Raw genomic sequence first — 105,547 nt, forward strand, 5'->3', positions numbered from 1 at the left:
AAACCAAAATAAATAAAAAATAAAATTTTGATTTGTTAGACGATCCAAATATCAAGGCATTTTTTTCTTTATTAACGGATTGTGCAATATGGAAGGTGTTTTAGGTCTTAGTCTACCTCCTTTTTAATAGTTCTTTGCCCTATTGGAATCTCCAGGGTGACGTTTTCTCTTTGCATACCAGCAAGTCAATGGACAGACAGTTTTCACAGAGAGATTAAAATGAAAGCTTTAAAAGGATAATTTGGTCCTATGACCCACTCTTAGGGGAAAGAAAAGATTCATAGCCAATATTTTTCATCCATGATACCTATGTAATAAAGCTTCCATAAAATCCCTGGAAAGAGGGTGTGGTAGTTTGAAGGTAATTTCCCCACAATATCACAGTAATAGGGAGTGGCACTATTAGGAAGTGTGACTTTGTTGGAGTGGTTATGGCCTTGTTGGAGGAAGTGTGCCACTGTGCGGGTAGGCTTTGAGGTTTCCTATGCTCGGGAAACTGCCCAGTGTTTCAACTGACTTCCTGTTACCTGTAAGATGTAGGACTTCAGCTCCTATTTCAGCACCATGTCTGCACGCTGCCATGCTCCCTGCCATGATGATAATGCACTGAACCTCTGAAACTGTAAGTGAGCCACCCCAATTAGATGTTTCCTTTTATAAGAGTTGCCATGGGGCTGCTGCTGCTGGAAAGATGGCTCAATGGTTAAGAGCACTGGATGCTCTTCCAGAGGACCTGGGCTCAATTCCCAGCACCCATATGGCAGCTCACAACTGTCTGTAATGTATATCGAATACAAATAATAAATTATAAAAAAGGATGACAAAAAAAGAGTTTCCATGGTCATGGTGTCTTGTCCCAACAATGGAAACCCTAACTAAGACAGGGGCTGGAGAGATAGCTCAGCGGTGAAAGCACTGGCTGCTCTTCCTGAGGGCAGGGGTGTGAGTCCCAGTACTCACAGGGTGGCTCACAATCATCTATAATTCCAGTTCTGCTATACTATGGCACCATTCATCCCCGTGGATGCAAAATAGATGCAGAAAAAACCTTACACACAAAAATAAAATAAATAAAAATAATAAATCATCCTCTAAAGGCTAAAGTCTAACTTGGGTTCCAAAGAACTGAATCCATTGAAGGCTATATGTGTGTCTTGTGCATGCATGCACATGTGTACTTATATGTGTGGAGGTCACAAGATGGTGCTAGGTGTCTCCTCAACCCCTTCATTTTTTTAAAATCTTTATTTATTATGTATACAGTGTTCTGTCTGCACATATGCCTGCAGGTCAAAAGAGGGCGCCAGATCTCATTACAGATGGTTGTGAGCCACCATATGGTTGCTGGGAATTGAACTCAGGACCTCTGGAAGAATAGCCAGTGCTCTTAACCTCTGAGCCATCTCTCCAGCGCAACCCCTTCATTTTTTGAAAAAAGTATTCATTATTGTGTGTGTGATGTGTGGTGGGCACATATGTCATGCATACATGTGGTACTCTGGAGACAACTTTGTGGAGCTGATTCCCTCCTTCCATCTTTTTTTTTCCCTCTTGAGACAGGGTTTCTATGTATAGCCCTGGCTGTCCTGGAACTAGCTCTGTAGACCAGGCTGACCTTGAACTCACAGAGATTCACCTGCCTCTGCCTCCCAAGTGCTGCCTGGCCCCTCCTTCCATCTTTACATATGTTCTGGTGTTCAAGCTCAGGTCTTTGTGATTTTACAACAAACACTTTTGCTAGATGAGCCATTTGGCCAGTCCCATTTCCATCATTTATATATCCTCAAACTCACAGAGATCCATCTGCCTCTGTCTCCTGGGTGCTGGGATTAAAGGCATGGATTATCATGCCATGCTTAAAAAGATTTATTTTATTGTATATGTATGACTGTTTATGTATGCACACCATGTACATGCCTGCTGCCCATAGAGGCTGTAAGAGGGTATCGGATCCCCGGGAACTGGAGTTACAGATGGCTGTGCCATGTGGATGCTGAGGACTCCCAAAGAGCATCATGTGCTCTTAATTGCTGCTGGACGGTCTCTCCAGGCCCCTTATCTTATTTTTGAAACAAGTCTCTCATCGTATGACTTGACTAGACTAGCTGCCCAGGAAACCCCAAGAATCTTCATGCCTCTCCTTCTGCTGAGAATACAAGGGATATATCCTCCTGCCTGCCTTTTTACGTGGGTGCTGGAGAGCCAAATTCAGGTCCTCACTTATGCTGCAAGCAATTCACTGACTGAATCGAATCGACCCCCAAGCCCTAAGATGGATTCTGAGGGTCTTTCACCCAGAATGGGCATGGAAGCCCCCTTATCACATACGTTGCTGTCTGTCTGTCTCCTTTGACTGCTCTTCTGTGCACTTCATCTTGTCCTTTGTAATAAACTGGTACACACAATTATAGCGCATCCCTGGGTTAAGTGAGCCGTTGTAGCAGACTGAGTTGAATCAAGAGCCGTGAGACTGTTTAGACCAGAAAGTCCAGAGGTTCCGAATCCTAAGTGGCATCCGGCGTAAGAGGCAGTCTTGTAGACCAGAACTCTTTATTTGAGGGTTCTGATAGTATCTCCAGGTATTCAGAGTTCAATTGCTGGTTGCTCACGGCTTGTCTGAGGCTGTGAGCAGAGGTGCCAATCGTATTAGTTCTATTACTTCAGTTGATACGGAGCATCTTATGACCATGAAGAGTTCAATTTCCGAATACCTTGACACCTGACTGAAAACACATGTCCTTCTCACTATGGGATTTTGCCCAGAAAGGATATATGAAGCACTTGCTTTTTTAATTGAAAGGGAGTAAGTATCAAAGTGACATTTAGAGGTAATTCCTTATCCATCTTTAGGTTCTCCTTCTGAAAACATTTAGTACAAGTTCAAATCCTTAGTTCACTACAGATAGTGATTTCAAACAACTTGATCGCCTAATTCACTACAGATACAGTGATTTCACACAACTTGATCGCCTAATTCACTACAGATGATACAGTGATTTCAAACAACTTGATCGCCTAATTCACTACAGATACAGTGATTTCAAACAACTTGATCGCCTAATTCACTACAGATACAGTGATTTCAAACAGCATGATTGCACCCTTGTGCTTCAGTTTTCTCCCTAGAAAAGAGAAATGCCTAATACTGCTCTCGGTGATAGACAGTTAGTTTAGATAGGTAAAGTGTTTACAACAATGCTGGCTGCACAGCAGGCCCCTGTGAGCTAAATCCTATGTAAATACACTGTAACTGAGCCGGGCGGTGGTGGCGCACGCCTTTAATCCAAGCACTCGGGAGGCAGAGGCAGGCAGATCTCTGTGAGTTCGAGACCAGCCTGGTCTACAAGAGCTAGTTCCAGGATAGGCTTCAAAGCTACAGAGAAACCCTGTCTCGAAAAACCAAAAAAAAAAAAAAATACACTGTAACTGTTGGACAGTTTACACTTCACAAAAACCTTTAAGAAAGTTCAAAAGTAGTCTAGGTAGAAGCAAAAGACTCCCATCCACGTGGTAACCACTCAGACGTGTTGCAGACAGTGCTGATTGGAATAGTCTTGAGGATTGGAGAAACCACTGTTTTAAAAGTGCAAATCTGTTGTTTTCCAAGCAAAAATCCGAAAGAAAGGGAAGTAGAGACAATGACGATTTAAATCCACGGGCAACTGAAAGACTCTAAATGCATTTGTAAGCCCCCTCAACCCTAAGACATTTTTCTAAACCCTTACACTCACTCTCTCTTGGAAAAGGGACAGTTGCCCACACACACACACACACACACACACACACACACACATGCTGGACTGCTCATCCTCCTGTGTCCTTGTGGATAATCTTCAAACATAACTCCATTCTGAGAATTGAGGCAAATACAACCCACAGATGTTGATTCAGTTCCTGATATATTGATTTAGTTACTGTACCAAGGTCAGGATGGACCACAGATGCTCTCCCTTATCTACCCGATCACGCAGCTGTTCTCCTGCCCTGGAATAGACCAATCACTGCTAGTAACCCTTAGAATAAGCCAATCCAATAAGTTGGAAAACAACCTACAGGTCCCCCCCTTATGTCTGTGGCTTTTTGCTTTAAAAGATGGACTGTTACAGCTATCGGATGTCCTTCATATCCCGAACCTGAAAGGCCCTGTCATGACAGAATAAAAATCCTCTTGCTTTTGCATCAATTGTGCCCGTGTGAGTGGTGTCTGGAGCAACTCCTCCCTGATGTTTGGACTTCTAGTCTAACACAACTTCAAATAGTCTGCCTTTTGAATACAATGTACTCAGCTAAACTCAGAAAATAGGGAGCCCCAGTTGATATAGTACCAGGCCCTGCACAAACTAGGCGTTTTAAGTCATTCTTGGTTATTTAATGAGTTCGAGGTCAACTGGGCTAGAGGACACTCACACACAGAGGGGGGGAAGGGAGAGAGAGAGAGAGGGAGAGAGAGACTGAGACTAAAAGGAAGGATAGAAAGGAAAAAAACACAGAAAGGAAGGCCTAGTGACAGCCAACCAAAAAGAGGTGGCAGGGCAAAAGGGCAGTGGTTTGTGTGGCGTGAACGTGAATACGACACCACAGATCTGAAATAGAACTCTCGTTTCCATTTGCAATATGACTCCCGGAGAGGCTCCTGCCCTCAGCGCTCAAAGAAAACAGGAGGCGGTCGGGGTCACTAACCAAGATTATGCCCGACCGCGTTGGTAAAGTGTTTGGAAATCTGGTGAACATAAGTGGGCCAGGGCAGCAGCCGCGATCCACGTTCCAGAAAGCACTCCGCCGCGAGGAGGGTCCTGAGGCGTCCAGGCGGGAGTCGGCGCCGGGGCGGAGCTGAGCAGAAGCTACACATCGATCTTGCCCGCGACAGCAGCCCTGCCGCCGCTGCCCGGCTCCCCAACTACAAACCCGGGGAGATCCCCTTAGAGCGGGCGCGGGCTAGAGAAGGCTCGGGCGTATTCACACGGACGTCAGGGGTGACGCCGGGTTGGCGGGCGGGGTCAGCGCGGGGGCGTGTCTGGGGCGCGCGCCGCTGACGTCGGGCTCAGGTGCGCGTGCCCGCCCGCGCTGCCTCCGGCACGTCCGCGCGCGGCCCAGGTGGTGGCCGGCTGGCTCCCGGTGGGGGCGGAGGGGCGGCGAGCGGTTCCCGCGGGGCAGGCAACGGGAGGACGCCCGTGCTCGCCTCCCTCACGTGACAGCGGGAGGTTGCGGCGGGGACGACCAACCGGGTGGGCCAGGGCTGCGCGAGGCGAGGCAGGCGTCCGGCCGCACCCTCACGGGCCAGGCGGGACCTCCCTGCGGCGGCTCCGGGCCGCCGCTCCCCTTCCCCGGCCCTCCCGCGGCTCCGCCCGCGCAGAGGCGAAGCGTCTCCTCCGCTGGGCCGAGTCCGCCAAGCCTGCCGGCGGGCATGGAGAACTGCCCCCGAAGCCCTCGCGCGGCCCGCAACCCCAAGCCCGTCGGCCCTCGCTAGCTGTTGGCATCGGGCGTTTTCTTCACCATCCAACCGAGTCTAAGGAATCTGTGGCGTTGAGATTCGGACGAAATGGAAGAAAAAGAGCGATGTGACCCATTCGGCTTTGCCCTCCTGCATTGAGGCCTAGTTGGCATCTGCAGAGAGGAAAATACAGACAGGAAAACGTGGTTTTTTTGACCCCCCGAAAGGGGGTGGGAGGGTAGGGTAGTGAAAGGGAGGAATCTTACGTTTTATATGTTCTTTTAAAATTCTGCGCTTTGAAAGTGGTGGCTAAATAAACTAATCCAAAAGTTATTTTTTCTATCGAGAAGACAGAAGAGGTGGATTTTTTTGTCCCTTTTGATTTCAACCTTTTCTCCCAGTGACAAAGCATAAATCATGGACACCAGAGAATAAGGTGAACCTCAGGAATCTGAAGACAGAAGGCTAGACCTAGACCTAGACCTTCTGAATCCGGGGGGGAAAGGAGTGGAGTGTTTATCAGCTCTGTCTGGAACCTAAATCGAAAAACATGAGTTGCATGCCATGGAAAGGAGACAAGGCCAAATCTGAATCCCTGGAGCTTCCCCAGGCAGCACCCCCACAAATCTACCATGAGAAACAGCGCAGAGAACTCTGTGCCCTTCACGCCCTCAACAACGTCTTCCAGGACAGCAACGCCTTCACGAGGGAAACGCTGCAGGAGATTTTTCAGAGGTAAGCCCCCCGCTGCTTGGCATCGTGATCCCCACTTCTTGATATTTCTGAATTTGTGTGGGTGGTGCGATGCCTCAGGGACATAAACCTTCAAACTTACGGGTTTGGAATTAGATGCCATCGGCCACTATAAGGAATACAGGAATGGTTGGTAATTACCATCTCTGGTCCATCTGTTGTGGAGTAGCCTCAGTTGTGCGGTTACCACGGTTCTGGTCAATCAGGGAACTCCATGTTGCATGTGTTATTCCCATTTTGAAAGGAAGACAGAGCTATGCAGAGCTCCTTAATTTCCTCCGAATAACCTGACAAGCCATGGACTCAGGGTTGAGTTCAGGTCCCTATCTCTGCTGGTAGTCACTGCTATAATGCCTCCCTTCCAGACCCTGCCACCAAGGAATTTACAGTCTAGAAGGGATACAAGATGCATCCACGGTCAACTGTCACCAAAGGTGGGACATGAGGGGCACCACAAGAAAAGTCTACCCAGAATGCTTAGCTTTTCTGAGGCCATGTGCTGGCCAGGGTGCTCTTCATATATTGTCTTGTATGACTCTCTTCACCGTCATTTTACTGATAGAGAAATGGACAGAAAGGTCAAGTGATTTGTCCAAAGCGGCTCCTGAACAGCAGAGCTGAGAGAGGAGCTGACTCCAGATCTCTCCTCTTCCTTGGGGCTGGTGAGAAATTCAGTGATGGAGTCTGCAGGAGTTCCTAGGTGTGCTCCCTAGCACTGTCTCCCTGAAAGAAAAATGATTGCCTTTTGGACCCCTTAGAGCGAATGTCACTCCACAAGTGGTCAGAGTTCAGTTTTATGCTCATTGCTTTGGCTTTTGAAAAGTCTTTGGCCAACAGCCTTGAGAGTTGTGGTGTCTTGCTGGACCCAGCAGCATGGCTGCAGTCCATAGCAGCTTTGATGGCGAGACTGTCTTATCCCTCCAGACCTCAGAGCAGAGAAAGCTCAAGGATCCTTTGAGACTCCAGGCGACCTTTTTGATACTCCTCATTTGGAGATGAAGTAGCCGCAGCACAGGAATTACAGCTAGAGTCAGCCTGTTTGGGGTGATTTGTAAAGCATAGGTATGGATGGACCACTTATCCTGAAGGAACCATAGGCTCTGAACCTGAGTGCTCTTAAGAGTCATTATTTCCCAGTGCCGGTGAAGACCAGAGTCACGCCCTTGCCTGAGCAGGGTAGATGTGCCTTTTGGTTCAGGACCACTATCGGCCAGCACAGTTCAGGCCTCAGGAAATGAAGCTCTAGGAGGTAAGAGAACGTGTCTTCCACCCAGTCATGTGACAGAAAGAAGGACCCAGATTTCTGAACTGCCTCTTTCTGGGCAGCTCTGGATTGTTTCCTAATCTGTCGCTAGGGAGAAGGAAATGACTCACCGTGCGTACCTAGTGTGCTTGGTGCTCTGTCTAGATTGACAACCCCCGAGCCATTTTAGCAGTGCTCCGGGAACCAGGACTGAGTAGATGCAGTTTGCCTAATTTTACCCACCAGGAAATAAGTGTCAGATTATTACTGGTTGGTTAGTTCTACTCAGGTTGACAGATTTTGACCTCTGTGAGTTTGGCTCCTGGGCTGACAGGAGTTAATTATCTTGAGACCACTAACAGACCAACGCTGCACCGTTTTGAGGGCTGTCTTTGCACAGGCAACTGAGTCCTTGCGCCCAGTTTAGGAGGAAGGCTCTGTGGTTTCCCTTATTCCAGAAGAAGAAATCAGGACATGGAGTTTGTAGTTGCTAATGGCCAGGTTTTTCTTGACTGCTTGCTTCAGACTGGAAAAGCTCATTAAAGAAGCAGGAACTTCAGTAGCCTCCTTTCCAGCTAGTAAGCAGGCTGGACTGGGGGTCTGGGCTGCATCATCAAGTGTTTGTGGATAACACTGGGCGTCTTTCAGATGAGCTCTCCTTGAGTGAGAGGTGCTGAATATCTGCTAGCACCCACAGGGCTTGTTCCTTTTGAAGCATTTGCAAATTGTGGTATTTCTGTGTTCCTGATCAGCATAGTACAGGCTGACCAGCAAGAGAATTCCAGAAAAGGAGTTCTATAATAGAGCAGTTTTATGTGTGTGGATAAGTCGGGACTTTGCCCACTTCCCCTGCCCCCATGTATGGGAGGAATCCAGAAGAAACTGTAAAGGAAGAAGGCAAGAGAGGCAAGACTAACCACTTGCAGTGTGCCAGGTACTGGGAGGCATTGTGCAGAAAAGAAAAAAGCTGAGCAAGGAACCTCGGGGCTGTCCGTGGGGCAGGTCTAAGAGACTGAGGCGCAGAGAGAGCCATGGACAGTGGAGCAGTTTAGAAATGAACTGTTGGTCTCTTTAGAAACTTGCATTTATGGGGCTGGAGAGATGGCTCCGTGGTTGAGAGCACTAGCTGCTCTTCCCAGAGAATCCCGAGTTCAGTTCCCAACACCCACATGGCAGTTAACAGCTGTCTGTTACTCCAGTTCCAGAGGATCTGGCACCCTCATACAAACATGCATGCAAGCAAAAACACCAGTGCACACACATGCACACACACACACACAATCTTTAAAAAAAAGAAAAGAAACTGATATTCAAAGGGAAGAAAGCTTAATCCATGCTGGTGTACAAACGAGACTCCTGAGTGGTAGAAAAGGGAGGAAAGTGTTGATAAGAGCTGTTTGCTGCCAGGGAGTTCATCATGGCAGTTGAGTTTTAGCCAGTTAAAGGGGGAGACACAAAAGTAGGGTGGAGTTTTAATAGAGCTGTGGAGATGGGATGACTCATGCTCGGAATAGAAATGAGTAAGAATTTAGGATGGAGCTAATGCTGATTAGCAGCTAGGGAGGGTCAGGTGGAAGGGGCTTGACCCGGAGAAGCTCCTCAGACAGCGGGCACATGTCAGTGTATTCCACTTATGCGCTTCACCATATCTGTACGTAAACTTTAAAAAAGAAGGGCTGAGAGGTGAGCTCACAGAGTAGCACTGACCTCTTGAGCTTATGCATACTCAGCAGTGTTCTGCTGCTGTACACTTCAGCTTGTGGTGGCATTTATTTTATCTTATTTACTGTGTTTCATGTGTATGGGGGTTTTGCCTGTATGAATGTCTTTGCATCACATACATGTGTTGGATTCTCTAGAACCAAAATCACAGATGGTTATCAGCAGCCATGTGCCTACTGGAAACCAAACCTGGGTCTTTGGAACAACAACCAGTGTTCTTAACCACTGAGCCATCTCTCCAGCCCCTCTAGTAGCAAAGGGCTCCTTTTTTTTTTGGCTAGGCTACTTTGGAAATACATAGGCCTGAAACATTTTGTCTGGCCCTTTCCTATTATTTTAGTGACCAGAAGTTCTTGCAGCAAGCTGTGCATGCCTCCCCCTAAATAGAATAGCTATTAAAATCTGACTAGACAGAAACTAGCCTGGTGACAGGGAAGCATTCTGTTGAAGGAGGAACCAGGTTGGGCACGCTGGCGAATGTCACAAAGGGTAAGCTCTCCAGTTTCTCTACTGGTTATTCGTCGTCAGAAATGGGAGGAGCCACACTGAAAAGTTTGAGAAGGTGAGAAACTAAGAAAGGTGCTGAGGGTTTTTGTTTGTTTGGTTTGGTTTTTGAGACAGGGTTTCTGTGTAGTCCTAGCTATCATAGTATTTACTCTATAGACCAGGGTAGCCCCAAACTCAGAGATCCGCCTGCCTCTGCCTCCTGAGTTCTGGGATTAAAGGCGTGCACCACCAAAGCCTGGCTAAGGGGCTGAGTATTAACCTCTAGGGATCGGAGGAGCTCATCCAAACTTGTGAGGGGAATAGCTGGACATGTCCCTACTCTATGAGCTGTGTTGTATTTAGAAAAAATATCAGGAAATTCTGATGAAAGAAAGAATTAAGGGAGAAAAAAGTTGATTAAATCTTTCCCTCCATCCCTGCTTCTCCCTCTTCATTAAAATCCAAAATCACCACCACAGCAGGCAGAGTAGTGACTTTGGAGGGGACAGAGGACAGTAGTGGTAACCTGGGCTATGGCCCACCTGAGAGCTTTTCAAATCTTACCCAATTCTGGTTTCAGTAGCAAACACCAGAGGCTTGCTGCAAGCCCCAGAATTTCTGTAGAAATCAGCAAGGCAGTCCTGGGCAGCAGGCACTGTACCCAAGAGGCTCTGGTGGTGTGCTGATGGACTGTCGCGGGGAAGTAACCGTGGGCAGTTCAGTGCTGTCTTAGAGGCTAGGTCCTCGCTATGCCACTTACCTAGCACCTGTGTGTGACTGTGCAAATCACTGTAACCTTTGCACCTCAGCTTCCCTATTTACAGAAAGATTGTAGAAGGATTAAATGATAAAGCCTATGAAGCAGCTAACCCAGTCAGTTATCCTTAAAAGGAAAACAAAGGACTTTTAGGGGGCAGGGGGAGAATTAGGGGTGCCCATCCCTGTAGAATAGAATGGAAATTGTTGTTAGCATTTCCTATATTGATCAGTTTGGATTTGTTTTTGAAAGGAGATCTCATGTAGCCCAGACTGGTCTGGAGCTTGTTATATATAGGAAAATGACTCCGAGCTTCTGATCCTCAGCCCTCCACCTCCCAAGTGCAAGTGCCAGCTAGATAACAGTCCTGTGTCATTGCTCCCTATGTTGATCAGTTTGGACATGTTTATTAGATGCCAGTGCCAGGCTGAGACAGCATTAAAAGAGTTCCAGGGACTCACTGTTTGAATGCATGCCAGATGAATTCTTTAATAAATTAGTATTGATGGTGTTTGGGTAAATTTGGATTATGTGTGGTCCTCTATGTCTCACTCCATTTTCAGAGTCAGGAAGGATTCGTGGAAGAGAGGATATGAGGTTGAGCCTGAAGAAGCTGTGGGATTTGGCCTGTAGTCAGAAAGGATAAACCACTAAAGGCCATATGGTTTTGATGCCTGAAGTATACCAAGCTCCCTGGAGAGGACAGCAGCTGATTGAGTAGAGTGGGACCCGGAGTTGGCTAGCCAGTTGGCTGGAGAAGAGGGTAAAGTGAGGCCCTGGTGAGTGTGGGAGAAAGAACTGTGCTGACCTGTTGGGAGGAGCTTGCAGGCTAGGAGAAGAGTCTGGGAGCTTTCAAAAGCTCAGTGTGAGACTAGGGGCCTCCGGTTAGGAAATGTGGGAACAGGCAGGAGAGGGTCTGAATCTTAACAAGATTTTTAAAAAGATGAGAGCAGGACAAGAGATCTTGGGACAGCAGTCCTGAAAAGCAGCCTTCAGAACGATGTCTGTGTAGCCGTTGTTGTTGAGGGCTGAAGCACAGTGTGTAACCTTCTCTATGCTAGGGACTCGTGGAGTTCCCTAGGAAGCTGCTTTACTTGCTGGCTCATCCTGTTGTTACTGTATTGAAATATTAGCTGCCTCTCAGAGTCTCCAATAGTGAGCATGGAATTGGGAAACTGAGGAGAGCACTGCCCTGGGTAGCCTGTAAGAGATTGAAGTCTTAGCCTTATTTCTGGTGATGTCATCTTCCTTGTATTGGTTAGAGACTCTCCAGGAAAGACTGAAGCCACACAATAGGTTCCTGAAGAGTGGGTAGAAGGAAAGGATCTGCTACTGCCCACATGTGGTCTCCTCTCCACTTCTCCACTGCCAGGAGAGAGGGAATCTGGGTCCTATTGCTCCATGTTTCAGCCTGGGGACTCAGGACTTAACAGACCTTTGACTCAGCAACCTGATACTACCTCCCATCCCACCCTGACTCTTGGGTCTCCACTGTCACATAACTGGATTCTCATGAACGCAGGTTTGAGCTTAGTTCTGCCAGCTGTTAGTGTTCATGGACAAGTCAGTTAAATCACCTGACTTGATGTGGTGGAGTGGCACAAGCCTAGCATTCCCAGCACGTAGGAGTTGGAGGCAGGCAGGAGGATTAGGAGTTTGGAGTTATCCTCAGCTACATAGGGACTTTGAAGCTAACCTAGGCTACATGAGACCTTCTTTGGGGGGCAGTTGGAGGGTTCAAAACAGGGTTTCTCTGTGTAACAGTGCTGGTTGTCCTGGAACTGGCTGTGTAGAGCAGGCTGGCCTTGAACTCAGAGATCCACCTGCCTCTGCCTCCTGAGTGCTGGGATTAAAGGTGTGCACCACCACCCATTGAAACCTTTTATAAGAAAAGAAAAAAAGTTCTTTAAAAATTTACCTAACTTTAGAATTAAAAAATGTGGGGCTGGAGAGATGGCTCAGTGGTTAAGAGCATTGCCTGCTCTTCCAAAGGTCCTGAGTTCAATTTCCAGCAACCACATGGTGGCTCACAACCATCTGTAATAAGGTCTGGTGCCCTCTTCTGGCCTGAAGGCATACAAGTAGACAGAATACTGTATACATAATAAATAAATAAATATTTAAAAGTACATGAAAAAATGTTTATTTTTATTATTTAAAAATTGTCAGAAAAGAAATTAAATGTCAGGCAGTGGTGGCTCACGCCTTTAATCCTAGCACTCAGGAGGCAGAGGCAGGCGAATCTCTGTGAGTTTGAGGCCAGCCTTGTCTACAAGAGCTAGTTCCAGGACAGGCTCTAAAGCTACAGAGAAACCCTGTCTCAAACAAACAAATAAAAAAAGAAGAAAAAAAGAAATTAAAAAGGCACATTAAAAGAGGGGGGGGAAAGGATCACCCACAGCCATGGCCCTGATTGGGACTGCTTTCTGCTGCCTGGACATCCAGTGTCTGAGTGCCTATGGGAAGGAGCTCTTTGACAAGGCCAACAAACACCACTCTTTGCACAGCCTGGTCCTGCTTAGAATTACCCTATTGCAGAAAACCCCTCTGGGGCTAGCTTCTGAAACTACTTTATTCTGCGCCAGCTCTTACTGTCAGGCTCTGAGTGGAAACAGTAGCATCCAGATTGTGGGTCCTATTGGAGGGAGCCTGCTAATTTTAGGCTGACTTGCCTTGGCTTTTTGAGGCCTATTGTTTAAGTGCCCAGTCTGAGTAATTGGGGTTGGGGCTTGAAGCAGAAAAGGTATTAAAAGAAAATGGCACATAAAACATGTGTAGTGGGGTGGAGAGATGGCTCAGTGGTTAAGAGCATTGCCTGCTCTTCCAAAGTTCCTGAGTTCAGTTCCCAGCAACCACATGGTGGCTCACAACCATCTGTAGTGAGGTCTGGTGCCCTCTTCTGGCCTGCAGGCATACACGCAGACAGGATATTGTATAAAAAAAATTTTTTTATTTGTAATAAAAAAAATGTGTAGGTATGTGTGAGCATGTGCCCATGAGTACAGGAACCTGCAGAACCGAAAGGCATCAGATCCCTGGGAGCTGGAAGTTGATGTCTGTGAGCTGCTTATTGTGGATCCTGGGAACCGCTCAGGTCCTCTGGGAGAGCAAACATTTCTAGCCGAAGAGCCATCTTTTCAGCCTTGGACCTCAGGATTTTTTACTTAAATAGGATGAATTCATACCTCCTAGTGTGGGGATTAAATGAGGCACTTGCTAAAGCAGTAGTTCTAGCATTAAGCAAGTGATGGTCATCAGAGGAAATGGCATTTGGTTACATTGTGTGGAACTGGTTCCTTTGGTCTGGAGATGATCAAGTAAGCCCTTTCCCTTTAATTTTCACTATTTTTTTTAATGCATAGGGTGGGGATATCAGTTTTCCCCAGTGGCTGTCACTGGGAATATCAGCCCTGGGTAGGCCCCGTGCCCAGGAGCAGTTGGTCAGTACAAAACAGACTATATTTATATTTCCTCTAATTGATTTTTTTCTATCTCTTCAGTTTTTTTGATTTTCTTTTTTTTTAAGAGAAAAATCATGAATTTTGTGGCTAGGGAGGTAAGAAGGATCTGAGAGGGGTTGAGGGAAGAGAAAGAATATAATCAAAGGGCTGGAGAGATGGCTCAGAGGTTAAGAACATTGACTGTTCTTCCAGAGATCCTGAGTTCAAGTCCCAGCAACCACATGGGGGTTCAGAACCATCTGTAATGAGGTCTTGTGCCCTCTTCTGGCCTGCAGGCAGAAATACAGGCAGAACAATGTACACATAACAATAATAAAAAAGAATATGGCAAATATATTGTATGAAAAAAACTAACATCAGCCAGGAAAAAAAAATTTATGTGTAGGGTGTTTTACCTACATCGATGTTTATGTACCATATTTGTGCCTGGTGCCAGCAGAGGCCAAAAGGCATTGGTTCACCAGGTACTGGAATTATAGGTTGTTATGAGCCATTATATAGTAGCCAGTGCCCTTAACCACCAATCCAACTCTCCAGCCATAAATCCCTGTCAAGCCCAGTATGGTGGTGCACACCTTTAATCCCAGCACTTCGGAGGCAGAGGCAGACAGATTTCTGTGAATTACCGGACTGCCAGGGCTTGTCTACAATAACAACAACAAAAAGATATGTTGGCCCTCCAGTCAAAATGGGCTTCCTCATCTCCTGGTTTGTCAAGACTGACAATAAGCCAGGCGGTGGTGGTGCACGCCTTTAGTCCCAGCACCTGGGAGGCAGAGGCAGGCGGATCTCTGTGAGTTCAAGGACAATCTGGTCTACAAGAGCAAGTTCCAGGACAGGCTCCAAAGCCACAGAGAAACCCTGTCTCAAAAAAACAAGCAACAACAACAAAAAGACTGTGAAAATAAAATGATAGGATTGGAAATGCCTTCATTACAGGCCTCAGTTGGAAAATGGAATTGCTAAAAGGAGCAATAAAAAAGAAAGGGCTTGAAATAGGTGGGGTGATGCATACCTGTAATGGTAGCACTGTGGAGCTGAGGCGAGGCAGGAGTATCCTCACCTCAGGGCCAGCCTGAGCTAGTATGGAGACTTTAGTTGAAAGCTGGGTAGGCCACCAGAACTACAATTGAGTTTGTCTGGATTAAGGTTTTTTGTTTGTTTGTTTGTTTGTTTGTTTTCAAGATAGGACTTCTCTGTGTAGCTCTGGCTGTCCTGGAACTCACTCTATAAATCAGGCTGACCTCGAACCCAGAGATCACCTGCTACTGCCTGTAAGTTTATTTTGTTTGTCTTAGTTGATTTTGTGCCTTTAATTTTTTTTCAGGATAAACACAGGCACACATGCATGGACACACATGTAGGCACACTGTCTGGAATGGGCTCTATATTCCAGTTTAATATAGCCCTCACTAGAGTTTATTACCTTTCACTTGGCTCCTGTTTATACATTTATGCTGCCTGTCTGAACTACTGTGGACCTTTGAATATTTAGTAATAATGATTACTGAAGTACAGGTCTTAGAGTATTTAAATTGCAAAAGGCAGAAACAACAATCACTGCCTGACATCTAAATATCACCTATCTTTTACTAGTTTTTTATTTTATTTTATAGTGAAGGTCTCACTATGTAGTTTCAACTGGCCTACAACTCACTAAGGAGATGAGGCCGGACTTGAACTCACAGAGACCTTCCTGCTTCTGCCTCCTTAGTGCCAGAATCAAAGGTGTGTCGCCACTGGCACCACCACCACCACCACGCCCAGCTTTGTCAGTGTTTTTTTTTTTTTTTTTTTTTTTTTTTTTTTAAGGTTTGTATGAAACAGAAACAGCAGCAGCAGGAAGGCTGTGCTGACAGGAATTTGTAAAGGAGACCAGCATCTCTGTGCATCAGTTCTTGGTTTTTGTTTTTCGAAGCAGGGTTTCTATATGTAACAGTCCTGACTGTCCTGAACTAGCTTTTGTAGACCAGGCTGGCCTCGAACTCACAGAAATCTGCCTGCCTCTGCCTCCCGAGTGCTGGAATTAAAGGGGTACGCCACCACTGCTTGGTCTGTGGATCATTTCTTGTGGTCACTTCCTCGCTGAAACCCTTCTCTCAAAAGGCCAGATAGGTCTCAACCTTCCTGGATGTTTTTCCAAGGGGGAGGCAATCTCCAGGCTAGCTAGCTTGTGAGATTATTCTGCCAAGGGAACCAGCTTCCAGGGCAATGCTGCAAAATGCTTTTCTGGTGGTCCGAGGCTGGGGAGGCTGGCAGATCAGCAAGCCTAAGCTTTTCCTTTACATTTGTAGGTTGTCTCCAAACACTATGGTGACGCCCCACAAGAAGAGCATGCTGGGCAATGGGAACTATGATGTGAATGTCATCATGGCAGCACTTCAAACCAAAGGCTATGAAGCTGTTTGGTGGGACAAGCGCAGGTAGAGAACCAAACTTGATTTGGCAACAAGGGCTAGCCGTGGCACCAACCCCAGGTGAATGGGGGCAACCATGGAGAGTGGCTACCCCAGAGTCTGACACCTTTTCTTTCCTGCAGGGACGTGGGTGTCATTGCTCTCGCTAACGTCATGGGATTCATCATGAACCTACCCTCCAGCCTGTGCTGGGGTCCCCTCAAGTTACCTCTTAAAAGGCAGCACTGGATCTGTGTTCGTGAGGTGGGAGGGGCCTACTACAACCTTGACTCCAAACTCAAGACTCCGGAGTGGATTGGAGGCGAGAGTGAGCTCAGGTGACCCCTAACGGCTGGACTGCTAGGCTGCTAGGCGTTAGTTTGGAGTGCTGGGGAGTCAAGCATCTGATTACTTGACAAAGGAAATGAAATTCCTGTGTCCTTGGATCCTTGCCCTGCCTTCTTGGAATCAGGGTCTTTAAGACTCAATTAGAACTCCATCCATCCTGTGATTCCAGCTTTCTGAATGGTGGGGCTGACGCTGTCACCTTCCATTTAGATAACTGCCAGTTATCAGACAGGGTTAAGTTTCTCTGTTTACTTATTTATTTTTTGAGACAGAGTCCCTTTATGTAGTCCCAGCTGTCCTGGAACTCCTTATGCAGACTAGACTGGTCTTGAACTCAGACATCTGTCTTCTGCCTGCCCTTGCCTCTTGAGTATAAAGACATATGCCACCACGCCCAGCTCCGTAACTGAAGTTTTTTTCCTTTTATTATTATGTGTGTGTAGGTGTGTGTGCTCCTGGGCATGTGTGGAAGCCAGAGGACAATTTTTAGGGAGTTAGTCTTCTTCCACTGGGGTTCCTGGAATCTCCTTCAGGCTGTCAGTCAGCCGTGCTTGGCAAGTGTTTTATCTTGAGCTGGCCCAGGTTTTGTGCTATTTTTTTTGACACTTAGTAACCATTAGAATATGCAGTGTTCTAGAACTCAAACCAGCACACTAATGGTAGTAATCTCCGAGAATGAGCAGAAATTGAGACTGGAGTTTTTTTTTAATTCTTTATTGGTGTTTTAGCCTGTATGTGTATCTGTGTGAGGGTGCTGGATCCTGGCTTTACAGACAGTTGTAAGCTTCCATATGGGTGTTGGGAATTGAACCCAGGTCCTCTAGAAGAGCAGTCAGTGCTCTTAACCACTGACCCATCTCTCCAGCCCCGAGACTGGAGTTCTAACAGAAATGGAGGGGTAACCTAACATGGAACCTCTAAGTCACCCTTGGAGTTTTAAGATTGCCACAGGGATAGCCTAGGTGGTGGTGGTTGTGGTGGCGCACACCTTTAATCCTAGCACTCAGGAGGCAGAGGGCAGGTAGACCCAAGTTTGAGGCCACTTGGTCTACAAAGCAAGTTCTAGGACAGCCAGAGCTATAGAGAAACCTTGCCACAAACAGAACTGATTGGTATGGGTGTTAAGTCGGGAGGTCTCTATCCTAGTGAATGGGTGGCCCCAAGACTGCAATCTGCAACTCACTGGCATCTCGTTTCTTGTTGCCTATTCCCTCTTCCATAGGAAATTTCTAAAATACCATTTGCGAGGAAAAAACTGTGAACTCCTACTGGTGGTACCAGAAGAAGTGGAAGCCCATCAAAGCTGGAGGGCAGATGTGTGACATTTATGCTGGACCCACTCTTCGCCTCAACCACCAGCCCTCTTTGATGTGCTGTGGCCTCTACAGTGGGTCTGTCCAGCCTCTTCCCTAAACATCTCATTGGGTTTCCCCCTCAAATTTGACAGTGCAATAGGACAGGTGTGTGGACTGTCACAGCCACCAAGCACTGTCTGTGCCTGGGGGAAGAAGGTAGGAGCTCTGAACATTTAGGGCAAGCCATTTAACACCTTTTCTATTTTAGAGAAGGGAGGTAAGAGGGGTGGGGGGCTTGCTTACTTCCCCCTTTCTATGAGGACTTGATACAAGTTCTGCTGGTAGTTGTCACTGATGCTCCAGGCTCACAGGGAACACACACTTCTTTTTCTCTCCTGTGGCACCAGGGGGTCCAAGGACACAGTACATGCAGAGCCCAGTGACTAGTTCAAAGGACCCAAGCATAAGCGTCTCAGGAAACTGTCAGGCCCCCAGTGGTGGCACTACATGCTGTCTGCAATCCATAACGCCACTTCTTACCCCATTTTATCTTAGCCAGCCTTGGAGTTTTATAATGAGAAGTTCTGATATTCCAAAGTGGGTAAATTGCACAGTATTCCAGCAAGACAATGGTGAAAGATGCCTAATATTGTGTGGCTGAAGCCACATTAGGACAGTCATGGGTAGCTTTTCACTCAAATTATGTCCCAACATTTCACTACATTGACATAGGAGGCTCTGGGGCAAAAGACAATGAAGAGGGATAGTACTCCTAGTTGGCTCATTTTAACAAAATCAGAAACACATCTGCCATTGACACCAAATTTCATAGGGACAGAGTTGGGTGAGGAAACTGCCATGAAAATGAGCCTCACAGTCAGAGAGAGAACTGGCAGGCACATCCTGGGCTCCAGAGTCACAGGTTATGTGCACGACGCTAGAGGGCTCCGAGTTTGGCATCTTTGTGTAGTTTCCATTACAAACTGAGGGTTGGCTCACCCCACCTCAAGTAGTTCTAGACCATTTTTCTCCTGTAATTTTAGGAAATAAGTAATTACCATACCACACATCAGTGTGGTTGTGGTGGCCTTCAAGGCAGGTGGGCAGGCAGGTGACCTGTCCAGTCCTTAGGGAGTCCTGGTCTCTACAGGTCTGAGAGCTGTCCCACTGGCCAGGCTTTTCCCTTGGTAGCAGAGCTAGCCTAGGGGCTTGCATGTGGATCCTGAGCAAGCTTACGGGGTGAAGCGGGGGCTGTCTCCCCACTGACGGAGTGCATGTTCACACCAGCACTTTTCTGCACATGTATCTTCAGTCCAACAAGGCCGTTTTTTATTCGAGTAGCAGAGGGCCCCAAGTGGCTACTGCAACTCAACCACGGTCATCTGTACCATTTTCTACACCGGATCTGCTTGGCACCATGGGGAGCTCTGACCCTGCACAATGACATTCCAATCACTACCAGCCAGAAGTTACAGCCGACCTTGCTGATCGGCACAAGCAGGACCTTGGGTCCATTGGCACTGTCGGTGGTAGTAAGCCATTTCTTGGGAAGAGGAGACTCCTCCCTACAGATCTGCTTGGGCCTGTGCAAACAGCACTGGAAAGGAGTCCCATGCACGCGGAGTCCATGAGCCAGTGGAATGTACAAAGACGCTTAAGCATTTCAGGGCTGGTTCTGTTCATATCCAATCTGGTGCTTAGGAACAGGGACCCATGTTGATGCCCAAGGGCAAAAAGCCCCATTTCTTTTAAGGAAGGGGAGCCTGACCCTGATGCCCAGCAAGGGGCAGCCCTAGGCTTTGTTCTTCTTGCTTTATTCCCTTTTTTTTGTTGGCCTTGTGCTGGGTTTGTTTACAAAGATGTATTTTGTTTAACCAAATATTAAAAATGAAAAACTGAACACAATCTATTTGTTGCCTAACTATGTAAAAACCTTTGGTATGATTCTGACGTAAAGGGATTTGTTACTACTCAGATACACTGTCAAATTTCCCACCTGAAAAACCAAGACAGTATTTACTTAGTGGGATTTAGTTCAGAGGTGCCCAACCACCATTGTCCTAAGAGGGGACGCTGAAGCAACGTCATGTGTTTGAGGTCAGTATGGAATCCAGCTAGCCATAGCCTGCCTCAAAAAACAAGCAAGGGCTGGGGAGATGGCTCGGAGGTTGAGGACACTTGCCTGTTTCTCCAGAGGATCCAGGTTCAATTCCCAGCACACACATGGCAGTTTACAACCGTCTGTAACCCCAGTTCCAGGGGATCTGATACCTTCACACCAATTCACATAAAATAGTTTAAAACAAAAAATGCCCTTGAGGCATTTGCATTTTACTGTAATTTTTAAAATGAGACTTCTGTTAGAGTTTGTACCTTTTGACGGTCTATTAGTGTTTCTCTAATTATCAAGTGAAAAGCCAGACACAGCAGAGCTATTGGCCTTGAGAGCACACAACAGTGGTCTAGGTAGAAGGCTGGCTTTGAATCCAGATCCTGTAGTGACAGGCCTTCTACAGGTTCCTTAACCCATGGGAATAGTTCACCCTCCTCAATCATACAGTGCCACTGGGAACTGGTTACAAAATAGGATCAGAAAACCTGTACAGGGGCTGGAGAGATGGCTCAGAGGTTAAGAGCACTGACTGCTCTTCCAGAGGTCCTGAGTTCAATTCCCAGCAACCACATGGTGGTTCACAGCCATCTATAATGAGATCTGGTGCCCTCTTCTGGCATGCAAGCATACATGGAAGGAATGTTGTATACATAATAAATAAAAAAATCTTTAAAAAAAAAAAAAGAAAGAAAACCTGCACAATAAATTATCACGCTGGATGTGGTGTTGCACACGTTTGATCCCAGCACTCAAGAGGCAGAGGCAGGCAGGCAATCCTGAGCCAACCTGGTCCATATAGACCATGTTTCAAGAGAAAAACAAAAGACCAACATTGAGTGGGAAAACTTCCAGGTTCAAAGATAGGACAATAGTAGGATCCATTACCAGAGGCTCACTTAAAAAAAAACAAAACAAAACAAAAAAAAAAAAAACAAAAAAGGAAGCTGGGTGGTGGTGGCATGGGCCTTTAGTCACTCCAAGAAGCAGAGGCAGGCGGATCTCTGTCTTTCTGTGAGTTCAGGCCAGCCTGGTCTACAGAATGAGTTCCAGGACAGCCAGGAAACCCTGTCTTGAAAAACAAAAGAAATCAGCCTTATCAGGTGTGTATGCCTATAATCCCTCAGCACTCAGGACTGAGATGAAGGCTAGCTTGGGTTATGGAGAGATCCTATCCCCAAGAAAAGAGTTAGGTAACAAGCTTTATCCCCTCTCAAGACCAGAAGGCAATACATACTTTAGTTTCTAAGTACTATGTAGACTGCACACCCACAGAGCATGCCCTTCAACTTTCTGTAGGGGAGACTGAAGTGATTCAGGGCAACAATCAACACCATGTTCAAAAAGAAATGTTCCTTTTCCTTTTTGAAAACTTCACTGAGATGTATGAAACGAGGTTGGAATAGAGGTGCTGGCTTAAGCAAGAAGAAATTTGGCAGGCAGTGTCCCTGTCTTTTTTTTTTTTGGGGGGGGGGGGTTAGAGGAAGACAGAGTTTCTCTGTCAAACACTCCTAGCTGTCCTGGAACTCATTTTGTAGACCAGGCTGGCCTCAAACTCAGAGACCTGCCTGCCTCTGCCTCCCAAGTGCTGGAATTAAAGGCATGCGCCACCACTGCCTGCTGTCCCTGGCGTTTTAAAATGGCCTCAGTTTAAAATACGTATCACAAACACAGCAATAACACTTTCAGTTGGAGTTCTTTTAATATTTAAATACAAAAAGTGAGCACTGACTTCTTTTTTACACAGCACGCAGGTCCAAATGTGCAGAGGGAGGAGCGCCTGCTCTGTCCACAGTCCCCATCTGGCTAAAGCTACAGCCAGCCTCCCTTCTCTCCACCATACAGGGATTCCTGCTGACTGTTTTGTAATGGCAGCTATAATGGATTTTGTCAGTTTCACATTGCTTACATGCCCCAGACATTCCCATTCTTCTAAATAAAAAGTCTTTAATGGTCAGGGGTGCTTGCTTCTTCCCCACAAGGGGCACGTGAGAGCTTCGATAGGAGCAGTTTACTAAAGGGATAACGTGGAATAACCTTCTACATGGCTGTACTCTAGTATCAACTGAGACCAGGAAATAAGTGAGAGCATGATGAAGGGCACAGGTGCAACTGGAGTCTCTCCATGAGAAACAGAGAGAGTGTCCACCAGATTTAAATAGATTGATGCGCCAAAGTTAAAAAAAAAAAAAAAAAGGAAGTCCAAACAATCAGCAGTTCAAACACACTCAATTTCAAAGTTCTCCCACCAGGACAAATTCTGAAGTAACAATCTAGATCTTTCCAGGAAGTGGAGGTAGAGCCCCTGGCATTCCTCCTGACAGCCCTGTGTTAGGCCCCAAAAGTATCTGGAAAAGAGAAAAGTGTGTTAAGACAATGTATAGTTTCAGTAGGTTAAACAATCCAGACCTCGGGCCTGCACCGCTGGCCTGGAGCCCAGAGCATGTGCTCACCTGCCGCTGCTGCAGCTGCTGCTGTTGCTCCATTTGCAACTTTTCTGTCTCAAAGACAACAGGAAGAACCAGGATCATAAAGGAGGTGGTCCCAATCCACAAAGCTGCCCTGGAAAATCTGCAGAGGGACGGTGTGTGTGGTGACGTACCTCTCCCGATGTTTCTCAAAATGTCCCTACCCATTCCCTTCACTGACCTCCTAGCAGAGCCAAGAGGAGCAGTGGTTACCTAGTGATTACTGTAACGTTCTTATACTCTCGCATATAGAACTCTTAGTTAACATGAAAGAATTCCCACAACGGTCCTGCCAGATAAGAACTCCACTCTGCAGAAGACGAACCGCACTCGGAGTGTGGCAATGAATCCAAGGTCACTCAAGCTCCCGGCTGTGGCTTCCGAGGCCCAGTGTCCTCTGACAGCACCAGTCCCTCCATGCACACTCTCGGTGTCTCTACATTCATTCCTTACCTGTACATCTTCTGAGCCACGAAGAGCGAGAGATCAAAGGTGGCTCCGGCGGCGGACCGGACCCTCTCCGGAAACATCTCCGTCAGACCCCAGAGTCTCTCCGACAGGGTCTCATCTAGCTGTGGTGGAGGAGGTGTGGGTCGTTGGCGAAGCGGCAACAGCACCGGAGTAGCCGAGCCCTGGGCCTGGCCCTTCCCTGCCGCGCGGATCAGCCGCCCTCCCGGCTCGCGGTGCCCACGCTCCGACGGCCCGCTCCCGCCCCGCTCCCCGCAGACCCCGGCACCTCGTCGTCGTCGTCTTCTTCCAGCTCCTCCTCGGCCTTCTCCGCCTCGGCTTTCGGGAGCAATTCGTCTGGGGACAGAGGCTCCCCGGCGCCGGCTGCAGCGACGGCAGCGGCCATGGCTGTAGGACACCGGAAGCGGAAGGGAGCCGGCGAGAGCGGCTCGCCGCTGGACAGAGCGTCTTCCGGAAGCGAGCCGGGCTAGCTGGAGAGAGAGCGGCAGCCGGCGCTCCTTTCCGCCCCCTGGGAGTCGCCAGCCTCTTGGCTCTGCGGATACAAAGAACCCCCAGCATGTTGAAGGAGAGAGGCAGGGTGCTTTGCAGCTATTCTGTGCAGTTGGGGCTGGGCTGGGTTCCGATACCTGCATATTTAAAAGAAAAAATATACATATATATATTTTACTTTTAAAGACAGGATTTCTATGTACAGCCCTGTTCTGGAACTCGCTTTGTAGCAGAAATCTGACTACCTCTACTTCCCAAGGGATTAAAGGTGTACATCGTTCCACCCTGTTCTGCTTGTTTATTGAGACTAGGTCTTGCCTAGGCTAAGCTAACCTCAGATTTCTCTTGCCTCAGTCTCCCAAGTGTAGGGATTACATGCGTGTGCCGTTCAGCCATCAATAAGGAATGCTTTAAAATTTTTATTTTATATTATGTGTATGTGCACGAGTGTAGGTACCCTTGGAGGTCAGAAGCCTTTGATCCCTGGAGCTGGAGTTACAGTCATGAGCCACTTGACATGGATGCTGTACTTGAGTCCTTTGGAAGAGCAGTAAGTCATCTTAAATGCTAAGTCATCTCTCCAGCCCCAACAACACATAATTGAAAAAAACTAAATCTTATTTTTAAAAAATTACTTTCATTTGTGTTCATGCATTGGTGCATGTATGCATGTTGTGCTTATGGAGGTCAGAGGACAGCGCAGAGGGGCTGATTATATCTGTAGCAGGGCCCCAGACCTTCGTGTGCTCCAGATTAGAGCATAGCTGATTCCGTGATGGAAGTGCCATTCAGGCTGTAAAACCAGCACACAGACAGTACCACCAGGGAAAATGAAACAAAGGCCTAGTCCGTCAAAGACAACAGTTCTGGGAAAGTCTAAGTATGCTAACCTTGCTTTCTGGCTTCTGTAGCTCTGCTTCTGGCTAACTGTTCTTGTTAACTGAAACATGTCAACCCAGGACATGGTTTTTGGTTTGTTTTTATGGTTTATTTAACTTTATTTTATGTGCATTGGTGTGAATGTGTCAGACCCCCTGCAACTGGATCTTCAGACAGTTGTGAGCTGCCATGTGGGTGCTGGGAATTGAACCCAGATCCTTTGGAAGAGCAGTCAGTACTCTTAACCACTGAGCCATCTCTCCAGCCCCATGGTTTTTGTTCTTAAAAGAACAGTGCTACCACTGGGATCCTGAACATCCAATGTAGTCACCGCTGGCTAATAAAGACTTTCTATTGGCTTAAATCCAACTGAGCCATCTGGTGAATTCCCAACACTCTTCTTCAACCATGTGGGTCCTGGGCATCAAATCGAGGCTTAGCAGCAGGCATGTTTACTTTACTACTACTACTACTACTATTAATTAATTATTTTGAGACAAGGTTCATGTAGCCCTGGCTGTCCTGGAACTATGTAGACCCCCCAAATCACAGAAATCCCACCTGCTCTCCCTCCAAAATGCTTAGACTAAACACATGCAACATCATATCCAACTCATATATGAATTTTTTTTAAAAAAAAGTATGTTGGGCTGGAGAGATGGCTCAGCGGTTAAGAGCACTCACTGCCTGCTCATGCAAAAGTCCTGAGTTCAATTCCCAGCAACCACATGGTGGCTCACAACCATCTGTAATGAGATCTGGTGCCCTCTTCTGGCCTGCAGGCATGCCTGCAGGCAGAGTACTAAGAATACTTTATACATAATAAATAAATAAATCTTTGAAAAGAAAAAAAGTATGTTGTGGTTTGCAAGAAATGGTCCCCAAAGGGGAGTAGCACTATTAGGAGGCATGGCCTTGTTGGAGGAAGTATATCACTGTGGGGGCGGGCTTTGGGGGTCTGTGTGACAGTCAGTCGACTTCCTGTTGCCTCTGAGTCAAGATGCAGCACTCTCAGCTCCAGCACCATGTCTGCCACCATGCTCCCCTATGCCACCATGCTCCCCTATGCCACCATGCTCCCATATGCCACCATGCTCCCCTTTATGATGATAATGGACTGGACCTCTGAAACTGCAAGTGAGTCACACTTACACACTTGTTTTCTTTATAAGAGTTGTGGTCATGGTATCTCTGCACAGCAATAAAAACCTAAGACATGTTTAATAATAAAGGGGTTTTTGTTGTTGTTTGGATTTTTTCGAGACAGGGTTTCTCTGTGTAGCCCTGACTTTCCTGGAACTCACTTTTAGACAAGGCTGGCTTCCAACTCACAGAGCTCCTCTTCCTCCCTAGTGCTGGGATTAAAGGGGCATGTCACCAACATCCAGCTTTATTTTTTTTTTTAGAAGGAGTTTTCAGTAATTATAAAATTGCCAAGCAATCAGAAAATAGTGGGATCATGCAATGTCACTTTCCGACCGCTGGGGATGCCTGAGAAGCCAGGATAACAGTCGGGGCTCTAGGACTGGGGGGGAATGAGGAGCAAGCGCTTCAGGTTTCCAGGACAAATGCCGAGCAGCAAAGGCCACACGTGGTGAGTAGAATCCAGGTCAGAGGTCACACAGACAAAAGGACCTCTAAGAGTTCCCGTGAGTGGTTATGCTCCTCCTGGGGAGGAGAAGGGTGTCCTAGAACCCTCCACCCCTGGCTGTTCCACTGCCTCTTCCCTTGAGGCTACAGTAACTGTCACCCCTGCGTCCTGTCGGAATCTGACTCTGGAGGGAGAGCTTGCACTTGAGGTGAGGGCCACATGGGACTCTTGGGGCAGCTAACCATGGCTGTAAAAGTCATCTACAGACTCGAGTGCAGATTTGCTCTAGTTGTTGCATCTAATACTGTCTCACGTCCACAGAACTTTCTATTTCGGCTCGTCAGTGACAACCCTTCCCTAGTCCAACTCAGCACAAAATGTCATGGGACTATTGCCATGATTACAAAAAATAATATCCAGGGGCCAGCACTAGTCAGTTTCTAGTCTGACTAAGGCTTAGAGGGAGAATTTTAGCCGGAGCCTGAAAGGAGATATCTACCAAAAAGGAAACTTTTTTTGTTTTGTTTTAAAGACAAGGTTTCTCGGTGTAGCACTGTCTGTTCTGGAACTCACTCTATAGACCAGGCTGGCCTTGAACTCAGAGATCTGCCTGCCTTTGCCTTCCTAATACTGGGATTAAAGGCGTGCACCACCACTGCCTGGCTTCAAAAAGGAAACTCAACACCTGGGGCCATGTTGGTGCCTGAGGGCTACACCTACTGCTGGGGCCTGAGCTGTCTGTGCTGCCGCAGGGGCTGTGCTGACATCTGGGCCTGGCTGTCATTGAGGACCATGTCTGGGTCGTCCATGGTCCTACTGCAGCAAGGGTCTGTGTTTCTGTCTACAGCCTATTGTTGCCACCAAAGGCCACATGGATGCCCAAGGTCTGGGCCGTCCTATGACCATGTTGGTATCCGTGGGCCCTGACGCTGGCAGGGCCATGCTGATTCGAGTGGCCTGCACTGCCACCCGGGGCCATGGTGACATCCAGGCCCAAGCTCCTTCCAAGGGCCTTGTCCATGGCCCTACAGCAGCTGGGATTTGAGTTAATGGCCACAGCTCTTGTTACCACTGAGGGCTGTGCAGTACCTGGGTCTGGTCAGCCACCTGAGTCCATGTTGCTATCAGGGCCATACTGATCTGGGTGGCCTGTTCTGCTATCTGGAGCCACAATGGTCTGGGTTGGAGCTGCTGCTGAGGGTCGTGTGGGTCCATGGACCTGCTGTAGTTGGAGTGTTGATCTCTGTGGCCCATGTTACGACGGGGGGGGGGGGGGGGTGGGCAATAGGAACCAAGTGTGCTGAAATCTGAGGGCCATGCTGAGCAGCCACCTCCCTGTGCTGGCCCTGCTCCTTGCTGGCCACTGCAGCAAGAGTGGGTACTGCTCATCATGGGAGAGCTGGCCCCACATTCAGGGATACGGCCCCCAAAGGCATGGGCGTAGGAGAGCTGGCTCCACCCTAGCAGCCTGGACTGACCAAATCATCTGCCACCCAGCCCCATGTCCAGAGCTTTGATTGACCCATCCAGCATCTACCCCATCTGTGACCTGCTGGAGTGTGAAGGGGCTGGTCCTGTGGAACCCTAGCAGCGGGATCTCTGACTGGGGCAACAGCAGGGTATTGGTGAGGAAGTCGTGATGAGGTTCCAGTGCTGACGCGGATGGTGTAGCAGAAACCAGAGGCCCTGAACCAGGCCAACAATTCACTGTAATGAACATTTGCAATGAAAGCTGAGTGGATAAAAGGGTCCATTGCGTGGCACCCTGCAGCTCCCAACGTGACTGAGCCGAATGAAGAGGTAGGGAAATGGAGGTGCCAGGTGTGGTTGTTTTGGAACTTTTTTTTTAAAAAAAATTTTTTTCTTTTAGATGAAGATTCTACAGGGGTGGGGAGTGGATATGGAGGGACTGGGAAAGGAGCAGGATTGGGATGCATAAGGTGAAATTCCCAAAGAATCAATAAAAATGATATTTAAAAATGACATACTAAGCATGGTGGCCCTAGTACTCAGGAGGCAGAGGCAGGTGGAGCTCTATAAGTTGGAGGTTAGCCTGGTCTATATACCCCGCTCTATGACAGCCAGGATAGAGCCTGTCTCAAAGCAAAAAAAAAAAAAAAAAAAAAAAAAAAAAAAAAAAAAAAAAAAAAAAAAAAAAAAAAAAAAAAAAAAAAGACATACCTCTCAAGTGGGGGAAAAAGCAAGACTAGTCTTCCCAAGGGACCTAGGGCTGGCAGTGAGGACTGGGTTTTGGTTTTGTGTTTTCTAGACCTTTTTTAAAAAGATTTATTTATTATGTATAGTGTTCTGTCTGCATGTGTGCCACCAGACCAGAAGAGGGCACCAGATCTCATTATAGATGGTTGTGAGCCACCATGTGGTTGCTGGGAATTGAACTCAGGACCTCTGGAAGAGCAGCCAGTGCTCTTAACCTCTGAGCCATCTCTCCAGGCCTTTTCTAGACATTTTTGATAACAAAGGTCACCCTTAGCCCCTTCCTGCAACCATGACTGTCAAAAAAAGCTTGGTGAGCCCCATGTGCAAATCCCATGTACACTAGTGTCAGCTCTTCTGTTTCCACCTGTGTGGGGGGAACAGCCTAGGCCCCTGGCACCTGCTCTTCCTACACAATGAGGGTGATGGCGGCCTTCTGCTCAACTAACTGCTTAACTGCACAGCTGCCCTCTATCACACCGGCTCCAGCACCCTGCCTAAGGTACCAGTGGTGGCAGGGGGAGTCACAACATTGGGACATCCGAGCGTACCCTATTGTGGAATATTATTATTATTATTTTAAATAGGCAAAGATGGGTTACATTTGTTTTTGCTGCAGAATGTTACTTTACTGTGTGAAGGTGTTGCATTTGTTTTACTTTGACTGCCTAAGGCACCCAATTGATCAGATAAAAAGCTGAACAGCCAATTGCTAAGCAGGGGAAAGGATTGGTAGGGCTGGTGTTTAGAGAGAATAAATAGGAGAAGCTGAGCAGTGGTGGTGCACACCTTTGATCCCAGCACTCGGGAGGCAGAGGCCGGCCTGGTCTACAGAGCAAGCAAGTTCCAGGACAGGCTCCAAGGCTACACAGAGAAACCCTGTCTTGAGAAACAAAACAAATTCTTTCTTCTCTCTCTCTCTCTCTCTCTCTCTCTCTCTCTCTCTCTCTCTATATATATATATATATATATATATATATATATATATACACACACACACATATATACATACATATATGTATATATGTATTTCTCCATATATATGTGTATATATAGAGAGAAATCGAGGTGAGAGAGGGAGAGGAATGAGAGGAGGAGAGAACGAGGAGGGACACCTGGGGCAAGAAGCCAGGCAGATGGAGAGAAGCAATGAAAGCTACACAGAAGGAATATGTCCCCAGGCAAAAGGTAGATAAAGAGATACAGGTTAAGTTAAAAGCACTAGCCAGAAACATGCTTAAGCTAGACCGAGTATTCAAAACTGTAAGTCTCTGTGTCATGATTTGGTGGCCCACGTGATCCCCAAGGGTTCATCCGCATCCCTGTCTCTTTCAGCCAGCACTTCACTAGAATGGTTTTGTCACCTGGTGAACAGTACTCACGTCAGGAGAATTAAAAACAGGTGTCTAGCATCATAGTTCTCAATAGATGGTTGCCGAACGGTGGCCTGGACACAAGTAAACCCCACTGCTCCATAATCCTTATTTATATGACATACCTGGATCCTTTTAGGATTTCTTCAGTACTAAGTATTCACTTGGGCCGGCAAGATGACCCATGGGATAGGGACAGAAGTCACCAACTTGACAACCTGAATTTGACCCTCATGACCCACATGGGACAAAGAGAACTGACTCCTGAAATTTGTCCTCTGACCACCACATGGAGCAGAGGGACACATGCAACATACCCCATAAAAACAAATAAATGTAATGGAATTAAAGTTGAAAAAAGAGCCGGGTGGTGGTGGCAGCACTTGGGAGGCAGAGGCAGGTGGCTCTCTATGAGATGGAGGCCTACCTGGTACAGAGTTCCGGAATAGTCGGGATTACACAGAGAAACCCTGTCTGGAAAAACAAAAAGGGGTGCAGAGTAGACTTCAGGTTAGGCACTCGCTCGGGGGTCAGGAAGTGAGGCTGTGAGCTGCAGTTCTCCCTTCGCCTCTGTCCATTCCCCTGCAGTGCTCTGCTGCCCATTAGGAGACTGTAAGCCGAGCCTCAGCACAGGCCGTCCCTCCTGTCACTATGGGCTGGGACTCAGAGGCCCCCAGCACTTGCACTGTCGTGTGAAGCAGTTTCCAAACTGGTCTCTGAACACCGTCTCCTAGTGCACAGCTAGGCATGCTAACAGGGCTGAACTGAGCAGGTGTGAGACCAAGTGCAAAGGACTAAGCCTACTGCCAGACTCAACACCAGCCCAGAAGGAGGGACCCACTGAGGCAGTTTAAAGCCCTGGGCTCCATGCCTCAACCTGTGTCCCCTGCTCGACTCTAACAATGAGATTCCCCTCTGGCTAGATCACACAGACTTGGGCACTGATTCCCATGCCATCCATGCCTCACCAGGTCTGGACCACATAGTGGGCCACCAGTGCTGGCTTCCTAAAACAGCGGAGCAGAGGAATTTGAGCATGAAGTCATTATTTCTCTTCTAGGGTGGCTTCCCACTGCAAGGGGCTGTTTCCCTAACCTTAAAAATTCTTTTGGTGGGGCCGGGCGGTGGTGGCGCACGCCTTTAATCCCAGCACTCGGGAGGCAGAGGCAGGCAGATCTCTGAGAGTTCGAGACCAGCCTGGTCTACAAGAGCTAGTTCCAGGACAGGCTCCAAAGCCACAGAGAAACCCTGTCTCGAAAAAAAACCAAAAAAAAAAAAAAATTCTTTTGGTGGAGCAATGAAAAGTTAGGACCCAGCTCTGCTTACATCTTGGGGAACCACACTGGTTTCGTTTTTGTTTACCTATTTTGCTACACAGAGATTATTGAACACCATTTAATAAAAATAAAAATAGTCAAAACAGAAAGAGTAAATTACAACGTGCTGTGGAGGGCAGAGGTTGCTGCTGGGAAGCTGATGGCAGAAGAGGCTGTGGACTTGGGGATGGGGATTCTTTGAAGGCAGAGAGAGCACGGCCAGAGGGGACAGAGAATGCAGAGCCACTCACTGTGCACCCTCACGTGAAGTGTGAACTGGAACTAGTGCCAGACCCCAGTGTGAAGAGGTGAACTGCCAACTGCCTGAACACGGTGACTCTGAGACAATGGACAGCTGTATGCTGTCACCTGCAGACAGCAGCCAAGGGCCAACTATTTTCTAGACCTGCCTGCAGTTTGCTTTAGATTGACATCCTGGGCAGTGTGCCTGTGGCGCCTCCCAAGCTATGGTCCTGGCTTGCAACCTTGGTTTCTTCCATCCCATGCCACCTCCCTGTCCCCAAGTCCAAGGGAGCTAGGGTCTGTTAATGTTCTCTCTCAGGGCAAGTCTATTAGTTTGACTGAAAATCCAAGGGCTCTGCCACATCCTCCTCCCCAGGGGTCAGTGGGGACTTCTAATCTTCTAGCTGGCCTGTCCAGGCTCTTCACTTCCTCCTGCGGTTGATGATCTTCAGTTCGTCCAGTTCTCTGTCCTTTAAGTGGGACTCGGCAGTGGTCTCCGAAAGCTGGAAAGGAAGCATTGGACTGTTACAAAGGAAGCTATGTCAGGCCATGCTTCCGCTTGCTTGCACAGCTACTCTGACCCAAGGAAAGGCCTGCCATTCCTCACCCAGCTGGCCTCTTAACAGGAAAGCCTTGGCAGTCAAAGGAATTACTCATATTCAAGCCCTTGGCTCCTGTCATTTACAGCTGTGTGGCACACCACGTGTGAAGGCTGAAAATGACAGATACCAGGCACTCTACAGTTAGGGGACCGTAAATCACTTAGCCTTGTATTCCTCATGCAATGGTGCCCAGGGAACAATACTGTAAAAAACGTCAGGGGAATGGGACGCTCTAAAAGTGATGCTCCTTTCCTCACCAGGATCTCTGAATAGGCTTCACAGCAGGAGGAAGCTGACATTGATCATGGAGACAGATGGTGGGTGGGCGATCTCTACTTCCAAAGCAAGTGTGTGGCTTGCATTAGCTCTGTGAAGTAAGAGCTACTCTGATGTGTAGTGATATCTTGTTTGTACAAATAAAGCTTGCCTGAAGATCAGAGGGTGGAGCTAACCACCAGCTAACCATAGAAGTCTGGAGGTCTGTACAGACAAGCAGGAAGTGATAAGGTGGGAGGAAACAGGAACTTAGTCTCTTTTCAGCTGGGAAGTTAAGGAGGTAAGATGGCTGTGGTTTTGCTCCTTCTTCTCTCTGATATCGCAGCATGACCCCAAATATCTGCCTCTGGGCTTTTATTATTAAGACCTATTAGAATTCGTGCTACACTGAGGCCAGTTGCCCTGCTGGTGGCGAAGGTGAACAGCAGTTAGCCAGCAGGACAAGAAAACTTCCCATCAGTTCCATCACGCCTGCCATCACTATGTGCATGCACCGCCAGGCCCAGGAGACACAAGAGACTGATGGTGATTGGGTATGCACACTCAGCAGGTCTGCGCTGGGCACTAACTCAGTCTGTGTGAGGCAGGATGCCTCCTTACCATGAGCGGACACCCCCACCTGAGATGCCTTCATCCTCATCTTCATTCCTGGCACTATCCTGGGGCATTCGGCTCACATACTTCTTCATCCGAGAAACTCGCCACTGTATAGACCTCTTCCCCTGGGCCAATGCCAGCTTCTGCTTAGACTAAAGGACACCATTCCATGGGCACAGGCATTGTGGGTATTGTTACACATCCCTGTTCCAGCTTTTAATGGCAAGGTTGACTTTTATGTACCCAGCAAATGAGCCCTTGGGAAATCAGTTGGGTGGCTTGACTCAAGACAGCTTCCTTGAAGGGGACACCTAGGTGTCCCTTCCAGATTGCTTTGCTCACCATGTCCAGCAGAATGTCCACTTTCAGCCGCAAGAGATTGTTCTCTTCTTCCAGCTGCTGGTTCCGTTTGCGCAGGCGCTGAGTCTCCCTACGATCCACACCTCCACTAATCACTGTGTCTAAAGGAAGCACGGAAGAGGAGTGAAAAGGGGGGATTCCTTCTGCTATCCTGATCACCAAAGCCGCTGGAGGGCCTCTCACCTGCTACCCACTGGCCATTTTCAAACTTCAGGTTTTGCCCCGCCAGGTTCATGGTGGGAGTTCCATAATCAAGGCCCAGCTCCAATTCCCGCGTTGACCGATCTAACTGTGGTAAGAGACTAGGATGGCTCAGGAAGTCACAGAACAAGAGCTCACACCCCAGCTTCTCCCACTAGTTCCAAACCCAACAAAACAGGAACCGGTGTCTATCCTCCCACCAGTACTTAGCACCTTTAATATATATATATGGAGAGAGAGAGAGAGAGAGAGAGAGAGAGAGAGAGAGAGAGAGAGAGAGAGAGAGAGAGAGAGAGAGAGAGAGAGAGAGAGAGTGAGTCATGGTCTCACTATGTAGCCCTGGCTGTCCTGGAACTCACTATGTAGACCAGGCTGGCCTAAAACTCACAGAGATCCACCTGCCTCTGCCTCCTGAGTGCTGGGATTGAGTGTACTACCACACCTGTCAGTACTTGAAATACTTCACAAGGCTAGACTATCAAATGATATACAGCAAACATTTAAAGAAGTGGCTAGGAAAACTGCCCAGTGGGTAAGAGTGCTTGCTGTACTAACAGGCTGACCTAGTTTTAGTTCCCAGCACCCACATAAAAAGCCAGATGTGACCACATGTGTCTATAAATCCCATCCACCCACTTTAAATTATAAGAGGGAAGAACCGCTCTATTCTATGCTTGGATGTTTGCAGAAAGGCTATATAGGCTGTAATTTGTTTTTTTTTTTATACTTATTTATTATGTATACAATATTCTGTCTGCGTGTATGCCTGTAGGCCAGAAGAGGGCACCAGACCCCATTACAGATGGTTGTGAGCCACCATGTGGTTGCTGGGAATTGAACTCAGGACCTTTGAAGAGCAGGCAATGCTCTTAACCTCTGAGCCATCTCTCCTGCCCCTAGGCTGTAATTTGTAAACTGAATTTTTTACATCTACTTTACAGTTCAAATAATCCGTTGTACATCTGTATACACGTAAGGATACTTGGCTTTGATTGATTCCCCTCTGCATTACTACATTATAATAAGGAAACTTGTAGTTTGATTAATATGAAAGAACAGTTATGAAGGAGCATAAAATCCTAACAGTCCCTGCCAGGGCTTATTTAATGTTTGACAGTCAGTTTCTGTATTCATTGACAGGGCTTGCCAAACTCTCCCGAGTCAGGCCTGGTTTCCAAGCATTCAGAAATGAGTATGACCAGCTTTTCCAGAGAAGAGCTTTTGACCCTGTGAGGGAGACATAAGTAGCTCGAGAAGCAGGACCAAGCAATGGGTTCCTGGACCTGGAGTTACAGATGGTCATGAAGCACCACGTGGGTCTGGGAATCAGACCTGGGTCCTCTGCAGGAGCAACAAGTGCTCTTAACCACTAAGCTGTCACTCTAGCCTCTGTCCAGTTTTTAAAATGTTGGTTCTGGGGACTGAACTTAGGTCCTCACATTTTCTCATCTGAGTCATCTCTCCATTCCTCTTGAATCCCCTTTAAGAAGTATTATAAATTTTGAGAGGGTCTTGTTGAGCTACCCAGGCAGGCCTTGATCTTATAATCCTGTCTCAGCCTTCCAAGTACCTGGAATTATAGGCCTGTACCACCAGGCCATGCTCCTCTTCTTCTTATTTCATACCCAGCACCCAAGAGACTGCCTGATATACAGAGTTCTCAGCTAGCTGTCACAGAACTGATGGGCAGGGAAGATGACCCTGGGCAGGTGAAGCAGCATGCATACAGGAGGATCCTGTAAGGCTGGGTGGCTGAAGCAAAAGGCGTACAGAGGACAGGCCATGAGGACCTGGCCACTGTCCTGTAATAACAAGTCACCATTGAGCTCCCAGGACTCTGTGCACCACAGTATTTCACGTTGTGTTCCCTTGTCACAGCATTTGTCTGCGTGGCTCCAAAACTGCAGGGAGGGTGGGCTCTGAGCCACTCAAAGACAGCCGAGTTTTGTTTTGCTTTGTTTTTCAAGACAGGGTTTCTCTGTGTAGCCCTGGCTGCCTTAAAATTCCCTCTGTAGACCAGGCTGGCCTCCAACTCAGAGATCTGCCTGCCTCTGACTCTCAAGTGCTGGAATTAAAGGTGTGTGGCACTTCCACCCGGCGAGACAGACGTTTTATAAGCTCATTGCTGCCCTTAGGACAGGGGCTGGGACTGTCCCGGTTGAGATCACCAGGTGCATCTGCATCACTGATGTCTGGGATATCAAAAATCAACTTCATCCTGTTTTTTTTTTGTTTTTGTTTTTGGGGGGGTTTCAAGACAGGGTTTCTCTGTGGCTATGGAGCCTGTCCTGGAACTAGCTCTTGTGGACCAGGCTGGCCTCGAACTCACAAAGATCTACCTGCCTCTGCCTCCCAAGTGCTGGGATTAAAGGCATGCACCACCACCACCCGGCTCATCCTGTTTTTAAAGTTTTGTTTTTTGGTAGGGTGTGGGGTTGCACGCCATTAATCCCAGAGGCAGAGGTGGGCAGTTTGAGCTTGTCCTTGTCTACACAGACAGCTTGGGTCAGCCAAGACTACACAAAGAGAATCTATTCTCAAAGCAGCAACAATAACAAAAGATTTGTTTTTATTTTATGTGTATGAGTGTTCTGCCAGCATGTCAGTGAACCTTGTAAGTACAGTGCCACTAAAGGCCAGAAGAGGGCGCTGGATCCCTGGTAACTGGAGTTACAGATGGTTGTAAGTCACCATGAGGGTGCTGGGAACCCAACCCAGGTCCTCTCTCTCTCTGCAAGAGCAACAAATGCCCTTAATGGCAAGTTCCTGGGTGTCCTGGAACTCTATATGTAGACCAGGCTGGTCTCGAACTCACAGTGGTCCACCTGCTTCTGTTTCCTAACTGCTGAGATTAAAAGTGTACCACTACACCCCAATTGAATTTGATCTTTAAACATGACTGAAATTAATTCTTAAATAAGTTTTGGAATTAAAATATAAATAATATTGGACATTGTTACCTGGGACCAAAATCAGAATGAGGCTGGCTGTCTTAGTGGGGTCTTGAATAAACTCCGAAAGTAATTGCCACACAGCAATTTAAACTTGAATAATAATATAAACTAAAAAAATGTGTTGCTCTCATTGGTTTAATAAAGAGCTAAATGGCCAATAGCTAGGCAGGAAGAGGTTAGATGGGACTTGTGGACAGGGAGAGAGCACTGGGATGAAGAAGGGTGGAATCACCAGCCATATGCAGAGAAAGCAGGACGTGTACAAGATGAGGTAACAGGGCATGAGCGATATAGCAGCAAGTAAGTTAATAGGAATGGGTTAATTTAAGCTATAAGTGCTAGTTAGAAACAAGCCTAAGCTACCAGTCGAGCCTGTATAATTAATACGTCTCTGGGTGGTTATTTGGGAGCTGGCTGGTGGCACAGAAAATTCCACTGACAGGATGCCCTCCAGTGCTATCTGTCCACCCGAGACCACATGTGCCCCAATCCACTCACAGAATGCAGGTTGGAGAGAGAGGCCGACTTCCGAGGCGGCGTCTTCTTTGGGCTGAATATACTCCCAAAGAGAGGCATTCCTGACTTGAGGAGGAAACACCAGAACTTCCTTCTAGGGTCAAACAGATCAGTGACGTTACTGCATTGTTCTCAAATCATGGAAATATTTTAACCACTGGCAATTACCAACCCTGGCACTATCTACTGGGAAGAGTTGTCCATTTAGACAGAACAGCAAAGGAAGGCTGTTTGAACAGAAGTCCTGTCAGGAGCTCCCATGTGTTGGATGCTTTTTATGTGCTGTACAGTATGCCAATGCCTTTGCACAATCTCATTTAACTCACAAATACCCCTTGACAAGCCCCTCCTATTCACCCCATTTGGTTGGTGACATTTAGAAAGCTAAGGTCTTCAGTGGGAATGGGCATCTGAACCAACTTTGTATGGCTTCACAGTTATGTTAGCAGGCAAACCTGTCCCAAATTGGCCTCACTAGAACTACAATGTGAACCAAGGAATGAAATTTCTATCCCATAAGCCGGTCAGAGCTGGACCAGGAACTCTAACTTCTGCATACACACAATTCTAAAGCTGCAAAGCTACACTGGTACTTCATTCCCAGACTGACAGTGGCGTTTATCACTTGGTCCCTGTGTCAAGCCCCTTGTCCTGTTATGAGAGGTATGGTGGTCTCAAGGAAAGGAGAGAGCCAGAACATGGTGGAGCTGACAACACTGTCGCCATTATACAGTGTCAATCCCAACCTCCTGTGCTCATAAAAGTCACAACATCACTTAGCTTCTGGGAAGAGCTCAAGGGTTTTTTGTTTGCATGTTTTTTTTTTTTTCTTCGAGACAGGGTTTCTCTGTATAGTCTTGGCTCTCCTGGAACTCACTCTGTAGACCAGGCTGACCTTGAACCCAGAGATCTGCCTGCCTCTGCCTCCCAGTGCAGGGATTAAAGAAGGCATGTGTCACCACTGCCTGGCATCTTTCTAATTTAAGTATAACAAAAATAAAGAGAAGTTTTAAAACCACAAGGTTCCAGGGTAGTTTTTTTAATATACATGTTTATGTGCTGTATGCACGTGTACCTGCATGTGTGTGTGCATGTGTCTATGCGTGTGCGTGCTTGTACAGAGTCCAGAGGAGGACACCAGGTGTGCTGCTTTATCTCTTTCTGTCACAGTCCCCTATCAGGGTCTCTCACTGAACCTGGAGCTAGACTTGTGGCCAGCAAGTCCAGGCAGTCCTCTCTCTGCTCCCAACAGTGCTGGGAGTACAGGTGTTGAGTCCGCCACGGGCTTTTTACTGGGGTGTTGGGAACTTGGATTTGGGTCATCATGCTTGTGCAGTGAGCACTCATATTTCCTGAGCCTTTCCTCCAATTCCCTTTACAAATCTGTAACTCACACACACACACACACCCTTCTACAGAGTGAGTTCAAGTCGTAGCAACACCCAACAAGACTCTCTGGATGATTTTACAACCAACTCTGCTGAGATCCTAGGTTTCTTTTTGTTTTGTTTTTGTTTATTGAGACAGGGTTTCTCTGTGTAGCCCTGGAATGCACTCCATAGACCAGGCTGGCCTCAAACTCACAGAGATACATCTGCCTTTGATCCTTTAGTCCTAGGGTTCTTTAGTGAAGCCTTCTCATAGGAAAGGCTCAGGATCAAGAAAGTTATGAGGCTATACCTGGTTTCCAACCAACAACGCTGCTCACCCTCAGTGGGATCCCGGCACTTTATCTCTGAAGGGCCTCAGCTGCTTTAGTTTTTGTTGTTGTTTTAATACTGTATGGGTGTTTTGCCTGCGTGTAAGCCTGTGTACTATGTGCCTTAGGTCCGCAGATCCCTGGAACAGGTGTTACTGGCCGTCATAAGCTGGGAATTGAATCCATCTGGTTTCTCTCCAACAGCAACTAGTGCTCTTAGACGCTAAGCCATCATCTCTCCAGCCCTCGAGTTCCTTAATTATAACCAGGAGTAATAAAAGCACCCAGTTTGTAGGTGAGGAGTGTTTTCTTATTTACAAGTTGTTGGAGCGTTTGATGTTCACCATAACCCTGAGAAGCAGATCAAGCTGTGCCCCTCTACAGGGAACTGTACTTATTGTGCGAAGCTTTAGTTCGCATCAGGTTATAAAATGCATTATCTTCACTCCGACAAGAAAGTAAAGGGAGCATCTCTGGTGGTCACTGGGTTCTCAAAGGCAAAAGGGTCAGCCAGTTGCTTGTCTGCAGGCGCACGCGCCACAGGACCATTGGAGTTCAGTAGCAGTTAGGAGAAATCCTTCAAGTGATGGGTCAAAAACACCGTCCCGAGTCACTGTCGCAGGATGAGCCCGCCACCACCCAGCTTGACCGCCACCCTCTCCAGGGGTACCCGGGCGCCCCCCATACCCGGGCTGGCTCCGGCCTTCGCCCAGCGCTCCCAGACGTACCTGGCGCGACTGGGAAGCCTGTGTCCAAAGCTCTCCCCAAGCCTTCTGCAAGGATCCGCCCACGTCGCGTCAACCGTCGCGAAGGCGATTGGCGGGCGCCGGGTTTCCATCGCGCGCATGCGTGGCTGCTATGGCCTCTACCACTGAGGATGGAGGGGAAGAGCCACGTCCCAGGGGAGCCTCCGCGGAGCAGAGGGGCTCCCGCGGGTTCCCTCTGCTTCAGCGAGCACGAAAGGCCTTGGAAAAGTGTTCTGGAGTTACTCTTATGCCAAATGGTGTAGGCCGGGCGAGTAGTGCCCCCTTAGACACGTTGGTCTGGCCCCCAGGTAGCGCCACTGTCGCCATGGTAACCACGTGTGGCAGCCACTGGGCCAGCCCAGGGCTGCATTGTTGTGGAAAAGGAGTGTGTAGTGACCCGGGCTGGACTCACAGTAGCAAAATGGCCTGCTCTCCGGCTGCCCCGCCCCGGCCACAAAGCAAAGTACTCCCCTTTTCGGTGGTTTGGAGTCCCGGGTGCCGGCGGCCATCCGGAGCTCCGTCGGGTCACCGGAGGGATCCGTGGCGGAACCCACCCTGAGGCTTTGGGATTTTCCCGAAGCTTTCAGGTAAGACAGACGAACAGACAGAGGACGACTGCTTGCCAGCAGCAAACTGGCTCCTGTCAGACCTGCCTCCTCCTCATGCCCACGAGCAAGGGAAACTGAGGTCCAAGAAGGTGACCCAGTGAACAAGGGGCGGAGGAATGGAGAATTCCCTCCAGAATTTCTCAAGTCCTAATGGCATGTATTGTGTATGCTCTGGTAAATGAAACGCGCCATCCAGGAGATGTTTCCTGGCGGCCTAGTGGGTACACTAGGTGTCATCCCAGCCACAGAAAAGGACAAGACCAAAGAGCAAGCCGTTTTCCTCCTCTTTTGCCACGATGCATTATTAGAAGAGAGAGTTTCACGTTCAAAATTAACCATATCTGGCCGGGCGTTGGTGGCGCACGCCTTTAATCCCAGCACTCGGGAGGCAGAGGCAGGCGGATCTCTGTGAGTTCGAGACCAGCCTGGTCTACAAGAGCTAGCTCCAGGACAGGCTCTAAAGCTGCAGAGAAACCCTGTCTCGAAAAACCAAAAAAAAAAATTAACCATATCTAAAATTAACCACTCTCTGGTTCAACAGAAACATAAAGCAGAGCACACTTGTAATTTGCGGTCATTCTGGCGACTTTTTGTTGTTGAACCCTGAGCCTTGGGAACGCCGATCCAGTGCTTCACGGATGAGCTATACCCAAAACACCTTTCACTGGGCAGCCCAGGCTTTCCCGGGGGTTCTCAGCTCATCCTGCCTCAGCCTTTCAGTGCTGGATTACAGACATACACTAAACCTGGCTTCAGCCCCTACACTTTTTTCCTTTTCTCCTTTTTTTTTTTTTTTTTAAAATAGATTTGGGATTTGAAACTTGGCTCACTTTGTCGTTCTGGCTGGTCTCCAGATCCTCCTGCCTCTGTCTCTAGAGTACTGGAGACTGAGGGCTAGTGCTACCACACCTGACCCTACGCTGTTAAAAGTAAAATCAAGACAGATTAAATTAACGTGACTACTGCTTTATTTAACTCGGTTTGTCCAAAATATGCTTAATCATATTGATTGATTGATTGATTGATTGACTGGTTTTTAATTTTTTTAAGAAGTAATCTTTTTTAAAATTTATTTATTTATTATGTATACAGTGTTCTGTCTGCATGTATGCCACCAGACCAGAAGAGGGCACCAGATCTCATTACAGATGGTTGTGAGCCATCATGTGGTTGCTGGGAATTGAACTCAGGACCTCTGGAAGAGCAGGCAGTGCTCTTAACCTCTGAGCCATCTCTCCAGCCCTGGTTTTTAATTTTTAAATAAAATTTACCTTCTTTGGTCCCACTAACCAAATTTAAGAACTTTGTTTTCACATGTAGCTAATGGCTGCCCGGATGGGCAGTATCGATGAAGCCTTTGTCTGGCCTTATTGCTTTCTCTTCTCCCCTTTAACCAATTAACTCCTGCTCTTCCTGCATCACCATTGACCTCTCTAACAAGGTCAAAACAAACTGTTGAAATGCTTAAGAAGCAGAGGCAGGGATCTCTGTGTGTCAGAGGCCAGCCTGGTCTAACTGGCAAGTGCCAGGCCAGCCAGCCAGGGCTACATAGTGAGGCCCTGTCTCAAACGAAGCTAAAGAGAGCACAGTATGTTATCTCATACCCATCCTGTGGACCGCCTTTGGAAGCAGTATGAGTCTTAATTCATCGTCATATGCATAATTTTTATAAATTACAATTTACAGTTATGTACTTATTTTAATTCTACAAGTCTACCCCAATAGTCCGCCCCACTGAGGGGACATGGATGCAGTCTGACTTAGTTGACCCTCTTGTGTGCAGTTAGAGCACACTTGCTAGTCTGTGGGAGGCCTTTAGTGGTCACTGAGTGGCTGAAAGTTGACAGTGAACCCAAGTCTGACTCCACAGTCTGCATTTTACATGCTATGGGGATTTTCAAATCCCAGCTGCCAGAACGCCCCGAGGGGAAAGTTTCCTGGCACCCACTGGCACCCACTCATCTACGTTCAGCACCTGGCACGGTGCTTGCCCCAGGGCAGCTTTCAGTGAAGCTGACTCTCCCTCCTCTACAAGCTACGACTGAGCTCCTGAACACACGTATCCTTAAATGGTATGAGGAAGAATTGAGCCTGGAGCAGTGTGTGTATTTTAAACATTCCTCTTTAGAAACACGCTACTCAGTTCTCACATTGGCATGAGTAATAGCGTTAGGCTAAAGCTGGAAGCTTCCGATGGAGTCATCTGAGCCTAGCTCCTCAGAGAACAGAGTGTAATTTTCCAGCCCTTCTGGGGAATGGGTAGGAGGACAATGAGAAGCCCTAAAACGCATCTGCCTCCTCTCACCTCTCCCTGTTCTACCCACCGGCTAAAGACTAGGAGCAAAGGGCAACAAACAGTACTGACCTGGGCCTGGGTCAGTTTTCCCTTCCAACCAATGGGTTTGGTCAGGGTCATGGCTTGGTATGGAGAGAACCCTGCCACTACCGAGACCAGGGGAGTCAGATCAGAGGGAGATAAGAGGGTAGTTCAGTTCAACAGGACTCAGTAGCGGCTCTTGGTTCACACTTCAAGAGTCTGACCCTGAGTCATTTCTCGTAGGCACATTTAAGCACAGCACAATTAGTAAAAAGAAGTTTCCTGGTGATAATTAACTCAATCCCACGGGTACAACAAAGCTTAAGATAGGACTGTGTCAAAACTCTTTGTAAAGTGCAAGTAACATCTTCCGGGAAAATGGGTTCTATAGAAAACTGAGAAAAAAGTTCAAGATAACATATGTGGTAAGGGTCTGAAGGGCGGCGCTGCGGAGGACTGATGTGACAACGTGATAAGGGTCTGGAGGAGGACTGCGGGAATGAGACAGACAAGCTCAAGGGTCTGTTGGTCAGTGTGGTCTGACCACACAGATAGTGCAGAGGTCACCAGGCTGTTAACTCTGTCAGTGCCTTCTGGGTGGGAAAACAGGTTGCCACTCTACCTTGGAAGATAAGCCCTGTGTGTTTAACCTTCCTGGTTTCCCTAGTGTATTTGTGTGAGCACAAGAACCTACATCCCTCCCACAGGACAGTCTGTGATAGGCACTTCTTTTTAAAAAAAGTATTAGCCGGGCGGTGGTGGCGCACGCCTTTAATCCCAGCACTCGGGAGGCAGAGGCAGGCGGATCTCTATGAGTTCGAGACCAGCCTGGTCTACAAGAGCTAGCTCCAGGACAGGCTCTAAAGCTGCAGAGAAACCCTGTCTCGAAAAACCAAAAAAAAAAAAAGTATTGAGTGATTAATTGTAGTGATTGCCTCTGGAGTAATTCTACTATGTAGCACGAATAATAGAAACCCAAAGATAGATATTGGGGTTCAAGCTGAAAGATCAGAGAAGCAAAGCAGCTGACCACTAAATAGCTCTTATCTCTAAGAAATCTTCAGACTGAAAAGAGTGAGTTTCTGTTCCATCTCGCCTTTTATTCCCCTGGGATTAAAGGCGTGCATCACCACCACTGCCTGGCCTGTATGGCTGACTAGTGTGGCTAGCTTTGCACTCTGATCTTCAGGCAAGCATTATTTGTTAGATCACAAACAAAATATCACTACACTCCTAATGGAGAAAAACATAGAAACAAGTCATTCCAGTTCAGGTTTTGGCCTTGAACTCTTGATCCTCCTGCCTGAGTCCCATCCCTTACCTTGCTGGGGTTTTAGGCATGTGCCACCATAGCCAGGTACCAGTTGTATATATTAAGTGCTGTAACAGATGAGAGTAGCCACATAAAAGAGTCTACTCTATGGTCCTGGTGACCTGGACTAATCCCAGGTCTTTCTAAAGATGATGTATCACCTGGGACCAAGTCCATAGATGGGACCTCGTGTACAAAGACATAGGGGCATTAAGAGCACAGCATGACCTCATTCAGTCGGTCCCCAGTGCTCATCATACAGGCCTGACAACCTGAGCGCTCTCCCTGGAACCCAGCTGGAAGGAGGAAGCTGACTGCATGAGGTTGTCTTCCGATCTCCTCATGTGTACCATTGCTATGTGTATTCCTGCGCCCATTAATAAAGATCTTCTTAAAAGAACATATCATGACAGGGAACCAGAAAGAAGTCTGTGGGCCAGGCCTCTGGAGTGCAAAGCTGGGGAGAAGAGTAGGGAGGGAGATTGAATTGGGGGAGCAGGGTGCAGGAAAGAGTGGTAGGTAGACCTAGGTTGGTTTCTCCATGACCTTAGCTCCCTCCTTTCATTCTGTATGAGCTGCCTGAGGACAACATCTAAGACTCTGGCTTTTCTATCCCCAGATCTTCAGCATTATACTCTGGGTGTGGAGGGATATACATGTTATAGGACTGGACCCAGGAGACAGGCCAGAGTGTTCTAAAGTTAGGACAAAGGGTTGGGCAGTTTTCTATGGATACAGGAAGCCCTAGAAGGCTTGTGCTGAGGAGGACTATTGTCCTATGGTTATAACTCCTGAGAGCTGCAATGAGTCGTGGGGGTCACGTGACAGGTGAGACAATGCAAAGGTTCCTCCATCCCGTATTTGTTTGTTTGTTTTTGTTTTGTGTTGTTTTCCTTTTTTGTTTTTGTTTTTTGAGACAGGATTTCTCTGTGTAACAGCCCTAGCTGTCCTGGAACTTGCTCTGTTGACCAGGATGGCCTCGAACTCACAGAGATCTGCCTGCCTCTGCCCCCGGTGGGATTAAAGATGAGCACCACTACTGGCCAGCCCATCTTGTATTCTTGCTGAAGCCATTTCAGGTTTAACAAGAATTTGTTCTTTTTGATAGAGAATCCCATGGAAAATTACCCAGCCCTGTTCTAGGAACCCAAGGTTGGGATGTCCTAGCTAATTTAGCTTCTGTTAAATTGTCTGTCAGTGTGGAAATCCCTCCAGCTAAGTGCTTACCATAGCTTCTGTTAAAACTGCTTACTTCTGCAAAGCAGCTGCTGGGTGAGATGTCGGGATTCTGCCTTTAAAAACTCTATGTTCTGGACACTAGAGGCCACACCTAGGTTCTTGAATACCTAAATGTGGTCCCAACTGGCTGGAATAAAGCCATTCTATTGACTGTAACCTGTGTCTGAGTGGTCATCTCTGGTGACCTCCCTGTAGCACCCCTCCAAATCTTCTCTTAAAACTCTGGCCCAGCCGGGCGGTGGTGGCGCACGCCTTTAATCCCAGCACTTGGGAGGCAGAGGCAGGCGGATCTCTGTGAGTTCGAGACCAGCCTGGTCTACAAGAGCTAGCTCCAGGACAGGCTCTAAAGCTGCAGAGAAACCCTGTCTCGAAAAACAAAAAAAAAAAACCTCTGGCCCAGAAAGGCAAAGAGATCTGGTTTCGTTTCTAGTTGGAATGCTGACTTGCGGAGTGGTCTGGAGCCCTGGGTTTTCCAGTCCTCTAACCTCCACCCCCATCTCCCCCTTCTCCCAGGTTTCTCTGTGTAGCTTTGACTGTTCCAGAACTCACTCTAAGACCAGGCTGGCCAAGAACTCACAGAAATTTGCCTGCCTTTGTCTCTGTTCTTAAGACTAAGTCAGGGCTGCCATGGAGCTCTGCAGATGATTAATGCCTGCACCAAGACTGATGACCTGAGTTTGATCTCTGGACCAATGGAAAGAGACTTATCTCCCACATATTTTCTTTTGACCTCCACACACACCGGAGCATGTGAACTCAAAAAAAAAAATTTAAAAACATAAAAAAGAAAAGTTAAAAGTTTCTATCATGGGGCAGGCATTTCTGAGTTATAAGAATCAGTACAGAGTGCGACAATGGTGGCCACACCTTTAGTCCCAGCACTGGGAGGCAGAGGCAGGGCGATCTCTGTGAGTTTGAGACCTGCCTGGTCTACAGAGTGAGCTCCAGGGCAGCCAGGGCTGCACAGAGAAACCCTGTCCTGAAAAACAAACAAGGTAGGGCCTGGGGATAAAGCTCAGGGGAAGGAGCTTGTCTGACTCCCCTGAAGCTCTAGGTTAAATACCCAGCTGGAGGCGGGGATGACTGGGGAGTTCGCTTGGTGGGTAAAGTGCTTACTGCCCAAGCATGAGGACCTGAGCAGGGACCCCCCCAAATCCACGTAAATAACCAGACTTGGTGGTGTGCTCCTGTGTCAGAGCATGGTCCACATGGAGTCATGGGAGGATTCTGTGTGCTTGTGAGAACACTCTAAGGAAACAAGCAGAGTCGTGACCCCAGTTTCTCCAAAACACAGACTTGTTCTTGGGATGTGTTTGCGTGCTCCTCCCAGGTGCAGGGGATAGGAGCGAGCTCACCTCAGATTTCTCAGTACTGCTTGCTGGTGTTGCTCAGTTGTACCCCTATGGGAGAACGCGCGTTCTTGCCGTGAGCAGCCTGTCCTTGGAATTCTACATGGCATGAACTCAGGAGAACCCTAGTCCTATGTGACCTTTCTTAACCCTGAGAATAAATTGTCTAAGGAATAAAGTTGGCCATTGCCTTAGACTTTCATCTGCATCATTTATCGGCTCCATTCTTCACGGTCCCACTATGTCTAGAGGTGACACACCTGTCACCTCTTTCTGGGAGGTTCAGGCTAGGAGATCCCAAGGCTTGTGTAGGTCAGCCACTCTAGCTGAAATGGTGAACAGTGAGGAGCCCCATCTCACAAAACATGGAGAATTGATTGACATCATCCTCTGGCCTCCGTATATACCTACATGGGCATCTGCACAAGCACGCAAGCACACACACACACACACACACACACACACACACACACACACGAGTACTTGGGCCTTAAAATCATGTTAAGAATTAGCTTTCTGGGGCTGGAGAGATGGCTTAGAGATTAAGAGCACTGGCTGCTCTTCCAAAGGTCCTGAGTTCAACTCCCAGCAACCACATGGTGGCTTACAACCATCTATAATGTGCAGGCAGAACACTGTATACATAATAAGTAAATAAATGTTTAAAAAAAAAAAGAATTAGCTTTCTGCTTTCTGTCCTAGCAAAGGTGCAGACTCAGCTGGAAATCCACCCTGCCCTGGGGAGGGAGCATGAAGCCTTTAGTACCAAGAATTGCCACAGCTGGTTCCCTGCCAGGCTCCCTATTGAAGGCCTCTGTAGCCAGGTAGGGTCAGAGTCTCAATAACTGTATGCAGAAAAAGGAGTGAAAGATTGGTAGATTAAAGTAGCCTTTAAAAAATATTTTATAGTAGCCAGGTGATGGTGGCTCATGCCTTTAATCCCAGCACTCGGGAGGCAGAGGCAGGCGGATCTGAGTTCGAGGTCAGCCTGGTCTACAGAGCGAGTTCCAGGACAGCCAGAGAGAGAGACCTGTCTCAAAAGTAAAACAATGACAGCAAAAAGATTCCTTACGTCGTTAGATTTTGAATATTAAGACAAACACTGCTGAGTTTTCTTAGCGGTTGATTTTATTTTTACGTATGCGTGGGCACAAGCTCACATGTAAATGAGCGGGGAGGCCAGAAGAGGGCATCAAATCACTGGAGTTATGAGTGGGTGTGAGCTGCCAGGCGTGAGGTGCCAGGACACAAAGGCACGGTCTCTGCAAGAGCAGCAAACCCCTGAGCCGCATTCCCAGCCCTCTGCTGCTCATTTGATTTTGACTTTTTATTTTAAATTAAATTTATGTAGTCGTCGTGATTGAAGGTATGTGTGCCACAGTGCACATATAAGGCCAAAGGCAGCTTGTGCGAGTCAGTTCCCTCCTATTACGTGAATCCCAGGAATCAAAGTCATTTTGCTGGACCCGGCCTGGTGGCTTTGACAATTGTTTAAGAATAGCATGTGTGTTTTAAGGGCTTTGCCACATGGATATTTTGCTACTGTTACCTTGATGGCATTCCTTGTCCAAGCCGAGGCTACCTGCCTTCCCAGCTAGAACTTTACAAATCGAATTCATCAATTTAATCTACCCCATACTGCCACTGCTCAGGGAAGGTAATGATGTGGCCAGCATGGCTGTTCATTTTTACATCCCCCCTTCCCGTTTTCCTGTCTCCTTTGCCTCTTCCCCTCCCCTCACTCCTTTTGGAAATGGTTCGGGAACTGGGCAGTTTAGATTGAGCAGTTGAAGGGACTAGGTGAGCACATGAAACAGGCCTTCTTTATACTTCCTTGCAAATCCTTGCTGGCCAGGCTACACACTTACTCTTTTCCCTTCAATGCACTACAGTTATTTACTTACCTGTTGGAGTGTAGGAAAGTGAGCGTAGCATGGCATATGTGTCAGGGGATAACTTGAGGGAATGGGTGCTTTCCTTCACCGTGTGTGTGTGTGTGTGTGTGTGTGTATGTGTGTGTGTGTGTGTGTGTAGGGGGTGAAGGTTGTGAGCAGTCAAACTCTGGTCATCAGACTTGGCAGCAAGTGTCTTAAGCCTCTGAGCCATCCCCCCACCTTTTGTTTGTTTTTTTGAGACAGGTTTCTCTGTGTAAGTCTGTCCTGAAACTCACTCTGTAGCCCAGGCTGGCCTTGATCTCAAGGATACACCTGTTTCTGCCAGCTAGGTGCTGGGTTTAAAGGGGTGCACCACACACCTGACCACGCGGGGCAGTATGCAGTGGGAACTGGCTGTGTGTAGGTACCTGAGGGAGGAGACACTGGGGTATCTGCTTAACAGTTTCTCAGCCTTTGGAGACTCAGGACTTCGCTCACACATTATCAATGACAAAGTGACTACTTAGGTTATCATTGTATTAAATTAATGCTACCAAATTTGGGCCTTTTGTTTTATTTTGGGTTGTTCTGGTATCTTAGCCCTTAACCAAACATATGTGGTTTACTTTTTTCGGGGTGGTATTTTGTTTTGTTTTGTTTGTGGAGTTTTTGTGTATTTGTTTGCTTTTTTTCTTTCCTTTTTTGGGTACAGCTGTAAGATATTTATATATAGAAAATGTGCTATTCTTGCAGTCTCGATATTCAGGGTAGATTGTGAAACATGAATTTTGGGGACTGGGCACATGGCTTAGTGGATACGAGCGATTACCGTCCTAACAGAGGACTTCACCTCCCCTCACTGGCTGGATATCCTGCACAGCCTCACCCAGGTTCTACCTGGTCCCATCTTCAGTGGTCCTCATCTCACTGCTGAGCTGTATTCTGCACCACAGAGCTCTGTCTCTGAGGACCTCAGAACTCATCCAACAAATAGCCCTCTCAGGTTATAAATAACCCCAGGCTTTCCATGTTATATATAGCTTTAACTTTTTAAATGATTTGTTTTTATTTTATATACATTGGTGTTCTGCCTGCATGTATATCTGTGTGAGGGTGTCAAATTCCCTGGAACTGGAGTTACAGACAGTTATGAGCTGCCATGTGGATGCTGGGAACTGAATCTAGGTCCTTTGGAAGAGCAGCCAGTGCTCTTAACTGCTGATTCATCTCTCCAGCCCCTTCATGTTATCTATGAATTTATTTATCATATATGAGAAATATATAAATTTATTATTATTATTATTATTATTATTATTATTATTATTGTTTTTTCCATGACAAGGTTTCTCTGTGTAGCAGCTCTGGCTGTCCTAGAACTCACTTTGTAGTCCAGTCATGCCTCTAACTCACAGAGATCAGCCTGCCTTTGTCTCCTGAGTTCTAAGATTAAAGGTGTGAGCCACCACTGCCCGGCTTCCGTGTTATGTTTTTAAGCTAGGCTGCCACCAGGAAACTACATTTTTCACGCGGTGCTTCCCACCCACCTGTCACTCCAGTCTCTCCACCGGCACCAGGCACTCCAGGGCTACACATCTATGTGTGCAAGAAAATACACATAGCAGTGGTGGCTATGTGTCAAAAAAGCCATGCATGGCCTCCAGTGCCTGTGGCCCTAGCATTTGGGGAATAGAGACAGTGGAACCCCGGAGCTCTTTGGCAGGTCAGAATAGCTAAAAGGTGAGCTTTGGATTGAATAGAAGAAGATCCTGCCTCTAAAGAATAAGGGGGGGGGGAGAATAAGGGGAAAGAATAAGGTGACAATCTAGTTCATTCCACACATGTATATTTTTTAAAACCGTGATTTTTTTTGTTTTGTTTTTCGAGACAGGGTTTTTCTGTAGCTTTGGAACCTGTCCTGGAACTAGCTCTTGTAGACCAGGCTGGCCTTGAACTCACAGAGATCTGCCTGCCTCTGCCTCCCAAGTGCTGGAATTAAAGGTGTGCCCCATCACTGCCTGGCTAAAACTGTGATTTCAAAGGTGGAGATTACTTTGCTAACATGATACAGATGTAAAGGATGAGGTCACAGCGAGGCTATTGAGGGGGAAGACAACTGTATAAAACAGGTAACTTTGAGTAAATATTTTTGCATCGATTTGGAAAAAAAATAATAAAGGACTTCCCGAACAAAAGCCTTTCTTCCTGCTTACTTGTGTGTCTGGCGCCTTGTCATCCTCGGTCAGCGAGCTGTTGTGTGCATCTTTCTGCTTTTGTTTCCTGATTGGTTTCATGCCATTTTATCCCTGCAGGCTGCCTGAATAAAGAACAAGGTTGGAGTGGGAAAAGACAGGAAATTTCCTGTCTGCCAGTTTACAAGAACTTGACTAATGGAATTCGCCAAGAAGATGGACGTCATCAACGTCACTGCCTTGCCCATGATTCCATTGGATGAGCACCAGGTGGTCTCTGTCAATGCCCGGAAAGTACTGGAGAATTCTTTGAGGAAACAGTTGCAAGACCATCCCCCCAGTATCCTTCAAAAGCTGTCACTCATGGTCAGACCAAGTACATCTCACTGGTGTAATGAACGCTTAGGTTCATGTATGTTACCTGTTAGCCCACTCTACATACCGTGGTAATCTTTTCTGAGCACGTAAATCCTGTTTGCCTCTAAAGGAATGTGATGTTTTGAAGAGTTGTTTAACTTGAGGCTTAACACACACACACACACACACACACACACACACACACACACACGTTTGGTTTTTCGAAACAGGGATTCTCTGTAACAGCGGTGGCTGTCCTGGAGCTTGCTTTGTAAACCAGGCTGACCTTGAATTTAGAGAGATCCCTCTGTTTCTAACTCCCGAGTGCTGGGATTAAAGGTGTATGCCACCACCTCCTGGCTGAAGTTTATTTTTTGAGCAGAGGGCACTCAAAAGGAAGATGCCCAGGTGGGATCTGTTGAAAGAGGGGGAAAGTTTTGTATTGGCTCTGCTTACTCTTCCTTCCTAGGAATTAGGGCTGTGGACATAACAGGCAGCAACTAGGAAGTCAGGAGCTAGCCCTCTGTCCCCAGAGAGCTGAGCCCACCACTCAGATCCTTCATTTCCTCTGGTTGACCTCCCCTGTCCTCACCGGCTAGTCCCCCTACTCAGGTTCAGTCTGCCCCTCTGGCATCTGCCCAGGCTCTGCCTGCCACTGCTCTCCCCCTGATCCTGCCTTCACCGACCCTCCCCTCTCCACTGAACAGTTTCCCTGCCACACAGACCCCATCTCAGAGTCCATCCCACCAACAGGCTTTAAGCCTTGCTGCCACCAGGCAGTCTGCATCTTCCACTCTGCCTCCCTCCCCACAGTCCTCTCCCCGACCCTTCACCAGACACCAGCTAGTGTAGGCCATCTGGATCTTGATACTTTCTTGGGGCTCTTTTCTTTTTTAAAAGATTTATTTATTATGTATACAGTGTTCTGATCAGATCTCATTACAGATGGTTGTGAGCCACCATGTGGTTGCTGGGAATTGAACTCAGGACCTCTGGGAGAGCAGCCAGTGCTCTTAACCTCTGAGCCATTTCTCTAGCCCCAAGGCTCTTTCTAATGCCTTACTTAATCCCACACATTTTTTTTGTTTTTTTTTTTTCGAGACAGGGTTTCTCTGCAGCTTTAGAGCCTGTCCTGGAACTAGCTCTTGTAGACCAGGCTGGTCTCGAACTCACAGAGATCTACCTGCCTCTGCCTCCCGAGTGCTGGGATTAAAGGCGTGCGCCACCACCACCCGGCATTAATCCCACACATTTATAAGTTACAAAGTGATTCACTAAGACTTGATGAAGTCATGAATGTTGGTAGAAGGAATGAGTCAGTAGAGAGATAATGTAGCCTGGACACCTTCCTGGCTGACAAAACTCCTCTGCCATGGGTGCCTGCTCGCCTCCTGGAGTTTCCTTAGCAACTTGCCTCCCAGCATGCATCATTGGCTCCATGAGTCAGATGAACCAGAAGATTACTGAGATAGACCTGTGCCCCAGCCTGTGGGTCAGCATCTCGGTGAGTTGAAGCAGATACTGGAGTTCAGGCAAGGCCTTTGGGAAGAAAGGTTCCTAGGGAGAGTCATTCAAGGTGTGCCCTGCGGGCTCTGTACCCCTCCAAACACATGTTTGTACAGTTGAGGTTTCAAAGTTCACTTTTAAAAAAAATTAGCTGACTTTAAAAAAATGTATGTGTGTGTGTGTGTGTGTGTGTGTGTGTGTGTGTGTGTGTGTGTGTGTGTATGCCATATGTTCATGGGTGCTTTTGGAGGCCAGAAGAGGGTGCTGAATCTCCTGGAGCTGGAGTTGCAGGTAGTTCTGAGTCGATGTAGAAAGCCCTGAACTCGGATCCTCTCAAAGAACAGCAGGTGCTCTTACTGCTGAGCTCTCTCTCTCCAGCTCCAGCAGGCTGCTTCTTAAGAGAAGTTTTAAATTTTCGGTGAACATATATACCATATGCCCCACCCTCACACATGTGTAACCTGTCCCATCAACCTCTCCATAACTCAGTTACAATCAGCAAACCCACCCTGCCTCCAGCATTACTGCCGACACCCCCTACTTTATCTCAGGCTTCCCTCCTGATGAGTGTAGACTGTGGGCAATGATGTGTATCATCTGCTTCTGCAGTGCCTACGGAATAGCCTCATGCCCCAGCCACACGCACCGCCCTTTGTCTCCCTTTCCTCCCAACCTCTGGCTGCCGCTGGTCCACTTACTGTCTGTATAGTTTCAACCCTAAAGAACACCATGACCTTGGAATCCTGCAGTGTAGCTTCATGTGTCACTTAGTAATGCACCTTGAAGTTCTTCCTTGGGTTTCCATGGATAGCCCATTCCTTTTTAGCTTTTGCTAATACCCCATTATCTGGATGCACCGCAGTTTGTTGATATATTCCCCTCCTCGGGCATATTGGTCACTCCCGTGCTTTGGAAACTAAGACAGACATCCCTGTGCAAGCCATCACTGTGAGCGCAGCTCTTTTGGGTAAATACCAAAGGGCACACTATCAAAGCCGCTTCCAAGGTGTTGTCTTTCCACCAGTGAGGTCTGGGGTTCCTGTGCTTGGAATCCTCACCAGCGCCTGGTGGTACCGGTGTTCTGAACTTGGCTGTCCTGATAGGTGTATGGTAGGGTTTCACATGATGATCTGATAACACAGGATGTAGCATCTTTTCATTGCTTATTCATCATCCCTATATCTCCTCCTCCTTTTTGAAACAGGGTTTCTCTGTGTAGCCCTGGCTGTTCTAGAACTCTCTCTGTAGACCAGGCTGGTCTGGAACTCAGAGATCTGCCTGCCTCTGCTGCCAAGTGCTAGGATTAAAGGCATGTGCCACCACCACCCAGTTTTCTCTGTCTTTTTTCGATGAGAATGGGGTTCTTAATGTTTTGTTTGTTTGTTTTCCGAGACAGAATTTCTCTTTGTAACAGCTCTAACTGTCCTGGAACTTGCTCTGTAGACCAGACTTGAACTCAGAGATCCGCCTGCCTCTGCCTCCTGAGTGCTGGGATTAAAGACATGTACCACCAGTGCCCGGCGGGGTTCTCAGTGTTAATTGTCAACTTGACAGTGTAGGGAGACTGGCCTCTGGGAGAGGCCAACTTGGAAGATTGGCCTCTGTTGATGTCTTTGGGAAGCTGTGTTGATTGTATAGTTGAGGTGGGGCACCCTGCCTACTATGGATGGCACCCATATGCTGGAATCCTGGACTCTGTTAATGGAGAATAGGTACCGGGCACACATTCAGCGTGCTCTGCTTTCCAATTGGGAATGCAATGTGCTGCTGCTCTGAGCACCTGCTGCTGTGAGTTCTTGGCTGTTCAGGGCTAGCCTCCTGAGGATCATGTTGTAAATGCTCTCTCACAGCCTGCTTTTTTAAAAATATTTATTTATTTATTTATTTATTTATTTATTTATTTATTATGTATACAATATTCTGTCTGTGTGTATGCCTGCACGCCAGAAGAGGGCACCAGACCCCATTAGAGATGGTTGTTAGCCACCATGTGGTTGCTGGGAATCGAACTCAGGACCTTTGGAAGAACAGGCAATGCTCTTAACCTCTGAGCCATCTCTCCAGCCCCCACAGCCTGCTTTTGTCTTACTAATTTATTCATTGATTGATTTATTTTTCAGAACAAATGCCTCTCGGGAACTCTTTTCAGCCAGTACTATTGGCCTGTCTATTATTTTAGTGGCCTCATGGTATTCCAAAGGTTGGATTGAGCATAATCAATTTATTCTCCAAAGATAAATATCTCAATGGTATTTATTTTATTTTATTTATTATGTATTCAGTGTTCTGCATGCATGTTTGCCTGCATGCCAGAAGAGGGCACCAGATCTCATTATAGGTGATTGTGAGCCATGTGGTTGCTGGGAATTGAACTTAGGACCTCTGGAAGAACAACCAGTGATCTTAACCACCTCTCCAGCCTCTCAATGGTATTTTAAAACATTTTTATTGATGTGTGTGTCTGTGTGAACATATGCCATGTGTGTGCAGGTGCCCACAGAGGCCGGAAGAGGACTTTGAACCCTCTGCAGCTAGAATTAAGGCAGCTGTGAGAGCCTGTCTTGGTGCAAGGCTCTAAACCCAGTCCTCTGGAAGGGTTCTTAACTGCTGAGCATCTCTGTAGCTCCTCTCAGGCATTTGAGCATAGTGAGCATTTGAGTGTAGGGAGCATTTGAGTATAGTGAGCATTTGGGCATAGGGAACATCTGAGTATAGTGAACATTTGCGTGTAGGGAACATTTGAGCATAGTGAACATTTGAGCATAGTGAACATTTGAGCATAGTGAACATTTGAGCATAGTGAACATTTGAGCGTAGTGAACATTTGAGCATAGTGAACATTTGAGCATAGTGAACATTTGAACGTAGTGGACATTTGAGTGTAGTGGACATTTGAGTATAGTGAACATTTGAGCGTAGTGGACATTTGAGAGTAGGGAGCATTTGACTGTTTCTGTGCCTTGATCTAGTTTGCTTCTTGTTGCTGTGATAAAACACTTACCAAAGGCAACGTGGTTGGGAAAGGATTTGTTTGCTCTTACAGCTACAACCCATCACCGAGTGGAGCCAAGGCAGGCACTCAAGACAGGAACCTGGAGACAGGCAATGGAGCTGCTAACTGGCTGGCTCTTCATGGCTCACTAGCTCCTTGGCTGCCTGCCTGGCTTACTTCTCTTTAGATTTATCTTATTTTATATGTATGACTGTTTGCCTGCATGTATGTGTGCCATGTGTGGCTGGTGCCCTCAGAGGCCAGAAAAGGGTACTGGGTCACCTGGAGCTGGAATTATGGATTGTGAGTCTCCATGTAGGTGCTGGGAATTGAACCTGGGTCCTCTGGAAGAGCAACCAGTTCTCTAAAGCACGGAGCCCTCTCTCCAGCTCAGTCTGCCTTCTTATAAAACCAGAACCACCTGCCCAGGGTGGCACTGCCCAAATCAATCATCAGTCAGGGTGATCCACAGGCCAACCTGATGGAGGCAATTTCTCAGCTGAGGGTCCCTCTTCCCCGGTGACTCAGTTTGTGTCAAGATGATAAAAATTAACCACCACAGGACTCATTTGCAGAATAAAGCCCTAGAAGTGGAGTTTCTCAGTGGGATGAGTGTGGTCAGAGAGAGGGGAGAGAATGTGAGTACATAGATCCTCGCCATGGCACACATGGAGGACCGAGGACAGCTCGTGGGAGTCGGTTCTCCTTCCACCGTGTGGGTCCCAGGAATCAAACTAAGGTCGTCTTGCTGAACTGTCTTGCTGGTGCCAATTTTCTTCTCATACAAGCGGAGCCATTCTCTATGAATGGGCGGGGGGGGGGGGTACCGCTAGTGTCAGTTCGCGGCCCACCTCTGAGCGGGGATTGGAATCAAGTTGTGAATAGCAGTAGGGTACGCAGACATGCTCTCTGGATGATTCTGTGCACGCATGTATTCCTGTGGGAAGGTAGCACCAGGTGTGTGAGCTTTCCAGTCAGACTGCCAGACAGGAGGGACTGAGCCTCAACATCCGGTAAGAGGCTCCATAACAATCCACCTACCTGAGGGCATCCACAGGGATCGGATGTATGTAACACATGCCCGACCTAGCTGGGACTTAGAGGAGCCCCTGGTCACAGCAGGGACCGAGTATGTATGTGAGTGCACAGATCTGTCTGCTGTTACCTTTATGTTTAACTGTGAAGTCACTTCTACCATCCTGGAACCCATTCTACTGGGCGACACATCCAGCACTTCCATAGAGAACTCTATCCAAGCACAGCAAGCCCCTTAGCTGACAAGCAATACATTGTGAGCGCACTGACATTCCCTTTTCTTTCTTTTTCTAAGGTGAGGGTGGGGATCATCAGAGATACAGTGGGCTCTGGTGAGAGGTCAAGGGTGACTGACTGATAACAAGGTTAGCCCCTAGTAAGTACCTGTTTGACAACTCTGGGCTGTGTGCAAAATGCACCAAATACTTTCTCCTGGGTCCTTAGAGAGACCATGGAAGGTAGGTGTGGTTATTACCTTCATACGGAAAGATGGCACGTGTGTACTTGTGAATTGCAGTCAGAACCCTGCTCTGCATCCTGTGCTCTCAGAAGTGGAGCCAGGAGGACAGCATGATGCAAGGGTGCTGGGATGAGATTTGTATTGATGACATACAATGGGACCATGTCAGTGACACCGATGGCCCAAGGTCCCTACTCCCCAGGGGGCAGAGAAGAGGTACTTGGCTACATACTCTGTTTCAGGCCTTTGGATGCCAGTAGGATAAAGTGCCAACCCCTGACCCCTGACCCCTTCCCTGGATTTGCATCAATCTCTAATGCCCTGTTTTTTTTTTTTTTCTTCTTCTGGTTTTTGAAGGCAATTGAGGAATATGAGTTGGAGAAGAAGTCTTTAAAAGAGAAAACTCACGGCAGCCTGGGAGACAGAGGCAAAAAATCCTTTCTCAGTCTGAAAAGTGCTTTTGTGGGGTTTGGTTTTTTATTCTCTTAAGTTTAGATCCTTTTCAGCATTTTTGTTTTGTGCTAGCATGGATTGCAGGGCCTTGTACATGCCAAGCACATGCTCTGCCACTGAGAAAAACCCCAGTTATTAATTTTTAGTCTTTGAAATGCAGTTAAGTTAGAATCCAGAGTTCTACCTGAGGATAGCTTTTGTCCTCCTCTGTGGTAGCCTTCCGTCAGACCTGACACTGGACGAGGAAGGAGGGAGGGACAGGACCACGCCCAGCTATCTGCTAGGTGACATCGCACCAGGTGCTTTGATCCCTGCTTCTTTATAAAGCCCCACCTGGTGATCACACACACACACACACACACACACACACACACACACACACACACACACACACACACACACCTAGGAGAGTCCTGCTGGGGAGGAGCTTGCCTGGTGCAGAGTCTTGTCTTCCCTGATGTTTCTGAACAGACAGGCCAGCCCAGCAGTCTGCCCGTCACCAGGCAGCCCTCTGCAGCAGTCTGTCCGTCACCAGGCAGCCCTCTCCAGCAGTCTTAGCTCCCAGTAGCAGGTGCAGCCACTGCTCCTCACATCTAACTTTCTCCTCCATTCTCAGCCGGGCGACCAAAGGAGGAGTCACCAATATCCTGCAAAGGTTCGGAGCTCCGGAATGCCAAGATGATCCTGACAAAAAGGGTAAGAGCCCAGTGCCATGTTGCTTTACCAATGGTTTCTACCATGAACAAAACGGGTTTTATTCTTCAGGAACGAAGATTTGGTGTCTAGATAATGACTCACAGAGAAAGGCGGGGTTCACTTTTTCAAAGATCTGGCAATACTTTAATTCTAGAATTGCTCATGTCACTCTTGAAAGGGCAGAGCTGAACCCAGCCTCAGCAGTTAGAGTGTCCTAGAGTCCTGTGTCTGTTACTGTTAGAGCTGAGGTGTTTCCGCTTAGAGAGAGTCCTCCAGTTTCACTGCCATGGTGCCACACAACTCCATGTGCCTTCTACACGGGAGGGTCCCATGTCACCACTCACTCATTGCGGATGTGCCAAGGCTGAGATGATGGTCCAGGGCCAAGCAGCAGGTCAAAGGACAGGCACAGCTCTCCACTCAGCTCTCCAGCCCAAGGCCAGCCCGCTCTGTTGCACAAAGCCCTAGGTTCTGTCTCCAACATTGCAATTTTTTTAAAAAGATTTATTTATTATGTATACAACATTCTGCCTCCATGTATGCTCGCACACCAGAGGAGGGCGCCAGATCTCAGTACAGATGGTTGTGAGCCACCATGTGATTGCTGGGAATTGAACTCAGGACCTCTGGAAGAGCAGCCAGTGCTCTTAACCTCTGAGCCATCTCTCCAGCCCGATTGCAATTTTTTTAAATTTCAAAAAGAGCCCCCAAAAGTGGTTATTTAAACTATCCAGATCACCTGTACCAAAAGCCATAGGAAACAATGCATTATCTTTTCTGAAAAAATTTACCATATTAATTTCGTGTGTATGTGGGGGGGCGGTACACATGCTGTGGCACACATGTGGAGGCCTGAGGACAACTTTCAGAAGCCAGTTCTCTAGTCTACCTTGTAACTCCAGGGGCTTGATCTCACGTCATCAGACCTAGTCGCTGGCACCCATCTTGACTGCTCCTATTTCCATTATCTTTTTATCACCTTTAACTTAGTAAATTCCGAAACAGCACAAAGCCTGGTGGTTGGGTCTGAGGTGAAACTGCCTTACATGCCATTGATGGTGTCTGAGTATAAATGTCCCACCTGAGGTGGCATATTGAGTAAATGGCAGAGTGACCTCTGATTCAGGATCAGCACAGTCATTCAGCAAGCTCTTCTCTCACTGTCCCCTCCCATGGCCAAGTTATAAAAGTAAAGCACTAGCCCAGCACAGCGCATCAGTAGGTGCTGTGGGCTGATGGTAATTTGCACCCCTCATTCCACTTTCCTGCATTGTCCCATCTTTTTTAAATTAACTATCATGTTTGCATTTGGATATAAAAATTAATTTAATGATATATATTAAGTAATGTCATATATTGAGACAGTTACATCATTCGATAAATATTACTGTTTTAAGAAAATCATGCTAGCTGGGTAGTGGGGGCACACGCCTTTAATCCCAGCACTCAGGAGGCAGAGGCAGGCGGATCTCTGAGTTCAAGGCCAATCTGGTCTACAGAGTGAATTCCAGGGCAGCCAGGGCTGGCTACACAGAGAAACTCTGTCTTGAAAATCTTGCTAAATAAATGACACAAAGAGGCATAGGACTATGTGCTCTAAGATATTAATGACAATAATATTGAAAGTAATGAGGGAGAAGTCAATTAAACTGTAGCAGTTTACATGATAATTTTGAGAACAGTATACACATACATACATACATACATACATACATACATACGTACGTATGTACATACACATACACACACATACACCCTGAAGAAATCTAGAATAAGGCTAGGTGTCTAAACTAGGACATAAAAGTGTGTATGTGTGGGAGAGACAGGCAGGAGGAGGGAGGGTTAATAAATGTATTTGGAAGTCTTTGCTCAGAGCTTTAAGAAAAGCAGAGCTGGTGCAGCAGGTGTTGGGGAGTGGTGCTGGGTCGGGGAACTCTCATTTGCTCCCTGTCTGTGAGTCGGTTGCACTGTGTGTAGAGGGGGAAGGCATGTTCTTGTTTTAAATTGTCGAGATGATGGATCCCATTTTCATAGTATGCTTTTTTTTTTCTCGTCAGAAAAGAGCAGATAAAAACCTGCTGGCAGAGCTTTACCAATACCCCCCATTTGATGAAACTAGGCCCAACAGGCTTCCCAATGGCGTGGACTTCTGCGATATGGTGGGCAATGTGATCCGGTCTGAGAAAAACCCGCTTAGTGGCAAGGTAAGGAAGAGAGCAGGGAGCCAGCTCACTCTAGCTATACAGGCATGCCTGCTGAGGTCAGAGGACTCTGCAGGAGGGGCAGAACCCAGTCGTCAGTGCTGGCTCTCTCGCCAGCCCTTGCAGTGTATTTTGATCATGTGTCCTGTTAAATAAACCAGCTGGAGCAAATACCTTCATATCTACGCGTCTGTCTGTGGGCTATCTGCTGTTCTCTCAACTGCTCTGTGGCACGTCAGTCAGCCTGACTTCTATTACTTTCCAGTTAGAACAATTCTGCTTTGGGTGTGGAGTATTCCCCAACAAGGCTCATGCATAGGGCTCTGGAGGGAAGAGTGATGATGCCCCAAGATGCTCCACGCTTATGTGAAGCAACGCCAGAGGCAGGTGACTGTAGTGAGGAGCAGCAGGCCTGCTTTTCGTCCCGCCTGGCTTCTGCACGGCTAGCTTTACACCCGAAATAATTACACGGAAACTGTAATTTAAACACTGCCTGGCCCATTAGTTTCAGCCTCTTACTGGCTAATTCTCACATCTTGATTAACCCATTTCTAATAATATGTGTAGCACCACGAGGTGGTGGCTTACTGGGAAAGATTCAGCATGTCTGACCTGGTGGCTGGCTTCATGGCAACTGACTTATTGCGGAGAGGCATGGCAATTGCCTCACTTCCCTTCTTCCCAGCATTCTGTTCTGGCTACTCCACCCACCTAAGGGCTGGCCTATCAAATAGCTAAGGCAGTTATTGCCTATTTTTTTTTTTTTTGTTTTTCGAGACAGGGTTTCTCTGTGGCTTTGGAGCCTGTCCTGGAACTAGCTCTTGTAGACCAGGCTGGTCTCGAACTCACAGAGATCCGCCTGCCTCTGCCTCCCGAGTGCTGGGATTAAAGGCGTGCGCCACCACCGCCCAGCCCAAGGCAGTTTCTTTATTAACCAATGAAATCAACACAAAACAGAAGACCCTCCCACATCAGGTGACAGCTCTGTGGAGGTCTGCAGAAGGAAGACGGTCAGAGTGCTCTTGGTGACCATGTGGCTGGGCCTCTTCATCTTTTATGGCTGCATGATCTCTTTCCCCCAACAGTTCTGGTCATTGGTCATTGATGCATTAGCCTTAACTAGTCAATAGTCCCTCCATTCCTGAGACTTGCATGCAGGCAACTGTACTCACTGCTACACCTTCCCCCGCCCAAGCCATCTCCCCGTCTCTATCTTTCTTCTTCCCTTCTTTTTTTCCCTTCCCTTCTCTTCCTCCTCCTTCCCATCACCTGCCTGTGCTGAGTCAGTCCCGTCCCGCCTGAGTGAGATGGAGACCGAAGGCATGTGATCCAGTGGCAGACACACAGGCGTCCCTCAGACATATATGCTATATGGTGGGGAGAGCACAAGCTAAAACTTCTGCTCCTCTAAGTTTGTGTATAATTGTTTTAATTTTTTTTTAGTTCAGAGAACCTACTTGACCTTTATTTGTTATTTGAGGATCAGGTGGCAAATAATACCTTATTCTACAACTTAGAAGTCTTGTTCCTTGGTTGTGATAGAAGGCTTGGCTTTTCTCAGAGGAACATGAGGAAAGGACATAGAACAAACCAGGCTGGTCAGAGTCAGGTCCTTCCCACTTGCTTTTCCTGTAAGGATTCTTAAAAATAAAAGGAACTTCTTTATACACACTTATGAAGACAGTGCTCATCTGAATTACTACAGTGGTCTGGGTTCAGCAGCTAAGCGTTCTTTTTAATTATTTACCTGATTCCATATAATTTTGATATGATGACGGTGTGATTAGCATTAGAGGCTTTGTTGGGATTGGCTGGGTTCTCTGTGGCCTCACACTCATATTTATTTTTTTTTTAAGGAAATCAGAGAAGCATCACCTTTCACGATAGCCACAAATAGCATAAAATATCTTGGGGTAACTCTAACCAAGGAATTGTTTTAATTTTTGACTTAGGTATATTTATTACTGATTCAGCAGAGTCTTGTGGCTCCTTTGCCTTGTATCATAGATGCCTGGGTGACTCCCTCTAGAGTTGTGGGTTCCTAGTACTGGTTCTGCCATTTGCTGGTCATATTACTTTAAGTCCTTTGAGCTCTGTGGTCCTCAGTGTTCTGAACTATGGAGCTTCGGTTTCCTAGTATGTGATAATAATGTGTGCTCAGAGATTCTAGCCAGGTTAAGAGAAAATGTAATGTCACTTAGCATAGGGCCATGAAAATCATGAGACTCACTGAAAGGTTAGGGTTTTTTTTCTTTCTTTCTTTCTTTTTTTTGGTTTTGTTTTGTTTTGTTTTGTTTTTTAGTTTTTGGTTTTTGAAGACAGGGTTTCTCTGTGTCGCTTTGTTGCCTGCCCTGAAGCTAGCTCTTGTAGACCAGGCTGGCCTCAAACTCACAGAGATCCTCCTACCTCTGCCTCCCGAGTGCTGGGATTAAAGGCGTGCACTACCACTGCCCAGCTTCTTTCTTTGTTTTCATTGCTACCGATTCAGCTCTCAGGAGGTTGGGACAAGGAGAATCACAAGCTCCTGGCACAGGAGACATAGTGAGGCTCTATCTTGAGCAACAATAGCAGTAATAATAACAATGGCCACGATACTAATGTGAACTTCATTTCTTTTCAAGTCTTACTGTTTAGACAGAGAATTAGAGAAGTTTCTATCCTCTCCCCCCCTGAGCGCCATCTGGCTGGACAGCTTTTGGTGGCTATTTCATGAACGGTACCAGGTAAATGTGAACCTGTGTCTCCTCCCTCACTGGCCTTGCCTTCTTATGGGGCCAAGTCCTAAGTCCCTCTGTTCCAGTGAGTCACCTCTGCAGATTCAGCCTCTCACCTCCCTACTCCTGCCCCACCCACGTACTTGAACCTTAACTCCCCTGAGCTTGAGCAGTCAGTTGCTGCTAAGTAGTGGGTCCAGGACAGGGGTGAGAGGAGAACTTGGGACCTCCTGGCCCAGACTTAGGAGTTTTCCTTCCCTGACACTCCATATGTGCTTTGTAAATATGGACAGTAGACAAGCAGCTCATTCCTCAACCCATGGGTTGTGACCCCTTTGCAGGGGTGAGGGTGGGGGCTCAAATGACCTTTCACAGGTGTCACATATCAGATATTTACATTACAATTCATAACAGTAGCAAACTTACAGTTATGATGTAACATTGAAAATAGTGTAAGTCGGGGGTCATCACAGCGTGAGGTAAAAGGTCGTAGTTGAGAAGCACTGCTCTAGTAAGACTTCTGAGGTGAGATCAGTGCTTTGCCTGAATCGTAGACCCTGCCAGGTGTAGTGGTGCATATTCAAGGCCAGCCTGGGGTCTCCTGGTGAGGCCATCTCTGATAAAACAACAAACGAGAAAGCATGACAGTCCCTGGGCAGCTGCCACAGGCATGCTAGTAATTCTCTCTCTCTCTCACCTGGCAGCCAAACAAGGAGATCCAAAACAAGCTGTTTGACCGAATAGCCCGAAATTATGCCCTCCTGTTGTTCAATACGGTCAGGTCCCACTATGAAGAGGCGCTCATAAAAGTGAGTATCACTTGCTGCTTTAAAACATCTTTGCTGAGCCGGGCGATGGTTGTGCACACCTTTAATCCCAGCACTCCTCAGGAAGATCTCTGTGAGTTCGAGGCCAGCCTGGTCTACGAGAGCTAGTTCCAGGACAGGCTCCAAATCTACAGAGAAACCCTGTCTTGGGAAAGAAAAAAAAAGAAGAAGAAGAGAAGAAGAGGAGGAGAAGGAGGATGAGGAGGAAGAGGAGGAGGAGGAGAAAAAAAAAACATCTTTGCTGGCAAGAGAATACCCCAAACAGGCTTTTCATAAAGGAGTAATAAATACCCATGCACTAATTTATAATTTAGCCACTGCAACGAAGTATGACTGAGTCCTACGCTTGCTGGGGAAGACATAACAATATGTTTTTAGAGGGGGGAAGAAACACAAGTTATTCAACTCAGTGTTTTAAAAACTATGGTATGCCGGGCGGTGGTGGCGCATGCCTTTAATCCCAGCACTCGGGAGGCAGAGGCAGGCGGATCTCTGTGAGTTCGAGGCCAGCCTGGTCTACAAGAGCTAGGTCCAGGACAGGCTCTAAAAAAGCTGCAGAGAAACCCTGTCTCGAAAAACCAAAAAAAAAAAAAAAAAAAAAAAAAACCCAAAAAACTATGGTATATAGCAATCACACATTTTGTAACAAACAGTTCAGTTCATGATAGGTCGCATCTCTGGCAGTGGCATCTCAGCTAGTCCTATGAGATTATATCACATAAAGGTGACAAGCCATTATAGTTTGTGTGAGTGCAGTCTATAATGTTTATTTATGATGAAATCACCTACTGATGCAGTTCTCAATGTATTCTCACCATTAGATGATAACACAGCTCTGTGTGTAAATGCACACACATGCACACCCAGGAATAGAAAAAATCTGGGAAATATTTGCCAAGTTCCTAGCAATGGTTGTCTCTGAGGACTGAGGTCATAAGGGAGTTCACTTTTCTATTTCTTCTTCTTTTTTTTTTTTTTTTTTTTTAAAGAACTAAGACCTTTCAAGGGCCTGGAGAAATGGCTCAGAGGTTAAGAACATTGGCTGTTCTTCCAGAGGTCCTGAGTTCAATTCCCAGCAACCACATGGTGGCTCACAACCATCTATAATGAGATCTGGTGTCCTCTTCTGGCCTGTAGGCATACAGACAGCCAGAACACTATGCATAATAAATTAATTTTAAAAAAGAATTAAAATATTTTTATTTTATGTATGTGGGTGTTTTGCCTCTGTATCTATATGTGCTCTGTGCACACAGTGCCAGCAAAGGCCAGGAGAGGCCCCCAAACCCCCTGGAACTGGAGTTACAGCTGTCTGTGAGCTGCTGTGTGGGTGCTGGGAATTGAACCTGGGTCCTCTGTAATAACAGCCAGTGCTCTTAACTACTCTGCCGTTCTTCTATCCCTTTTGCTATTCTAGTTCATGTTTCTGTAGTATTTAAATAAGCTTTGTAATATTAGAATGAGATGTGTAAGCACATGTATACCTTGTGTGTGTATATTAACTAAAGAGACTGCTGGGGGAAAATGTGTCAGTATTTCGATAATTCGCAGGTGAGGAAGGACAGTGTAAGCATGAAATAGGAGAAAGGTCCTCAAAACAAAAGACTGGTGTATTGAACTATGTATTTTCATCATATGTGTGTGTGTGTATATGTGTGTGTGTGTGTGTGTGGTATATGTGTGTACTGTGTATGTGTGCGTATCTGTGTATTGTGTATGTATGTGTATGTGTATGTTTGTATATGTTTGTGTATGTGTGTGTATCTGTGTGTACTGTGTATGTGTGTGTATTGTGTATGTGTGTGTATGTTTGTGTATGTGTGTTTTTGTGTGTATTGTGTATGTGTGTGTATCTGTATGTATTGTGTATGTGTGTATCTTTGTGTATTGTGTGTGTATTTGTGTGTATGTGTATCTTTGTGTATTGTGTGTGTATTTGTGTGTATGTGTGTATTGTGTATGTGTGTATCTGTGTGTATTGTGTATGTGTGTATAATTTTTTTGTGAGTCAAGGACTCACTCTAGCCCAGTCTAGCTACAATCTGACTCTGTAGTCTCAGCTAGTCTCAAATTCTCCACCCTCCTGCCTCAATCTCCAAGTGATGAGATTACTAGCCAGAATCATTACACCTATCCATTGACTGTATAGTTTTTTGAACTACTACACAGAAAATTAAGATATAAATAACAAACTGTACAAAAATACTGGTGGCATTTTTTAGATTTTTTTTAAACGTGTATGAGTGTTTTACCTACATGTATGTCTGTGTACCATGTTCATGCCTGGTTCCTGTGGAGATCAGAAGAAGGCACCAGATCCCCTGGAACTAAGTTGCATGCGGCTATGAGTTGCTTTGTGGGACCCAGGAGTTGAAACTGGATCTTCTGCAAGAGCAGCTAATGCTCACTGAGCCAACTCTCTAGCTCCTGGTGGTGTCTGTGTTACACAACATAAAGACCTCTTGCAAATTAGTAAGAAAAAGTTCAACATCTTGAGACTGGAGTGATGGTTTAGCAGTTAATAGCACTTGTTGCTCTTACAAAAGTCATGGGTGTAGTTCCCAGCACCCATAGGGTAGCTTACACCATCTTTAACCTCAGTTCCAGGGGATCCTACATATTTTCCTGACCTCTGCAGGAAGCCAGCATACCTGAGCTACATGGACATATATGCAGGCAAAACATTCAAGTCTAAAACAATTTTTAAAAAATTAGACATCTCACCAGGCAATGGTGGTGTACGCCTTTAATCCAAGCAAGCAATTGGGAGGCAGAGGCAGGTGGAGCTCTGTGAGTTCGAGGCCAGCCTGGTCTATAAGAGATAGTTCCAGGATAGGCTCCAAAAACTACAGACATTTAATAGATCCCTGGATAAAGTACATAAATGAGAAATTCACTGAGGAAGAAGTATGGATCGGAGAAAAGTTTAGTCACAGATCAAAACAAAAATGAAAACAGTAATTGAACTCCCTGGAGCTGGGGGTGTTGCCCTGAAACAGTGCTTCTCAACATGCATGAGAGCCTAAGTTCAGTCTCCAGCATCACACAGAGAAGAGAAGAGAGGAGAAGACCCCCTCTCAGCCTGTATAGTGGTTCACACCTGTAATTCCAGCATTCAGCAGGCAGAGAGATGATTCACATAAATTCCTGGGCTGCATAGTGAGACCTTGTCAAACAAAGCTCAATTGATCCTGTTTGGGGTAGATAGTAATAGGGAGATACATGCATATGCAGTGTATATATTTCCATATCTTGCTATTTCCTTGGCTGTGCTCTGGGCAGAGTACAGAAGCACTGAGCATTAGAACACTGCGGAGGTGTGCTGGGGGAAGGCAGAGATTGCTGGCTGAGCAGAGTCTGGTTCCTGAGGAGTGTCCTCAGTGACACCCGGAGATGGGGAGGCAGCCCAAGACAGAAAGGAAGGTAGCCTGGTGTTGGGAAGGACTTTGGTCACCGATTCTTGGCTCAGTCAGGCCTCTTTTCTGAGGGCAGAGACACTGGGACTGATGCTGAGCTCTGTTTCCTCCCAGAGGCTCCCATCGCTTCTGAGCAAAGCCCTGTACACCAGCTTCTGCTGCTGTTTCCCCCAGTCCTGGTTCAACACCCATGAATTCAAGTCAGAAATTTGTAACACCATGGGCCTGTGGATCTCAGGTGAGAGGGGAGGATCTTCCTGCCAACTAGGGAAGGAAGGTGGTGCAAAATGTTTCCCTCCAGAGGCTGGGTGTGTTTTTCGACTGCCTAGCATCAAGACAGCCTTCCTGTTGTTTCCTTATCAGTGGAGTCTGAGCTTGGTGCTACATACCTGCATATATGCATCCCTGGCTATGGCAGGGAGTTTGTGAGTTCAAAGCCAACCTGAATTCATGGCAAGCCCCTGCTTTAAAAAAAAAAAAAAACAACCCACAAATACAGTAGCCAAAATGAACTATAAACAAAGTTAAAGCTGGGTATGGTAACACACACCTGCAGTCCCAACACTCGGGATGCAGAAGCTATGAGTTTGGGCTAGCCTGGGCTATATAACAAATATCAGGCTGACCAGAGTTACTTAGACCTATCTCAAAACACCAGAGAGAAAGAAAGGGGGAAGGAAGGAGCAAGGGAGGGAGAGAGATAGAGGATGAGAATGCAGGAGAGTGAATTGAGCTGCAGTCCCAATTCCCCTTTCCTCGTAGGTAGTTCTGAGACCTGGCCGCCTGACCTGAGCCTGTTCCCCACCACGTCTGCAGGGTACAAGGCAGCAAGTGTCAGTTCAGCCCTGTTAGTTATCCGTATGCCCTGGACCCCAGAGCAGCAGGACCCAGGTGGCCCCACAGTCCACTTCAGCACATACTGTGCCAGCTCCACCTTAGCTTTCCCAGATAGCTTCATTCCTTTCCCCCACTTCCCTATCTCAGCATAGAACCTTCCTGAGGTCATTGAATGCTGTTATTTTTTTGTGAGGATTTTTGTTGGTCAGATAACGTGCGAAACAGGCAACTTTGACATTTTATGTTGGGAGCAAGAAGTACGACAAGGTCACTTCCTCATAAGGAGCTTTGTCACCATGGCTAAGGCATCCAGTAGGAAACATGGATCATAGAGGAGGAGCGGAATGCTTTGGGGGACCCCTGTGCAAGCTACCTGGTCTTCACTCCCTCCTTTCCACGGGGAGTCACACAGAGCCCATTTACCTACCTGCCAGGGAGATGTAGCTACTCGTGTGTGATGCCTCTGCCCAGGAGAAGCATGTCAGAGATTCACGACCAAGGTTTTCATTCAGGGTCATCTTGGAGACACCTCTGTCTATCTGGGATCTCAGTTCTGGAAAGCTGGCATTTAGCCAAGCTACACTGTCTACGGACAGCCCAGGAGGAATAGCTCACTCGTTAAATAGTTTTGTGTCAGCGTAAGGAGCTGTTTGCTGGCTGTGTTCCCAGACACTAGCCAAGGCCTAGCCTCGCTGGCCTTTTTAAGCCTTGGGCCTGCTGGGTGAACTCTTTGCCGTGCATCCTTTTAGCCCTCAGAACATGAAGGGTTAAAGAAGTTCAAGAGCAAACAACTGAGTGTCATGCTTTTGACCCAGAGTTGTTCCCCTCCAAGGCTAGGTCTTGGATCAATGTAGCAACCTGTCTCTTATTTTCCACCTTCTTCCTGCTGCTCCTTCTCCCTGGTCCTGCTTTTGCCTAACTAATCACCAGGAATAAACCTCCTGTCTACTCCTATTGCCGAATGAAGGCAGCAGCATCGCTCAGTGGCTCACAGTTCTCCAGTGACCCTTGGAAGCATCGTTTCTGGCACTAAGCCTGAGAGTGTGTTGAACAACCTTCGCTGAGCAGTTATTCACTGCTGCCCAGTCCAGTGGGAGGCCCTGGGGACACAGACTGACTGCCCTAGCCCCTACCCCTGGGGAAGGGAACTCTTTATTCGGCAAGAACAATGGGAGGCAAACAGGAAACTGGGCAACTGCAGCATCTTCATTAGCACTGTCATGGGGTCACACACCCAGGCAACAGAAAGTGGCAGGGCAGGTGGCATTGTCCCCATTCTTCAGGTGAGGGAACTCTCTAGAGAGGAAGTGACAAGGCCAGGACAGTGCTGGTAGCCATCTCCAGTTCCCTGAAGCCAGCAGGAGACTCAAGGCCCTTCTTATTAGTGGAAGTGTCTGTTACCCTCTTGGCTTCTTCTAGGGACGTATCCTTGCCCAAAGAGCTATGACAATTGGGACTACTCGGAGCTGGATCCGGAGAGGTTCCGGAGAGAAGAACTGATGTTACAGAGCAGTCGACTTATAAGGGGTAAGCACCCAGCTCCGGCCCTGTCCCTTCTGCCCCTTTCACAGCCCAGTCACAGCGTAACTGAGGCAGTGTACCAGGGCACTGATGTCCCCACCAGGTTTTCTCTCATGGGCTTCTAGGCTAGCCATCAAATGAATACAATACCAGTGTCGCTGAATATGGGGAATAGAGTTTTACATTTGGTAGAAAGGCTGGGGACACCCAGTTCTGACACAGGGATTGCCTAGACCATGAGTTCCATCTGTAGAGCTATAAGCAAACATGCAAATCTGCCTTCTTGTCTGTCTGTTCTCCCATACTGTATCAGGTCTGTGTGTACCAGTATCATCTACGAGCCTGCGTGTTCTACACTGTATGGGTCTGTATGTTCTAGTATCGTCTATAAGGCCTGTGTAATTTATACTCTATCCTGTCTGTATGTTCTAGTATCATCTATGAGGCCTGTGTGTTCTATACTATATGGGTCTATATGTTCTAGTATTGTCTATGAGGCCTGTGTATTCTATGTTCTATCCAGTCTGTGTGTTCTAGAATTGTCTATGAGGCCTGTGCATTCTATACTCTATTGGGTCTATATGTTCTAGTATCATCTATGTATTCTATGTATTCTATGCTCTATTGGGTCTATATGTTCTAGAATTGTCTATGAGGTCTATGTGTTCTATACTCTATTCCGTCTGTGTGTTCTACTGCCTGTGAGACCTGTGTATTCTATGTTCTATCCAGTCTGTATGTTCTAGTATCGTCTATGAGGCCTGCATGTTCTATACTCTATTGGGTCTATATGTTCTAGAATTGTCTATGAGGTCTGTGTGTTCTATACTTTATCCAGTCTGTATGTCGTACAGTAGAATATGAAAAGCTAGTTAAACCGGGCAGTGATGGTGCACACCTTTAATCCCAGCACTCAAGAGGCAGAGGCAGGTGGATCTCTGTGAGTTCGAGACCAGCCTGGTCTACAAGAGCTAGTTCCAGGACAGGCTCTAAAACTACAGTGAAACCCTGTCTCGAAAAGCTAGATAATAGGAACCTAGGAGTTTACTGGTTCCTGGGACCTGCTGGAACCTCTGGGTGCTATTTCATCTCCATGACAATCAAGTGAACTACAGGAGACACATGTGTGCCACCAGTGACGACACTGATGACCAGAGGAGTAACTTGCACAGTCCCAACTTTTCTATTTCCCTCCCCATATCATATCATAGACATGTTTTGGTGGCATACACCTCTAATCCAAGCACTTAGGAGACAGAGACAGGAGTTTGAAACCAACCTGGTCAATTACAGAGCAGAAAATTCTACTGCCCACCTGTCAACCACACCATGAGCACTCTGACTACAGTTCATTGGCATTGCTACTTCACTTTGGTGGCTAGTTAAAGAGTCTGTGAAGGTCACGTCACATCGTGTCTGTGAGCCAGGCCTTGGGCTGAGATTTTTTCTGGGCCTGTGAGCCTTGCCCCTCCTCCCTATCCAAGGGCAGAGGCAGGCGCTTGAGCCACAGCATGTGGATTGCACCTCCCTTGGGTAGAGACAGGGCACGGAGGTCACATGGAGCAGTGCCAAGACAGCTCCGACACTGGCCATGCGAGACGTCCACACTGAGATTTGAAGGTCAATGTTTCAGACAGGTGGAGGGAAACCCACTGGTGTAGACGCTGTGGTTAAGTCGACTGGACCCTGCAGCTGAGCCAGGCCCCCGCTGCCGGTGAAGTTTTAGTCTCGTCTTGGGGTTCCAAGGAAGAGCCCAGTTGCAGCGTCAGTCTGGAAATTGTAGCACCCCTGCTTTCCCAGGAGCAGACCCTGCCTCTGTCACTGTCCTAAGCAAACAGACATGCTTTCCTCAGGCAACAGGTCAGGCAGGGCTTCTCTGTGTATCCTGGCTGACCTGGGACTCCTCTGTAGACCAGGGTTTTGTTTTTTTCTAAGTGGGGAGGAAAAAATAAATAAAAGAAAAAAAACACAGTTCTTAAATTGTCTTTATTTCTGCATCCAAGGATTAGCTATGCTCACTATTTTTTGTTTTGATGCATTGAAGGTTTAACAACTTGTCATATTGTCATATTGGTACTTTTTCTTAGTTTTTGGTGGTTGCAGGGCTCAAACCCAGAACTTTATTTTAGCTCATGCTAATCCTGAACTCTGACCCGGCAACACCCCAGTCCTAGATTTTCTTCTACTTTTGTTGTTGTTTTAATTTTTTTCTATTAATTTTTTTTTAGATTTATTTTATGTGTGTGTTTTGCCTGCATGTCTGTCTGTGTGCCACATGTGTGTGCTTGGTGCCCACAGAGGTCAGAAGAGGGTGTTGGGTTCCCAGGAACTGGAGTTACATATGTTTGTGGCCACCCTGTGGATGCTGAGAATGGCCCTCTGTAGAGCAGAATGTGCTGTAACCACTGAGCCATCTCCCCAGCACTGGATTTTCCTTTTCAGACTTTTAACCCAGCCATGCCTTGTGGCACATGCTTCTAATCCCAGCACTTGGGAAGCTAAGGCAGGAGGACTGCAAATTAAAGGCCAACATGGTTCCTATAGATTTCAGAGCCAGGGCTAGATAGTAAGACCCTATTTCAAAAGCAAACAAACAAAACAAGTGTAGGAGCAGGCAGGAGGCCGGGTGTGATAGCGCACGCCTAATCCTAGCACTTGGGAGGCAGAGGCAGGTGGAGCTCTGTGAGCTTGAAGCCAGCCTGGTTCATCAACAGCCAGAGTTGCATACTAGAGAGACCCTGTCCCCAGCAGGACAAGTCAGGACTACACAGAGAAATGCTGTCTTAAAAACAAATAAACAAACAAACAAATAAAACCATTTTCTTTGGGACTTGGCTTAGTTTTGTAGGAGTCCGGGATTAGTTTTCCTCTGAGGCCGCTGTGGCTTTGTTTTGTTATCCTGTGCACCGTGCCCTGCGCACGTGGCCTTGTAGGCATTATTCTCTGCTGGCTCATCAGCTCTGCCTCATTGAGCAGAGGCCCATGCTTGCCTGGGGCCAGTTCTGTTTCTGGTTCCACTCTTATCAATGCTTCTAGGATTGTCTTAGGCTCCCACGAGCTCACATGCAGTGGCCAGACACCACAGAACAGCTTTTCTGTCTCCTAGGAAGAGCGTTCACCCTCTTCACTTGTAAGAGAGCCTCTATCCAGAAGGCAGAACAGAACAAAAACAAGAAATTCCATCACGTTCCGGTAAGCAGAGAACACAGACCTGGACCCTGAACTACACAGGGCCCCCGAAGCTGCTACAACCCTGGGTTTCCTGGAGCACCTTGGCCGTCTATGGAAGGCATATCTTTGACCTGTTCTACTCCATTTGCTCAGAGAGGGGTCTGTTAGGCCCCAGATTATCCACTTATGGAAGGAGCATGGAGGACAACCACGGAAACGTGAGAGGAGCAGACCCAGCCTTTGAGTCCAGGCTGACCCCCAGATGTGCAGGCTCATAGCTCCAGGCTCACATCTGGGTCTCAGTCCTTCATCTCTCTCTGTGTCTCCCACCCCCCCACCCTCTTCTTCTCCCCTTCTCTCCCCATCCCCTCCTGAGAGTGGAATCTAGACCCTGTTAGGCAAACATCCTGCTACTGTACTATAGTATACAGTGGCTGCTGATCTCCGTCAGTCCCACGCTCAGAGCTGCTTTTCTTGGCCCCCTCTAGAGGATACTCCTGAGGAAGCAAGCTCAATCCCTTTCTTTCTGAGCATCTGTGTGCTCTGGGCATCCCTCTGACCATGGCCATGTCCACACTGATCTTGAAGCTCTAGGTAAACATGCCTTGTTCTGATGGCCGAGTGCCCATACTGGACACTGCATGAGGCTTGATGCCAGGTTATATGCCATTTACCTGGGCCTCAGCACAGAGATGATGCAAGCCTCCTCCATACTCCATGTGCCTCTTGTAATGGTCTCCTATTCTCACTGAGGTTTTTTTGTTGTTGGTGGTGGTGGTTGAACTTCTCCCTCTGCTAATATGTAAACTCTATGAGGGAGGGGCTGTCTCCTGTCACTGTCTGGACTCCTTTATCATCAAAGGTAGGCCTGCCACCAAGAAGGCACTCCATAGGATATCTTCATGATGGTCACCCTCTATCAGTCCTGCCCCAAACACAGGCAGAACAGGCGTGGCTGAGGCCAACTGTCCCTCAGAGATCAGCATCGAAATATTACTCAGTGTTTGGGCACTGCCGGTCACTGTGCCCAAAACAAATAGGTTTCTTTGTACTGAAACACAGAAAGCCTTCTGACATTTATTGCAAGAACCCAGCTGAGAGTTCCCATCTTCTGTCCTGGAAATAGAAATAATCAAAACCTGGAACCTTGAAAGCTGCTGAAATTTGAATGGCAAACTAGGACAGAGGGAGTATTTGGATGTACTGGCGATAGAGCCTCTCGCCATGAGCAGACAGTCCCCATCTGCTCAGTGAGTGCAGCTGGCTGCATTCAGAACATGCATTTCAGTGGCAGCCGACTCTCTGAGAGTCCAGAATTCAGGGTACCAACCCGTGCTTTCTCTAAGACCGACTTGCCATCTGCCCTTGTCTCACTCACGCACCCAGGACCTGTAGTGGATCCGCTTGTTCTGTGACTTAGTTATAAATCAGAGCTCCCAGAAACCCGTCAAAGACTCAGTCAAGTCTCCCACCCCTTTAATGAGTTTTAAAGATGGCGGAAGGCAGCGTCTGTAAAGAGGAGTTTGAGCTGGAAGATGGCTCTGTTGATAAAAGTAGGAAGACCTGAGTTCAATCCCCAGAACCCGTGTAAAAAGACTGGGTGTGGTGGTGTGTGCCTGTCATCTAAGTGCTGGGGACACAGAGGCAGGCCAGCAATCACTGGCCAGTCAGTTCAATCATTGAGCTCCAGGCCATTGTGAGGTTCTTCTCAAAAACAGTGTTCTTGAGGGCCCGGCTGTCCTGGGTGTTCTCTGTATCTTTCAGGAAGCACTTGCTCCTGTCCACAGTCCTCCTGGGCACCAGAGTCCAAAACACCAGTTCCTCTCATTGCTTATTCTGTCTGATGTCTCAGGAAGGTGTGAGGCATGGGAGGGGGTGCAGAGAGGAGAGCAGTGTGAGTCTTTACCTGGGGTGTGGAGAGGAAGAGGGTGCATGTGACAGAAGGCACTCAGTAGGTGCCTGTAAGCTGAGAGCCCAAGGGGCTATCGGGAGAAGGAACCGGATGAATGGAGAGCCTTCCAGGAGGCAGGAGCAGCTTGTACAAAGGCCTGAGCCGGGAGGGAGGAAAGGAGAGAGGGATGGAGGAAAGGAGGGAGGGAAGGAAAAGAGATAGAGCTACTTGGGGAACAGAGGAGCAGTGGGTGGTGCAGAGCTTCATAAGTGAGGGAAGTTGAGGCAAGAGATAAATCTGAGGATGTGAATTGGTCAATTCCTGGAAATGAGAGGATAGATCAGATTTCCATTGTTCGTTCATGTATCGATGGACAGCTGGGCAGCTTCCATTTCCCCGCTGAAGTGAATAGAGCAGCAGTAAAGGTGTTTGTGTGGCAGGTGTGCAGTTGTCCGGGTGTCTGCCCAGGAGTGAGAGTCATATGGTAGTTCTAGTTTTAATTTTTTTGAGAAACCTCTAAATTAATTTTCATAAAAGTTGTATTAATTTGTACCCCGCATCAGCAGTGATTCAGGGCTCCTCCCCACCATTTGTTGTCACACTTAGGATATTTGCTGTTGTACAAGTCCATGGCCAGAGTCCTGCGTCTGGCGGTTGATGGGATCCTTCCCGTTTCCTTCCCTAGCCAGCCTCCTGGAGTGTGAAGATGGTGCCTGGAGCTCTGGCTGCCATCTTGGTCCCTGAGGACATTCTCTTTAGAGTGAAACCTGAAGGTGGGAGACTCCTGAGCCTTAGCACAGCTCTGTGGAAGAGCAGGTTCTAGCTTGGGCCACTGTTAGGAAAGCCTCCTGCTTATCTGTGAGTGCTTCAAGGCAGGGACTAGGTTTCTTCCATGGTTGGCAAGCAGCAGATACCACAGTAGTTACTCAAAGAAACGTTAGTGGAGGCCATGCTCTGCCTCTTAGACTGCGTAGAAGTGGCCATGTCCGGGAGCCACAGTGCACATCGCATGTGGCAGCTGGCTTCATCTTTAAGGAACCACAGGGAGCAAAGATATTCAGTTACTGTTCCAGATCTTTAGCAGCTGAGTGACATCCCACTACTGCCTGACACCCAGTCCACATCATCCCTTGCGCTTTCCCCTCTGACCTGCTTCCTTCTGCTGTGGTCCTGAAGCAGGGCCAGAAAGCTCTTCTCACAATGTATTCCTTTACTGAAAAGGATGATGTAGAGCCAAAGTGCAAGTATTTCTCTCATACCAGTTTTGCTAACTTTATTTATTTTAAAAAAAATGCTCCCCTGAAGTCTTCTAGTTTACCTGCGATCCATGAGAAAATCTTACCAAGGAAGCTGACCGCAGAGGACAGCTCACGATGTCAACAAACAAAAGGTAAGCAGGCTTCTGCGGAGGGCAAGGCTGGCTTGCTTCTCCATTCTTGCCCTTGAAACCCTGCTGCGTGGATCCGTCAGAGCACACTTTGCTTTGCCCTTGGGTTTGCCCCGGGCCCTGACACCAAGCAATGGCTAGGAGAGGGTGCTTTGTTGTTTTAGTCAGATAAGCACCTCAGTGTGCAAGACATTCCCGTGACAGAGCCCTCCACTCAAGTGTCAAGAGTGCCAGGGCTCCCAACCCTGTTCATTAGTCAGGCCCTGCATCCTTGGAGTCCAGTTTATTTTGCCACCCAAGTGCTGGGATTAAGCTCATGTGCCACCCTTGGCAAGGATATGCTCCCTGTAAATCAAGTTAAGTTTTGTCAAGACTCCATGCCATATCTAGAGAAAGGAATGAGGCCCTATCCAGGGCCATAGACATTCAGGCCTTAACCGCTGTTTGAACATAAAGTGCCTGCATATGAAACGGGATGAACTGTTGTCAGCCTTTCCACAGATGTGGTTAATTGTGCTGGATTTCTTGCTTCTTATCCGGCAAATTGTCAAACTCTAGGGTAATTGGGCTCCCTGCCCACTCTGTTTTCAAGACAGGGTTTCTCTGTGTACCTTTGGAGCTTGTCCTGGAACTTGCTTTATAGACCAGGCTGGCCTCGAACTCACAGAGATCCACTTGCCTCTGCACCCCACCCCCACCCCCACCCCCAAGTGCTGGAATTAAAGGTGTATGTTGGAAGGAGGCCACTTGTTCTTCCCGGCTGCCCAGCTAGCTTAGACCCAAAATAACCACACAGAAACTGCATTGATTTTAAAACACTGCTTGGCCCATTAGCTCTAGCTTCGTATTGACTGACTCTTACATCTTAAATTAACCCATTTTTATTACTCTGTATATCACCATGAGGTCGTGGCCTACCAGCAAAGTTTCAGCATGTCTATCTCTGGCGGTGGCTCCACGGCATCTCTTGACTCCGCCCTTCTTTCTCCCAGCATTCAGTCTAGCTTTCCCTGTCTACCTAAGTTCTGCCTTACTATAGGTCCAAAGCAGTTTCTTTATTCATTAATGGTAATCACAGCACACAGAGGGGACTCTCTCCCCTTTTCTGTTTAAATAAAAAGGAAGGTTTTTACTTTAACATAGTAAAATTACATATAACAAAACAGGTATCAAACAAGAATTACAGTTACAACATTTATATGTACTTTATCTTTTATCATAACTAAGGAAAACTATAACTATAAATTCTTCAACTCCATCAAAGATTCGGAAGGATATATTACCTAAGTAAATAGGAATGCATTGTAAGCAACTTCCAAAACTCTAGAATTGACAGAGACATCTCACTGCCTGGACAGTCACCCAGAGTTTTTCTGTACCATTGGGGCATCTATCTGGAGCCTACGGGCCCATAGTATCCAGCAGACTTTTCCATGAAGCAGGAAATTTCAAAGACAGTTCCGCCTATATTGGCAGTTTGTCAGTAAATTTTTTCTGTGTCCTGCAGAATGTCTAGCAGACTTTTTCATGAAGCAGGAATCCTAAAGGACTGTCTCACCTTTAGGCAAGTTCAGCAGTCATTTCTCTGTGGATCCTGCATGTCCAGTTCATCTAATGAACTCCATAAGGAGCCTCTTCGATGTCCATCTTCCTCTTGAAGAAGATCGGTGCTGCTAGGAGCAGATGTGTCTCACTGTCATGAAAAGTCCTAAATTTTTAAAACATTTAAATGCCATATTCTGAAGGTCTCTGAAAGATTTGAAGGATACCTAACTAACTGAAATATATCTCTATATATCTAGAAAACCTAACTAACATGACTACAATCTTGACTATTATAGATGACTATCTATTAACTTATATTACTAATTATACATTGCATTTTAAAAAGAACTACACAAACACAATACCTTAATCAAGGGCAGAAATATACATATACAGTATAACAAAATTTATCTTAAATTTGTATCAATAAATCAAAAGCTATACCAAAGCAAATTATTTATCTCTATAGCATACCCCCCTTTAAATGTAAAGAAACATTTATAAACAATATTTGAGACTATGGGTGTAGTTTCTTTTTTCTCCCAGCATTCAGTCTAGCTTCCCCTGCCTACCTAAGTTCTGCCTTGCTATATGTCCAAAGCAGTTTCTTTATCCATTAATGGTAATCACAGCACACAGAGGGGACTCTCACATCAGGTGTGTGCTAGCACCACCTTTCTTTCTTTCTTCCTTCCTTCCTTCCTTCCTTCCTTCCTTCCTTCCTTCCTTCCTTCCTTTTCCTTTTCCTTTTATTTATTATTTTATGCATGTGCATGTTTTGCCTACATGTATGCATGTGCACCATGGTACTCAGGGAGGCCAGAAAAGGATATTGGACCCCCTGGAATTAGAATTACAGACAGCTGTGAGCAGCCATGTGGGTGCTCAGAATCAAACCCAGGTCCTCTACATGGGCAGTAAGTACTCATAACTGCTGAGTCATCTCTACAGCCCTGGATTTATTCTTATATTTATTCAAAATTATGTGTATATATGTACATTTTTGTAAGTGTGTGCCATGGGTTTTGGACACCCTTGAAGGCCAGAAGAGGGCACCATATCCCCTGGAGCTGGAGTTAAAGGCCACCATTGTGAGCTTCCCGATGTAGATGTTGGGAACTGAACTCCGGTCCTTTGGAAGAGCAACATGTGTTCTTAACCTATGAACCATCTCTCCAGCCTAAGACATTTTTCTTCCTTCCTGCTGCTGGGGGGCTGAACCCATGGTCTTGTGCATGTTAGTCAAGCTCTCTACCACTGAGTTACGTCCCCACCCTAGACTAATGCTACTTTTTCTCTTTTTTTCTTTTTTTAAAAATATTTATTTATTTATTATGTATACAATATTCTGCCTACAGGCTAGAAGAGGGCACCAGACCTCATTACAGATGGTTATGAGCCACCATGTAGTTGCTGGGAATTGAACTCAGGACCTTTGGAAGAGCAGGCAATGCTCTTAACCACTGAGCCATCTCTCCAGCCCCTTACTTTTTCTCTTGATGTAAACGGAGACTTCACTTTTGTTTCCCGGCTGCCCAGACCCGAATAATCACACAGAAACTAGGTTAATTACAGCAGTGCTTGGCCAACCACTCAGGTATATTCCTAACTAGCTCTTACATCTTAAATCAACCCATTTCTATTATTATATGTTTTATCACAAGGCTCATGGTTTGTTACCGCATATCTTGCTTCTTGGGCGGTTAGGTGGCGTCTACCTTACTCTGCCTTCTTTTTCCCTGCATTCAGTTTAGTTTTCCCAACCTAGCTATAGTCTGCCCTGTTGTAGGCCAAAGCAGCTTCTTTATTAACCAATGGTAATAAAACATATTCATAGCATTCAGAGGGGAATCCCACATCATCTTGGTTTGTTGGTGACTTGGTTCCACTGTTCTCTGCCTCCCAGTGCTACCATCGAGCGCTCTGCAGCCTTTCTAGTGGTCTGTTTTCAGTGGTCTAATGTGTTTTTACTTATCTTCAAGCAATTCTCTGCTAACCTCCTACAGGAATCCACAGTTTTGTGCAGAAGCTGGATATTTATTTATTTATTTATTTATTTATTTATTTATTTATTTTATTGTAACCCCAATACTCATTCTGTTCCTGTATGGCATGTTAAAAACTTTGGGATTTTCCTTATTCTGTGACCACACTGTTTTTATAGATACTTTATCATGACGCCTGGGTTAGTGTAGCTCTTATTATTTACATGTCATGCCTTTTTTTTTTTTTTTCCTCAGTAAGCTAGGAGGTCCTTGAAGATAATCCATTTCTAGCACCCAGCATAAACCTGGTTTGGAGTGGCTATTCAGTGATTATCTGTGGACAGAGAGATGGGCCAACATGGCCTATGGCTGTTTGTCTGGCTGTAGAGCAAATGGAGTCATCTGGCTCCCCTGCAACTCCAGAGGACTGACGCCTTGCACCATTCCCACCATGCAAGGGCACTTCCGCTCTAGCGGGAAACTGAGACCCACCCCAGACGCCCTTTTCCCTGGGTAAATACTGTATAAATAAATTGCTGTATCACATTGACAGATCAGCCAGCAACTGCCCTGATCTCCCGGAAAGCCACACCGCAGGTCAAGAGGATATCAGAAGCCAGAGCATACATGAGTTTGCTTCTGAAAAAGGTGAGCATACAGTTGGAAATTTAAGGTCTATTTCATTGTCTTTAATTTGTGTCTGTGTGTGTGTGTGTGTGTGTGTGTGTGCGCGTACATATAGTGTGCATGTGAGTATGTATATATGTGAGTGCGGGTGTCCTCAGAGGCCAGAAGAGGGTGTCTGAGCCCCTGGAGCTGGAGTTATAGTCTCTTGTGAGTCACCTGACATGGTCACTGGGAACCAAACTCGTATCCTCAGGAAGAGCAGCAGACATCTTTACCTGCTGAGCATCTCCGGCTTAGAGCAGAGGTGAGTTAAAGGAGCCACTGCCAAAGCAGATGGCATGTAAGAGCAGGAGCATTTCTGATTACAGCCCAGATGTTTTCTGCACCTCTCCTAAGGATGATTCCTGGGGTCAAGAAGACACCCACTGTCAGAGTGTTTTATCTGTATTTAAATTCCCGCTGGAGCCAAGGTATGGTAACTCACACCTGTAATCCCGGCATTTAGGAGGCTGACTTGGGAGGACTGCTAAGCATTCTAGCCAGCCTGAGCTATGTAGCAAGTTCTACGCTAGCCTGAGCTAGAGTCAGACCTTGTTCTCTGAAGGCATAAATAATATTTTTTCTACTTTAACTCAGACCCCCACACATAACAGGAAGAGAGCTGTGAGCTTGCTTCTGCTTCCTTCTCTCTGTTATAGAAATGAATACACCTTTTCAGTGGGTCCAGATCTCTGTGCTGTCCCTCCAGGCACAGCTGTTATTCAGAGAAAAAAAAAGGAAGGAAGGAAGGAAAAAATAAAAAAAGGAAAGAAAAAAAGAAATACAGCATTTCCAGACCAGGGTGTGCTGAGGTGGAGCACTCGCCTGCTGTGAGGAGGGCTGGGTTGCCAAAAGAAGGCAAAATTTGGTAGCATCTGCTGCCACCCAACTCCACCACCACCTGTCTTTTTCTTCTTCTTGTTGTTTGTTTGTTTGTTTTTGTTTTTTGAGACAGGGTCTCTCTAGAGCCCGGGCTGTCCTGAAACTCACTTTGTAGACCAGGTTGGCCTTGAACTCAGAGATCCACCTGCCTCTTGCTGGGATTAAAGACGTGTGCCACCACTGCCTGGCTTCCCCCACCCCTCAGTTAATACAAGGTCTCATTGTCTCCCAAGCTGGCCTTGAACTGCAGATCCGCCTGCCTTAACCTGCTGACTGTGTGTACCACTCCACTAAGCTCCTTTTTGTGACAGCCTGCTTATTAATTACAATGATAATCTTTGCCATTTGGTGAAAAATTCAGCCTTTAAAGTTTTTGTTAAATTGTGTGTGTTGTCTCACATGTACAAGTAACCATGGAGGAAAAACTTACAGAAATGGAATTACTAGAAAAAACTACATACATAGATTCACAAGAAAAGCATACAGTCGGAATTCACTTGCCCCTAAGCCTGTGTTGTGCATTGTCCAGTTATTTCTGACAAGGGACATGGCTCTTTGTTATTGCAGTAGACCACACGCAGAACTTTTCCTTTGTGTCTGCCTTCCCTGAGGAGGCGTCTTATGCTGGAGTTCCTGGGTCAGAGGCATGGGTGCTGGAAACATGGCATCTCCGTTGCCGTTCCTATGCTGTGATAAGATGCCCGGAGAAGAACAAGCTAAGAGAGAGAGGCTTTGTTTGGACTCATGATACAGACCATGGAGGTGGGGAGGGGACAGCAGCAGGGACCTGAGGCAGGTGACCACATTGTGTTCACACTCAGGAAGCAGAGCGCCGTGAATGCTAGCTCTGAGCTCATGTTCTCCAAGCCACACAGGAATAGTCCCACCCACAGGGAAGATGGATCTTCCAATTTTTTTTTTGTTTTGTTTTTTTTGTTTTTTTTGTTTTTTCGAGACAGGGTTTCTCTGTGGCTTTGGAGCCTGTCCTGGAACTAGCTCTTGTAGACCAGGCTGGTCTCAAACTCACAGAGATCCGCCTGCCTCTTGGATCTTCCAATTTGATCAGTCAAGATACTCCCTCACAGATATGCCCAGAAGCTAAGTAGTCCCCCACATTTATGTTTGGAGATTTGTTAAGTTGATGACACTCTGCATCATACATGACAGTATCCTTTCCTTCCTTTTCCCCCAGTCCCACCCTGCCTGCAAAAGCCCCAAGCTGACTTCAAACCAATTCAACCTTTATGGGAAGAGCCCGCTAATCGTGTACTTCTTCCTCAACTACTCCAAGCTGCAGCTGAATGGCCAGGATGTGCTGGTCAGCAGGAGAGAAAAGACCAATGTCGTCCCATATCCTTTTCACCAGACTTCTGCCATCTCTTTGCAGAAGCGGGGCTTGAGGGGAAGCATCCAGGCTTTTGTGTGTAACCTGGCACACAGTGTGTACTTGGTAGGATCAGCCATGGTATATGCTTCAGGGGTAGAGTCTTGCTTGTGTGCTAAGGTGAGCCTCAAGTCTAGACCTTGGGTGCTGGCCAGTAGACCCTAAGCATGTCAAATTTCCCCATGTACAGAGCCACACTTTTTCATCTTTCAGCATGAACTTAGGTACCATAGCTTGATGCTCACTGGTCCAAGAGTGTATGGACCATCAGTTTTGGCATCCATGTGAGCGTTTCATCTAACCTCCTCCTTCCCAGCTCCATTTGGAGCTGGTAAAAAGTTCAGCTCATGGGAAACAGGTGCAGCATGTGTTGGTATTCTGAGCCCTACCAACATGCCTTGGGGCTAGAACATGGGTTCTACTGGGAATCAGTTTGCTCTGTTTATTCAAATAGCTCCAGACTCTGGAACTAATGCTACACTAGCCAGCCAAGTGACTTTGGGAAAATCCCGGTTTCTCTGTGGGCATCACTTTTTTCATCTGCAAAATCCAAATAAGGGTTTCCACCTCAGGGGTGCTGTTTTTCTAAGACAAAGTCTGTCTGTGTAGTCCTGGCTGGCCTGGAACTTACTGTGTATGCAGATCAGGCTGGCCTTGAACTCACAGAGATCTGCTTGCCTCTGCCTCCTGAGTGCTGGGATTTAAGACTTGTGTCACCACACCCAGCTTCAGGGGCACTTTTGCAGATTGATTCCCAGAGCAGTAGAGAGTACTCAGCACAAGTCTGGTACTCCACTGCCTTTGGTGGCTCATGGGCAGGAGGGCACCAGAAGGCCTTTTCCTCTTCTGCCCGTAGACCATGACACAGATTTCTGAAGGATGTTGACAGTTGTCACTAGACAACACGATCCAAACTGTCCCAGCATAACCCTGTCCTTTAGGTCACTGTGGCTCCTGAGGTAGCAGCTGGCTGGCTAGTCACCCTCCAAGCTCCCTAAGTGAAGATGTCCCACCAAGCTAGCAGTGTTGTGACTGGGTGGTGTGTAGCTGGCACTAAATGGCACTAAATGCCATTGCTGTTGTCACCATCCTCTAAAGGAAGGGTTATCTATTCGAGAGGTTCTTAAGTTAGGGTCTGACCACATAGCTGAGGCTGATCAGGGCAATCCTCCTGTCTCAGCCTAGTGATTGCTGAGATTACAGGTGTAAATCACCAGACTGGCTGTTATCCCCTTTCATAGATAGATAAATGGAGACATAGAGAGTGACAGCAGAGGTTCCAAGGCTTGTCACAAATGCAGCTGAGGTTCTAACCAGGGGCCGGAGTACAGCAGAGGAGAAAGGTGTGGTTTGATTCGGTGTAACCCGCAGCTCTGGCTGGCCTGGAACTCCCTGTGTCCTTGAACTTGATCCTCCTAATTCTATTTTCCGAGTGCTAGGGTTACCTGTGTGCATCACCACACCTGACTGAAAGAGGGTCCTCTTCAGCATTAAACTTGAAATGGACGATGAAACTGAGTGTGACAGTATGTACCTATACTGCCAGCACTCAGAAGGGAGGGGCCAGGAGGCTAGTTATTAACTTGAGACATAGTGCATCCTGTTTCAAAAAACCAAAATCCAGTTGGGCTTGATGTGCACACCTTTACTCCCAGCACTCAGGAGGCAAAGGCAGGTGGATCTCTGTGAGCTCAAGGCTAGCCTGGTCTACATAGTAAGACTATCTAAAAAAAAAAAAAAAAAAAAAAAAAAAAAAAACCAAACCAAACCCAAATGCCAAGCCAGAAAACAAGAGATGAGTCATCAGGCCTCTAAGGAGGAATATTGGAGTCCTCTCCCCTTTGCCGTTGTGATGGCAGACTATTCAGCTGGGCTCGGAACTAAACTGGAGGCCTGCAGCTGCAAAGAACCGGTGATGCGGGGAACCCTCTGGAAACAGCGCTGCACTGCCCAGCCGCGGATGCTGCCATCCTCCTCCTTCAGACATCTGAGGAAGTACTTTCTGCCTCCCTCCCATGGACAGGGCCAGAGGGGGCCTTATGACAAGGTGACACTGCCTGACCACAGACAAGACAGCTCTCTTCATTCCCAGGCTCCATCTGCAGCCAGCTGCACAAGACACTCATCTCTTGTTTTCTGGTTTGGCGTTTTTTGTTTGTTTGTTTGTTTTTTGCATGGGTCTCAGCCACTCACAGTGTTGGGGGGGTCAATACAGTTGGTCTTTCCTTGACAGCAGAATCCACTGACTCTGCCATGACCTACGCTGACATCATCTTACTGGTCATGAAGAACATGGAGACTCGAAAGAGAAAGCTCAAGCGGCTGTATCAGCTGCACGAGGATGAGTGGACCTGTTTTAACAACTACCTAATGGAGCTGCAGGAGAACTTCGAGAGGTAGGAGCGTGTGGGCTTGGACACCCAGCCACTGCAGCGGCCAGGAGGGTTTAGCTGCAGTGGGGTGGGGCTGCTAGCTTGCTCTCTGCCTTCACTGAGTATAGTCAGCCTTCCTGTGCTCAGCCAGATGAGAAACAGCTCATTGACAGAGCCTAGCTCCTTTCTTTAGAATGTGTGTGTATGTGTGTGTTTCCCCACTGTGTGTGGTGGCTGTCAGTTGAAAGTCTAGCATTCAGGAAGGCTGAGGCAAAATTACCTCAAATTCTGGATTACAGAGTAGGAGCCTATCTACACACACACACACACACACACACACACACACACACACACGAAGAAAAAGCTCTTTAGTTAAAAGCTGACATCACAGTGTATGCCTGTAATCCCAGCACTTGGAAAACTGAGGCAGAAGCATCCTAACTTGGAGCCTTAACTGGGCTCCGGATAGACCTGGCCTGGGATGTGCATATGGCTAGGAGAGGGCATCTCTCATGCTGTGTTCCCTTTGCTAAGCCTACAGCAGCAAGCCCAGAAATCCACCTGTTTTTGATCCCCAACTTATGAGTCTCTGGCACTCATTGATTGCCCGGCAAGTGTTTTAAACCACTGAGACTCCTCTCCAACCTTCTTGCCACCTAACTTCTGACACAGGGTCTCCTACTGAATCCGAGTGAGCTCCAGGGACCCTCCTGTCTCTGCCTCTCCAGCATTGGAATGCAGGCACATCTCACCCACCACGTGGCTTTTACACGTATGCTGGAGATATGTTCATGTCCTAAGGCTCTCACAGCTAGCGCTTTACCAAGCAGGGTTTGCCCCAGTCCCCGGAATATCTATGGAGCAAATTGCTGTTCTGCTTTGTATTTTAAATGATGGCCAGAGCTGGAATGAAAGTGGCCATGTGGAAGATGACTCGTAGGTGGGCTAGGATGCTTTAGGGACATTACTACTTGTTTCTCTAATAGAACACAGGTCCAGAGCATTGGCTCTGATGTTGGGCAAACTCTGTCTTATTATCCATGTCAATTTATTTTACGTGTGTGTCTAGCATTTCTGCATGTATGTGTATCACCTTAATGCCTGGTACCTACATAGAAGTCAAAAGAGGTTGTTGAATCTCCTAGAATTGGAATACTGATGGTTGTGAGCTGCCTGACATATGGGTGCTGAGTATTGGGTGTAGGTCTTCTCTAAGAGTAAGCTGTGCTCTTAACTGATGAGCCATCGATACAGCCCCTTGTGACATCTTAACTCACATAAACATATACTAATGGCTCTTTTGTTGACTTTGAATACTTGCTCATAATATGATCTTCGTCAAGTAATTGTATATTTGCATTTCAGAAGTCAGCTGAGGGTTATCTAGTTCAGCAAAGCCATTATGTACCCTGTGAACACACTCTACCGAAAGCTTCCAGTAGCAGCAGCTGCCAACACTTACTGAGCATTTCCTGTGTGCCTGACACTGTTGAACATTTGACCTATACCAGCTCACATCTCACCACAAATCTAGTGAGCTCTGTGAACACACTAGCATGGCGAAGTAAAGTCATTTCCCCAGGGTCACACATCAAGCAGCAGAGGCCCAATGTATTCAGTTTCCTTCTGAAACTATGCATATACGAGGCTTCTTTTAAGATGGTTGAGCCCTTATCTCTTTTGTGGTTTCATTTTATATCCATCGTAAAACCCCAGTGGTCTGTATGTGGGATGTGGTGACCCCTGTGTGGTTAGCTGTTTCCTGGCAGACTAATGTAGATGTTTATCTGACAAGATCACATTGCAGCTGGGTGGTGGTAACGCACACCTTTAATCCTAGCACTCAGGAGGCAGAAGCAGGAGGTCACTGTGAGTTTGAGACCAGCCTGGGCTACAGAATGAGTTCCAGGACAGCCAAAGCTACACAGAGAAACCCTATCTCGGGAGAGAGAGAGAGAGAGAGAGAGAGAGAGAGAGAGAGAGAGAGAGAGAGAGAGAGAGAGAGAGAGGGAGGGAGGGAGGGAGGGAGGGAGAGGGAGGGAGGGAGAGAGAGAGAGAGAATTGGCTCTTTAATTCTTTTCAATATATGTCTTTTGTCATCTTATCCCCCAGGGAGGTGAATATTATCAATCAAAGAGCAGCAGAAAGAAAAAGAGCCAAACATTCCTTTCTCACGCCTTCCTTACTGTTTGATGACTTGCTTGACAAGAAATCCAAAGGAAACCCCCAACGAGAAACTCCGTTTCTTTCAAGGTTTGTTTAAACAGAAGCCTTAGAAAATGTCCAGCGTGAATGATGGGAGAATTCTCACCAGGTGGGGCAGGTGTGCAGGTGCATGTCTGGATCCAAAGGGCACCCACTGAGCTTTCCCCAGTCTCGTGTCTCAGAATAGAGAACTGGCCCAGGGATGGGTGGATTATAATCGAGACAGTTTATTAAGGAAGGAAAAGGGCCAATTCTGAGGGTAGAGGGGGACTAGAGAGTCAGGAGCCTCAGATGTCACTTGGGGTCACTCACACAGTGCCACCTTCTTTGACCCAGGGTCCTGGGGCTCTTCTCCCATGAGCTCTGTTTTGTCACTGGTAGCCATGATCAGGAGGGTTTTCTAGTCTTTCTGCCAACTGGCATCTCGCACCTGCTCATCTACCTGCTCACCACCTCTCCTGCCCCTCATCATTCATCACAATGCCTTTCTCCATCCCCACCTTCCTGCCACAGCTTTTTCTTGAGACCTGTGCTCCCAGAAGTTTTATGGGGACGTTAAGGGATTTAAAAGAAATTAATTCTACGTGTATGTGACTGCATGCAGATGTATGTACCCCATTCATGCAGGAGCCCAAGATGTCAGAAGAAGATATCAGAGACCCTAAAACGAGAGTTAGAGACAGTTGTGAGTGCTGGGAACTGAACCCAGGTCCTCTGGAAGAGCAGCCAGTGACCCTAACTGCTTCCCATCCCTCCAGCCCCAGTGGTCAGTTGTTTCACAGCTTCCGTGTGTCTGTTGGTTGGAGAGGAACCTTCGGAAGCCTACAGTAGGAGTGGGCTGCGATCCCTGCGTCATCAAAGGTTTTGTTTGAATATATCCTGAAAGACATAAATTTTACAAAATGAAAGCTACAAAGTCTAAATAATAGCAACATGGTCACACTCACCCACGGTCTCATCAAGGGCGAGAGCCAGGAAAGCTGTGTGCATGCTTACCCCCGAGAGCCACTCCTGTATAACGTGTTCCCTGAAATGTGACCCCCTGCACTGTTAAAAAAAAATGTGCACGCCTTTAATTCCAGCACTCAGAGGCAGAGGCAGGCAGGTCTGTGTGAGTTTGAGGCCAGCAGGGCTACAGAGTAAGTTCCAGGACAGCCAGGGCTACATAGTGAGACCCTGTCTCAAAAAACAAACAAACAAACAAACAAAAACAAAAACAAAAAAACCAACAACACAAACAGAAAACCACATTCTGATGGTTATTTATTGAGAATGTGATAAAATACAGAATAATAATTGTAAGGGGGAATCCGGTGGTGGAAGAGATTAAGAAGAAGGTAGTATGGGAAGCATCCTCATCTTCTCGTGGATGCAATATTTCCACCCCTCGCTGGGGTTACTCAGACATCTTCCACACACACTACGCTTTTCTTCTGACCCGATGCTGCTTCCATCTCCCTGAGGCGTCTTTCTCCGACGTTTTTTGCTGGTTTTACTCTTTGATCTTTGTTGTCTCTGCATTCCCGGTGACTTGGGCTGCCTTCATAGTTCAGGGGGAAGCTCCAAAAAGCCCACAGGAGCCAGCCCTGATGGCTGGGGCTCCTCCCTTCATGTGACAGGGAAGCAAGCCACCTTTTCTCAGGACCATTCTGCGCTGGGGAGGGAAGAGCCTTTCTCTGTGGGCTGATGCCTGGCCGACTGCTTTCTGGAAATGCTGTGGAGCGGGTGCCCTGCATTTAAATAACCCCTCAATTCCCTTTATCTTTTTTTCTGTATGGTCTTTTTATCACCAACCTCTTTATTTTAGTTTCTCTAGGAAATAAAAGCCTTCCAGTCTTGTGACAGTTCAAATCGTTATATAAATTAGGATTGCAGCTAGAAGTGCATCACAGAAAAGATAGAAAAGTCACAGAGTCGACGTTAAACCCTGGAAGTGGACAGTCCAGGCCTGGTGGGGGTTTCAGGGCCTTTGGGAAACCAGAACCCAGCCTGTCCCTTAGGGTTCCTGAAGTTGCAGGCATTCAGTCTGTGTTCCAGGCCAGCAACCCAAGAAGGCTAACCTTCCTTATTCTTAGCTTTCTTCCCAGAAGTCCCCGTTGCTTTCCCTGTATTCTCATTGGTAGTCTAAGAATATAACACTTTACCACTTTAGTGCACAATTCAGTATTTCGGAAAGTCCTTTTGAAATTTGGTGATTTTGATGATTTGAATGACTACTGTAATTTTAGCGATAAGCATCAGTGACCACAGTCTAGTTTTTAAACTTTTCCCTCATCTGGTGAAGCTCTGGCGGACTCATTTCCAATAGATCCCCATTTCTTTCTGTGTTCTAGAAGGACCTTCCCTGGAAATACCGTGATATTACCAGTTTATTTCAGGGGCCTGATAGTAGTCACATGGCACAAAGGAGCTTGGGAGTTGTAATTTTAAAAATTGAGACTATTTCCATCCCCAAACTGGTTCTATTGGATTTAAATTTTTCTCTAAATTGAGAAAAGGCTGTGACTTTTTAAAGTTCCGGCAGTTTGGCGGTCGACTGTGGGGGTCACAGGGGAGCATCACTAGCAGCTCTAGCTTCTCAAGCATCAGAACTGCACCTCAGTCTAACCCCCTCAGACCTGACTACCGTGTTTCTTCACCTGACTCCCTGACAGTGTGTCCTCAGGTCACGCCTGAGTTGGGTGCTTGTCCTCAAGGTCAGGATCGTATTTTCCTGGAGTCACGTTCAGTCTTGGTCCTCAAGCTGCTGCTGGAAGATTAATGAGGGGGAGTGGCCTTGTGTTGGCTCTACTTCCTTTCCCTTCGCCAGCCTTGCCAGCTCGTTTAACTTCCCATGTGTTTCATGGTGCCAGTGGAGCTGCTTCCGGAGAAACCACACTGAATTTCTGAGCAGGTTTTACTGACATCCATTTTGCCTCCACACAGGAAGAAACAGAAAGAGGTGGAAGAGAAACAGAGGGTTTTCCAGTCCCCTTTCTCATTACAAAGTACCGTGGATAACTACTCCCTGGGCCTAAGAAGCCCCTACAGAATCGGATCTGCTTCCAGTTCTAGGTGAGATGGGCCGACAGGGAAGACAGGACTAGGAAGTACCCACCCTCCAGCCCAGCTCCCTCAGGGTTTGCCTGAGAGATCTACCTGGCAGGGGAACTCCGTGCAGGTCCACTGCATCTTTTCAGACATTTTGCTTCCCCTCGCTGTTTGAAGTATTGTCATAATAGTGCTACATTGTCGGATGAAAATGACAGCTCCATTTACCAATGGTTTACCCTGTGCTGAACATTGAGAAAATAAGCCCAGCACAACATGACCACATATGAAAGTTAAGCTTTCCTGAGGTGGGGACTAGTCAAGGGTTCCCAAACACAGACACAGGTTACAGCCTGCTACTGTAGGTCCCCACAGCCCCAGCTGACAAGCAGTGAAGGGTGAAGGTCAGCAAATAGATCAGCAAATTAAATGCCCGCAGCACTGGGGAACCTAGGAAGATGGAGCAGGGCTCCAGGAGCCGTGCAGGAGTGATATGGCTGTCTGGCACAGGTGACAGAATTTGCTGGCAGAAGGAGGCAGGGATGTGAAAGAGGCAGCAACTAGGAGAGCAGAGCCAGAGGTGGAGAAAAACTCAGATGGTAGGGACCACTGCATGGAAGGAGGGCAGAGCAAGGGGTGGAGAAAAGCTCAGGGGGGGGGCACCACATGGATGGAGGTAGGGGCAGGGTCTGGGCAGGATATCAGGGGCTCTTAGGCTGTCTCTGGACATGTGAGATTTTTATGAAGTCCTTTATTTTCTGTTATGGGAACTGCTGGAAGATGGTCAGCAAGGGTATCACTGATTAAATTTGGCTTTTCAGAAACCCAGTAGCAGGTGTCGGGGGGACTTGTAAAGGGTCCCACAAATCCTTGTCTGTACTTGGTACCTGTATATACCTCCCAATCAGGAATCCGCAGACTTTCTCAAGCTTGGCTCAGAAAAATATTTCAGAAACTAGTCCATGATAACATATTGCTAATTAAGAAACCATTTACAGCCTGGCGGTGGTGGCGCATGCCTTTAATCCCAGTGCTAGGGAGGCAGAAGCAGGCGGATATCTGTGAATTTGAGGCCAGCCTGGTCTACAGGAGCTAGTTCCAGGACAGGCTCCAAAGCCACAGAGAAACCCTGTCTCGAAAAATAAGAAAAAAGAAAAGAAAGAAAGGAAGGAAGGAAGGAAGGAAGGAAGGAAGAAAGAAAGAAAGAAAGAAAGAAAGAAAGAAAGAAAGAAAGAAAGAAACCATTTACAAGCAGAAGGTGGTGGCATGAGGTTATAATTGCAGCACTTAGGAGGCTGAGCCAAGGATTTTAAAAGAACAAGTACGGGGATCTAATTGGTGAATTAGTTCTTTTTGTTGCTGTAATGAAACACGCAAGACTGAGTGTTCATGACAAAAAGATTTATTTAGCTTACAGTTTTGGAGGTCTCAGGGAAAAAATGTGTGTATTTATACTCCACGTGCTGTGAAATACACAGAAAAAGAATCCAGAATCTTCAAAGGATCATGCACACATGCACTGACTGGTAAAGTCCTTGCCACACAGTTATAAGGACCTGCTCTCTAGAACCCAACCTGCACCTGTAACCCCAGTATTCCTGCAGTGAGATTGAGCGGAAGTGGAGGCAGGCGAACCCCAGGAAGCTTGGGGCTAGCTAACCTTGTAAATAACAGTAAAAAGATGATCTCAAACAAGGTAGATGACAAGGACCAACACCCAAGGTCGTCCTCTGACCAACACACATGCGCCATAGTACACATGTGTACCCCCAAATATCATACACCCGTGCACACACACAAAAGGATGGCATAAACACCAGCATCAGCTGACTGCTGCCGAAAAGACCCCGGGTAAGTGTGAACCAGGTCAACAGCTTCCCTTTTGGTTTACCGCACAGAAAAGGTCCAGGTGTGGCAACTGTAGAACGTGTCAGAGAGCCATTGCTGTCACTTCTGTGGGCCTTACCTCTTAGGTCAGGAAGTCTTGGAGCATGCCTGGCTGGGAGTCCTGGCCAGGCTCGACCCAAAAGGTCTCCTTTTTGCTGGGCCCTGCACCTGGGTTAAATTCTCAGAACCCAAAGGACAGCTCACAACCATCTGTAATTCTAATTCCAGGGAATCGAATGCCCTTTTCTGGCCTCCAAGGGCACCAGGCATACACATGGTGCACATATGTACATAGTCGGCAAAACACTCATACACATAAAATAAAAAAAACCTAAGAAAAGGAAACTTGTTATTTTAATTGAAGTAGGGTGAAGCAAGGCAGAGTTATCTCTCTGTATCTTCAGTTTTTCAAGACAGGATTTCTCCGTGTGGCCTCAAACTGGTTCTATGACCCTATATGGTATCTTGATTCTCTATAAAGTGGGAATGATAATAGTACATATGGCCCAGGGCCGATGTGCAGAATGAATCGGCCAGCTCTTTGTAAAGCCCAGAACACAGTGCCTGACACAAGCAAAGTAGATGTGACAGAAGTGTGTCGTCATCATCATCATTATGTTACTGTTTGAGATAGGGTCTCACCATGTATTCCAGAGTGTCCCCAACTGAAGAGCCTCCTACCTCAGCCTCCCCTCCCAAGTGTTGGATTACAGGTGTGTGCCACTGTGCCCTGCCCTAGCAATGCTCCTTAGATTAAGCAGCAAACGTTCTGCACAGCTGTTGTCTGACACCGCTGTGCCCCTTTCCCACCTCCCAGCAGCTCTTGGCACTTCCTTCTCCCTGGCACATCTAGCATCAGGTGCCATGGTTCCTTCCTCTTCTTCCCCAAAGCCTGTGGGCTGATGCGGTCACTTTCCTTGGTCGCTAGTAGGATTCATTCAACACTCTTGTCAACGAGCCAGGCCTCTGTTCACTTATTCCCAGGTGTTTTTGTTCTCCTGAGAGCTAAGCCTAGCTGTCTGTTTTAATTTGCTTGTCTTGATTCTCTCCTTCTTGTGTATTAGCACAGTCCCAGATCTTCCTTGGTTGTGTACATCTCCCCCTCTCCTCGTACATTCATGTCATGTATGTCCCTGTCACCTGTTGTTTGCTGACCTTTTGACCTGCCTCCCCAAGGTGCTTGATTCTAGCCTGCTGGCATCTTGGTCATAAGAAGTTTCCACCATTTATGTCTGTGTCTTTTTCATTCCTCCACAGCAAGCGCAACACCAAGATATCCAGAATCAAGCAGGAGATGCTCTTTAGACTCTCACCGACTTCCATGGAATGAACACCAAGGATAGGCTCGGACTGCAGAGGTGGTGCCTGCCTGTGTTGTTGGAGTGAGAGCTCTTCTGCAGCCAGGGCCATGCTGAGTCTTCCTCAGTCCACGGGATAATGAATATTAAAGTTCTCATCTACCACGAGCCAAAGTGAGGGCTGAGAGAAGGTGACTCACCTCATCCATTCAGACATTTACTAATGCATTCTTTCATTCACTTATTAATAATAACCACACAATTCAACACATCATTATGAAACATAGCAAGACCTTGACTCAAAAAAACAAACAAACAGGAAGTATTAGAAGGGAACTGAGCCAGGTGGTGGTGGCACACGCCTTTAATCCTAGTACTTGGGAGGCAGAGGCAGGTGGATCTCAGTGACTTCGAGGCCAGCCTGGTCTACAAAGCAAGTTCCAGGACAGCCAGGGCTACACAAGAAACAAACAGCCGGGAAGCGGTGGCGCACACCTTTAATCTCAGCACTCGGGAGGCAGAGGCAGGCAGATCTCTTTGAGTTTGAGACCAGCCTGGTCTTCAAGAGCTACAGAGAAAATCTGTCTCGAAAACTCAAAAAAGAAAGAAAGAGAGAGAGAGAGAGAGAGAGAGAGAGAGAGAGAGAGAGAGAGAGAGAGAGAGAGAGAGGAAGGAAGGAAGGAAGGAAGGAAGGAGGAAGGGAAACAAAAAAGAAAGAAAAGAAAAATGAAATGAAAAAGAAAGATCCATTCTATAAGTTCTCTTACTCTGGAGAATCCTGACTGATTTTGGTACCAGAAGTAGTTGCACAGCAACAGAAATATAAGGATGAATCTTTTGGTATCTGGAATAGGCTTTGAATTTGATTACACCTACAAGTACTGAGACCTCTGCAGTTATCAAAGCCTCTCCTGGGAGCTCAGAATGTACTAAAAGTCCATGATGTGAACTATTTTACAAACTTACAGAAATAAATACATTTGATTATTCTGATTCATCAAACAAACAGCCTGCTGAAGACCAGGAGAGGTGGCTAGGAAGAGCAGGGGAAGGAGGATGGGAAGAATTACGCAGCATCCAGGGAAACTTATAGGGCTATGTTCACTGTCTTGACAGTGGTGAGAGATCCACACCCGTTATTTACCTTAAAGGCGTATATGCTCTTGTGTTAACTACACCTTAGGCTGTTGTTTACAAATGCATGTGTCAGGTGGGCATGATGGTAGATGCCTGTAATCCCAGCACCTGGGAAGTGGGACAGGGAAGATCAAGAGTTCAAAGCCAGTTTCCACCACATCTCAAATTCAAGGCCAACCTGAGCTCTACTAGACTCTCAAAACAAGGAAAACAAATTATAAACATAGATATTTCCAAATTTTGTTCACTGAAATAACCTAGAAATAAAAGCTGATAGCAACCCAGAATACCCTGTCCCAGTGCTAGGCAAGTGCTCTACCACTGAGCTGCCCCCACCTCTAGCCCCGGACTGTGGCTTGAGATAGCATTCCCCCTAAATGAACACACCAGGCTGGTGTCCAGTGGTTTCCCACACTAATTCAGACCACATAGACTTGAGCCAGCTGTGAGTCCGATGCAGTGTGGAAATGGTACTCGTGATAGACCCTGCCCCCCCACCGTGTCTGTTTGAAGCTGGTACTTCATGAAAAGCACATAGAGCAGAGCCCAGTCCAGCAAGGGCTGTGCAAAGTGCTGTCCATCCAGCTCATGCGTGCTCCACAAACATGTGCCTCTTCCTTTGCACCTGAGCCCGGTTTTCTCTCCAGAGGCTCACACTGCAGAAGAACCACTTGCCCCTCCCTGAAGAAGCTGTAAGACTTTAAGACAATTCTGAAGCCATTTCTGACAATTCTGAATCCTCTCAACCTCTGTGCCATAGTGCTTCCCCTCCTCCCCTGGGAACCAAGGACCTAACAGCTACACATGCACGTACTCAGTTCCTGAACAATTACCCATATACTTATGTTTTGATTCAGTCCCCTGGGAAACGGTGTCAAAATGACCTCTTAACTCATCTTATCTGGCAACAGCTCTCCAGCCAATTATTGGTAATAGCCCTTTCGAATAAGCCAATCACAACCCCCCTTGCTTCTATGGCCTTCTCCTTTAAAAGTAGCCTGTACCAGCTAGTCGGGGTCTCTTGGCTTCCCGAATGCTGAGGGACCCTGTCATGACAGAATTAATAAAATCCTCATGCTTTTGCATCAGCTGTGGTGTGAGAGGTGGTCACTGGGGGCGACTCCTCCTTGGTATTTGGACGCTAGAGTCCAACAAAGCCTCAGTGGATCTGTCTCCCACCCTGTTAGGCAGGCCAGCCCTCAGCCATTTCCTGCCCAATGCAAGGGCTACACCATAAAGGGCTCCCCAGGGACAGCTTTACTTGGTTCCCAGTGGCCTGCCTGATCCTCAGATGGCTCTGTGTAGCCCACCCTGTCTCTAGCTTCCCAGCAGGACTCTGCTTCTTTAGGGCAGGTGTCTGTCTTTATCTCTGTATCCAGCAGAGAACAGAATTGAGAAGTGTCTGGTGAATGTAGATGCAGCACATGGTAACAGGTTTGCCTCCGACGTCTGTACGAGGGATGTGGGTGCGGTGCATGGTAACAGGTATGCCTCCAACGTCTGTGGATGAGGTTAAAAAGTTTTCACCTTGGACCGGGCGGTGGTGGCGCACGCCTTTAATCCCAGCACACGGGAGGCAGAGGCAGGCGGATCTCTGTGAGTTCGAGACCAGCCTGGTCTACAAGAGCTAGCTCTAGGACAGGCTCTAAAGCTGCAGAGAAACCCTGTCTCGAAAAAGAAAAAAAAATAAAACAAACAAAACAAAACAAAAAAAAAAGTTTTCACCTTGGGAAATGTGAACAAACGAGAAAGTCCAAAACATATGATGAGTCACTTCCATGTGTATATTGAATATATCCTATGTCCATATTTCCATAGAATTCATTCATTCATGTATGTTAAAATGTATGTAATACACACGTGCACACACACACAATTATACACACACAATTATTTGGGGTGGGCCCATCTGTTATCTGTATTAAGTTAGCATATATCATAAGTTTATTTATGTGTTTTTAGTTTAAATTTTTTTTTGCAGTACTAGACATGGAACCTAGGGCCTTGCCTATATTAGGCAAGGACTTAGTAGTAAACACTCCTTCACATTTCAGGATCTTGCTAAGTTTCCTGGGCCACCCTTGAGCTTGTGAATCTCCTGTCCTCATCACTGGACCCAGCTGCCTGCCACTGCATGGTTTGGGGAGTGGGAGGCATACTCATGAAAGAAGCTTAAACTAAAGGGGGTAGAAATAAGTTTGAGCCTAGATATTTGCATTCCTTTAAATCCTGCACTTCTTTGTATTGTCTGAAGTGTGTCATCCCTGCAGTGGCTCCCAGAGTGTCCCAGACTTCTTTTCTGGGAATGGGAGTTGGTACAACCTAATATTTCCAGGAGCCTAGGATGCCTTTCAAGGTCCCTGAAACTATGCCTGCCCCGTAAGCCAACTACACTTCTGGAAATCTACCTAAGAAAATCTCAGGAAAGAAGGCACACAGAAGATGCTTCATCTGTCACCTCCGGATGACATCATCAGGGAAAAAGGCATGCGGAAGATGCTTCATCTGTTTTCTCCTGATGACATCATCAGGAAAGAAGGCATGCAGAAGACGCTTCATCTGTCATCTCTGATAAAATGGGATGCTCATTAATAACAGACATTTTGTGCAGCCATTTAAAAGCTATATGAAAAATGCAAAAGTAAGACTAGGGATGTGGCTGGGGGTGGAGTGCTTGTCGAGTATGCCGGTTTTGATTTTGTTAATGTTTTCAATAAAGACCAATTGTTTTTACTTTGGTTTTAATTTCTAAAACTTGGATGATTTTTTCTTTGTTTCTCTCCCCCATTAAAACTGTAGGCAGTCCTTAGATCAGTGCGTATGCACACATCAGAGAATTTGTCAGAATGTCTCCCCACAGTAATAAGCACAGTATTTGAAATTGGGCAGAACATAAAGGGAACTAGAACAAGAGCAGAAGGCAGGCCTGGAGATGCTTGGAGCCCAAGCTGATGCTTTCCCAGACAGCTGTCCCTTCTCTTGGCCTCTGGCTTCGTACACTGTTCCATATCAGCCTTTGTCCTCTCGTTATCCTGCCAGTCTCTCAGGCTCAGCCTAAATGCCATGTTTTCCTTCCCCCAGATGAGATCAGGTACCTGTGTGTGTTTCTGTACCACCTTGTATTTCTTTCTATTTTTAAGACTGTTTTTCTTTTTGTTTGTGTGTATGTGTGTGTGCGTAACCTGTGTGTGCAGGCCAAAAGAGGGCATTAGATCCCCTGGAGTTTAAAGCAGTTTAAAGAGTCACCTAGTGTGGGCACTGGGAGCTGAATTCAGGTCCTTTAGAAAAAACCCTTAACTCTTAACCATGGAGCCCCAAATGTATTCTTGCAAAAGAAGAATAATAAGATCCCAGGTTAAGAGTTTACCTGGCTGTGTACGAGCAGCAGGCATGTACAGGGGGGCCAGAACAGGCTACATGGACCTGTTTGCTAATGCTAGGAATCAGTTCCAGGGTCCTAGCCTAAGTGAAGTCCCCTACCACTGAGCATCCCCCCAGCCTGTGCTTTATTCTCCAAGGACCATGATTTGAAAGTAGAGTTAAAGCAGAGGAACATGGTTCTCTCTACATTATTATGAAGTTGTGGCTTTATCCTGTTCTCACAGGATGGTCACACAACAGTAAGAACATGAGAAAATCCTCTTTCATAGGTTTGGATCACTTTGTCTAGGAAGTGGTATTCATCTTTGGGAGACTGAGAAAAAGAGTTCCCACTTGTTTGGGGCAGTGTCTTAGTCACCGTTCTGTTGCTGCGAACAGACACCACGACCACAGCAACTCTTACTTGGGATATCATTTAAGTGGGGTTGCTTACAGTTCAGAGGCTTAATCATTATCACCATGGCAGGAAGCATGGTGGCATGCATGCAGACACATGGTGCTGAAGAAGGAGCTGAGAGTTCTACATCTGAATCCACACACAAGCAGCAGGAAGAGAGAGCTACTGGGCCTGGCTAGAGCATTTGAAACCCCAAAGCCACCCCTAGTGACACACTTCCTCCAACAAGGCCACACCGCCTAGTCCCTGTCAAGTAGTACCACTCCCTAAGGACCAAGCATTCAAATACATGAGCCTATAGGGACCATTCCTGTTCAGACAGGCAGTGATTTGGTACATGCCTGCAATCCCGGCTCTCAGGAAGGGGAGGCAGGAGAATTGGGAGTTTGAGTCCAGCCCAGGCTATGTAATGAAAGCCTGTTTGGAAAAAATAACAACAGCCAGGTGGTGGTGGTGCTCACCTTCAATCCCAGCACTCAGAAGTCAGAGGCAGGCTGATCTTGGTGAGTTCTAGGTCAGCCTGGTCTACAGAGTTCCAGGACAGGCTCCAAAGCTACAAAGAAACCTTGTCTTGAAAAATCAAAAACGAAAAAAAAAAAAGGGAAAAGAAAAACAACAAAAAAGCCAGGTAGTGGTGGCGCACGCCTTTAATCCCAGCACTCAGGAGGCAGAGGCAGGCAGATCTCTGTGTCTACAGAGTTCCTGGACAGCCAGAGTTGTAACACAGAGAAACCCTGTTTCAAAATAAAATAAAATAAAATAAAGCTGGGCCGGGGTGGGTCATGCCTTTAATCCTAGCACTCTGGAGGCAGAGGCAGATGGATCTCTGTGAGTTCAAGACCAGCCTGTCTGGTTCTAGGGCAGGCTACAGAGAAACCCTGTCTCAAAAAAACCAAGAAAAAAGAAAGAAAGAGAGAGAGAAAGAAGGAAATAAAGAAAAAGAAAACAAAAGAAAAGAAAAAGAAACCATACTACAGGGTCTCACTGTGTAGCTCTGACTAGCCTGGAGCTTGCTGTGTAGACCAGACTGGTCTCAAACTCAAGAGATCCACCTGCTTGCGTGCTGGGACTAACAACATATACCACTATACCTGGCATTCAGTTTTTGAAAAGTGTTTCTGAGGCTGGTGACATGGTTCAGCAGGTACAGGTACATGCCCTGGGTTCAACCCCTGTGACTCACATGTGGAAGGAGAGAGTCGACTCCCACAAGTGTCCTCTTCGTGCTGTGTTACCTGTGCTTGCATTCACTCCCCGCAGTGCACATGCATGATGTGGGGTGCCCTTCTGTGGGCTGTGAATATGTCTTATTACCACTGGTTAATAAAGAAGCTGATTTGGCCAGTAGCCAGACAGAATAGCGTCAGGCTGGAAATTCAAGCAAAAAAGAAGGCGGAGTAAGGGAGACACCATGTAACCTCTAAAGGAGTATAGCATCTTCCTAGCTACTCCTCCCAAGCACTGGTAATATTGGAGGTGTGGCCACCACTCACAACTGAACATTAATTTAAAAAACAGTCTACCATATGTACATTTTATATTCTTATGTTTCAATAAAATCTGTTGCACCTGTCAGCCCTGAGGGACAATGTGGTGAATAAAGGCGTAAGACAAAGCCTGGTCCCATCAGCCTTTGCGTGATGTCTAGGAAAATGCACTGTGCACCAGTGAGAACCAGGAGAACAAGATAGACTCAGAGGCTGAAGGGAGAATTAGGGAGTATTACTGAATTTCCAAGAATGGTTTGGAAAGACTTCTACTTTCCAAAATATGCAATAGACTGAGCATGGTGGTGCAGGCCTTTAATACCAGCATTCAGGAGGTAGAGGCAGGCGGATCTCCGTGAGTTTCAGGAGAACCAAGTCTACATAGTGAGACTCTGTTTCAAGAAAAAAAAAAAACCACAAAAACTTAAAACACTAGTGGAAGCAAATTATTAATCAAGGGAGCATACAGGCTAATTGTGTCTGGGGGTGCACGTGCCTGCACATGTGTGTCTAGAACAGTTATAGAGGCAAACCTCTGTCTACACAAATATTTACACTACAGCTAGGCAGTGGTGGTGCACCCCTTTAATGCCAGCACTCAGGTGGCGAAGGCAGGCAGATCTCTGTGAGTTCAAGGCCAGCCTGGTCTACAAGAGCTAGTTCCAGGATAGGCTCCAAAGCTACAGAGAAACCCTGTCTCAAAACAAACAATTACATTACAATTCATAACAGTAGCAAACTTACAGTTATGAAGTAGCAATGAGAATAATTTTATGATTGGGGGTCACCACAACATTAAAGGGTCACAGGGTTAGGGAGGTTGAGAACCACTGGGCTAGAGCATCTTACCACTGGCTTACCCCCACTCAGTTCCTACTGTGGACAATAAGGGATGACTGGTCACCTGTGCATGCTGTCTTTTTGTTTGTTGAACGAGACAGGGTTTCTCTGTGCAGCCCTGGCTGTCCTGGAACTTGCTCTGTAAACCAGGCCTTAAACTCAGAAATCCATTTGCCTCTGCCTCCTGAGCACTGGGATTAAAGGTGTTCACAACCACCACATGGCTACCTGTATATTGTTTCTATCACTAAAAGAACCTTAGCATGTGAGACCCGGAATTCAGATAGGATAGAGACGTCTGCCGCTCTTCCCCTCTGGACAGGAAGGACCCTGACTGCTTTCTCAGTCCTGGAACAGGAAGAGAGGAGTTTTTGATGGCTTTTTGTGTGTAAGCAAATGGCCTCAGAGAAGGCACATTTTTAAATTGCTCTCCCAAGTGACTCGCGTCTTGGTTTCTAAAAATGTTTTTCAGTCACAAGGTTCACATCCTGCAGAAAGATGAAACTATTCATGGAAAATTATGCAACAGGGAGAGGCAGACTTGAGGGTTGTGTCCTACCGTAGCATCATAACTGTCTGCATTCTTTCATCTCGGCCCTCAATAGCCTGGGTACCTTTTCCTTGAATCTCTACCAGCACAGTGCCTGGTACAGTAGGAAATCAAGGCCCACTATCTAAATGCACTAATGTTTAAGGTAGATAATTGTGTGTGTGAGTGATAAACCTTCTTTCTTTAGTTCTCAACCAAAATCTTTCTCAAATTCATGCTCCTGAAACTCCAGACTCCTGGTGTGAAGATCCCCAAACAGGGACTACAAGCCTCTGTCTGGCTATAAGGTGATTGTCCACAGAGGGGCAGTACAGTGCAATGGTTCAAAACTCAGGTCCTGTTTGGAATCCACTGCGTTTTCCTGTTTCTTTTCTTTCTTTCCCTCTTTCCCTCTTTCTTTCTTTCTTTCTTTCTTTTCTTGTTTGGTTTTTGGTTTTTCAAGACAGGGTTTCTTTGTATAGCCCTGGCTGTCCTGGAACTCACTGTTGACCAGGCTGTCCTTGAACTCACAGAGATCAGCTTGCCTCTGCCTCCTGAGTGCTGGGATTAAAGGCATGTGCCACCACCACCAACTTCATATTTCTTTATACAATGGCATTTTTTTAATATATAGGGAAATTGTGGCATTCCTGAGGTTCCCCAAACACACACACACACACACACACATACACACACACACACACAATTGGCTATTTTATCTGGCCACTAATTGACACAGAGTGGCTTCCTTTTTTTCTTTGTATCTTGAACAGGAAAATAGCATTTTGTCATACTTTATTTCTTTCTCTCTCTCTCATTTGGCTTTTTGAGACAGGACTTCTCTGTGTAGCCATGGATGTCCTGGAACTTGCTCTATAGACCACCTGCTTCTGCCTCTTGAGTGCTGGGAATAAAGGTGTGCGCCACTACATTTGCCACTTCTTTCTATGAAATACAGTCTTATCGGAGGCTGGAGAGGTGGCTTGGTGCTTAAGAGCACCTCCCAACCACCCATACTTCTTGTTCTAGGGGATCTGATGCTCTCTTCTGGTCTCAACACCACTAGCACACGGTGCACATGCTTACATGCAGGCGCACACCCATACACATCAGATAATCTCAGCAGTCTGCTATGGCTCTGAGATTTGTGGTATGCCCTGTTCTTGCAGGGAACCTAGATTCGGTTCCCAGTGCCCACACAGTGGCTCGCAACCCTCTGTAACTCCAGTTCAAGGGGTCCAATGCCCTCTTCTTCACTGGCCTCAGACACTCATGTGATGTACCTGTAGGCAAAACATTCATACAAGTGAAATAAATGTTAGATTTATTTAAAAGCCATTTGTCTTATAAAATAATAAATGGCCCCATGTTTTCTTCTAGTGCTTTTCTTACAATATTCAGTTTGATCTATTTGGAATTTATTTTGGTATGAGGTGTGAAGTATAGTTCCAATTTTATTTCCTTCCAGATGGTTACCTAGTCATTCCAACGCCATTCGCTTGACTAACTCATTTTCTTCACCAACTTGAAACTGCTCCTTCATGATACTCAGAATTTTTACAAAATGTGACTCCCTTCCCATTTGACTGGAAAGTGCATTTTTTTTTTTTTTGCTCCCTGTTTGTAGCTGGTTTTAAGCGTTTGAAAAGCTGCACAGACCCATCAGTCTGATGTTCTAACACGGCTTTCGTCTCACTTGGTGAGTTTGCCATTGCCAAGCTCGTTTCGGTTTCTTTCTTGAGTGTACTGCACACAACCTTCAAATATTATGAACATTTCTCTCTCCCAGCTGTCACTACACCAAACTACATATGTTAGATTTCCCTAAATCATCTCGCTGTGCTCTTTGCAGCTCTCCGGTATCCTGCTGATGTCTTCAAGTTGCTCAAAAGTTGCTGTATTTTAGGTGGATTCAGAAGGAAAGCCTGCCATCATTATCAATCCTTCCCAAACGGACAATTTCCATTCAAAAAGACAGTCAGGCAACGATTCTGGAAAATAAAGGATTTTTGAAAAGCATTTGTTGGCTCTTTACCAACGGGAGAGGGGTGTCCTTCAAAATGCCAATTGTTTTGGTATTTATTCTATCAAAAAGGTTCAGAAGAAAATAGAGGTCACCCTGTACCGCTGGGTCATCCAAGACACTTCCAAGCTACCTCAGCAGACGACGATCTTTCAAGTGTTTTATGATTCTCAGCAGTTTCCATTTAAGGGGGAAAGGAGGCAATCTGGAGAAATGGCCCCACTGGCATTATGGCTGGCCCGGGGTTTCTATTTAGAACGGAACTAAAACCTGCTGGTTTTCTATCGACTACTTAGAGCCACGTTAGGACAAAGAGAATTACTCTCCATCCCAGATGAGAGGGCAGCAAATGCGAAGTCATCAGAAGACAGGAAAATGGGAAGTCTAAGGTACGCAGCCAGGTATGGAAAGCTTGGAGTGAAAGCAGCCCGGAGCGGGCAGGGGGAAAAGGACCCCCTTTTTCGACCCTCTAACAGTTCTAGATCGTCATCTCCCGCTCCGGTCAGCCGCCTCTACTCAGCGCCACAACTTGGAGTCTTCTCTCCTTGACCCGGTACTTCCCTTTGCCCAAGGGTTCTCCTCTCATGCCCAAACAGCGATCATGTTCTGTCACCTGCCTCCCTTAGAGCCTTAGAGCCCTACTCAGTCCCACCGGACAGCACACACTAGGGCCCTCGCCCCGCCCCACAGCCCCGCAGCCTTCACCCTGCCCCGCCCCACAGCCTTCGCCACGCCCCATAGATTTAGCCCCCGCCCCACGGCCTTAGCCCCGCCCACATTGGTGGCGCGCTGTAGCCGTCCTCGTTTGGCGCCAAACCCATAGAGATTCGACGACTGGGTTGTCGGCCGCCGCGTTCTGGGTCCTACTTAGAATCCCGGACTGGACCGGAAAGCCTGAGTGGGAATCGTAAGGGTTTCACCTTGAAAATCTCGGGGAGACCGTGGGCTCGAGTGGGGGGTGAGTGGTGAAAAGAGGAAGCGCGGGAAAAGCTGAGGAAAACTCGAAGCGTTGAGAAAGCGCTTCCTCTCCGTGACCTTCTGTGGTCATTTTTGGTCATTGTTGGACTTGGCCTGATGACTGTCGCCTTCCACCCCGGCCCTGAGGCGTGTAGGAATTTCGAGACATTCCCTGCCTCGTGGAAATAAGTCCGACTTGAGTCTTGAAGGCCTCCTCGCCTCACGAGGAAACCGGGGCCTGGATAATGTAGGCCCCAGGGCGCTGACTGAACCTGAGAGCCCACGGGCTGACTGCCTTCACCTTCTCCTGCCGCCCCCCAGCTCCCCTGAAACCCCTTACCCTGCCGCCCCCAGCCCCCTAAAACCCATTACCCTGACGCCCCCAGTTCCCCAAAACCTCTTATCCTGCTGCCCCCAAGCCCCCTGAAACCCCTTACCCTGCCGCTCCCAGTCCCCCGAAACCTCTTACCCTGTCGCGCCCCCAGTCCCTTGAAACCCCTTCCCCTGCCGCTCCTCAGTCCCCCTAAACACCTTCCCCTACCGCCCCCTTCCCCTGAAACCCCTATCCCTGCCCCACAGTCCCCTGAAACCCATTAACCTGCCGCCCCCGGTCCTCCGAAACCCCTTGCCCTAATGCTCCTCAGTCCCCCAAAGCTCCTTTCCCTGCCGCTCCCAGCCCCTCGAAATTCCTTCCCCTGCTGCCCCTGTCCCCTGAAATCCTTTCCCCTGCCACCCACAGTCCCCTGAAACCCCTTCCCCTGCCCCACAGTCCCTCAAACCCCTTCCCTTGCTGCCCCCCAGTCCCCTGAAACCCCCTTTCATTCCATCTCTCCATCCTCTGAAACCCCTTCCCCTGCCGCTCCTCAGTTCGCTGAAACTCTTGCCCCTGCAGTTCCCTCTGTCCCCTGAAACCCCTTTTCCTTCTGTTTCCCCATTCCCTGAAACCCCTTCCCCTGCCACCCCCCAAGTCCCCTGAAACCCCTTCCCATGATACCCCCTCCCAGCCCCCTGAAACTGAGGCTAGATGCCCTGCTTCAGATCATGGGGTGGGGGTGGGCACAGTGGTGATCTCAGCAGAGGAAGACAGATCTGAGTTAATGGCCTGTGGGTCTAATAGACCCTGGTGCAAAAGGAGAGAGGAGTCTGCCAATAGATTTGCTTTCTCTGTAAGAATAGTCTGGAATTTGAGCTAATCATGAATACAGCCAAAAGTCGGTCATGGTGGTACACATCTGTAGTCCCAGAATTGGGGAGGTGGGAGAGGAGAGCCAAGAGTTCCAAGCCAGCTTGGGTGAGCTGTGTAAAACACATATACACGTACACAGGCACTCACACAGATGCACCTACCTCAGGAGGCAGAGGCAGGAAATTCGTGGTAAATTCCAAGCCATATGGAGTAAATTCTACATACGGAGTTCCAGGACAGTTCAAGCAAAACCATCTCTCATGACTGAAAAAAGGAACAATATTTCAGAGGAGCCCACTCAGACAGTTCCCTCTTTTGTGCCCAACTCTCTGCTGCCTTAGTAGTTTGTTTCCTTTGTGTTAGACTTCAAAACCTGACTTTGGTATTAAATGAAGAAACAGAATAGACCAAGAACAAGAGTATTCATTTTATTTAATGTACACCATCATGTCTAAAGCTTCTTGGTTTTTTTTTTAACAAAAAAAAAAAAAACCCAAAAACAAAAAACCTAACTTGTCATTGGGTACTGTTCTGTGTGGTGGCACATGACTAACCCAGTACTTGGGAGGTAGAGAAAAGAAGATCAGCAGTTCAAGGTCCTCTTCAGCTACAGCTTGAGGCCAGCCTGAACTACTTGAGATGTTGCTTCAAAAAGACAAGCAAAAAAGATGAGGATGATTACATATAGGAAATAATACCACAAGCCCAGCAGAAAGATTGAACAGCCACTTTTTTGCATGCAAAATGTTTTGGCTTTTCCTGATCTTTGGTGACTTTGAAATTATACCAGAGGCTTCTATGCAAGAGAATTTTTACTGTACAAACTATGACTGCTGTTCTGGCTGTGTTGTTTTGTTTGAAACAAGCTAAAGTCCTCTAGGAAGAGGGAACCCCAAGGAATTGCTTTTATCAGACGGCCTGTGGACCAGTCTGGAACATTTTCTTCATTCATGGTTGATGAGGAAAGGCATAGCCCCACTGTGGGCATGCTATTTGGGTAGGTGGTCCTA

At 47.1% G+C, this 105,547-nt stretch overlaps 4 protein-coding genes across 5 annotated transcripts; 2 read left to right on the top strand and 2 right to left on the bottom strand.

Moving 5' to 3' along the window:
* Window positions 1-5,083: 5,083 nt before the first annotated feature.
* On the top strand, window positions 5,084-19,797 carry Josd1 (Josephin domain containing 1). Of its 2 annotated transcripts, none has more exons than XM_038343557.2 (4): window positions 5,084-6,166; window positions 16,148-16,276; window positions 16,393-16,577; window positions 17,820-19,797. In XM_038343557.2, the coding sequence occupies exons 1-4, from the start codon at window positions 5,982-5,984 to the stop codon at window positions 17,828-17,830; spliced, it is 510 nt and encodes a 169-aa protein (XP_038199485.1). In that variant the 5' UTR covers window positions 5,084-5,981; the 3' UTR covers window positions 17,831-19,797. The 2 variants fall into 2 exon arrangements, with proteins under 2 accessions (XP_038199485.1, XP_038199484.1); XM_038343556.2 differs by having other exon boundaries at window positions 5,088-6,166; window positions 16,393-16,587.
* A 1,888-nt stretch (window positions 19,798-21,685) lies between these two features.
* On the bottom strand, window positions 21,686-23,341 carry Tomm22 (translocase of outer mitochondrial membrane 22). The gene is made up of 4 exons (XM_038343258.2): window positions 23,207-23,341; window positions 22,924-23,042; window positions 22,456-22,573; window positions 21,686-22,350 (listed from the first exon to the last, which is right to left on the bottom strand). Exons 1-4 carry the CDS (start codon window positions 23,321-23,323, stop codon window positions 22,276-22,278), a joined length of 429 nt encoding a protein of 142 aa, XP_038199186.1. The 5' UTR covers window positions 23,324-23,341; the 3' UTR covers window positions 21,686-22,275.
* Window positions 23,342-30,865: 7,524 nt separating this feature from the next.
* On the bottom strand, window positions 30,866-39,030 carry Cby1 (chibby family member 1, beta catenin antagonist). Its single transcript, XM_038343342.2, has 5 exons — window positions 38,977-39,030; window positions 36,532-36,643; window positions 33,062-33,167; window positions 32,861-32,979; window positions 30,866-31,546 (listed from the first exon to the last, which is right to left on the bottom strand). Exons 2-5 carry the CDS (start codon window positions 36,607-36,609, stop codon window positions 31,466-31,468), a joined length of 384 nt encoding a protein of 127 aa, XP_038199270.1. The 5' UTR covers window positions 36,610-36,643; window positions 38,977-39,030; the 3' UTR covers window positions 30,866-31,465.
* A 416-nt stretch (window positions 39,031-39,446) lies between these two features.
* Window positions 39,447-92,962, top strand: Fam227a (family with sequence similarity 227 member A). Its single transcript, XM_042055724.1, has 19 exons — window positions 39,447-39,581; window positions 50,003-50,222; window positions 51,637-51,743; window positions 56,590-56,659; window positions 57,302-57,381; window positions 59,439-59,585; window positions 62,204-62,305; window positions 63,001-63,105; window positions 66,654-66,777; window positions 68,796-68,903; window positions 72,004-72,116; window positions 73,833-73,979; window positions 75,511-75,693; window positions 79,414-79,524; window positions 81,617-81,774; window positions 84,052-84,204; window positions 86,293-86,433; window positions 89,311-89,439; window positions 92,560-92,962. Exons 2-19 carry the CDS (start codon window positions 50,081-50,083, stop codon window positions 92,630-92,632), a joined length of 2,193 nt encoding a protein of 730 aa, XP_041911658.1. The 5' UTR covers window positions 39,447-39,581; window positions 50,003-50,080; the 3' UTR covers window positions 92,633-92,962.
* Window positions 92,963-105,547: the final 12,585 nt, after the last annotated feature.

The sequence above is a fragment of the Arvicola amphibius genome, chromosome 9, assembly GCF_903992535.2.
Source record: "Arvicola amphibius chromosome 9, mArvAmp1.2, whole genome shotgun sequence".
Classification (NCBI taxonomy): domain Eukaryota; kingdom Metazoa; phylum Chordata; class Mammalia; order Rodentia; family Cricetidae; genus Arvicola; species Arvicola amphibius.

What these genes read in the sequence shown, in the direction of transcription:
- Tomm22 (XM_038343258.2), bottom strand. Translation starts at nt 23,323, where the DNA reads ATGGCCGCTGCCGTCGCTGCAGCCGGCGCCGGGGAGCCTCTGTCCCCA. An exon ending in GTGGCTCAGAAGATGTACAG is followed by an intron (nt 22,574 to 22,923) that starts GTAAGGAATGAA and finishes GTCCCTCTGCAG; the next exon opens with ATTTTCCAGGGCAGCTTTGT. An exon ending in AGCAGCTGCAGCAGCGGCAG is followed by an intron (nt 22,351 to 22,455) that starts GTGAGCACATGC and finishes TCTCTTTTCCAG; the next exon opens with ATACTTTTGGGGCCTAACAC.
- Cby1 (XM_038343342.2), bottom strand. Translation starts at nt 36,609, where the DNA reads ATGCCTCTCTTTGGGAGTATATTCAGCCCAAAGAAGACGCCGCCTCGG. An exon ending in CTCTCTCCAACCTGCATTCT is followed by an intron (nt 33,168 to 36,531) that starts GTGAGTGGATTG and finishes CTCTTACCACAG; the next exon opens with TTAGATCGGTCAACGCGGGA. An exon ending in AAATGGCCAGTGGGTAGCAG is followed by an intron (nt 32,980 to 33,061) that starts GTGAGAGGCCCT and finishes TGCTTCCTTTAG; the next exon opens with ACACAGTGATTAGTGGAGGT.
- Josd1 (XM_038343556.2), top strand. Translation starts at nt 5,982, where the DNA reads ATGAGTTGCATGCCATGGAAAGGAGACAAGGCCAAATCTGAATCCCTG. An exon ending in CTGCAGGAGATTTTTCAGAG is followed by an intron (nt 6,167 to 16,147) that starts GTAAGCCCCCCG and finishes TTACATTTGTAG; the next exon opens with GTTGTCTCCAAACACTATGG. An exon ending in GTTTGGTGGGACAAGCGCAG is followed by an intron (nt 16,277 to 16,392) that starts GTAGAGAACCAA and finishes TCTTTCCTGCAG; the next exon opens with GGACGTGGGTGTCATTGCTC.
- Fam227a (XM_042055724.1), top strand. Translation starts at nt 50,081, where the DNA reads ATGGAATTCGCCAAGAAGATGGACGTCATCAACGTCACTGCCTTGCCC. An exon ending in AGATGATCCTGACAAAAAGG is followed by an intron (nt 57,382 to 59,438) that starts GTAAGAGCCCAG and finishes TTTTCTCGTCAG; the next exon opens with AAAAGAGCAGATAAAAACCT. An exon ending in GAGCAGTCGACTTATAAGGG is followed by an intron (nt 68,904 to 72,003) that starts GTAAGCACCCAG and finishes TCTGTCTCCTAG; the next exon opens with GAAGAGCGTTCACCCTCTTC.